The 125,214-nt window shown below is 43.7% G+C and overlaps 8 protein-coding genes across 16 annotated transcripts in view; 5 read left to right on the top strand and 3 right to left on the bottom strand.

Annotated features, from left to right (window-relative positions):
- Positions 1-8,932: 8,932 nt before the first annotated feature.
- LOC119004498 (SLIT and NTRK-like protein 3) lies at positions 8,933-31,874 on the bottom strand. 3 transcript variants are annotated; one of them, XM_037071455.1, is made up of 7 exons: positions 31,738-31,874; positions 23,129-23,409; positions 22,688-22,939; positions 22,342-22,457; positions 21,150-22,064; positions 19,611-19,830; positions 8,933-11,684 (listed from the first exon to the last, which is right to left on the bottom strand). In XM_037071455.1, exons 2-7 carry the CDS (start codon positions 23,342-23,344, stop codon positions 10,533-10,535), a joined length of 2,871 nt encoding a protein of 956 aa, XP_036927350.1. In that variant the 5' UTR covers positions 23,345-23,409; positions 31,738-31,874; the 3' UTR covers positions 8,933-10,532. The 3 variants fall into 3 exon arrangements, with proteins under 3 accessions (XP_036927350.1, XP_036927351.1, XP_036927352.1); XM_037071456.1 differs by lacking the exon at positions 31,738-31,874 and adding an exon at positions 26,454-26,585; XM_037071457.1 differs by lacking the exon at positions 31,738-31,874 and adding an exon at positions 26,324-26,453.
- LOC119004497 (nardilysin-like) lies at positions 31,774-55,794 on the top strand. The gene is made up of 32 exons (XM_037071454.1): positions 31,774-32,074; positions 32,669-32,894; positions 34,080-34,308; positions 34,940-35,021; positions 35,915-36,068; positions 36,838-36,911; positions 37,074-37,169; positions 37,369-37,491; positions 39,023-39,080; positions 40,151-40,224; positions 40,458-40,527; positions 40,776-40,853; positions 42,882-43,002; positions 45,762-45,820; positions 46,122-46,176; positions 46,273-46,377; positions 46,847-46,970; positions 47,292-47,378; positions 48,630-48,749; positions 48,904-48,955; positions 49,338-49,488; positions 50,980-51,107; positions 51,301-51,463; positions 51,679-51,710; positions 51,942-52,080; positions 52,201-52,248; positions 52,321-52,373; positions 53,556-53,639; positions 53,885-53,975; positions 54,235-54,351; positions 54,810-54,899; positions 54,979-55,794. Exons 1-32 carry the CDS (start codon positions 31,789-31,791, stop codon positions 55,186-55,188), a joined length of 3,579 nt encoding a protein of 1,192 aa, XP_036927349.1. The 5' UTR covers positions 31,774-31,788; the 3' UTR covers positions 55,189-55,794.
- A 3,231-nt stretch (positions 55,795-59,025) lies between these two features.
- Positions 59,026-73,287, top strand: LOC119005221 (protein FAM163A-like). Of its 5 annotated transcripts, none has more exons than XM_037072799.1 (7): positions 60,579-61,071; positions 61,719-61,770; positions 69,029-69,134; positions 69,901-69,927; positions 70,157-70,180; positions 70,341-70,455; positions 71,069-73,287. In XM_037072799.1, the coding sequence occupies exons 6-7, from the start codon at positions 70,363-70,365 to the stop codon at positions 71,444-71,446; spliced, it is 471 nt and encodes a 156-aa protein (XP_036928694.1). In that variant the 5' UTR covers positions 60,579-61,071; positions 61,719-61,770; positions 69,029-69,134; positions 69,901-69,927; positions 70,157-70,180; positions 70,341-70,362; the 3' UTR covers positions 71,447-73,287. The 5 variants fall into 5 exon arrangements, with proteins under 5 accessions (XP_036928695.1, XP_036928696.1, XP_036928694.1 ...); XM_037072798.1 differs by having other exon boundaries at positions 69,865-69,927; XM_037072797.1 differs by lacking the exon at positions 69,901-69,927 and having other exon boundaries at positions 60,583-60,879; positions 60,956-61,071.
- A 4,145-nt stretch (positions 73,288-77,432) lies between these two features.
- On the top strand, positions 77,433-82,534 carry LOC119005197 (rab GTPase-activating protein 1-like). The gene is made up of 8 exons (XM_037072757.1): positions 77,433-77,754; positions 78,976-79,056; positions 79,227-79,337; positions 79,648-79,752; positions 80,174-80,257; positions 80,358-80,429; positions 80,634-80,891; positions 82,013-82,534. The coding sequence occupies exons 1-8, from the start codon at positions 77,644-77,646 to the stop codon at positions 82,241-82,243; spliced, it is 1,053 nt and encodes a 350-aa protein (XP_036928652.1). The 5' UTR covers positions 77,433-77,643; the 3' UTR covers positions 82,244-82,534.
- A 187-nt stretch (positions 82,535-82,721) lies between these two features.
- On the top strand, positions 82,722-86,017 carry ebi3 (Epstein-Barr virus induced 3). Its single transcript, XM_037072759.1, has 6 exons — positions 82,722-83,036; positions 84,300-84,414; positions 84,546-84,645; positions 85,020-85,137; positions 85,248-85,411; positions 85,835-86,017. Exons 1-6 carry the CDS (start codon positions 82,934-82,936, stop codon positions 85,988-85,990), a joined length of 756 nt encoding a protein of 251 aa, XP_036928654.1. The 5' UTR covers positions 82,722-82,933; the 3' UTR covers positions 85,991-86,017.
- Positions 86,018-86,163: 146 nt separating this feature from the next.
- odf3l2a (outer dense fiber of sperm tails 3-like 2a) lies at positions 86,164-88,293 on the bottom strand. The gene is made up of 5 exons (XM_037072758.1): positions 88,092-88,293; positions 87,649-87,759; positions 87,306-87,428; positions 86,777-86,918; positions 86,164-86,650 (listed from the first exon to the last, which is right to left on the bottom strand). The coding sequence occupies exons 1-5, from the start codon at positions 88,138-88,140 to the stop codon at positions 86,305-86,307; spliced, it is 771 nt and encodes a 256-aa protein (XP_036928653.1). The 5' UTR covers positions 88,141-88,293; the 3' UTR covers positions 86,164-86,304.
- A 3,225-nt stretch (positions 88,294-91,518) lies between these two features.
- crlf1a (cytokine receptor-like factor 1a) lies at positions 91,519-110,334 on the bottom strand. 2 transcript variants are annotated; one of them, XM_037125068.1, is made up of 9 exons: positions 109,775-110,334; positions 103,874-104,152; positions 101,919-102,048; positions 100,054-100,223; positions 95,552-95,709; positions 94,329-94,403; positions 93,632-93,725; positions 92,533-92,721; positions 91,519-92,421 (listed from the first exon to the last, which is right to left on the bottom strand). In XM_037125068.1, exons 1-9 carry the CDS (start codon positions 109,845-109,847, stop codon positions 92,405-92,407), a joined length of 1,185 nt encoding a protein of 394 aa, XP_036980963.1. In that variant the 5' UTR covers positions 109,848-110,334; the 3' UTR covers positions 91,519-92,404. The 2 variants fall into 2 exon arrangements, with proteins under 2 accessions (XP_036980963.1, XP_036980962.1); XM_037125067.1 differs by having other exon boundaries at positions 92,537-92,721; positions 109,775-110,333.
- A 13,920-nt stretch (positions 110,335-124,254) lies between these two features.
- The window catches only part of keap1a (kelch-like ECH-associated protein 1a), a 16,483-nt gene continuing 15,523 nt past the window's right edge, over positions 124,255-125,214 (top strand). Inside the window, exon 1 of one of the 2 annotated variants that reach the window (XR_005070274.1) lies at positions 124,255-124,705. The gene's annotated coding sequence lies outside the window, so the exon portion shown is untranslated. The remainder of the gene's footprint in view (positions 124,706-125,214) is intronic. The other variant, XM_037071883.1, reaches the window with a different exon arrangement.

Below are 125,214 nucleotides of genomic sequence, written 5' to 3'. Positions count from 1 at the left end.
CATGACGCGCATATTTTTCAGTGTGACACACACCTCCCAACAACATCATAATCTCTGACATTTCGGAAAAAAACAACCACAAATCATAGACGAGAGGCTTCAGAGAGCTTCACTGAGAATCCTTGTGTTTTTAAGTCATCCAGAGAGAGTTTTCTGTCCGTCCAGTCGTGGACTGTAAACATCAACCGTTAATCGCTAATTTGGCTCAATTTTAATGGCGTCGATTTTGTAACATATAACCAAAAAAGGCTCAGGGGGCCCTACAGTGTCAGACTTTGTAATTCTGGTGTAAAAATGACCAACATTTTGTTCACAAATCATAGACAAGAGGTGAGAACTACTAGGTTTCCTTCAGTGCCAAAGTAATCGAGAAACATCCTTCTGTACATTCAGAGGAAGACTGTAAGAATGAAATGCTAATAGCCTCTCCGGCTTCCTTTAATGGTTCCCTAAACTGTCAGAATGTAAAGACACAGGTCTATAAAAGAGCCCCGGGGAGACCGACTCGGTCTAATCCGTCGTTTTATGGAGGGGTTACGTCGAACTATTCCTTTAAGATGCTGCGGCCGAAGAAAAGATCATGGCTGCTCCTCGCAGTCGCAGCGATTCGGTCCAACTCGGAGCAGAGAGGTCTGGGCATTTGGAGTCGACTCAGAAAGCTGTGTCTGCCAGAGACGAGGAAGCTAATTTATATAAGAATGGGATGGAGATTAAGACCTCTGAGGGTATTATGGATTTGGGGAATTAAGCATAATGGATTTCATGTCGGGCTTTCTTTTACGAGTCCCCCGTTGGAGAGAGGTACGCAGTCTTGAGAGCAGATCTGATTCATTCCACGGCTGCAGAACTGCCACGTGCACACACCAACCACCTCTCATTCAGTACAACACACACACACACACACACACACACACACCTTTTTCTCATGCTGGCATTCATATAAAACAGCATCTCCCCGGGATGAGACATGGCTCCCTAAACTGTCAGAACTAAAATGCCTTTTGTCATCCCCCCAAGTGCATATTTAGGAAGATTTCACACTTCTATTTCACACGGCTCTGGTTTTTGGAAACATGGGTTGATGGGAAAATCATCGAAAAAAACCCACAAACAAACGGAATGCAGGGCGCTCCAAAACGCCACACGACGGGTTAGTAGAACTCTTTTCAAGCTTTTTATCTCGATGATCACAAGGTAAACCGCAGAAAAACGGCACTGATGTCACGAAGTTATCCGACAGGAAGAACGGCAGGCGAGAAGTGTTTTTTTGTAAACAGCCTGTAAATTGCCTTCCCCTCGACAGATTTCGAACACAAACCGTTAAAAGCAGACGAGGCAGAAACAATTATATGAATTCATGCAATCCAGTGCAACGACATCACGAACCAGAGCTTCAACAAATGGACGTAGAAGTGAAGTGAGCAGCACGCTGCAGGCTCGGGTCGAGTGGGTACAACTATCACTGTTACGCATTGAACGGCACCGTTAATTATTACTGTAAACTGGATTAAAATTGCAATGATGGAGTGTGTACAAAGCATACTGATGATTTTGTTCTCGTCTTGCTTCATCACACACACACACACACACACACACACACACTACTCTGCAGAGTAAAACAGATAAGGGAGTTAAGGTAGAATTTGTTCTGGATCTTCTGTTCTTTCTGTCTGTCCGTTCCCCTGAAGACTTCAGAAACTCGGCATTTTCTCATTGTATTCTTCTCAAGTTTAAGAGTAATTCATGACTTGGTTTTGATGTATCCAAAAACTGGTTTCCCAGCCAAACGTGTTGAGAATCAGCAAAGTTTAAAGCAGTATCAAAAGATTTTTGGCCACTCGGGGTGAGTGGAACAGAACATAAACACAATTCTGGCACATTATTAATTTATAAAGATAAGATTGCGAATATTACCATTAATTTGGGGTCGTGATCCCAGTATAGTCGAAATATTCTGTCTACTTTTCACTCTTGTCTATCTCAGAGAGAAGAAGAAGAAAGAACAAGATAGTTCCTGTAGGAGGGAAATATCTTGTTCTACTTCTACAGCTAGCTTTATCTTAAGTTTATTGCCTATTTCTGTAACATCTGTCAGTTTCCTGTTACTGAAAAATCTATTTTGATGACATAAAATCCAAGTAATTCATTTATAGTATCCCATATACATTGCAAATGATACAAAACAGTTAAAAAACACAGTGTTACGTGGAAGCTAGCTACAGTTAGCCTTAGCAAAGTTTACAGCCTATTTCTGCAAAATGTTTCTATTTTCTGTGACTGTATTCTGTAACATCATAGCACTTCATCTCTTTTACCACATAAATGAGAATAACATACAAAACAGAGCAAAAAACCACAGCGTTAAGTTAAAGCCAGCGGTTTCACTACAGCTGGACTTAGCTGAGTTCACAGCTGGTTTCTGACTGCTTGTCTCTCACTGAAAGTTCAATTTTGATGATATAACATCCAATTCATTCATTTGTATTAAACCATACAAGTGAGACAAACAAGAAAACAGAGCGATAAACTGCAGTGGTAAATCCAAGATCACTTGTGACATCGCTACAGTGAACCTTAGCTGAGTTTAAGGCCTATTTCTGCAAAATGTTCCTGTTGTCTACAACTGAAAAATCAATTTTGACGAAAAAAACATTTATATTTAATGTTATCCCATCTCGATAAAACCATCACAGAACAACAGCTAGACCAGTTCACCTCAGTCCTCATGAAGCTGAAAAGGCTTAATTTTTTTTTAAAATATTGTTTAAAGCCAAGACTGTAAACATCACAACCTGCTTGAAAATGTATCAGATTTATCACTTTATGTTTGTCAAACCTGCCTTAAGTTATTCCTCTCTGTCTCTGCAGAGCTGCAGGCGGCTGATGAATCTCCGGGCTCGTCACAACTTCGACTCCTTTCAAATTACACAAAGTCATTTGACCAGTTGTTTATATAAAAGCATCGACCGCCGCAGCCTCAACGATTTTGTTTCGTGCGTGTGATGCCTTGCTAGCTAATGTTTAGGGAGAGCTACATAACTCCAGCTGATGTCAATATTTTCACTCGATTAACTTGTTACTACATTATGATGGATAGGTTGATAAAACAGCAGCAGACTCGACGCCGTTGTTATCGCGCTGCTGCACCGAATGCATTTTAAGTCTGTCGCCGGTCGCTCCAGTGTTTGTTTGTCTGGTGTTGACAGACGGAGAGAGAGTGAGACAGTTTAAAAAAAAAATATATTGACTCCGGGGCATCACAGTGGCTTCGATGTGAATCACATAACTGTGACATCTTCGGTTTAAATCCGGCTGCGTTGGGACCCTTGTCAGATTTTTTTTATCTGCCTGTCTCTCTCTCCACAAAACGTCCCGTCTGCCTCACTGCTGTGAGCTTTGAGAATAAGAGGAAAATCCTGAAAAATTGGCTCTGGGCTCAGAAATGTTTAGCGTAAATCTGAGGCACCGCTGTAACAAAAACACAACATTATAACCACAATTATTGATAATACTGATATGCATGCTAATGTTTACAACACCTGTATAGTTTTGACAGCTTAGTGCCCTCAGGGTTGCCACACACGTCTTTCTAAGCAGGGTTGTGTTGTAAAACGTTGCATGTACACTAGGTTATGGAATCAGATTACAAAAAGTAACTAACTACAGTCACAATCTCGTTAAATGTCCTTGGATTACAGGCTTGGATTCGGTACAAAGCCGGATGTTGGGATAATGTTTGGCTCCGGTCCGGCTGCCTTCTAGGAACTGGTCAGTGACCCGGCCAGATATGTTTCCTGTGTTTTGTTCCAAAGATAAGTGTTGATGGATCACTTTGTTTTTGCCAAGTAAAGAGACGAATGGGGTGCCAGAAGATGATCGATGTGAAAAGCTATGGAAACTCATTCGATGGGTCGGTTGAGACTCATATGAAGAAAACTGACAGGTGTCTAACAGCGGGAGGAAAAATTAACTTGTATTTAGATTAGAGGGCACCACACACTTGCACAAGTCTTGGTTAACAGTTATCAAGGGACTTATAAATTCTTATACGATGTCTACTAACATTAATTAGACTGTATACGCGTTAACGATGGTGTTGTTAGATTATAAGACATCTATAAGCACTTCACAGCATAACAAATATCAAGTCTTTGTTGACATTTACTGACATTACATTGCTTTTTGTGCTTTTTTTGAGGTTTATTATGCATTTATTGGCAATCAACGATGCTTTTTGCAGCCACTCAATCTAAAGTGAGAACAACAGACAAAAATATAAGCCACTCTTAGGTTTTATTAACATTTTAAAGCAGCTTATAAACTTAAACAGTTTCTTGTAAGTGCTTAAAAATGTCTTTTGATCTAAGTGTGTGATCCCATTATTTAACACTTCTGGTGATCTTTTAAGGACTTCTGAGGGCCGTAAGTAGCTTAGTGCAAGAACCTCATAATAAAACATGGCAATTTGATTATCAAGATAACCAACATGTAATTAGCACACAAAAAAGTGCTTCTGACATCCTGATGTCACTTTAAAAGGATGTTTATGTCAAATTTGACGACAGATTTGACAAAAATAAGAAGCTACTGTCAGCTGCAAAGACCTCAGTTTATATTAGACAAGTCATCTGACAATATTCAGATCAGATTAGATTTGATTTTACGTCACTAATTACCAACACTTCATTGCAATCTGTACTCAGTAACCGACCAAACCCGGTCTACAAAGTTATCAGCAAACCCTAAAAAAATTGTGTGAACTTTGCATTTTTGGCTCGCTAGATTTAGACGTTGGCTGCCACCTCCTGCCTGCTGATGGAAAAAAAAAAAAAAGAAGTAAAGCGAGGCCCCATAATTCCCCGTCTGTGCACAGGACCCATAAATCACTGTTACGCCCCTGCACCCAGACACATAAACACAATCGCGCTCCCCGGGTTTCGGAGCAGCACTTGGAGGGAGAGAAGATATTCCGGAGTTATCTCAGTGAACGGGTGCCTTCCCCTGGCTCCCACTCCACTCGCCTTTTTCCCCGCCAGATAAACATGTTGTTCCAAACACTGGTTCAACACACGGCGACGGGCGGAGATTAAGGCCGACTTAAGTTTATCATAAATGAAGAGCAAAGTCGACAGTTGTGTGGCCCACTGCCTCTCAATACTAAAGCCACCAGCTGGGGTATTTAGGTGGTGATGGGAGCTGTGCAATAGCAGTCACAAGGCATTCCGGCGCTGAGGTAGGCTCTAATCCTCTGCTCCTGGCTCGCTCCTGACAGGGGGAGGAAACAAGCGCGGGGAGGCACGTTCGCAAATCAGAATTTATGGTGCGATCAGCGCTGTCTTATAGTTGTTTCAGTGAGGCACTGATCCTGAGGCTTTATGGGTTTGTTTGTTTTTTTTTGTTTTTGCAGGAGCTCTCAATCTAGCGAATAATTTGTATATACTGTGAATATTCAAAAAGCGGAAAATTGGATGAAAACAAAAAAATCAATACCACAGCGAAAATCTGATTTCGGGGGGAGCAAATAAACATCTCGTTGAATCATTTATTGTTTTTCTTTTTACTTTTCAGGGACGCTGATGAGCAGATAGTCTACATTTCCCGCCCTCTTCTTCTTTTCTTTTTTTTTTTCATCTCTCCCTCTGAACGCTCCTCTCGCTCTCCTCGCAGCAGGAAAGTCAACACCTTTTTCTTTTTTTTTTTTTTTTTGGGATGTGCCAGGACTTGAAAATCCAGGCGAAAAAAAAAAATTCTGTTCAAAGCAAATCGACTTCCTTCCGCAAGTATTTCTCAGAAAATCAGAAAAAAAAGAACTCCCCAGTTCTTCCATCCTCTCATCCATATTCTCCTTATTCTGTCTCTTTCTGATCTACAAACCTTAAAACTCACATAAACGCCCACAAAGACATAAAACCACACAGGCGCACACATGCACAGACATGCTTTGAAAAGCTTGCAGCGCGAGGCCCCGTAAAGCTCATGTGATGTTGTCAACGTCAGCCGGGCCCCCGTCCCTGCCATCTTAGTGTCTCCACACCAGCTTACCACAGCGGCAGAATGACACGGTAACAGACACATATCAGCTTACGGGAATAACACCTAACCGACGCCTCGAATAATCCGCCATTTTTCGCTCGACGATGCTGTAAATAAGTATTGTCACGTAACACTGGGAGGCGCGGAGAATCGTCGTCTACCCTTTTTCTCTCTTCTGACCGTAAACTGTTTGGCAGACACGTAATTGTGCTTCCGAGTCTTTCGCAGAGATCATGTGGGTGGCGTCTCGTGCCGGAGCGAGAGAGAGCAAAAGGGAACGGGCCAGAAATCTGTGGATTCGCAGTCGGTCTGTGTCTCGCTCTTCGCACGTCTACTGTAAGTTCTTCGCTACCTACTACTGTAACTCTCCTCTCGCGCACAAATTAACAAGTCTTCCAGCAGCCTTAAGCCTGGAAACACCCGCTCGCTGATCTCGCTCCCCGTCTTCTTTTCATCTCTCCCCATCCTCACTCAAATCTCCCTCTGTCCTCTTTAGTCCCTCTTTCCCTCCCTACCTCCCCATCATCCTCTTCCCTTCCAGTATCCTCCTCCCTCCCCTCTCCCATCTCCTCTCTCTCTCTCTCCCTCTGCCTCTCTATGTCTCTCGATCTCTTTGTAGGTATTTCCCTCGCTGATGTTGTCCATTGAGAGCCACTGATTGTCTGTGGGTGAGCGCGGAGCAAGAAAGAGTGGAGCCGATTACTGCAATGCAGAGCAACCAAACAACATCCCGGGCGCTGCAGCAGCAGCAGCAGCGAGCAGCAGCAGCGAGCAGCAGCAGCAGCGAGCAGCAGACGCGTGTGTTTGCATGTGCGCTCGCATGTGCGGCTTGTGTACACATTCAAAAATTGGACTTTGTTTACTTGAGAGGCGTGCGTACATTTGTTTTGTTTTTTTCCCCGGCGCTGATACGACGATGTAAATGTTTATGCATGCTCCTGTGTGTGTGTGTGTGTGTGTGTGTGTGTGTGTGTGTGTGAGCGATGACCAGGCTCCACCGCCAACTATTTGTCATGCCCAAACACCAAAGCTTTCTGTGAGCTATGCACCGTGACTTTTAAATAGATCTCTCTTTTCACCGACATCAAACTCGGCCCAACTGTGCATTTTTAATACCCTCCCCACCCACCCCACCTCATCCCGCATGTTTATGCAGAGAAGAATATGGTTTCATGCCTTCGCACACACACACACACACACACACATGCACACACACTCAGAGAGGATCCGCCTATCGCCGCTCGGGCTAAATCTATTATGCAAAATGACAGTGTTTTAATCAGGCTAATTGTCCAGCTCCTCGCCATGTCTCCGCCATCTCCACTTAACCGATGCCACAGCCGCAACTGTTTTTTCTTTCTTTTCTTTTCCTCTCCCTCCCTCTCTCTCTCTCTCTCTTTTTTTTTTTTTTAAGGAATAAATGACACGGCGGTGGAGGGAAGAGCGAGAGGCAATCTAAGCCACAGAGGCCCACAGGCGTTTGAAGTCTAAAGACTCTTTCATCCTCGACTCTGGGAAATGAATGATTTTTTTCACACAGTGACAGGACAGCTCTGACAGGACCCAAACACATGAACCATGGCAAAGCTGTCAGATAGTCGAAAACACACACACACACACACACACACACACACACAGATAGGCGCGCACACGGAAAAAACACGAGTGGCAAAAATGCATACACACTTACACGCAGCTGGAACGGGTCCAGAGGAGAAAAGAATCGGAGCGAGGGAGTGAGAAGGGAGCGTTGAGGAGCGTGAAGGAGCGAGAGAGAAAGAGTGGAAGAGAGGGAGCGAGAGAAAGGGGGGATGCGGAGAATGATGCTATAATTAGTCGTTTGTTGCTTTAACTGGCATTTAGTTCTAACTGGGCTTCTTTGTCTGCAGACACAATGGGGCTGATGTGGCATGAGTGAACTACACAGCTTAGAGGATTAAGGCTGGACGGAGGCTGTGGCGCCGCACTGACTCTCTCTGTCACGCACACACACACACACACACACACACACACACACACACACACACAGATAGACAGACAGACAGACCGGCCCCTCAACTAGCTGCGCAAACACGCCGGCTTCACACACTTTTTTTTTTTCTTAAACACACACACCTACAAACAAAGGCACACCCCTTCCGAATACGCGCACACGAAACGCACCCACGGGGGGATTATCTGTGCAACAGAGTTCTGAACGCCGAGAGTGAGGAGGCGTCTGAAGAACTGCGCTCATCACCGAAGGATGGAGGAGAGAGAGAGCACAGAGGAAAGGAACAAAAAAAAAAGAAAGAAAGAAAGAAAGCGCACGCACACTTGAGCGTGAGCTACCTGTGTGTCGAGCAGCATATAGAGCAGCATCTCTCGACGTCTGTCCTGCGAGGCTGAGCTGACAGCCACAGCAACGACCAGGGAGGGAGAGGAGAGAGAGAGAGAGAGAAGGGGAAGTAGAGGAGAGGAAAGGAAAGAACAAAGGAGAAAAGGTGAGAAGAAGAAGAAGAAGAAGAAAATACTAGAGGGGGAGGAGATGGAGAGATGAAAGTGGCCAACAGATCATTAAGAAACGAAACAGAGCCGGAGTGAGATAGAGCAATTCACGACCTTGGCCCCGGGGCCCCCACCAGCCTTACACGTCATTTCGCAAATTGATTGTTTTTGATTCCATACCGTTAATGTGCTGGATTTCACACTATTAGCTCCCATCGCCAGCCTTTAAGTTGGAGAGGAACCCTGCAGGCTCTGAGCTTTGCTAAACTCTCATCTCATCTCTCCAACATGCTGCGTGGACAAGCTTACAGGCTCAGCTTCACCTCGAGCTGTTTCTTTTCATGCACTATTAAGGAGACGGGAGACGGAGGAAAGTGAGTGTGTGTGCATTGATGAGGGTCAGGACACGTATTTGCCACAAATTGCAGGAGCTGCCATAGCAAGGTTTTTCCTTTTTTTTTTTTTTTTACGTAGCACCCTTTATTGTATTTCGTGGGTCGGCGGTAAGAAGGCTGAACCAGATGCAGAATCATCCTATACATTAATATAACATGATCCCTTACAGGAGAGATTCAACACGCAAAAACTAAGAATAAATATATTCACAACTGCCTCTACTATTGGTAGGAGATGAAAGCATAAAAAGGTACCTCCGTAAAAGATAATAATCGATAGTTGATAGAAGTGTCTGTCTTTTTTTGTCTTTAATAAAAAAAAAGAAAAAAGAAAATCCCTTCACGTCCTGGTTTTTTTTTTTGTCCATTTTTTTTTTCCCGCCACATTCAAATTTCCTCTGAGAAATACTTAAAAAAAATCAATACAATAACCAATTGTGTGTCTGTCCCCTGAAATGAAAATCATGGAGCAGAGGTCCTTGTGGCCACACGACCGATTAATAAATCCAATATGCATCCAGTGCCACTGTGTCCTTCTGTGCGTCGGCCTTCCTTCGCGTTAACAAAAATAATCTCTGTATCGTCTCCTCCACAAAACCAGGACAACCCTTTTTTTTCTCTTTGATATAATAATTTCACACCAACTATTCCTGGATAAGTCCTCTCCTCTAGCCCTGTAAAGAAATTCAAACCGGATAAGCAAAAAAAAAAAAAAAAAAAAATTAAGTTAACTGGATGAGATGAAAATGAACTGAACTGCATACAAACAACTCCAATATTGACTGGGTATATTATTATTTTTGGCTCATCCGGGGAATGCAATTATTCGGCGGCTTTTGATTGGTTTCAGTCTCAGTCGTCCATCAGCGTCCCATCCGTTAGTAGTCAAACCTCTTTGTTTAGATAAATAGATCTGTATTCATAGAAAAATAAGCATTGACCACGCTGCTGGCTGTTCATTGCTAAGGCACTTGGCTGTTTTCAGTCATTTCTCTTTCTCTCTCTCCCTCTCGCTCGCGTCGCCTCCGTCTTACGTGTCCACCCAGCTCGCTCCACGCCTTCGGGGCTGTCACAGTTTATGACTCTGTGTTAGATGTTGCAAAGAGCTGGTGTGTTTCACCTCCACGCAGGTCTTTTGAGAGTGATAATGTGAACATTAACGCCTACCGCCGCCGCCGCCACAGCTGCTGTACGGCCTCCTGCTCGTCACGGCGCCGGGTAGAAAAAAACGGAGCCTCGGTGCGTTTTTTATTTAATTTTTTTTTTATGATTGTGAGGCGTAATGGAGGGTAAAATTCTGTAGTAGCTGCAGCTGAAGTTTTTTGCCCTCCAGGCAGATATCTGGGATCAGCTAATCCTTGCCAAATACCAACCTATACGCCAGTAGTGGGGAAAATACAAAAACTGACCTCAGCTCGTTATCCAGGAATAAACATAGTGTGTAGTGTAGTCCCGCTCCCCCACAGGCTCCTCTCAAAGCCACGCAAGCCTCTGTACAGGAGTCAGTGTTACTGGATGATTCATCGCCAGAAAGGGAGATGATGAGGAGACCAGAGGAGAGGGGAAGCAGGAAGAGGAGGAGGAGGAGGAGGAGGAGGAGAAAGGAAAGGAGGAGCATTAAAACTGGTAGGAGCGGTCCAGCACCTCCATGTAGTCCGGTGTGGTCCTCAGTCTGGCTCTCTGCTCTCCTGCTCCCTGCTCGCTCTGGCCGCTGTTCCCACCGCCGGCCGTGGAGCTGGCGGTGGTGACCACGAGCGCTTGGTCGGGTCGGGCGTCTTGTTTGGAGTCCTGCGGGTGAGGGTAGCGGGGCGGTGGCCTCGCGTACCTGTCTGGCAGGTCTCTGAACTCGGGGGCAGGGAGTCTGAAGAGGCAGTCCACCAGTTCGACCTTAGGCGTGGGGCCTTGGCTGTCGATCACTGTGGGGCAGAGGATGCCGTTCCCATGGAGGCCGGCGAGCGGTCCCATTGCTCCTGTGATGGTGTTGATGGGGGACGAGGACACCTCCAGAGTCCACTCCCTCTCCTTCTCTGCTGCAGGACAGTATCCTCCCTCGCTCTCTTTGGAAGCTGCAAACGTCTGCTGCTGCTGCTGTTGCTGCTGCTGCTGTCGCTGTGTCACCGCTGCATCCTGCTCCTCCTTGTAGATGGGGTTGCTACACATGTGCGAGGCCGCGGCGGGGTTCGGACCCTTCGACGCAGCCTCCGGGGGCAAGATGGTGTCGTAGACGTGGTTGTGCTCCGGCGGAGGTAGAGGCGGCGTCTCCGGGAGGCCGTGGTGATGGTGGTGGTGGTGGTGCGTCTGCTCGGTGAAGATTCCACACTCCATCTGGATGCCGGCCAGGTCTACCTCTCCCTGGCGACGGAACGGCAGCTTGTCCCTCCTCCTCAGGGCGTAGGCGATTAGTGCCGCTGCCGCAAAGAATGCCGACACAAACAACACCAGCAGGCTGAGCACTAACACCGACAGCGGGATTGAATCCTTCCCCGGAGGGATCAGGGGCCCCAGCCCTGAGCCGGGGTAGCCAACCGATACACCGCTGTCTGCGGCTGTGGAGGTGGCCGTCTGCTCCTCGTGCTGCTGGTCCTCCTGGGGCTCCAGCTCAGGGCAGAGCAGCTCCATGGAGAGGGAGCGCAGGTCCACGCCTTTGGTCTTTTCCGGGGAATGGCAGACCACCTCTCCCATCACCACCACCGCGCTGAGCCCCTCCAGCCAACGCTTGAGTGGTGCCGCTTCACAGTTGCACTCCCACGGGTTCTGCTGCAGGTCCACCTGGAGGAACACATAACACCACCGTGCATGTCATCGTGTAATAGGACACTAATTGCTGGTCTACCATGCAATGCAAATTCATGAATCACTTTGTGGGAATGTAAAGAAGAAAAAAAAGGGATAATTTAGCTAGTATCCTTGTGATATATAGCAACTTGCTAACAGCAGCCTGTGTTGAAGAATAAGGCAGGAGCCAGCACTTTAATAAGATGACAACAAGAGAAATTATGTTTTCTCTGCTATCTTTGCCTCTCGCCGGCTAGAATATACGGAAAATGAGTTTTTCAGCGTTTGCATAATAGAAAATGGCTCTCCACGATGGCGAGCGTCATTAAGTGTTCATTTTGAAATATGCAGGTGAGGTAAAGTACTGATTAATGTAAACAACGGCATTATTGGCTCATCAGAACAATGAAGTGCCCGCTTTTACTGAATGGCCGAGCGCACAGGCAGTGACGTATTCCCCCCGGTGATGGAGGACAACACCTGAGCGGGGCGACCGATTCAACTTGTTTCCGCCCACAAGAGCTCCTCTTTAAAAAGCCTGCTCACACATGTACTACAGCAGGTTATAGTTATATTTCAGTTTACAATAAAGACCACTCAGAGTTTACACAAGTGGTTATTGACAAATCTCTCCCTGCAGGTTTGTGCGTGACGAGCCTTTGAGAGTATCGCCGCTCTCACTTCGTTGGGTTTTTTTTTTTATATGTAACAATAGACGGGATGTGATGCAACTCTCCCTTGTGCTCTAATCCAATAGGTATGTGCATAAATCCATTTTTCTTGTTGCCTGCCAGCCCCGAAAACAAACTCAAATATTCACTTTGCCGCACTCTGCAAAAGGCTAAAGCAGATTATGCACAAAGGGAATCACTTACATCACGTAGTATTGTCTGCAGAACTGATCTGCTCCGTATCTTTAGCAATGACTTTGGCAACGGAGAGCTGATATTCTCTCTGTCACACTTCCAGTGGGCTTGCACAAATGTTGTCATGCTAATTTGGTTAGGCCATCTCCCTGGCTCGCAGAAATAGATGGATGCCTTTTGAGATGATTCAGCATTGCTGTTGTGGGAGCCATGCTACGGCTGCCTCCCCATGCCTCACGCTGAATAACAGGATGCTCCTTTTCTTTATTGGAGTGAGCCCTCTGTGGGCTTTTGTGTGGCTTTCATAATGACATAATTGCGACCAGAGGGTTTCGCAGGAAAACAACACCGTGCCGCAGTCTTAACAAGGTTTAAACAGTGAAGGTCTGCTTTTAAAGAGTGGCTCTCTATGTTTTTCGGCTCGATTGTGACAAAAACCGGGGCCGTAATTCAGCATTCAAATAAACAAGGTGACATTTAGAACGAACGCCGTACGACCAGCGCGTCGGCTCGTTGCCGCAGTTTCATGACTTTCGTAACTGTAATCTTCCATCTGCTGGGAATCCTTGAAGCATTTTATCCGAGGCATTGTTTGCGTTTGGCGCAGATCCCGAGGGCTCTATCCTCTCCTCTTTTGCAAGCATCTGTCCAAACGTGTCCAACACCGTTTACAATTTATACGCCTGGTCACCTAGTGTGCGATTTGCTGTCAACTTGTCAATCAAAGCTCAGCTGAGAAGGGAAATTATAGACCCTCAGTTAGGCCGACAGGTGCTAGTCGGAGAGGAAATACGAGTGCATGAAACCACTGTGCTTTTTTTTTTTTAATGCACCTGAAGGCTTTAAGTGAACTCATTCCACTTACAGACAGTTTGTTAATGATACTGTATCCTCAACCATTATTATACCATTAAAGAAGATGTATGATGGTCATTTTCAAGTTCAGAATTTTATTTTGGGTTACTGCTTGAGTAGGTTCACATGCTGTTTTCTCATACTGTCCAGCGCTGCAGCTCCATATTCACCCTCCATCTTAAAACACTATTTTAGCTCCTGTCTCGTTAAGGCCCTGCTGCTCTGATTGGTCAGCTCACACACGCCTGAGCCAGCACCGCAAACGTATAACATGGTGATGTAGTGTGATGTCACAAAATCGCAGAGATAAAGTTCAACTTTAAACCTACAAATGCTTGGTACCAGCTCCTTCCAGTGAGGAAAGATGGTAGTTTTAATGTGTTGGCAGTATCCACATTAACACTGAGGTGCCCAAACTTTTTCCTTTAGAGGTCCAAACATTAAAAAAAAAACAACAAAAAAAACAACAAGGACGGGCCACTGGCCAAAAGCAAGAACCATTTGAGGTCTATTTGAAAATGCTAAGTGACATCCCAAGTTCCCCTAATTGATTGACTTCCTGCACAAATGGGCACGGATGCCTGCCACGCTCAGTTTATGAAAGATAATAAACAGGCCTGGTGATCCTTCATATTTTACCGAACGAAAAATGAGACTGCGTAAAGATCATTATACTTGTTTAAATACATTTAAAAGAAAATTATGTAGAAACATCTTCAGCTTCTGCCTGAGTATCAAATATTTAAGATAGTCAAGAATAGGTTTTTTAAAAATGGTGAATTTATTGTGAATTACACTTCAGTTAATAGTTATTTCACTGTTAAAACGCCTTATATGACCATATGAAGCAATTGTTTGATATGAAGTTGCAAAAAGAAATGTCTACTCTTCAGTACATGGTAAATGAACACTGATGAGTTCATCTATTAACATCAATTTGGACGATCATTACAAAGTTACATCTGAGGTTTATATATATTTGAAATTGCTTGATAAATGGTTAATTAAGCGTTTCAGTGTTATCTTCCTCGTTAACAGACTCAGTATTCACCTTGGGTATTGTTTAAATGTTACACTTCTGAGTGCAACATTTATTGTGTTGACGCAGCCTGTGATCATATTCAGCGAGAAATTCTTTTTGAAAAAGAGGAGAAGAAGAAAAAACAACCCTCCTTCTGTCAGAAAATATATTTAGCCTGCCTTAAATGATGGCATCGTTATCTGAGGTGGTAGCTGCCACGCTTTAGCCGCAGAGGAGTAAATTTTGCTCTTGTGGGCTTTTTATCATCATGACAGGGATCAAAGATCAGGCAATAATTGTCCAAAAATTTACTTGGGAGCTATAAAAAAAAAATAAAATAAAAAAAAAAAATCACATCAGGGAGGATAAATTCAGGATGTTCTCAGCGCGCCATGTGTCTTATAATTGATCACTTTGCCCAAACAGCAATATCCTGTCAGTCATCAGGATTGCTCCAGAAATATAGTCAATATAAGCAGGTTTTTTTTTTTTTGTTTTTTTTTCTCTGGTGCAGGGATTCTGCTGTAGTCTCTGGTGACGAGACGCCCCTGAGCTACGGCTTGCCAAGCCCTCTCCGTACTGATGAATGCGTTTCATTGTCTTTTGAATAATACACAAAGCGAAAATGAAAAGGAGGCATTAGACGAGGGTTCTGCAGTATGCGCAGAAATCTGGGGGGTTTTCTTAAAAAATGTGTATGTTGAGAAAAACGGCCTTCTTGGGTACAGTATGCACACAAAGCCAGAGGAACGCATCGGGAAACAATCCGCTCACGGATACTCATGCGCTATTAGATTTCATCAGCCTGTGATGCCGAGGTGCATTCCAGGAAGCGTTGTAATTTACTTTCATGGTGTACCTGCGCTCTCTGTATCTGCCTTGGTCGACTTCTACCTCAGATAGTGATTTCCCATATTTCCCAGAGCGACTCCAACAACCCCTCGAGGAGGGGCATGAACTTTTTTTTTTTTTCCCTACCCAGCGGTTTGTGTTTCATGTAGGTGGAGAGAGAATGGCGGTAATAGCAAAGAGCAAAGAGTGCAAGTGTTTCTGGTCCATTGAGGCTATTGTCAGTTGAGAAAATTTGGCATCGCTGCCTCTGTGTGATTGCCGAACAACACTGCAACATGATGAGTCTAGAGCGGAGCCCCTTGATCTTTTTATTCCGAGGGAAAACAAACACCGACTTTTAATGCTGCTGGATAAGATATCTGGATTTCTATTTTATTTTTTGGTGTTCGAAATGTTCCAAGAAGCGCTACTGAAGTATGTAGACATGACACGAGGTGAGTATGTTTTGCCCTGTTACCTGCAGAAAAATACAATACCGAAACCACAAAGTAAGCCTGGGGAATGCAGGTTTGTGGGTTTGTAAGGTCTTCTTTTAAACAAACGTTTTTTTCTTTTTTTTTTTTTAAATCACACGCTGGAAAAGCACATTTCAATCGAGCATTGCTCACTGTTATATTCCAATACTTGGGAATAAAATATATTTGGAAACAGTAAAAGAAACTGTCCATTTTTTTAAAAAAAGGGGGGGTTAAAAAACATTTGACTCAGTGGACTGAAATGCATTTATCTTTGAAGTGTGCATTCTTGAATGTCATTCTGTGAGCACAATGTTAATCGCGCACCTCTACATATGAGTGGATAAGAGTGGTCATTGATATACTACTGAAAAAAAACCTGCAAGTATAATCATCTTACAGCGCGGAGGCGTGGGCTACTTGTGTTGTAAACGGACTTTATTGGCATTTATTAAAACAGGAGATCATCAGAGACCCGAAGTCCATCTCCTGCCCTGAAACAGAAAAATACATCGCTACGCCCGCCAGTAAATTGGTCAACCTCCACAACTGCTAAAAGCCGAGTAATTCAGAGGCTTTTATTGAGCTAATGTCTTTTTTTTTGTTTGCTGCGCCGTGCAGTTTAAGTGCAATATTGGCTGACCTAATATAGTCATATATATATATATATATATATATATATATATATATATATATATATATATATATATATATATATATATATATATATATATATATATATATATATATATATATATATATATAAAACTTGTTTTCCGTGCATAAAAATATTCAATGGCTTGTTTTGTGTTCAGTAGATATTTTACGACACAGGATATAAACCAGTGAGTTGCAAATAGCTAGGAGAGAGTTCGCAAAGAGACCTTGAATTTTGTTAAGGTTTTATTTAAATTAGATTTGACTGGTTGTTCTATGGCTTACACGTGGTTTTCATGCACCAATGAGAATGCCGTTACGTCTCCATGTTCATCTATATGGGCCTGGTCGGAGGTGTTGCCAAGATGGCTGCCAACTGACGACTAAAGAAAACCCCCATGAAGCCCGTGCAGGGTATTGCTAACTCAAAAAAATAGCTGTCTAATGTACTTTGCTGGTCTGACAACAGAAAAAAGCTGAGTTAAGTTTCAGAAGTAGAAATTTTCATGAAGTTTTGTCAAAGTAAGCTAGTTTGTCGACTTTTTCATGAGCAAGCTCGAACGACTGGGTTCAGTCGGTTGCTCGTCTCGACTATTTAATTCGTTTTCAAAAGGGCTAATAGCTCAGCAGCCTCCTGTTACCAACAGATTTATAACATCTTTGTGGTTTCGGAGGGCTTTCACGGTCTTTAAATAAGCTTTTAACAAGGAAGTGGTGCACTGCGGATCAGCAGTTTTCTCTGCTAAAAGCTAATTGCTTGGTCAGTGACTATGATGGTCTGTTTAGCCTGAAGATGTGCTTTAGCGGCGTTGTTTTCAAACCTTTTGCAAACCGATTAAACAAATGAGTTACGACTTATTAATTAGCGGGCTTCATGGGTGCTGACAGGCAGGTTTTTGTTACCTTTGGATGGAGCCAGGTTAGCCGTTTCCCCGCCTCTCTGCTAAGCTAGGCTAACCAGCTGCTGGCTGCAGCCCCGTGTTGCACAGACGCAGACGGACGTGCGATCAGTCTTCTCATGTGACTCAAGTGTATCTCGAAAATGTCAAACTATTTCCTTAAAGATTAGCTTGTACCTTTTAGAGGTATTATCACTGATCCGATCATCCGCAGTGACAGAAGCTGCCGGAAAAAGCGACGCAGACTCAAGTGAAACTGACAATCAGGTGAATATTAGTTGGGCGTTTAATGCCTTTGCTGTCAAACCTGCCCCCGGTGAGGGAGCGCTGTGTTGTTGTCATCAATCTCTTTCTGGTGCGCGCGCTGTGTTTCTCCTACCTCAACATCGCACAAGGTGAGATGTGGCTGTGGGCAAGTTGCTTCATTGCAGCTGGCAGTGATGAGAGAGAGCTGCCCTACCAGGCTACACAACCTGTTCCCAGCGTTTACCGAGTGAGACATATGTTTTTCCCTGAACTGTACATATTTCTGGCACCTCCTCAAAAAGCTGATTCACCTAACTCGATTTCATAATATCCTTTTTTTTTTCACTCTCTTTGAAAGGGGAGACTCTCGCGCTGCTGCTTAAGGAATTACAGATGCCGCGGCCGCTTTAATTTCTACTGTAATGTCTCGCTGATGGTTATTTTAAATAATCAGGGTGGAATTTCTCCGAGATACCAGCGCACAGAAGTGGGTGTAACTGTTTAATCCGGTTCTTGATGGCAACAATGACTCTAAGCTTTACACGCGGCAGCTTTATGATAATCAAAATGGACTACTGTGGGTTTTTTTTTGACAGCAGCTGTGAGGTTCACCCTGCTTCCATCTGTGTCACCCTTTGATTTTTTGAAACTCTGGCTCCAAAAACGCACGCCAGCGCCCAGAAAGCACCCCCCACCCCCACCCCCAAACACTTTTCCCCAGCTTCAAAACAGGCCAGCCCGTAAGTCAACAGGTGATATCATTGTCACATTATTTTCTCCAGACCATGGGCAGCGCTAATGTGGCTTTGTCAGCGTAATAACAACCACCGGTAAATGAATGAATTCAATTACCGCGCTGCAGAATTTGAGCACTACAATGGTGATACCGCTGGGCTTTATGAATATGGCCCACAGTGTGCCTCCATTTGGTGAGCGGTTTAATGCCCGTGGACATCAGAGGAGTATAACGGCACACACGCACAAAAAACATAATACTCTTCCGCCGGCTTCGTGAAAAACCCCTGTCGTCCTTCCCCTCAGCAAACATCCAGAACCAGCCCGTGAACTGCCAGCCTCACCCACACTACCTAGAATCAGGGGATTTTTATTTTTATTTTTCCCTCCGTGGAGCAAAAGTGGGAAAAAAAAAAAAAAAGGAAATTCACAATGACACTCGGTGCTAATCCACACCCACCTTACCTCATTCTGCTCCGGCTGTCTAAGAAAAGCCTGCTACACTAAATTTGCTGAAGTGAGAGGAGGCAGGATGGAAGAAAATGTAATACCTCGGGTTCGGGGTCCTTATCGGCTGCATTGTGCGCCGCAGCCCCGCCACATAATGCTGCTGCAGCCCAAATATGCGAGGTAAGGTGTAACACAAACACATACTGTAGTTTATACAGTCTATTTACTAAGAGGTGCTTTAATTACAACCGTGCTCCGCAAAAAAAAAAAAAAACTTGAGGGGTTCAGCTTTCTCCAGTTTGGCTGCTGATTTATTAAGACCACTTATGCAAATCGAGTCAATTGCAATTTTCCAATTAGAATACCTGAGGCGCAACCATAGTCCCACATGCCACAGCAGAGCTCTCAAAACAACAGACGATGCAGATGACGGGGAAGAGAGAAGAAACCGCAGCTGTGCCAGAGGCCAGGAGATCAGGCGCTGCCAGAAGTTTTGAAATGCGAGGGAACGGCTTGATCCAAGGCTTCAGCTTGTTTTTTTTGTGTTTTCTTTCATCAAGCCGGGATAATGTAATGTGTCTTGGCAATCTATTAGTTTCTTTTAATCTCATCGTCTGACATTTGAATCAAATATACTGTCTAATTATGCATATTTTTCGTTTAGTAAATCAACGGGGGCGATCCAATTCAATAATCTCTGTTTTTTTTGTTTTTTTTTCCGCCCTGTCACTGTCACTCAACAACAAAACGCGAGTTATTTGGCCTGAATTCGCTGAAAAAGCCTCGCGCCCGGCTATGTGACTCATTTACACACGAGCAGGTTAGCAGATTAGAATAATTCCTTCCAGCACCGAAACCGCTCAGTGAATGGGCCCAACACCTACCTGCACCAGGCCGGTGAGGTGCTCCAGCACGCCCGCCATGGGAAGCTGCAGGAGGTGGTTGTTTCTCAGGTTGAGTCGCGCGAGATTAACTCCGGAAAAGACGCCGAGGGGGAGGCTCCGCAGCAGGTTGGCGTTCAGGAACAACAGCTGGAGGGACGGCATGGAGTCGAAGGTTCCAGGGTCGACCTCGCGGATCTCGTTGTACTCAAAATAAAGGTACCTAAGAGGAGAGAGGACGGTGTGTCAGTGTCTCTGCAGAAGGACAAAATGGAGCGCGGCATCTTATAAATGACATAAATTATAACACATTACACAAAGCCAGTAAGAGCATCTGTTTATCTGTCTTAACTTTGTATGAATTCTTGATGAGAAGCCCATTTTTCAGTCATTTAAATCAATTTATTTTGAAGTATTATTTAGAGATAATTCACCTCTTTGTGATTAAATAAATGAATATTTATGTTGAGAACTCAAAACAGAAATTTGACTTAATCTGCACTCTCCGCAGCTCACAGCTGATTAGCTGATCTTCACCGAATGACATTGCGTAATTTCCCGCTGATGACTCACGACACTCGTCTCGGTTGGGCCCGATGATCATGTCACATTTAACACACTTTGAATTTTCCAAGGTTTTTTTTTTTTTATCCTTGGTTAATAGAAATCAGGGGGAATTTAGTGGGGGAATTAAGCAGGACTGGAGACTTTTCCCTGCATGCTAGTCATCCAATATAGTCCCATTGCTGAAATAAGTAATAGATGTGGTTTGAATGTAGCGCTCTCTCCGGCTCCCTGGATTCACTAACAGAGGCTAACGAGAGGTTAAGAGGAAGACTTTTTGAATGTCCTGAGAGGATCTTTATTATTGATTAATAGTCAGATTAATGGGTCTGTAGATTTTCTGAACCTTATCTTTAAATATAGAAACAGCGGCGCTGAACGCTCGGGGCTAAACGACGCTCTGAATAAGAAAAGGTAGAGCGGCAGGAAGAGGAAACGGTTTCACCTGTTGTCCCGATCAAACAGCACAATGTTTAACCCAGAGGACTTCGTCTAACAACGATACGTAGGCATCATTCCGACGACTCCTTTTTCTATAATATCTCTTTTTTCTGAGAACGCAACATTTCCTTGGCATCATCTAGACGTCTCGCCGCCTTATCAACACCTCTGTGTGCAAATGCACAGAAAACACCCTGGATTTTCACATTGTCACTCAAACCGGGATCACACCTCAACTGAGGCACGCCAACAGACAGCGTGACTAACAAACTGCACTCCCGCAAGAGAATGGGCACCTCTCATTTCAATCAAACACCGCCATAATGGTAATCAAAATGTTCTGCTGTGTGCCGTGCCAGTATTAGAGTGAAATTAATTTCCACATACTTATAAACAACTGTCTAAATGCCTTCGCCGGGGTTGTTGAGTGGAGATGTGCTTTCCCGTTGGTTGAATGTGTTTGAAGTGCGGCGACGACAACGTGCTTGAACTGCTGCGAGTGATCCAAAAAAAAAACAAAAAACAAAAATGTCCTACCTCAGATTCTGCAGCCCGAGGAACATGTGGGGGCTAAGCCGCTCCAGGTTGTTCCCGTTCAGGTAGAGGCTCCTCAGGCTCGTCAGGCTGGAGAAGGCCCCCTCCTGGAGGTAGGAGATGCGGTTGTTCCCCAGGTGAAGCAGATCGAGGCTGGAGAAGTTCCAGAAGTCCGTGCGGTAGATCCTCTGGATTAAGTTCCCGCTCAGGTACAGCTTGCGGCCGTTGAGGGGCCGAGGCGTGAGCTGGGACACGTTCTGGAAGCCATACTCCTTGCAGTTGACGGTCAGGCCCAGGTCTGTCATGTGCAGGTTGCAAGTGCAGCCAATGGGACAAATGATGGGGATGGGGGGTCGTGTCTGGTAGCCAGCGACAGGCGGATTCTGGTTGTGACTGCGAGGCGTGGGGGATATTCTGGAGGGCCGAGGCCTTTTAGTCGGCCTCGGGTGCCTCTCTCTGTCTTTACGCTCGGCTGAGGAAGAAGACGATGAAGTGGAGGAAGTGTGAGTGTTCTGGCGGGAGCCATGAACCATGGAGGAGGGTTTAGTGGGCCTGACTCGCCCAGGGGGTTTAGAGTTTGGGGGCAAATGTTGGGGCTGTGATCCTGCTGATGGTGCGCCTCCCTCCGCTTGCAGCTCTTTATCGGGGAGGTCAGCACAGAGCTCCTTACGGGGGATTTCTCTCAGGTCCTTGCCGTGAAGGTGGAAGGGATATTCACAGGTAACGTCCCCGACTACAGCCGTGTAGGGGATCTGACCCAGCCACTGCTGTAGCTGCACTGCCTCGCAGCCACAGTTCCAGGGATTCTCCTCCAGCTGCAGCTCCATCAGGGAGCGACCAACATACTCCAGGGTCCCAGCATATGCCAGGCTCTTCAGACGATTCCCCCGCAGGTCCAGATGAGTCAGAGACACAGATCTGGATCAGCAGGAGGAAGAGGGGGGGCAGACAGTTAGCTAGGTTATATGAAAGGACAATGTGACAGCGAGCAAAAATAAAGGTTCACACATTCTATGCTGAGAAATCTGCTTTTTTATCTGATGATTAATCCTCTTTCATGATATGAAATAGTATGCCACGGAAACATTAATTCAACAGCAGTACAGACTGACTAATTGTGTCTGACACTGATATTTCCGCAGATCAGTCGCGGAATAATTCAAAAGCTTTGCAGCAAAATAATCAGAATCTAAACCTGAACAGATGAGCAGGCAGGACAGGGATCAGGTTGTCGTTGAGGATGAGCACCCGGAGCTTGTACAGGAACCTCAGAGCGCCGCTGTCGATTCGTTTGATCACGTTGTAGTCAGCCTGCAGGTAGAAGGGAAAATGTGATGAACATATAATTGCTGCAATCGAATAAAATAGGCTGAAAGCAGCAGGAAAGTTGAGGCACAGAGATCCTGAGAAGATTCTTTCACTCGAGTCACCTGCAAGCGAGCGACTACTTTTGTCAGACATATCTCCTGTAATGTCGGGTGAATTTGTCAATAACCCCGTCAGTCGTGGATAATCAGAGTGGATTATATTCTCAGGCCTACCTGGAGGTACTCCAGGGCCTCCAGGCCGGCGAACGTATCGTTTCTGAAGACCTCCAGCTTGTTCTCGTGGAGGTACAGACGTCTCAGTTTGGCCAAACCGTTGAAAGCTCCCACTCGGATGTCCTGGAGCGCATTGTTGCCAAGGTTTATCGACACTGCGTTGCCAAGGTGCTGAAACCCGTTGCTATAGAGACGCCTCAGAGAGTTCCTCTGGAGGTTGAGTTTGAAAGGGCGGACCCACGACTGTGACACCTGAGTGATTAATTAGAGGTCTGATTAGTTATCTTATTAATTACATGAATTGAACAGTTAGAAACACCTTTAAGCCACATCAGAGACAGGATATTAGACTTGGAGATACGGTATGTTAATGAGCCGAATGGCAATAAAAGTGCAGCGCGGCTCCACGTGCACGGCCTGACGAACGAGCAGGGATGATACCTGGCTGACATTAGTGAAGCTCCGCCCATCGCAGTGCACGTGCAGCACGCCTTCTTTGACCTCGCACGTGCACGGCTCGAAGCACGGCTCGTCCACTTCCTCCTCGGAGTTGTCCACCAGAGGGGTGTGTGTGGAGGTGGGGGTAGGGGTGGGGGTGTGCGACGCCCGGGACAGACACACACACCCCAGGGCCACTGCCAGAGCGACCCACTGCATCCTCCTGCTTCTCCCTCTCAGCTCAGCAGCCTGGGGCGACAGCCCGGCATCGGCCCTTCACCGCACTGCACGGCGAGGCGAGGCAGGGCGAGGCATGGCACATACATACATGCATACATTACCACACACACACACACACACACAGACACGCACACAGTTAAAAGAGGGCAAACAGCCAGGGAGTCAGCAGCAAAAGTCAGTTCAGGATGAATCAGATTGATGATACATCAGAAGCATACTAAAGCAGTCAGAAAATAAAAGTTAAATCACACAGACTAGAGTGCCACAGGGAAAGAATTACATTACATTGGAATAATGATGTACAGGCCAACTGGAGGCCACAGTATGCGGTGGTATGAGTCGAGCTGAGCCCGAGCCAACCAATGTAAACATATGTAAGATGCATTCAGCCCCGCAAAACACGGCTTTGGATTCACAGGGTTCACCAAAGCAGAAAATATTGATTTAGCAACAAGCGGGCCAATCCTCTCGCCTAATACGACATCGCTCTCGTATTAAAAATTCAAATTCTGACACCGAGAATGCAAAACACAGGCAAACATGTGGGGCCGGTTCACCTGTGAATCACATTTTCTCATCTCCAGAGGGGCTTTTTTTTTTTGACAAGTGGAGGGAGTGGTGGCGAGGTGGGGTCTTTGGGGGGGTGGTGGTGGTGGTGGGAGCGGTGATGAATATATTCATCTGTGCTCTCAAATGCCCGGTGAGGCTGAAATGTCACGCATGTGTTGTTTTAATGTATGCAATATGAATATGGGTGAATGCAAATCAGATTCATAATGCTCCTGTCTAATGAACTGCTCCATTTAATAAGATGAATGGCAATCAGAGAACAGAGGAGACGAGGCACAAAACCACCTCGTATTATCAATCAGAGTGTGCCGGGTTATCAACAGCCATCCGAGCCCTGTCATAATCATTATTGTGATAATGACAGTGGAGTGAAAGCAGCGCTGCCGAATCCGAAACTCTTCCAAAAATGTCTCAAAAGGGGCTGATGTGAAGGCGGCGCGCTGACGGGCAGGAACATGAACTGATGGTGATAGTGATGGCGGTGGTGGTGGTGGTGATGGTGATGAGAACGGCACCGCAATAACAAGAGAATGGAGTTGCAGTAGTCCTGGAAACAAAAAAACACACACACACACACACACAGACACACCAAAAAAGAAGAGAAAACAGCTGAGATGTGAATCTTGCATGGGGATATCTCCTCTCAAGTCTTAATGAGATCTAAATTGGATAAAGCATCTCGATCTGCTCGTACGGTGTTGAACACCGCCATGCGAAATGCAATAATGATCATCATGGTATGGTAGCTGTAATCATACAGCAATAATCTAGCATCAGCGAGTTAGACAAGGAGGCAGCGGTGAAAACATCACCGCCCGGGAGAGGAAGAGCAATCACAGAGATGATTATGACGGGGAGGGGGAGAGACGAAGGGAGAGTGAAGGGAAATGTGGAGAAGGAGGTGGTGGAGAGAAGAAATTCGGGAACAAGGTGGAGGAACGGAGTGAAGGAGAGGCAGACAGGATAAAGGAAGAGTAATGGGCAGAGAGTCGGTACAAAAGGGAGAGAGGAAACGGGTGAGGTGGGAGAGAGGAGAGGGATTGCATAAGCAGTAAGAAGTCAGTCAAGGCTGCCACTCGGGATGAGAGCTCACAGTGAAACAGCTGAAATCTGATATTGATTACATCAAAGTCCTCCTCTCGCCCTGCACACAATGTACGCCTGGCTCGCAGAGAAAGCAGCGCCGAAGCCAAGTTGCCAGCCCGAGAGTGTGTGTGTGTGTGTGTGTGTGTTGAAAACAATGTGAGAAAGGTCAAACCACATCCAAAAAAAGTGTGCTTTTATAGCCTGCCAAGTGCAGAAACAGGTAGCTAGACACGTGTAGATGTAGTGTGTGCTTTCATAACAACACCAGCGCGATGCTGCAATACTTCGGGACGGAGAAGAGAAGTCGGATGAGGGAGGATTTTATCGCACTGGCTTCGGAGCATGTGAGAAACACAGCACAATCTAGGCCAAAGTGCTCGATATGGGTTTGACAAATAGGAATACAATACAGAATACAACCCATTCATGGTCCCAGTGGGTCTTCGTTCCTCGTCAAAGAGAATGCATTCTTTATTGTCGGGCCCCGGAGCCCCCCTGTATGGAGGAGATCAATACCGAGTCCAGATAGACCGCTGGGATCCCTCCTGTTAGATTCTGCTTTGGTGGACGGCCATGTCTCCTTAATAAGGAGAAACACAGTCAACACTCGAGCCTCTTCCTCCAATCAGCCGAGTGGACTAGTCAGCAGTCGGCATAGCTCCGCATCATTATGGTAACAAGAAAGGAAAGGACTTAAGTGTCGGCTGGTGACAGCGCAGCAGAATTCAGAACCACAGTATGTCCCTGTCTGTCTGTCTGTCTCCATGTCCAGGCCTGACACAGGTGTGGCTTCCCTCTGCCTGTCTTTCTCTTGAGTCTTTCTGACTTTTTTTCCCTATTTTTAAAAAAAAAATAAATTCATCCTCCTCTCTCCTCTAGACCCCCGCACACTGACGCAAGCCGACCAGAGATGACGGTCACTGCTTATTCTTCACCATATTATTCATGTCACATAATTCCAGTGTCTAGCTCTCTCCGTCCTCTCTGTCCGTCAGCGCGGCACAGAGCCTCGGCGAAAGAAGAGAAAAAAACTGGCTTTTTTTTTTTCTTTTTTTCTTTTAACATGAGGGGCCCCCCCTCTCTGCTCCCCGGCAGCACAGACCCGCACTATCAGGCAAGCAGCAGCATCTCTGATCAAATGTATGGGGGACTATACCAGCCTGGATAGCCCACAGCCCTCCAAGAGAATCAATTAGCCCTCCTCTCCAAAACATTACAGCACACACATTGTAATAGTTAGTCGAATTAAAGCATGACCAATTAAACAGCCCAGTCATTAACAGAACCTATTAAGACATTTACCAGGCTATGTATGAAAATCCTTGGCAGAGTAACGCAATCCAATTGCATTCCCCATTGTCTGTCTCTCCCCACCAGCCTCTCTGATCCACACAGCGACGCTTAGCAGAGCAAGGATGCGGGTAATACTCACTCAGTCCGCCGCCAAAGAATTAGGGAACGACCGAGAAAACACTTTAGAGGCTGACTGTCGACATGTCGTTCACATTCAGCCGCACTCTTCTCTCTCTCTCTCTCTCTCTCTCTCTCTCCTGTAGCGGCTGAGGCGGATGGGGAGGGAGGGAGGGAGTGTTGAGGGGGGGGAGGCAGAGCGAGAGGAGAGGAGAGGAGAGGAGGGGGGGTTACGTGATAAGACTGCAATGAGGTGGAGGATAAAAACCGGGAGAGAGAGAGAGAGAGAGGGAGAGAAGAAGAAGAGGAAGAGGAAAAAAAAAAAACCCCGATTGGCTTTAGGATGCAGGTCCGTTTCTCCACAGCGCAGCCCGTGGGAGCTGCGGCACTGGACCGCTGGACAGGCGGGCGGTGCGCGGAGTTGTAGCCTCGCGTGGTGATGGAGAATCCTCACTTCATCTCCAACACGCACGCACGCACGCACACGCACAACCAATTCATAGAGTAGAGAGAGAGAGAGAGAGAGAGAGAGAGGGGGCCGGAATTAATCATGCAATAAGGGTGGCGCGCGACTGCTAGTTTGTATATATGAGGCACAAAAGCGCGCGGGGTGGGTTCCCTCCTTCACCAGAGGAGCCACTTGAGTTCCTCATCATAAACAGATTACGGAAGACACAACAGAGTCACAGACAACGGGGGCCCTCCATAAACTTTCTCCTCACGTTGCCCGAGTGTGCAGTCTCCTTAAAAAAAAAAAAAAAAAAAAAAAAAATGGGGAAAAAAAAGGAAGAAAGAAAACAGCCCGACTGTTCAGCTATACCGACAATAATTTATAATCTCATTAGTTTATTCATCTCTCCTCGTGCCCTTAAGCACCGACGGATTTCGTGAAACCGGTGTGTGTTACCATGGCGACTCGTGCCAGCTGGCTCCGTCGCGCATACGCACTCGCACGCACGGGACGCGCGCGTGCGCGAGGGAGCAACTCGGGAAAAAAAAAGAAAACTGTGGTGACTGTTTTTTTGTTTTTTGTTTTTTTTTTTGAGAGGGGGGGTGAAAGAAGCGGAGATTACAGGGAGGCCCGGACTGTCTGCGTCAAAACACCTGTCTTACCAACTGGAAGGTGGTGGGCGCAACAGATGCCGCGGAGATGGAGAGCGATGAAACCCCCACCCTCCTCCTCCTCTTCCTCCTCCTCCTCCCCACTCCACCAACACCGGATTCCGCCTCCCACACGGGCTAATCTCCGCCTATAGTTGGCCGCTGCCCCATCAATGCTGCCTCTAAGTGGCGGGCCCCCTGGTGAAGCACCCCGGGGTCCCCAGTGGACGAAACGGCGAAGGGGCTCCATTTCGGCGCCGAAAACAAGCGTTCAAAAGCGTTCAAATATCAGTCAGACGGTTTCATGGCTATAGGAAAAGATTTAATAACAACATGTCTTCCATATTACTGAGCTGAAAGTTCAATTTTCAGTTCAATTTCACATTGATTTCAGCGTGCATTAAGGTGAATCACCTTGAGGAAATGGAGAGGTGCATCTCTGCCTCACACACACACACACACACACACTCCTTTCCTCTCTCTTGCCATACCTCTCCCTACAGCAGTGGAGCTCTCCCTGGAGATTCCTATCAGAAACAGTAACAGAGACGGTTCCAGTAATATCAGGAAGATGTAGATGATGGTTATAGATTTCAGGGCTCTCAGGTGCATTAGGCTGTATTACAGCCTCCCCACAAGGCTACTTAACGCTCACTTGCAATGGAAACAGGCTGGCAGACGCGGGGTTTGCATGCACAGCCACATGCATTTATGGAGATCGCTCACAGACACATGCTCACTCTTAAGTCACCTCTAACATGCAGGGGCTGCAGCTGATGTGTATAAATGAGGTTTTTTTTTGTGTCTTCTCCAGCTTCCAGTGATTGGCGATGCCAGATCTATGGCAGGGGTAATGTGATCTCAGACCTGAGGCTATATCGCCTACCTCAGAGCGTAACAATGCCCCGTGACGGAGAATCTGGGAGGAAGAAGAAAAAAAAAACAAAAAAAAACACCCGCTTTCCTCACCGTAGTGTTGTCGCTGAACCGTGGAGGCTCCCTAAATTAAGAAAACAAACGGAGAGGAACTGAGAGAAGATGGTTATCAGGCACCATCAGATACCTGCGTGTCTGTTTCTCAGGGGGCAGGAGCCGCTCTGAGCACATAAAGCACTTTTTCGGCGCGTTGATGGGGCCTCTAAAGTAGGGGATCTATTTATACTGGCCTAGTGCTGTCTGTGGAGCTGTCCGGTGCTGAAATGGATGGGGATTCATGCTGTTTCACTTGAGCCACTTCTCCTTTCTTCTTCCTCCTCCGCTATCTCTCTCCTTCTCCGAAGCTTTCTTTCTCCTCACTCCCATCTGAATTGTTTTCTGTCAGATCATACTAAGATCCCCACCATTTCAATCCCCTTTCTTCCTTCCTTCTTCCCTCACTCTCGTCCTTTACTTTTCCCACTTTTGATTCTCCTGTGGGCTCTTGTCAATTCAGACTGGTGTACAGGCCATTTCCTCTTTGATTTCCTTCCCTCTTCGCCCGCTCACTCCGTCTCCTTCTTCCACATTTGCGGGAATTGGTCATCCCGTGTTTAAGTGGCTCTCTCAAATTATGCTTTTGCTCACAAGATCTCCTCTGGGAACTTGGCTTGCATGCACAAAAAGGCACAGACACTCAAGACTGGAGGACGTGCGGACACACGGACATTAGAGTGGGTTTTGTTGCTCTCCCCTCCTGCCAATCCACGGGTCAGAAAATCTCCCCAGAGCTACACGTTGTTCACATACTGTTGCGCTGTCCCCAAACACGTGTCTTGGTTTTTCTTTAGGACCCGCATCGCCCCCAGTCTCTTGTTACAGAGCAGGATGAGGCAATCAGAGAGGCGGGCAAGGGCACACTGCACTCTGTGGGAAAGAGTGGAGAGCAGGGATGGAAGGAGAGGAAAATAACAGTGGGAGCGAGTGAAAGGGAGGCGATGAGCGGTGGGAATTTGGGGGTTTGCGAGGGCTGGCGGAGATGTGTGGTGAAGGGGAAAAAGGAGGGGAGCCAACAGATAGAAGGGGTAGATATGGGTAGAGGAAGAAGAGGGGGGGAAGGATGGCCAGGAGGGCAGGTGGGACTGTCATTATCTCCAGATTAAAGCAAAGGGCAACTCCAGAGGACTCACCTCTGATTCACACAGTGGTACTGCAGGCAAGGACAAGCCTCGCGGGAGACATGAAACATACACACACACATGAGCACACACACGCTGGTGATTCACAGGATTACCCACAGGCTCGTGGGCGCACACACATATTAACACACACACGTATGCACATATGGGCAAATAACACCCCCTGTTCATTTAACATAACTGCACACAAGATACAGCGTGACTCACACGAACATGCTGACTCCCACACACACGCCACATACGAATGCACACACACACTCGTGCACATGGTTGAGCTAATTAATCAAATCTCCTGTTTTAATTAGGGATTGAAATCAGTTGCCGTGGGAACCTTGCCCCCCTTGGAAATCTTAAGGTAAAGTCTCGTCGCCACCGATGACTCCACGGGAAGCTGAGAGAGAAAAGGGGGTGGGGGGAGACAAAGTCATAATACCTACAATGATCCAGCTGGCTGCGTTCTACATTGCTTTTTCACACACACATTCTTTCCAGGGGAGGCCCGAGGTGCCCGATGTGCACTTCAATTTGGGCTCAGTCACAGCAGAGGCACAGAAGTGGGATGAAATGTGGGCATTACTTCACGTCTGCGGCTGATACAATGTGCTTTAGCATGAAAGGGCCATATGTGTTTGGCAGCGAAGGGCAGGCTGGTGGTTTGGTTTGCAGAGAGGCCTGTCCAATCGATCGCCAAGTCGAGCCTGCCATTCTGCTCTGAAAGTTTTCACGTGGTGGGGCGTGTAAAGGCACTTTCACACACTCCTAATAGGGCTGCTTATCCTCGCTATTACCGCAGCCTTTGCAATTTCTGCAGAGCAAAAAAAAAAAAAAGGCTCTGTGTGCACCCGGTGCGAGAACTTTGCTCCTGAAAACATCATTCATAGTGTTTTCACAAGGGCTCCATTAGGGATCAATAGGATATGTTTGTGAGGAATCAGCTTCACTTTCTGTCTGACTGCTTTTGGAGCGCGTCAGAGGAATCAATACGCTCACATTTCTGTTAATCAGACTGAGGAAATATTTATTCAGCGACTAATAGAGCTCTATTTTTAAGCAACTTGGAGGTTTGAGCGTTTACACTGTTTCATCTCACCGTTTGATAGACCCGCTGTCAGTTTATCTCGGAAGAAAAAAAAAAAAAAAAAAGGGACGAGGATGAAACAGCTCGAAGTGGAAGTGGAACCACGGGCTGCCTTCATCTGTCCCGGGTGTCTTAATATCAGCTCAGGTGGAGGCTGGACTTGATGAATTAAAGGAGGAGAGGATGCCAAGTAAAGCCATTAGGATACAGGAACTCAGGCGTGTGTCTGGCTCGCCGGTTGTCATGGCTGCGGTGTTTATCACCTCTTTTCTGCCGACAGAAGCCCAGGGGCAAATCAGATTGGCTTCAGACGGAGAGGCAGGGAGAAAAAGAGAAGGGAGAGTTGGTGAGTGAGGGGGAGGACATATTGGCACAGCGGAGGGGTGAAATGCCAACACGCTGCAGAAGGGAGGCAGAGGACGGTCATTGGACAAATGTCAATGTGGCTTATTCATGATAAGATTTTGTGTTTTTTTAAAAAAAAAAAAAAAAAAAAACCACAAAATCAGATTCGAGGGGAAAGATGGAGTCTGATTCTGCAAAGCTATGCTTCAAATGTATCTTTTTCTGTGTTTGCTCACCTGAGATTTATTCATATTTTAACACCTGTCTCATCAGGGCATCAACGCGTGCATGCATCATCAAAAAATGTGAATGCACGTACACAAAAATACAGATGGGTTTCCCTTTTAATACATGCCCGGGAAGCATCTAAATCTATAAAACCATCCTCAGAAATCAGGTGTGAGATCTGCCCAACATCCCCCCCCCCCCCCCCCCCCGCCGGGTGGCCTACTCCTGCCACCTAGTGGTGCCCCGCATGCACCCATCATCACCAGCCCCGGGTGCCTCTGCACAGGTGCATTTAAAAAGAAAAGTGTGGGGTGCAATTTCCCATGCAGAACCGTGGCTGTCATGTGGCTAGCTGACAGGCCAGCTCACATCCAATTCCAGTCCTTAAGCGCTTATATTGGCTGAGGAGATGAAATCAAACGGCCAATTATGATATTTACCGGCTATGACAAGTGGTCGGTTGAAACACTCTCAATCTCGCAGTCATAATCATGCACAGATGGCTAGCAGCTGCCGGGTACATCCAGGTGGCTACTTGTCGCTGCCAGTGTCCCGTCCGTCCCCGCAGCTATTACACCGTAACCGCTCCTGACTGCACGGAGCGGCACGTGTCGACGCGCGGAGCCCCGCCCTTTCTCTGCAAAACTGGCCAATCAGAGGGCGGCATGATGATGCGTCCGAGTCCTCTCGGCGAATCGCAGCGCCGCTTGTTGAGCGGAGGCAGCGGCGTTTCGCGTATGTGGAGGGGCCTGTCTTGTGCTGTCAGCAGGGAGGAAGGTATGGATACATTGTCGCCGCACTGACTTTCTTGAAGTTAAAGTTCTGGTTCGGCTTCGCGCAGAACACGGAACCAGCCGCTAAAGCTCGTTTTGAAGCGTGTGTGTGTCGACATTAACTCAGTGTTTCCGCTTGTAACACACGTTTATGTTCAGTTAACTCCTGTTGTCATTTCTTCTTTCTTTTTTTTGAGGGGGCTGTTTTTTTATTGTCTTCACCGCTTTGTTGCGCACATGAGAGGTCCAGGTGTTGGCTGGGTTCGTCTGGCTGGGTCCTGTTTTAGCTGACATCCAGCTGAATAGGGGCGAAACCACCAGACAGCCTGTGTGAATAGCTGTATTGTGGTCGCTGGCTGGTGTGTGTGTGTGTATATGTGTGTGTGACAGGTCAGGTTCAGACCTATAGGCCTCTTCTACACAGAGGGGTCTTGGTCGGTCTGTGTCGTTTCCGAGCCCTCATTTCTCCGAGCCCGTCTGTCAGGGAGGGTCTTCATCATAGCCGTGTTCAGGCTGACACGGTGTGTCACCGTGCTGAGGAGTAAATTACCGCTGACAGCGAGCTGTCCTGTTGTTTATGGTCGCGCCTTGCTGTCAGCCCGCAGTGCCAAAGTCTCATCATCTCTGGCGAGGATGCCGCAGACGAACAAATTCAGGAACGCCCCGGCGTGCTCGGGCCCGGCCTCAGCAGAGGACGTGGACCCGGTGTCCATGGAGGAGAGCCGGGCTTTGGGGGACGCAGGAGGAGGAGGAGGTGGATCTGAAGGGGACAATGTTGGAGACAGAGAGATAATCAAGTCCCCCAGTGACCCTAAAGAGTACAGGTAACGAACACCTCCAGTGCACAAGTTACATTCACATTAAAGCTCCTTCTCCTGAGTATTTCCCAATGTAACTAACTACACTGACTCAAGTACTGCAGGCCTACTGAAATACAGTTTTATGTATTTGTACTTAACTGTAGTATTTAAATGTTCTGCTGTATTTATACATATAGACACAATTATTGTATCTTCTGCTCCACTAGATTTATCTGATAACTTGAGTTACTAGTTACATTATAGACTGCACATTTCATCATTTTATTTTGCGTTACTACTAGAATAGTTTTTACATGCTTTTGTACTGTATCTTTAAGGCCCCGCCCTCTCCCAAATACCCAGTCTGTTCTGATTGGTCACCTCACACACGCCTGAGTCGGCACTGCTCATCAGTTGGCTCTGTCCGTTAGTTAAACTTCTATAGTGAATAACACATACGTTGAGCAAATTATGCGACGTAGCGGTGATGTCAAGAAGTCATTGAATTAAAGACTTGGCTGCTGACGAGGCGTTTGAGACACTTCAGGTGCAGTGTTTTCTGTGGGAGATCGGAGCTCCCAAGATGTTTGACATGCACTAGAACCTATACGTCACACTGAAGGAACAGAAACAACTGAAAAAGCATAACATGTCTCCTTTTTTAAATTAATTTATATTGTCAGCAAACATTAATACTGATAATCGTGAAAGTGCTGAATACTGGATCTGACGATAATTAACTTTTTTACAACAAATAAGTATTGTATCCTGTTAAATGATTTATTCCGTCTGTTTTGTGCTTTATCCTCTGTCATTGCTATTGAATTAATTTACGTGCCGTGAGGATACTATTTCCTCATATTCATGAGTGTGAAAGTGCTGAGAAAGTGACCCAGATCCACTAACCCAGATCCAGAAATGATATCGAGCCTCCCTTATCCAGCTGGATCAGTACAGTATTATTGTAGCATGATGGGACGATTTCATGCCATAAGCACACACACACGCCTCGAGGCCTCTGTGGGGTACACACAGAAAAATTTGCTGTGAAAGAGCAAAATACAAACGAGTCTCAAAAGTGTATGAGATGCAGTCTGTGAAGAGACGAGAGGGGAAAAAAAACAATGAAAGGTGTAAAAGTCGATGAAACGACACGGTTTTCACAAAGCTCCCTGCGCTGTCTCACCTTTTGACTTTTCCCCCCTCCAGGTACATCGTGCTGGACAACGGGCTGCGAGCTCTGCTCATCTCAGACTACAGCGGCCCAGCAGCATCCGAAGATGAGGAGGAGGAGGAAGAGGAGGAGGAGGAGGAGGAGGAGGAGGAGGACGAATCTGGAGATGAAACTGAGGACGAGTCTGAGGAAGACGACGAGGACGACGGTGATGATGAAGATGACGATGAGGGAAAAAAGAAGAAGGGAAATGCTGAGAAACAGGTACCACTGGGACGTTTTTTTTAATGTAGTGCTCTGTTGATTTTTAAGCAGCCTAGACATAAATGTCTCATGAGAGGGAAGAAAAAGAAAACCTTGAGTCATGTTGAAACTACAGACATTTGTGCTGAAATCAGATATGCAGATATTACTTATGCAAAAGGCTTGTCAGCACAAACAGGGAACTATTTATAGTGCTGTTGTTTAAATACATACGCACACTTTTAACCACATTTGTTCCCGAAAACTCCCGAGCATACAGGGCTTCAGCTACAGAATCGGCCTGGAAGGATCTCAGTACTCTCTATAAATTCACTCTGCCCCGTCTGCAGCCCTCAGCTCTTTTTCCGATCGTTCCCGGAAAAAGATGTTAATCTTTAAAAGCCCAGTCATGAATCTATAATTTCATTGTTTAACAAGGTAAATAATTCTCTGAAAAAGCGTGGGCACAGTAGGTCTTTTTTTAGCAATAGCAATAGTATGTTGTTGAGGACTATTCTCAGCCGCTGAAACCAAAACGTCACCCAAGATTCAACCTCTATGGCGCAGAGGAATACAAATCATCACCAGACTTATCCTTTTGGTGCATTTTCAGACTGAAACGTGACTTTGATATCTTTCCTGTGCGTGTCAGTCTGCAGCAGCGCTGTGTGTTGGAGTGGGCAGCTTCAGTGACCCCAGCGACCTCCCGGGCCTCGCTCATTTTCTGGAACACAGTGAGTAGACAACCAAAGACAATCAGCTCGTTTCTTCAGGCCAAGGGTTAATTCTCCCACAGATATTCTCACGTTGTTTTCTGTCAAGTCAAGTGAGGTCAATTTGATATATATGTGTGTGTGTGTGTGTGTGTGTGTGTGTGTGTATCTAGCTTGAAATCACAAATCAAAAAATGTCCTCAGAGTCTGTTCAACATGAACCAGCCCGTATCCTTTGACTCTTTGTCTGGTGTTCTAGAAGGAGAAACTCAGCAACAGTGTTTCCAGGAGTTTTCTTGCTCGGTTCAATAATTTAGTGTAACCTCTTTTTTCTTAACCCGTTTTTGTCTACTTTCCGCTTCAGTTAATAATTTCTGACATTTCCCAAAATACCCTCCACCAAGCAGCAAAGAACAGGCAGAAACTTGTTGCATTAAGGTTTTTTTTTTCCTGTTCAAAAAAACAAAACAAAACAGATTTTGCTCTCTTGTCTTGGAATGCAACACGTCTCATGAATAGAATTTCTGTCTTCTGATGTAGTGTTTTCTCTCTTTCACCAATATCAACGTTGAACATTGTTCCTTAATGGTCCGTTTGAAAAGAAAAGCTTTTGCTCGGTCTTACAGACTGTAATCGAAACTGTCACCAAATGTGAACAAGCAACATTCGGGGATATCTGTTACTGCTATATCCAGACAGAGAAATACTATATCAGATTTCATTGTTGCTCGGGAGGAAATATAATGCAATGCTGTCCACATAAAAGAAAACCATGAATGCAAGGCGCATCATCAAGTAGCTGTTGTGTACCTTTTCTTTATATTCCTTTTATATATTGTTTTGATTTACAATCGGTTTTCTTTTCTTCAATTCTCCTCTCTTCCCTCCTTTACTGTTTGTCTATTGTGTCCCAGTGGTGTTCATGGGCAGCGAGAAGTACCCCTCCGAAAATGGCTTTGATGCTTTCCTCAAGAAGCATGGCGGGAGCGACAACGCCTCCACCGACTGCGAGAGGACCGTCTTCCAGTTTGACGTCCAGAGGAAGAGCTTCAAAGAGGCTCTTGACAGGTGAATGAGGATCAGACGTTTTTTTTTTTTTTTTTATTTTCTTAGTTTTCAGAGCAAGTTGCCCTTAAGAAGTGGACTTCAAGAAGAACCAGTAGGTGATTCAGATCCAGATAAACACAAACGCAGGAATAAGAAAAGGAGAGAATAAACACTTGGGGCGTGTTAAAACAGTCATTACATACCGACTACAGGATGAAAGCTCTTTGAAGAATTTGGTCCTCGTCCTGAAATTGTGTCAGAAACCGTAGTATGAATAGAAATAATACTGTAATGTATGATTAAAAAATGGTGGAAAAACAGCTGAAATTCCTACTCAAGTCAAGTCAGTTTTATTTATTTAGCCCAACATCACATTCACATCCTCAGACTGTTGATTCAAGTAAGAAAAAAACTTTTGTAGCAGGGAAAAAATTGAAATTGAAAAAACCTCAGGAAGAGCCACAGAAGAGGGATCCTTCCTCCAGGATGGACGGACATGTAGTAGGTCAAATCACATATTGCAATGACAGAATATCTGATACAAGTAGATGCTTTTTTTTTTTAAAGATATAAGCGATGAATGTTTCAGACTCTGATGGGTCACAGGATACGGTGGCGCACCGACCCCTGATGTGAACCTACAGACTCGGACAAACATCACAGGCCTCAATCAGCCACCCGCCACTCCGCTCTTGTCTGTCGTATACGTCTACATCTGATTGTGTCTGTCTGACCTGCGTCCCGTCTCTCTGGCCCTGATTATAGTCTTTCTCTCCTGGCATCCTCTTAGGTGGGCGCAGTTCTTCATCTGCCCCCTGATGATCAGAGACGCCATCGATAGGGAGGTGGAGGCTGTCGACAGCGGTGAGTCTCGGTGCCTCTGCGCATCATTTTTTCCGTCGTGAGAAGTTAAATTTCATTGCTGACTTTTCCCCACGCAGCTTCTTTTTTTTTTTTTTTTTTTACACACCATTGATCACTTCTTGTTGTCTTGAGTTTATCCCGTCTCTCCTTCTGTCTTTTCAGAGTACCAGCTGGCTAAGCCGTCAGACTCCCACAGGAAGGAGATGCTGTTTGGCAGTTTGGCCAAACCTGGACACCCTATGGGCAAGTTCTGCTGGGGTGAGTTGGTAAACACAACCGCTGGGATGCATAATACACACAGGGCCTCCTTGGGGTATGTTCAGCAATAACAAACAGGAATGCTGAGACAGATGCCAAGTCTCCTTTTTCTTGCTGATACCTCTGCATTTGTAAAGCATTTTTTTCCACAGTGTTTTATAGTTGTGCTGAATTGATTGCCCACTTGTGACAACACCAGGGAATGCCCAGACACTGAAGCACGAGCCCCAGAAGAAGAAGATCAATGTCTATAAGCGACTGCGTGCCTTCTGGAAGAAACACTACTCAGCCCACTACATGACCCTGGCAGTGCAGTCAAAAGGTCAGTGAAAAAATCCATCCCATTAATTAAACGTCAGGAGCAGATTGGTAGAAATTAGATCGTTCTCTATTAATCTGTATTGTGTTGCTTTCTAATTGTTTCTATTTCACGCTGCAAATTAATTGATGAGCTCTACTTGGAAAAAAAACACAATCTGTAGATTAATGGGCAGTTAAAGGAATCATTAGTCGCAGCTCTAATAAGGACTCTCTTCTTCCACGTTCAGCCAACTGTGTTCAGTTTTTCCTGAAACAACTAAAACGGCAATATTTCTCAAAAAACGACGTCAGTTACAAAATATCAACACTTCTTTTTTCCAAGGGTTTCACAGAAAATATTACACAGTTAATTAACCACAGCGTATAAATAATTTGATGGCTTGTGTTGACATTTGTTCTGAGAAATGTCGTCCTTATATAGCAGCTGTATTATTTGCCTTCGGCGTTCCTGTTGAAACCTCCAGTGCTACTTTACTTCTTCAACTTGTCTTTAATGAGAAAGTGATGAAAAAAGGCGTGACTGTGACTTCTGGATCGGTTGCGAGTTTCACAACGTTATATTTAAAGGGCTGTACGTCAGGATTTAAATGTTCTAAAACTATCAAGAGAATGTGAAGATGAACTTTTCTTTATGTTCTATCAAAGACGTCTGTGGTTTGTTGCAGTGGTAGCTGCCGAAGTTAGCGTGCCAAACCATCTAGCTTCGACCTGTCCTGTCTCGTAATAACAATCTGTAACTCAAGAGACGATATTGATTCACTGCAGTGTTCAGTCCAACCAGAACTACTACTTGGCTCTCGGATGAAGTTTGATGCTAAGCTAGAAACATTGCTGCGGTTCCAACGCGGAGTAATCACTCTTGGAGATGCCCTCCAAGAGAAAATCCTTCTAGCTTTATAAGACTTAAAACTAGCTTTTACAAAAGATGGACGCCCGAGTTTCTGGTGAAATGCTGCTCCTTTTTGTTTGGAGTAAGACTTGTGGCGAGTTCCTGCATGAAGCTCCTTTTGACTTGATCATCTGAATTTTAAGGGAAAAATCACTTTAAAACAGCATTACACAAGTATCGATTTTTCTGCAGGTAAAAAAAAAAAAAAATCTCCCCTTGAGCTGCTGCTTCCATTTACAGCACAGCCAAACTGGGCTGGAAAGATTCACTGTGTCTCGTTGTTTTATTAAAGAATAAATTCAATAACTGGCCTTTTTCCATCATTCGATTACAATCTGATCCAGAGCTGAGCTCTAGGCAGGAGTGCTTTTCTTCAAGCAAAGAGTGCTTACACAGAGAAAAGTGTTCATGTGTCCAGAGTGTGACAACATGTGAGATGGATCCTTATGCAGGAATCTGTTTTTATAAAATGTGTATAAACCTATTAACCTATTAAGTTAAAAAAAGAAAAAAAAAAAGGACAGGAAACTCCGATTACTCCATTTTTTTTTAACATGCAGAGGCTAACACCAGCACTAAACCCAGAAATATTGAGACGCACTCGAACTCTAATTTATCCCCCTTCACTCGGTCTGTCCTTTAGAGAAGCTGGACACTCTGGAGGAGTGGGTGAGAGAGATCTTCAGCAAGGTGCCTAACAAGTGAGTATTGGAAAAGAGGCTCTCAGTCACTGTGATGAGGTGCTGCAGTGATATAGATTGAGTCTGAATATCCTTTGAGACGTTGCTCAAATGTAAATGTCAAGCCTCCCTCCGTCTCGTCCTTGCCTCTTTTTTTTTTTTTTTTTTACCTCACTTCATCTCAGACTTTTTTTTTTTTTTAAAACATCATTCACCTGAAAGGGATGATTTCTCCCTAAAGTCGAGCTGAATTAGTGTTTTCTTCCAGAACTCCACTTCTGTTTACTTTATGAGTCACTGCGGCAGGTTTTTGTAGAGAATCAACATGCATATCACTGCTATTTGAAAACATCACAACCTCCAATTTTTAATGCTCTGGTTTCAATTATGTAACCCCTCCGTCTGTGTTGATGAAGTTTCTTTCATCTGTGAGCCTATAAAATATTCTCAAGCATCTTTTAAAGGGGAAATTTGCAAGATATGGTCAGAATTTTAATTTAAGACATTTAAAAAAAATATACTAACGTTACCAACAGAGTGTGAATGAAACAATATTGACATTATGTTGAAGGTATCTACTAACAAACCCCTTAGTTTTAGCTGTATGCAGCGGTGAGTTTGCTAATTCCTGGAGCTGTTGTCCTGGTCAGTTTCATTGTAAATTGCCTCCATACTGAATCTATGGTCTTCAACCTGGCATCTGTTCTCAGAGGCTGTGTTCAGTCCCGCTCTGGTGTCCAGCCATGTTCACTGGAGGGCTGCTTGACTGAGCCCTGTTAGCCCGTCATGCCAGACTGCAGTGTGAGCAGACTACTGTCACGTAACGGGGCCATCAAGCTCTTCTGGCTATTTCTTACAAATTACACATTTAACATTTATGTAGAGCTAAAATCATGTACATCCCTTTTTTTAAAATGTCAGCGCAATTAGACTAGAGTGCAAGTTTTCTGTGATGTTTTCTTTAAGAAAAAACTGAATGTGATTTTTGTAGCTATGAAAATGCATTATGGTGCATTGAAGACATGTTTGATGATATATTTGATACAGTATAATCACTCCTGCTCATCATGATTCTGTTTTTGTGCCTGCAGTCATCTGGCCAAGCCAGATTTCTCTGATTTGCTGGATCCCTTTGACACACCAGCCTTTAACAAGCTCTACAGAGGTAATGATCTGCACATCTCTGAACACGGAGCAGATCCTGTTTCCTCCTGGCTCTGTAGATCTCAGAGCTTTCTTCTAATCTTAATATTATATTAAGTACTACTTCATAATTTCACCCCTTTTTGCCACTAGACTAGCTTTGTTTTAGTTGATACAAAATGGTGAGGAAATACAAGCTGAAGTGATGAGCAGAAGTTGTGTTTTTGTTCTGATGTTTATCTGTGTGTTTTGCAGTCGTCCCTGTTAGGAAGGTTCATGCTCTGAATATTACCTGGGCCCTACCCCCTCAGGAGAAATACTACAGGTAAGCTACATAAATACAGAGATCGACGTGACGGACGATGCTTTCCATCAACTTGAAAGAAACAGCATCCGACGTGTTTATTGCTCTCTTTTCCCCCCCATGTCCCTGTTTCCTTCCCCCAGAGTGCTGCTTTTTCATGTAAACATAGAATTATAGCCGCCGAAAGCTGCCATGCCTTGCCCTGATTGTAGAGGGATTGCATCAATGTTTTTTGAATCTCCTTTCATGTTCTTCCCTCCTCTTTCCAGAGTGAAGCCTCTCCACTACATCTCTTGGCTGATTGGCCATGAAGGCACAGGAAGCATCCTCTCATTGCTCAGGAAGAAGTGAGTGATATTGCCTCTGTTTATTTTTCTGATTTGAGGGCCACTCCAAAACCCAATTAAAAGGTCTTCAATTTGCTGGGTATACATGAGCTTTTTCAAGCTCCGAGCCGAGCCCGAGTGCTGGAGCCCAATCTTGGATATATACGCTTTGCCAGCCCACTCGACAGTGTGATTCATGCATTCTCATCCCTGGTCGTGGCTGTACAAGAGCATTTCAGCCTCTTGTTGCTAAGTGGCAAAGTGATTCGCCAAACCCCTTTTGTAGTCCCACAGTAGCGAGAGCTCGTCCAATAGTCCCTTTACCATCAGCACCACTTGGAGCATTTGATAGAATATTCCTATTTACTGTGTCCGCTGTTTTCAGTTGTTGATAAATGACAACAGTGAAATTTGAGTGTACTCGGTCTCAATTCCCAGTCGCAACAAACTGCTGAGGCAGTAGAGTGCTTGTTTTTATTGAGTTCAGGCAATCACAACGTCGAGGGCCGAGATGCTGCTATGAAATTGGGCAATTGTTGTCCCCCTCGCTGAAATTGGGGACTGGTTTGTCCATCTGTGCTGCAGCTGCAACAGTGACTCCATAACGAGATTGAAAGAAATTAATTAAACTATTATTTTGATGAAGAATTAATATTTTGAGTGTTTTGGGGGTTTTTTTGTTGTTGTTTTTTTTTTTTCAAATATGTCAATTATTTGCTGGTTCATGCATCTTAAATTTGCATCCAGTCGGAGTGTGACATATCATATTTATCACTGTAATTGTTACAAACCTGCTCAGACGGTTGAATCAAAAAGGGAGATCGCACACAGGCAGATAGTTTTAAATAATACTGTATTAAATCATCTAAATCCCTGATGGTTGGCAACATGGGAGACAGAGAGTGTAAGAAGGAGATATCCAGCCCTCTTATAGCAGGGCGGGGGGGGGAGCAATCAGAAGAGGTTACTTCAGGTGTGGCTCATTCTCCTGACACCCCTGCCAGTCTGCGTCAAAGCAGGAGCAGGGGAAAACACAAGTAATCAAAACAGAGTAGGAGGGATAAAAAAAATAAATAAATAAGAGAAAATCACGTTGACATTAGAGGGTCCGGTATCTGTGCTCTAGTTGACCTACTGTAATGGGATCATATCGTTATGTACACGAACAACAAGCATGGCTGAAAGCTAGAATAACATAGTGGAGGAGTTCATTTCAAAAAAGGGGAACAACTTCAGCAGTGTGGAAGTGATTGGGTTATGAAAGATCAGATGCAACACAAACAACAGTGACATGGAGGAGACGACGACGACAACAACAATATGGAGCAATGCAACAAACTTATTTCACCACTTTAAGCAGAAGCACCTGGTTGAGTAATGGGAGATTTCTAAACCGAAATAAAGTCAAAATATTGCAGCAATATCCTAAAATATTGTGATATAGTTCGAGGGTCATATTGCTCAGCCCACCATCACACACTTCTGATCAGGTGCCTTACATTTAAGAGGCCAGACCAGCAGTTTTTTTTTACAACAGAATACCACCATACTTTTCATGGATTTTTATCATCACTGTTTTATTTCTTTTCAGTGCAGCATGAAAACCTTCAGATATTGAAAAACTTGCCTGGCATCGTCAAACTCAGTCAGCATCATCTCCGCTCGTTTGCTAATGCAGCGCAGACTTCTCAAAACCGACCTTCGCCTCTCAGTGCATCGTCATACCGCTAGAAACGTTTCTTCATGCAGATAAAAGCAGACGTGGTGCTCGCTTTGACGGATAACCCAGCTCGAGAAAGTTTGAAATCTCTGCCAGCTGCCTGCTTTTCATTTTTAAATGGATGAAACGCTGCACACAAGGTGGGACAAACACATAAACAGGATGATACATGTTACCTCCTCCTTCTGGGATTATTAAAGCTGCGCTCGAGGCCTCAAGGGGACTACAAAAATGTTGTTTGAGATCAGAAAACATGAAGTGACTTATATTCTACTTGCTGCCCTGCACATATTTCAACTCTTTATGTCGGTGTGTGTGTCTGTGTGTAGGTGCTGGGCTCTGGCCTTGTTTGGAGGAAACAGTGAAACCGGCTTTGACCAGAACACCACCTACTCGATCTTTTCCATCTCCATCACACTCACCGACGAAGGCTTCCAAAACTTCTATCAGGTGAAGACAATCCCTCACTTTTACTCTCTTTTATTAGTTTTTTTTCTGCTCTGGATACACGGCAACTCTTCTTCAAAGCTTCATACGTAACATTGACATTAAGGGGCTTTACCACAACACCACAACAATGGTTTTTGCAGAGTGTAATCTGTTTTTTTTTTGTTTTGTTTTTTAAATGCCACCCTTGGTGTCGTTTGCAGCAATAAGAAATTCCTGTGAAAACTGTGACAACACAGCCCTGCTTTGTGCATGTGTATTACATTTCAAGCCTATTATCCATGCGTGCACATATATGAGGACAACAAGAGAAATGGTTGATTATTAAGCTACTGTTATTGTTTGTGCTGCTGATTCTACTGAATCCTACAGAGTGGTGTTGATTTGCTGCAGGGTTGTTTCGATGTGACGGCTCTATTCATTCTGTTTCAAAGTGGTATTTCTGCACAGTTGCAGATAAAGATGAGGCTACACTAATATTATTAGTATTAAACTATTTGTTGAATTGCATCCCCCTGGTCTGCTTTGAGGATTGTTTCCTCCACTCAAGAGCATTTTGAGGTCCAGCAATTAAAATTTATTGGAAAAAGATGAAATGTGATCATTTCCAAAATGGTTTTGTCTAACAAAATAGTTCACTTGTTGGCATTTAGGCTTTCAAAAATAAACATCTTCACTAGAGGTAAAACTATTTTGCTTCACACAGAGAGTATGAAACAGGGCAGTCCAACACTACTATAGTAAATAACTCATTGTTACAAAAAGAAAAGATCGTATTACATATATGCACTCAGTCAGCGCTCAAATGTCAAAGAACCAGTTTAAAAGAATCTAAAGATTTCTGATAACGAATCACTTTGTTTGATTTCAGGGTGATGACATCATAAAATATGACGACAGAAGCTTAATTCATAATCCTCGACAGAGCTACGACATTCGGTGCAGCCCTAGTTCGTCACGTATCATCTAAATCATTTGTTGTCAGGTCTCGTTTTAGTCTTTACGGTGCAGATGTAGAAATAATAAACTTTGTGTGGAGCAGAGTATGGCAGCGGTGTAGATTGGATGTAGCCTGCATGTACACATCTGGCCTCTGTGCCTGGCTACCATTAATACAACAGGTCATTTAAGGATGAAATACGTGTTTTCAGTTGCTATGACAATGCCTGTGTTACAATGGGAGGCAGGCGGCGATCCTTCAACCAGAGGACTGTTTTCTAATCTAAAGTACTAAATGGAAAAATGCTTCATGTCAACACACTTGCATTGATAAATGCCGTATAGATGCTCCAGCGGCCTTGAAGATGTTGTTTACTGCGATCAAAAACGATTCATCACTCATTCTTTCTGTCGCGGAGGATGAACCTGGAGTTGTTTGGATCACAGGGCGCCGGCTTCTCAGAATTATTTTGCAGGGGGCAAAACACAGTCAAGTGTGGCACACGGAGTGCACCTGAAGAGCCATTCTCTTGGTATTCTATTCACCGGAGGTACATGGCACACCTGAGGCCCACTTGGTTACAGGGTGACAAGGTTAAAAATACACATAAGTGTGAGTAATGTGACAAATGTGGCAGACAAGATGTAAATGAAAGGGGAATGTACAATATGTGAACCCTTTTTTTTATAAAGCAGAGAAACCTGAGGATAACATTGGATATTTTTTTTTTGTAGGCTGTCATTAATAGATATAATTCTGGGAAATCGTCCTTTTTCTCGTGCCATTTCCTGTCACTCTTAAGGCTGTCCTGTCAAAAAAAAGCACTCTGATTGGTAACTGGTCATGAATAAAAGCCTATTAGTGCTGAATAATGTGACTCTGCTAAACAAATTGTAATTTACGTTATCAAATAATAAAGATGATAATCACTGCTTCCAAAATGTAGTTGAGTATGAAGTAAAAGTACCTCAAAATTGTCCTTAAACATATTACTTGAGTTAATTGTAGTTACAGTTATCATCAGCTCATCATGTGAATCAGGTGTGTTGTGGGAGGGAAACATCTAAAACATGCAGAGCAGAGAGCCACCAGGACCAGGATTGAAAAAACACTGAACATTTTCATTTTAACTGCAAATGTATGTCAATTGATCATCTCCTTTTATTACCTATAATTTGTGCCAGCCCTGAACTAACCATCTACTTTTAATGGGTTGTTCCCCTCTTGAATTTTAAAGCTTTAACACTCTGTAGTTAAACTCAAATTCACTTTTTTTTTTTTTTTTGCAAAGTGACGTGAGGAGATTGACACGACTCTCTCGTCGGTACAAAGCTGTCGACACTTCGTGACACTCATCCATTGCATCCATAGCAATTATTATGTCATACTTCTCTTCCTGTCTTCTCCCCTGACAGGACGGAGGACTCTGTTGTTCACAGTTAATAATTAGTACTCTTTTGTCACAAAAGGCGGAGGCGACCATTTTCATTTATACATGTTTAAATCTCACCGGGGGGAACGAATAAAAACGCACTTTAGCTTCTGTTTGGTATTTAAATGAAGACACCTTTTTTCAAACGATGGTCATATCAGGTTTTAATGACTGTAATCAAATCACAATAGTCAACAAGATTGGTAGTTACATCTGCGTAATTGATATGGTTTATAAAACTTGAGGGTACGTTTTCACCTTACCCCTGTCATTAAGAGTCATTTCACGGTAATTTTATCGACGGAAACGAGCGTGGTAGTGATTCAATAAAGCCGAGGGATTTGTAAAGTTGTGGCATCTAATTTCTGTGCATCTGTGGCCTTTTTGCAGGTGACTCACCTGGTGTTCCAGTACCTGAAGATGCTGCAGACGCTTGGACCACAGCAAAGGCACTCACACACTCACACACTCACACACACAGTCTCACAAAACACAACAGAGCTTCTTTATTCTGCCTGTTGCGCTTTTTGGGTAAATTGCAGGGAGGGAGGTAGTTAATACTGTATTATTACTTGATATGTAGAGGTGAATATGTTGTTGGTGTTTGTTTCATTTATAGATTTATAGCTTTATTATTTTTTTGTTTTTGTTTTTCTGTTCCTTAATCTGTCTAAAGGCTGTTTTTGACATCCGAGCTTCTGTCTGGGATGCATAAAGTTAATATTTCAGTCTGTTTGTTCATGTGTTCAGAATATATGAGGAGATTCAGAAGATTGAAGCGAACGAGTTCCACTATCAGGAGCAAGTAAGAAATCCAAATATTCCTGTGCTGCTTTATCACATGGATGTTAAACGTTGTTGTTGTTGTTCGCACCACTAAGAGCGGTCGCCTTGTCGTCAGATCGACCCTATAGAGTACGTCGAGGACATCTGCGAGAACATGCAGCTGTTCCCTAAAGACGACTTCCTGACAGGAGATCAGCTGATGTTTGAGTACAGCCCAGATGTAAGTAGTTCAGTAGTTCGGGGAGTGAACCAGTTCAGTTTTTATTCTTAAATCCTATAAAGATGTTAATGAAACGGGTCATTTAAAAGTGGAAAAATATATTTTTTTTCCGTCTTGATGTGTGAATGATTTTTTATTTTTTTTTAACAGCTTTTTATATGCCAGAAATATCTGCGACTAGAGTTGTTTGGTGCCACCGTCTTTGATTGGTGGATGATATTTTGCATCAAACGTTGCAGTCTAATTGTGGCTTTGCACATTTCCTGTGATGGCTGTGAGATCTGTTCAGTTTTGCTGCCTCTTATTGTGATTGACAGCGAAAATTGTCTCCGCATAAACAAGTAATTTAGAACAAAGGGGGGAAAAAAACAACTCTCCTCCTCTGTGCTGAAAAGTTGACTTTATTTGTGTGTGTGTGTGTGTGTGTGTGTGTGTGTGTGCGTGTGTGTGCATGTGTGTGTGTGTTTAGGTGATCAGTGCAGCCTTGTCGCTCCTCACCCCGGAGAAAGCCAACCTGATGCTGTTGTCACCAGAACATGAGGGCCAGTGTCCCCTCAGGGAGAAGTGGTTTGGCACACAATACACCGTGGAGGGTTTGTTTCTGTGTGTGTCCGTGTGTGTGTCCGTGTGTGTTTTTGTTTGTTTGCTGTCACTGTAACAGCGCCTTCCCACATTGTAGGCATTCAGTGAATACATTGTCTGTTTTTTCCCCCTCGTGTGCTGATATTCAGCTTGATATAATGCAGGCAGCCGGCGGCAGAAAAATGCCACCATTTATCTCCCGTCTTTTTCAGATGGCGAACAATAGCATTGTAACAGAATTTAAATTTAAAAGATCTCTTAAACCATTATTATTGCTGTTGGAATAAAGACTTTACATCACTCGATATAAAACCTGTTATCTCTCTCTCTAGACATCCAGCAGCAGTGGATGGAGCGGTGGACAGGAAACCTGGAGCTGAACGGCGACCTCCACCTCCCCGCTGAGAACAAGTTCATCTGTGGGTGAATCAACTTGACCTTTTGTTTTGCACTACAGGCAAAAAAAAAGTAGGTTGTTTTGGCCCAAAACTGCTCCAGGTATCTGGGAAGTGACCAATAAGATGATCATGAGAAAAAGCAATGCTGCGGCAGTTTGACTTTTGCTCTCCATTCATCCGTCTGACAAAGACAAGCAATCAGATATATTGACCGAACGTGGAGGAAGAGTGACTGGTGAATGTGTTCTGCCATCTGTAACACTCTCTTGTTTGTCACTTATGTAATGAAAGTGTCGTATCTGAAGCTCAAATTTCTTAACACAAAATGAGGTTTGTTTCTTCTTCTTCAGAGGAGGAGCGATTTCAATATTGTATGTGCTGATGGATGACTGTAATCCTGTCTGGGAGGCACATGAGATTTGTTTGCTTCTCACTCCAGTTATAACAACAGCCCCCGCTACCTGCTGCTTCTCAGTGAACTCACAGGTCCAGCATGAGGAAAAACATTATATTTTAACATGTCAAAACCGAACATAAGAGCAGTCCTGCACCTTAGACAAATACAGCTTAGGTACATCTGAAGCACAGCCTGTTCCTTTAATCACATCAGACATAAAGGCACTGAAGTCTACTTTAATAAAAGAAAATAAATCAGGACATTCAGCAGACGATTTAGGGAAAAGCCTTTATCTAAGATATCTAAGAAGTGATATAGCAGACAGCGGAACAAAATGTGAATTTCATCTTCGACCTCTCTTCGATCACACAGGTGACACGTTCTGTTCTCCTCTGGGATAATTCAGAAATGTCACATTTCTGCAGCAAGACACACGACACAACATCCCAGCTGTAATTATCTTAATAGCCTCAAATCGTTCCCCACGTTACATGAGTCCAGTTACGTCAGCAGTTCAGACTAATTGGAGTGCGTCAATTAAAGGTCAAGATTTTAACCTGTCAAACGAGGCACGTCTGACCGAGCTTTTTCAGGCTGGTTTATTGTTTTCTATTTATACATTTTTGGAAGGCCACAGCACCAAATCGCCATTTTAATCAAACGTGAAGAGATGATGTGTCTTCACTTATCGGCCCAAGGGGTTCCTGAATCATTTATTGGAGGAGGGGGACTGGGGAAGCTTGTGCAGTTTTGACAACTACCTGCTTGTGTTTATCCCCGAACAGGACACACTGAATCATTGAAACTCACACATTATTTATGAGACTGTACCGAGCAGAATTATGATGTTTTATTGTTTATGTGCATTCGCTCAGCCACTGACTTCGCCCTGAAGCCCTCTGACTGCCCAGACACCGAGTTCCCTGTCCGGATAGCCGACAGCGACAGAGGCTGCCTGTGGTACAAGAAGGACAATAAATTCAAAATCCCTAAAGGTAAAGTGTGTCTGCTGAGAGAGAGAGAGAGAGAGAGAGAGAGGGTGTGTGTGCCTGTACTGTGAGCATCATTTGGCATTCAAGATGTTTCCATTACGACTTCTAAATATCATTAAGGAGGAGTTGACACTCGTTTGTCTCTGTCCTCCTGCAGCCTACATCAGATTCCACATAATCTCTCCTGTAATCCAGCAGTCTGCGAAGAAGTGAGTTCAGGCTCAGATGTGACCTTTTGAAAAGAGCGTTTGTTTTCTTCCAGCTGTGCTCATTAACATCTCTTTATCTCCCGCCATCCCTCTGTCCCCCGTCTCTCACTCCTTCAATTTCATCCCCTTTTTCATTGCTACAATCTTCCCTTTTACTTTCCCTCTTACCTCCCGTCCTTCCCTACTTTTAATTTCCTCTTTCACCTTGCTTTCATCCTTTCTCTCTCTCTTGCTCATATTTGTTGCCTTGCCCTTTCTTTCTACCTTGCCTGTCACTTTTACTGCCTCGATTATTATTATTATTATTATTATTATTATTATTCCTCTTTCTTCTCACCACCCCTCCCTCCCTGTCTTTAATTTACTCTTCCTTCTATTTCAGTGTCGTCCTGTTCGACCTGTTGGTCAACATCCTCGGCCATAACCTTGCAGAGCCGGCCTACGAGGCCGAAGTGGCCCAGCTGGAGTACAAACTGACGGCCGGTGAACACGGCCTGGTCATCAAGGTCAAAGGATTCAACCACAAACTGCCGGTGAGTAAATGCATGTAGAGAATCTGGACAAAGACAGACCGCACACTGATGAATAAACAGCATGATGTGCACTAGAGAAATACATTGCCTTGAAAGATGTTTGCTTACCTTCCTGTGTAATTGTTGGTTTCATTTATTTAACTTTATCTTAGACGGATAAAATAGCTCTTTGATATCACTTTCTAATAAAGCGTACTTTGTCTCTGTCAGGTGGTAATGAATCATTAATTGAATCTTGTGTATCATAATAATAGACGTAGACAACCTGGCAACCGAATAGCGGCTTTTATTATCGACTTCAATGACGCATTAAAGGAATAACGCAACATTTTTGGAAATGCTCTTCTTCATCTTTTGGCTTATCGTGTGTTTTGATACTTTTGCTGGAGCTGGTCGACAGTTGGCTTAACTTAACACTGTGTTATCTGCTATTGCCTTTTCAATAGCAGGTGGTTTAGTGTGCACAACAACAGCTCAACAGCTATAATCACTGAACTCTAAATATTGGTAATATTAAAATCTATAAAACTGCTGTAGTGTGAGTACGATCCAGGCAAGCGGTTTGCAGATGTTTCCTCTTTTAGACGTTTCTCTGCTCCAGCACACCTGACTCAAATGAATGGGTCGTTAGCAGCGTCCAGCAAGGCCTGATGACGAGTTGATCGTTTGAATCAGGTGTGTTGGAGCAGGGAAACTTCCAAAACATGATGACTGGACACGGAGGAGAGAAACTGCAACCCTATCACTGTCCAGAGGAATCAAAGTCCACCTACAAGCACCTGCAAAGCATATTTCTTATTAAGATGAGCTAACGTGCTGCTGGCTGTAGCTTCATGGTTACTGTACAGACAAGAGACATGATTTTAAGAATTTAAGGGGGTTTACTACTACATATGTGTTTTAAAAGTAGTGTAAAGGAAGCTGCATGTCATCTAATTAATTGCCTCCAGTGATCTTACTCAGTGGCTTAATTGTATTGCGGGTAATGTAGGTGCCAGGTTTTGAAAACAAAGAAGAATATGTGGATGAATTGGGCGATATCTTAGCATCAAACTGTCCACAATGAGTCCAGCAGTGTTGCACTAAAACCAGCACCTACATTACTCACAGTGCAATTTAGCCACTTAGTGACATCACCGGCGGGCAGTTTATCAGATTACATATGCAGTATTACTTCCCACGACCTGTAAACGCACTTTAATGTGTTATATTGATGGAGTTACCCTTTAAGTCTTGGCAGGAAAAGGACTATTTATAGTCCCTGAAAGTGGAAGTATTGCTTAAAGCAATTGTTTGTGTACAACTACTCTTTTTTTTTTAAACCTCTTTTGAAAAGGACAGTCAGGTTGCTGAGCAACACGGATATACTGTCATGAAGCACAGCCATGTATTTATTCCAGACACAAGCACACACAGATGTGTTTGCATTGTCTCCGTGAACGATAATCACGGTGATGTTATCCGTCTCTCTCTCCATACCTCTCTTGTTAGCTGCTGTTCCACCTGATCATTGACCACCTGGCTGATTTCTCTGCCTCCCCTGATGTCTTCAGCATGTTCGCTGAGCAGCTCAAGAAAACCTACTTCAACATCCTCATTAAACCAGAGAAACTCGGCAAGTGAGTTGTTTACCATCTGTCCTTTTTTTTTTTTTTTCCTCCCCTCTGACATTTCCATCTCACTCTGCGACTCATCTTCAAGTCTATGATGCCTTCTAGTGGTGAAATGTGTGGCAGCCCTGAATGGAAAACCCTCCTGCTTTTTGTTGTCCTCTTTTCCCGTCTCCCGTCTCCGCCCCCGCCTCTTTCTCAGGGACGTTCGTCTGCTGATCCTGGAGCACTCTCGCTGGTCCATGGTGGAGAAGTATCAGGCTCTGACGGCCGGTCTGACCAGCGCCGAGCTGATGGAGTTCAGCCAGAATTTCCGGGCCGAGCTGTACGCCGAGGGACTGGTTCAGGGCAACTTCAGCAGCGCTGTGAGTGGACGGCAGACAGCGTGCAGACAAGTGGATTGATTAAAAATGAATTTAGCTGATTATTTAATGAATCGGTTAATGCTCATGCTTTGCACTCGCATCAATTGATTCTGAGTGTGCTTGACATTGTTCTTGTGTTTGTCTGATTTCCGCTCCTCGCCCTCGCTCTCTTATCTCTACCTGATCATTATGCTTTATTGTGTTTTTCTCCACAGGAGTCAAAACAGTTCCTGCAGTATATCACAGAGTAAGTCCGCTCTCACGCTGAATGCACTCCCTAATGAGAACACCAGCACTATACAATCAAATCTGTTTGCCTTCCATACACAGTAATTTGCATTAGATGCAGTTGTTCAGTCTGTGACTCCTCTATAACCTCCTTCACACATGCTTTTTTATTTCCTTCTTTCCTCTCTTCCTCACCTCCTTTCCTATCCCCCCCCCCCCATTCATTCCTCTCGCGCCCCCTCATTTGCAGAAAGTTGCAGTTCTCCAAGCTGCCAACAGAGGTGCCGGTGATGTTCAGAGTGGTGGAGCTTCCTCTGAAGCAGCACATCTGTAAGGTCAAATCGCTCAACAAGGGAGACGCCAACTCTGAGGTCACCGTTTACTACCAGGTACGCCCACATCTGGAGCGCATCGCCTCTCTTTTTAATATCTTTCATTCTAAAATATTCCAATACAGCATCATGTTTCACTTCACCTCCGTCTTTCTGTCCTTTCTCCTGGTTTTCTAGTCCGGCCTTAAAGCCTTGCGGGAGCACACACTGATGGAGCTGCTGGTGGTGAGTATTGTTTTTTTTTTTTATCTCCACCCGCTCTGTCGTTCCTCCAACTGAGTTGTCGTTGTCTTTCAGATGCACATGGAGGAACCTTGTTTTGACTTCCTGCGGACCAAAGAGACACTGGGGTGAGTGTAGTCGTGTGTTTCAGTAAGACGTTTTAAAATTAATTCTGAATCAGTTCAGATTTCCATTAAAAATTTGAAGAGAAAACTTTTCAACTACGGAGATGGATTCTGTTTTATGGCACTCACGGTCTTAATAGTAATTTATTTTCTGTTCATTTGTTTTTAAATCTCTTTTCTCTCATTAAATAAATATCACTCTCGTTATGTTTTAAATGGTTTTATGTCTTTAATCTGTCTTTTCATGTTAATTTCTTCTTTTGTGAAGCTCATTGTAATGCGTCTTTATGTATGAAAATATAGTTATTATGATCATTATGATTAACTACCTTTTATACATACTTTTATACAATAGCACCAGTGTATCAGATTTATCATTTTATTTCATTGTAAAAGTATAAGTTCAAATAAATCACTGGTAAAATAACAAGTTCTCATGTAAAGATGACACCTCAGCTGGTTATAAATGTGCCACCTTTCCCTCTGTTTTCAAAGTCTTTATTCAATTTTGCAGAATTTCCACTTAAATGATATATATGCAGTCTGAAGATGTAGATGGTAGAGTACGTTCTGTTCCTGCTGATACGTCTCCGTCTGTTGTGGATCATTATGACGCTTTCCAGAACAACAAAAGTTGAATTGATGTTAAGAAAACTGGAGGATTCGTGTGAAAAGTGCAAGCTAACAACATTTAAACCTGAACTTAACTGCTACAGATACGTTGAATCAACCTGTAAATGTACATTAGACATGGCATGAAATGTATACTATGGGTCGAAAGATTAATCGGCATGGAAATGGAAATAAAAAGTAGCTAAAAAATCTACTTAGGAGTAGAAGTGCAGTACTGGAGTGACTTGACTTACATTCATACACTGCAAAACAGCGTTACGCTGAAGAGAAGTGTTCATGATCACTCCCTCTAATCGTGAATCCCATCGCACTCACAGTGTGTCAAAATAAGCATATCGCACAGCCCCAGTTCATATTGTGTCTCCTGTTAGATGCTACGTGAATAAATTCCCAGCTGGTTTCATTACAGAGAGCAGAGAGTAGAGAAAGTCGGAGCGGGTGGGACATCAACTCTCGGCGCTTCCTCGTGTAGTTGTTTTGATGCGTCTCTTGTTTATCTTCTCCTCGACATCTCTCATCCGCGCCGTCTCTGCTTCATCTCCCGCTCTGCAGGTACCACGTCTACCCCACCTGCAGAAACACCTCGGGCGTTCTGGGTTTCTCTGTCACCGTGGAAACACAGGCCACCAAGTTCAAGTGAGTGTGCGACAGGAACGTAACCTTTCATCCGCCCCAAAAAAAGGCAAAGATACGATTTATCTTAACCGCTTTCGCAAAACCGAGGTACAATTTATCTTGCTGTTCACCAGAAACCCAAGCTACAATTCATCTATCTGGCCCTGGAAAGAGAAGCGAGAGGAACTGATAAATGACTAAAGGAATCAAATAAACCCTATAACCTATAATATATCTCTCCGCTCTCGTGAAATTTTCTCCCTCAGTACCGAGCTGGTGGAGTTAAAGATTGAAGAGTTCTTGGCTTCATTTGGGGAGAAGCTCAATACACTGACTGAGGAGGCCTTTAACACTCAGGTCTGTGTGTGTGTGTGTGTGTTTTATTTTGTGTATTTGTGAGTTTCCCATTGTTATGAAAAAGTTTCAGCGAATGCTTTCCAACTTAAAAAAAAAAAAAAGTTTCAGAAAATGTCGAAAGTTGCTCTTCCAGTTACAACTCTGTGGATGAATAACACATTTCAACACCATGAAGTCCTGCTGTTGAACTTGAAATATTCAAATACTTCTAGAAGTCAAAGCAGTGTGTGTTAGTCGTGTGTGTGTGTGTTTTGTGCAGGTGACTGCCTTAGTGAAGCTGAAGGAGTGTGAGGACACACACCTCGGGGAGGAGGTGGACAGGAACTGGGGCGAGGTGGTTACACAGCAGTTTGTGTTTGACAGGCTGAACAGAGAGGTGAGGATAACACACGAAGGTAGACAAATGAATCCTCACGTCCATTTCATGTCTTTGGGATTTGATGCTGAAGTCGTGACCTCATTTCTCCTCCTAACCTACATACATTTAAAGAAACAGTTATTTTTGCATGGCATTTTAGCTAACTGTAACCATTTCTAGCTTTTATTTGGTCTCCACCAACTTCTTAGGGATGTTTTTTGATAAATGCGTAACTTTTTTCCACCTGCTAGAAACTTTGTCTTCTATTTTCTTGGTTCGTCTGAGCTCAGCTTCAAACAGTCGAACCATGATAACTAAATAAGTCATGAAACCAAAACGATAAGCCAGAAGTTGGTAAAATGTTGGGTGATAAATGTCTGTGGGTGCATCGCTTGACTTGTCATAACTTGATTTACTGGTATTCTAAAAAAAAAAACCTTGCAGTTTTAAGAGGCTCATGTTTCTGTGTGTTTCAGATCGAGGCTCTGAAGCAGATGACCAGGGACGAGCTGGTCTCCTGGTTCCATGAACACCGAGGACAGAACAGCCGCAAACTCAGCATGCATGTAAGCAACGTCTTGATGCGTGTGTGTCTAGGTATTTATCTCTTTCCTCTACTTATCAGCGCTTCCCTGTCTCTGAAAGGTTGTCGGATTTGGTGCTGAGGAGAACGACGAGGAGGCTGGTGGTGACGAGTGCAGAAAGGAGCATTTAAGTGGCTCGACCTACGGCGAGGTGTCTAAGCTCACCTTCCTTCAACCCTCACCCAAGATGGCAGGCGCCGAAGCCATCATGGACATCCATGCTTTCACTAAAGGCCTCCCTCTCTTCCCCTACCACAAGATACTCGGATGAACTCAGACTGCCAGACAGACAGATGACTGTGCTTCGCCTCTCGCTGAGCCACGATGAGGGACTCTGCCTCATTAGAGATGCAGGCACTTAATATGTGGAGGTGAAGGAAGGTTAAAACAGCTCCGGCTCCTCTCTGGACATGGATGCTGTCTCTGGGAGCCCAGCTGTGGATTTTACCCTCGCTGTGTGCACAAGCAAAAAGGCCTGAAATTGATGATTGTGTTCTCATAGCTTACTGATAATCCATTCTGCTTTCACACGCTCAATTGTTTTATTTCCTCTGAAACCGGGAGTGCAGGAGCGTTCTATCTATTTCTCAATTCCACCCTGGAAATCTTTGAATCATATTCTAATTTATTTGGTTCTCTCAGCTCTGCTGCTGTTACATCTTCAAATTAATGTCTCTCCTGCTGTTTTTGCGGGAGCACAGATCGAGTTTAATACAATTTTAAAGACACAAACAGACTGAGTCCTTTTGAACTCCAGATGTGTGTATTTGAGTGATTGTGTGCTCGGTTTCATGCTCTGCTGTGTTTTTAACAAACCTGGATCATGTCATGGTGTGAAACTGCAAAGAAATAAATCAATCAGTGATGACTGAACAAATGAAGCAGTGAACTGACTGAAGACAACACACGAGGAGAAGTTCACACACAAATTAAAACTGGATTTTCATTTCTGGGCGACCTTTTCCTTTAAGGGGTGCATTTCTCCTTCGGCTCACACTAAAGGTGGAAGCAATTTATACTTCTGACATGACCGAGGTCAGAAGTGCTTGCATGCTGTTTGTGACTCAGTATGACGCCAGCTCTTTAATTTACACAGGTTTAATTTATGTGTGGATCGAGCATTACTCTCCCCGAGGAAAAAGGTTGATATTGTGTCGGGCTGGTGACACTCGGCACTATTGGATGTAATTAAAAACTAATCCTGAGCCCAGCACGGCAGAGCGTGTTAACAGAATTGACTAATGTGCCCGAAGGGAAGACTAATACTGTAGCTGAGTCTTCACCTGCAGGAGCCTCATGTGCAGCTGAGGTACCTGGAAGATGTGTGGCCAAGCAGAAGTACAAGCCTCATGTGTTTACTATATTAAGTACAGTACAACGTGCTTTCATACCCTTTCTGTCCAGGGAAAACATGCATTAGATTTTAACTGAAGAATTAACAGTTCCTTTATGGGTTGAGAATATTCTCCTTGGTCTTAAAATAAATAATCTATTTGAAAACCTCTTGGATTGGCCAAGAAATGCATCGTTGCAAAGCTTGAAACTTATGAAACGTTGACTTTTTAGAGATACTTGGGAACAAACAGTACAGCGATGCTACAAACACGTTGTATCCTTAGAAATTCTCATGCATAGCAGTCAAACTATCCAGCAGTGTAATGAGAACAACCTTAAACATCTGCAGCAGTAAAATGCAACATGCAAACGAGAACGTGCAAAAAGTCACATCCTTTGGACAGTCCCGGAAAATCTGAAGCTAAGTCCTTCACAAAGAAATCTCACAGCTTGTACAGGCAGCCAAGAAATTCACGTCACGTTAAAATATGTTCACATATGTCCAATGAAAAAAAATTATTAATACATATAAGTTGCTACAAATTGTTGCAGCCCATGATTCCTTCTGCAATTATGTGAGCAAACTAACCAAGCAAAGCTAAATCCTTAAATCATCTGAGGATTTTTTGAGGATGATGCTAACACTGCTAACATTAGCCAAGCTACAACTGCTGCCAGCTTGTTTACACCTGGCACTACAGGCCGCCCTGCACATTATTTCACTGACTTAATTCAATATGCAGCACAGTCGTACACACTATATGCAGCAGGAACATTCCCCTCAAACATCAATCAATTTTTTTTTATGCTCGACTGTCAGATTTTTTTTTTTTTTTCTTTTTCAATTAAAGATGTCTGTGCGGGAAATAATCTCAGCTAAAGAGATGACATTTGCAGAGAGATGTATACTGTGGGGAAGTATTATCAGTGCAAAGTTAAAAAAAAAAAAAAAAAAATTAAAAGGAGAGAGCTGGGGCGTGTTAGAAAAATTAAGAGAGGCATAAAAGACATGAAAATCCACCTGTGGGATAAATTCTGGTGTTACGTTTCTTAACGAGACAATGTGGGATTGACTCGACGAGTTCTGCAGCGTGCGGTCCCACAGAGCGTTCCTGCCGGTGACAAACAGATCTAATTAGCTTCCAGTTTTTATTGTGATCCGAGCCGAGCCTCCCTGTTGATCAGGTGCCTTCATCTCCTCGCTGGAGGACGCAGGATATTAAGGAGAGAGAGAGAGGGGAGCCCACGTTACGCCGAAAAACTCCAAAGATACTGAAGCTTTGATGAATAAAACAGATTCTGTGGATATGAACTGAGGACTGGAGATGTGTTTCCAGCTCCGGCCCTCCTCGCTCACACCGCATGCACATCACCTGAACTGTTGCACGCTTCAATCACACACGTCTGAAGAGCCTTGGAGCTCTTTGAAGGTTGAAATTCTGTTTTCACAGTCTGCAGGATTTCCCGTACAGGTTTTTTTTTTAGTAATGTTTCAATCCGGTGAGCTCGGGGCGCAGAGGAAGAGGCACTTGACTGTTTTTCCAAAAAGAGTATTTGGCCCTTCGGAAGAGTGTCGGCTGATCGGGGCTCCTTGAAACCTGGTGTAATGCTACCTGGCATTCAGCCTAATATCTGCAATTTAGTTACTTCAGAGTAAAAGCCCTTTTTTTATGTGATGTCTCCATTTAGTCCTGCTCTGTAGAGGTGCTCCACAGAAGAAAGAGTTTACTGAGAAATAAATCAGTTTGTGTTTTTACTAGTAGAGCGTGATTTACTGTGGCTGTGCTGTCGTTGCCGCCTTACTTCACCGGGTTGCTGCAGACAATTTCAGCCTGTCGCTGACAATAAAAGGTTTCATAGTTCATCTCGCAGCTCGCAGCGAGACACTTTGACCGCCCTCTCTTTTTTTTTTTTTTTGTGCATCACATTCAGCTTTCCTAAGATAAATGTATTTCCCATATTCACACCTAGAAGAATCTTGTGATTTGATTTCAGACACCCCCTCTAAATTGGACCGTACCATTTCTCTGCCTGTGTTTTTGTCTGCACTGTGGAATTGTGGCTTTCACTTAAAGGGTACGTCCACCAATCTTACACATTAAAGTGTGTTTACAGGTCTCGGGGAGTACGACTGCACATGTGGGGAAGTAGAAGTCTTCACTGGCTCCAGAGGAAGCTGCATGTAATCCGATAAATGGCCTCCAGTGATGTCGCTCAGTGGCTGAAGTGCATTGTGGGTAATGTAGGCACCATGTTTTGAAAAGGAAGAAAAATGTGTAACAAACAAAAGAGGTGATGTCTGAAGTGCTTCTTCCAACTCTGGTTAGAATGACATCATCCCTTTATTTCTGTATATCATATAAAAGAGAATGAGTTTCAAACAGACGAGGCGGCTCATCCGCACTTCCTCTGCTGTCAGATGTGCTTTCGAGGGAAATGACAATTGGCTTCCCCCTCTTTTGTCTGCCTGTGTCACAGAGAAACAGCAGCGTCTCGCCGCTTCTCGGGATCAGAAAGTCATAATTCAGCCTTTGGGGTTTGTAACTGTGTCACGAGCAGCATTGCCAGTAAATTAACTCAGCCTGCGCTGTCAACACTAACCGGTGGCCCCACGCTAAGAAAGGCTTTGTGACTTTGTCCCGGAGAGTTTGCGCTCGTGCTGTGCCCTACTGTCAGAAGCCATTCTCGCTCATTCGCTCTCTGTCTCCATCTCTTACGCTGAGTACATACGCGAGGAGAGGAAGCGTGTCTCAAATGCATGCAGACAAGCTTGCCCGTGAATCAGAGAAGATTAGATTTGTCTAGCGCTCGCACACACACACACGCTCCCCACTTCACCCCGTGTAAACTTTCCACCGCTACACTCTGTGTCATTCCCGTTGTCATTCTAATTTCATCTGAGGATCCCCGCCAAGGCAATAATGAACTCGAGTCATGAGGCAGGGGCCCATGCTGAGTGCCTGTGAGTCGTTTTCATGCGCAAGTGCAGCCGAGTGGATGAGCAAAGGGGGGAGCTAAATGGAGGAAAAGCCGGTGTTAAAGAGAGAGGCTGGCCAGGTTTTTTTTTTTTTTTTCCTTTTACGCATGTTGTTTGTGTGCCGTGTGTGTTTCCGCGTGCCGTGTAGAAACATTGAGCTGGTTTTAAATTAACCAGTGCAGCGGGGCGTATCATCTAAGCCGCTGTAATGTGTCGACTCCTTTATTCAATTTGAGCTGTAATCTTAGAGCTCCCCACTGGCCTGCCTTCATCAGCCCCCTGCCACAAAGCTAGCTTAACACAGACCAGAGACGCACACAAGGCAGAGGCACGCTGGGGAGATGAGCCACTTTTCTGGATCAAGATTATACTTAAACAAATGTAGCCGGGGATAAATCTCCTCATTATGTAGGGGGGGGGTGTTATGGTCAAGAATGGCTCCTGTTTGCAGGAGTAGCGTGAGGCGGTCGAGCTCCGTTTGCTTCTGGGGGAAATTAGACAAGATGAGGATAGCGTGGTGAAGGTTTTATGAAATAATCCTTTAACTGCATGAATCTGAGGTGAAGAGATGATCGACCTCTTCAGATCGTTAACTTCAGCAGCACAGGCGGCCGTGTGGAGGGCAAAATCTGAAATTTAAAGGAAAAGTTCACCCAAAAAATGAAACAGGAGTCGCAGTTTGTCAGGCGTAATCCAAGTCCCCTGACGATTCATGATAACAAATTGATTTAAACTGCTAAACTATAAGCGTTAGCACTCTGAAGAGGGTCTTTCAAAATCAATTTCTAATCATGAGGCTTCTAGACACTTGGATTACGCCAGACGAGCTGCATGGAGCCACTTTGTGAGTTTCTTTAAGTGATTTTCTTACAATCCAAAATAAGTCCCCATCTGCTTCAGCTGTTTAGGAGAACGCTGTGTTGCCGTCACGCTGCAGAAATGTTTTGTCAAGGATGAAACTTCACCCGACTCTCCACCGGCATGAGGGCGAGTAGATGACGACTGCATTTTTCATTCTCGGGTGAACTTTTCCTTTAAGCACCAACAGCTTCAACTCCCCCTCTAAAACAATATAATACTTTAAATCTGTTGTGTGCACTTCTAACTACTGCCTTCTGTGGTATTGTTTTCAGGGTTTTTGTTTTTTTTTTGTCATGATATCTCAAAAACTCATGAAATCTAGCGGGCAGGGACGTCTCTTGTTATGAGATCTCTGCCACCAGGAGGCTCACTGGAAGTTCCAGGTTCCAGATTTCAGAGTCAGGAGAACTAAATAACTCACTCAGCGCGTTATTCCAGCAGGTTTTCATCTCTGGCTGGTGACGAGCCCCCCTGTCCCCCCCAACACCACCTTTCATCCACCCTGTAAAGTGATATCACGCGGGTTACAGCTGAAGCAGTTGCCCCTCTTTTGCTGCTCTACCCACCCCGCCCCACCGGGACCGGCAGGCAGCTTGTGCCAAACCGATCCCCCCGCCCCCCCTCCGGGGCGCCGCGCTGAGGACGCGGCCGTGCCGAGGCGATGACGCGCAGCTGCCGGACCGCCGCCTCGTCTCCAGCGCTCCACAGAGGAGGAAGGGGCGGAGGAGGAGGAGGAGGAGGAGGATACCATGAGATTTCCCACAGGCCCCTCGCTGCTGGCACCTGGCTGTGAGTGAACCGGGGGGGTGGTGGTGGACGAGGGGAGAACCGACGGCGGATAATGACGTGATGGTTCCGGTTGTAGCGCGTCTTTAATGACCGGCGCTGGAGAGGAGAGGAGCGGAGTTTATCGTGTGTGGAGCCGACACTCGGACCGCAGCTCTCTCAAACAGGTTGCCGAGATTTCCTTCAGTGTTCAAGGTAAGACACGTCGGGCTCCTGCAGCCGCCCGTCCGTCCGCGCGCCACTCTGCGGCTCTGCGCATCAATTTATCCGCTTAATTGGCTGAGAACGAGGCTAATCAGTGATGTAACAGCTGCCAAATTGACCTCCAGCCGCCAATCCGGCTCAATTATCACCTTTCGTCTGCTAAGAGATCATATAAATATACATAACTGTAGTTCGGACATCAGTTCCAATCATGTGCATCCTTGAATTAAGAGCATAATCTGGTGATCAAATCGGGTTAATGTTCCTTTTTTATTCCTTCCTATGATAATTAATTTAGAGTTGGATGATAAAAGGGAGTTTTAATGACCACAGATCTGCATGATTATGTCCACTTTTACACTGATTTAATCTATAATTCATCCCTGTCTTCCCGTGTGTGTGTGTGTGTGTGTGTGTGTATGTGTGTTGTGAGATTAGTTTCATCCAGTCTGCTGCACTTGAACCACAACTCCAGCAGTTCTCTTGCATGTTTGTGTGAACGTGAGGGCGATTTAACGTGAATGAAGATAACTCCATCAGACGTTGTTCAGGGGCCCGAGGCTCCTCTCCTTGGCATCACCCCCTTACAACTGATGTCATGTCTCTTTTTTTTTTGTTTGTTTGTTCGCTTTTCCCAGGGGGCTTTGCAGCAGAAAAGGGATGCCATCCCCCAGATGGTGACTTCCACAGGTATGGATGTGTTCGGGCATGCTCGCCAGCGTGGTTTCTCTCCGTGCACACTCTGTTTGCAAGACCAGTAAAGGTCAAAAGGGAGGCAGCTGCAGAGTATAAAACCTTTTTTTTTGCCATGAGGCTGTTCATGTGGTGTCTCTGATCTCTGCTCTGCACCTCGGGGATCTTGCTCTGGGCGAACTGTGCGTAACTGAAAGTGTTTCAGCTCTTTTGGGTTTTTAGGTTTTTTTATTTTTTATTTTTGGTTTAACCCCCTCTCCCTCAGTCCACACATCCAGCTTATTCAGCCGTAAGCGATCCAAGACAAATAACACCGAGGTAATTATGACACTGAGAGCAGACCTGAGAGGGTTGTGTGTTGTCATTCACACGGAAAAAACGGATGACTGGTTTTCCGTTTAGACTATTTGAAAATGAAATCATCCACCTCCTCATCCCTCCCTCCCTCCCTTCCAACTCTCTGCTGTCTTTGTTCCCTCCAGCGGCGGGTGTCTCTGTCCTAGATGTGGATGTGTTCCCTCTCCTCACACGCTGAGATGAGTGCTTTCAGGGGCAGGGACGAGGCAGAAAAGTCTCGATTCTACTACCTGGCTAAATCGCCCCGTGATGGAAAAATATTGTTAAGGGGAATGATACTTGAATAATTGAAGCCCCAGGGCTTTAAAATTGCAGGGACTCCGCTGTGATTTTTCCAGCGCAAAAGTCGGAGGGGCCACCTCAACGAAATATTCATATCATTATTTAAGAGTGGATTTATGAGGGAGCCACTCAGGTGCTGCCGCCCTCTCGCTCCGTCTCTTAACTCCCTCGTTATCCACCTCCTGTTGTGGAAACCATCTCTCAGCCTCTCTCTGTTTCTCTCTGTTTCTCTCCCTTTTTTAAAAAAAATGAATTAAAACTCAGCCATATAACGACTCTGCCTCCGTCTAATGTCTTCCCAAATGGGGCCTGAAATTTTGCACAGATGAGTTTCTGCTTCTCAGAAGTCATCTGCCGTACATAAAACACCGCCTCGGTTAAAAAGTTATTCATACGCTGTCTGTTTATCTGCAATAACGCGAGATGGTTTGAAAGATAAAAGACTTCGAGTAGGGCAGTGTGCCAGGAGACGGTTAGATGATTGACATAAAATGATTGTTTTAAAGGTTAAGTGTGTAGGAGTAAGTGATATCTATGGGTGAGTCTGCAAAATACAACCAACTGAATACCCCTCCACTCACCTTCCCTTCTCAAACATGGAGGAGAACAACCCAGTCTCCAAAATAAAAGTCCTTTCGTTTCTTGGTGCCTTCATGCCCTGGGAAGGTTTAGGCACAAAAAACACTTGGTTAGGGTGAGAAAACATCATGTTTTGGCTCAAAATACCTGTTTCAGTCGCCACAAACGCACCTCGAATTTGATGTTCTTAAAAATATCCAGTGGTGTCACTCTTACAAATATTCAAACACCACCTCGAACAGCGTTGGCAGCCTACTCACCAGTAACTCCACCTGCATCACCCCTCCAGATACGACAGTCCTAAACATATAATGTGGACATGATATGACAAATATAGTAAAAATGTCAGTATGGTGCAAATCTGAAAGAATTAAACTGCCAGTTGGCGCTCTATCGATTCAGTGTTTGGTTTATCTGTTCTAAGCTACTGTAGAAACATGGTGATGCTCATTTAAAGGTGACGAAAACACAACAAATTGTATTTTCAGGTGATGATATGCTAATGAAAACACACTTATGCATATATATTTCATTTCTACTAAACAACCCCTGAAGCCATTTATCAAAAGTGGTATATTTCTGTCGCAAATTTTGAGGATTTGCTGGGTTTCTCTGTTGGATTTAATTGTAAATGGGTTTCAAGTATTTTCGAGCGTCGCTTTGGGCTCGGAGAAATCATGAAGCCAGATTTTTCTCTGGTTTTTTTCTGAGGTGGAGTGCGGAGACAGATGGCTGAGCACAAAGACTAGAGACAGAAACTCAGTTTTCGTCCAAAGTTCTGAAAACGTTTCTTGGCCGTGCTCAGCGAGCCGCTTCAACCTAGTCGCCGAAATAATAGTTGGCATTGTCCATTTTTTGCAAAACAATGGATATGCTGATACTGATTGCCTGATTGATCTTTTATATTTTAGTTTTCAGTTTCATCTTGTGTGGCAGTGCTGGTGCAGTTAGGTTTAGGCACAAAAACCACTTGGTCAGGGTTATGAAAAGGTCATGTTTGGGCGCAACATCCCTGTTTCGTTGGTTGAAACAAATCCTTGAAGTGGTTTCGAGCAGTCGTCTCTTCCTTGGCAGCCGTCCTGCCGAGCTGTCCACTGGGCTGACCTCTCTCTGCAGGACTCTCACTGCTCTTGGCTGAGAGATAAGGGGGATTTTGTCAGCTTGTACAGAGCCTGACTAGCTTTTCTTCCTCCAGTCTTTACACTAAGCTAAGCTAAGCTAAGCTAACCAACTGCTGCCTGCTGTTTCATACTGTAAGACTAGCAACCTCTCATGTAACTCCCGGCAAGAAACCCTATAAGTGTATTTCCCAGAGTGTCGGACTGTTCCCTCAACTTTTTAGATAAAGTTGTGCTCGCTAATTAACTTTCCCTATCAGAGCTCGTCTAATTTTTCATGCTTCACTTCGGCCTCGCATGGGAGGAAAAAAAAAGGCCTCTTAATTTCACAACTGGAATCATCACCACCACATCAGCAGCCCACATGAAACTTCCGTGCAGCGTTTCTTTTTTTTTTTTTACCTCTCCAACTTTCGATCACGGGGGGGATGTGTGTTCGCTGGTGGTTGTGTAAGATGGCCGGTGTGTGTTCAGCGCTCGCTCGTGTGTGTGTCTCTGTGCGTTGGCATTTAGCTGACTGTGAGCGTCGTTTCATTTCCCACAGAGAAAACAAATTAAAATATGACACCTCTCTCAGCTGCCTCTCATCTCCCGCTTTTCACTGTGTCGAGAGACGACGAAAACCGCTAAATATAGTACCGCGAGTGGAGGGTGAAACCTCTCCACCCCGCTCAATGTTCATAACGTTGCGAGGGTCGAAGGTAGATGGTGATGTAGCTCGAGCAAAGGCGTAATCAGCCCACCAATCAACTTGATTTTTGAATGTGAAGGAGAGCGAGGCACGGCCGGGAGAGAGCTCTTCTTTTAATCCTGAGCGTTTGAGTCACAGGCTCATAATCACGTGACACATAATCATCCCTCTTTTTGTTAATAAGGTGGCAGAGTATTATATTATTTTCATTGTCAGTTAATATTTGGATTGTATTCTCATTGAATCAAGTTGTTTTTTCATCTATGAAGTGTGATAAAATGGTTCAGACTGTCCGTGATGACGTCGAATGTTTTATTTGCCCAAAACCCAAAGATGTTCAGTTTACTGTCACAGAGGAAAGAAACCAGCAAATATCCACAGTTAAGAAGCTGCAGTCAGATAATTTAACCTTTTTTCTTTCATGGATGATCAGTTGTTTCAGTTCTAGTATATTATTTTTATGCTACAGGCATCAATATATCTTTTATAGAGCTTTTTATTGATTGATTGCCCAAATTGCTTACTGACCTACAAACCTTAAAGATATCCAGTTTGTTTTCATGTAAGACCCACATCTGAACCACACAGTGTTCACTGTTTTTTGCTTGGAAACATGACTGGAGTAATGAATCATGTTCGTTAACTAATCAGTAAGTCGACTAATCAATCAGCTCCACTGTCGTATCCATTAAGCTGTGTGACTGGTGCTGAAGAATAAATGATTAAGAGTCGGTAAAATAATCACACAAACACAATATTTCTGCAGTATTGCGAGTTGTTGGGTGTTTCATAACGTGACTGGAGCTCATCTTAGAAAATTCAGCAGTAAAATTACTTTTACTTCCCAACTTATGAAGCCTCACTCTCCCACACACACACACACACACACACACACACACACACACGCACACATGCACACACACACCAACCTGCTTAGCATTGCTGTTGTGCTTCAGTCAAAATCCCTACAAATCTCAGAGATACACAAGAGATACACATTTGTCTTGTACATCGAAGAACTGCCAACACACGCACACACACACACACACACACACACACACACAGTCTCGAGTCCTCTGGTCACCAGGGAGTCGTACACATAATTACTTAAAGCAGCTTTTGTCTGGTGGAAATCAGACGCCTGTTGCCTCCTCTGAGACCTCCTGATCCTGTTCATCCCTGTCGCTCGTCCAAGTCAGCAACTGACGGGATTTTCTGGCAGATCCCTCCGACTCCTTTCAGGGATTGTTTTGAGACCTCGGAGGGTTGTTGAATTTGTGCTTTGTGTGCGTGTCTCTCCCAGTCATATCACACAGCTCTGGAAGTCATATATGAACTGCGCTGGTTAAGAAACCGTGACAGCATTAAGAGTACGAGTCTCCAAACCTCTTGTCACTTGGCGTCTTTGTCTCTCCAGTCTGTTGGAAACTCTCCAATCTGAGGCTTTTTACCTCGACGCTCCCTTTCTCGCATAATTTGGTCGCATGGTAGTCAGAATGACTTATTTTTTGGGGGCGTCTGGAGAGATTCCATTGCTGTGTCCGTGTTGATATACATCAGAGGAGCCTGCATTTTTAAAAAAAAAAAAAGGGAAAATTGCTATAGCGGCTCAACGTGAAAAGCAGAAGAGGAGGGAGGAGGATGATGTACAGTGTAAAAGTGGAGGAGTGAATGAGAGGGGGAGAAATGAGGACTGAGGAGGGATGAGATAACGAGCTGGGGAGGGAGGAGATGGAGAAACGGGGAGCAGGAGAGAGACTTCACATCGCTTTTAACAACATTATCGTGGCCCGTGGTGTATATAATTTAGTACGATGACGCAATGGAAGAAGCCGCATCGAGCGAGCTGTCCAAGAGAGAGAGAAGGCTCACACACACACACACACACACACACACACACACACACACACACACACACTTGCCTCTGAGCTTCAGTCAAAGATTTATGCGCGTTCAATGTTAAATGATAAAGATTTATGATCCCAAACCCTGTGAGGGATTTTTAAGAAGCCCATAGGGAACAACAGAACAGAATCTACCTCACTCCAACATTTGTTTCTACCTCCTCCTGGCTGAGATGTGACACAACACAAGCACCAGAACATTTATTAAAAAAAAAACCAAAAAAAAAACCAAAAAAAAAAACCTTTTCATTAGGCAGCAAGACTAAAACTCACAGCAAATTACAGCCTCAGAAAGCTTCATAGCGTCTCCAGAAATTACATTAATACGCCAGTAATGAGAAATAAGCTTGACAAATTTTTTTTTTTTTCCGTCAGTTTAATTGGGATAATTAAATGTTATTCCTCCGCCGAGAAATATCTGGATGTTTCAGTTAATCAACTCGAACAGTAGATAAACAAAGTCGCCTGGTGTTGTAATTACCATAATGGCAGTGCTCAAAAATGGATAACTCAACCGTATAAATTAGTTCAAATTAATGTCAAAATTGTGCAGTTTTTTTTTTTTTACGTAGCGAGATATAAAAAGGTCATCCTCTCACAGCGTGTTAATATTTAGATTATGTGCCAGGAGACGTCGGCAGATAGCTTATTGAGGGCTTTCTGTCTGATGGACCACTTCGTCAGGTCTTATTTGAGACCGGTGGTACATTTGCGGAGATAATTATGAGTGCAGACTCTTGATTTCTTCTTATTTACTCTGTGTTTTGTCCCCTTGCTCCTGTGAGACTCAGCCAATCAGAGCTATTTGTTAAAGGTCATTTACCTGGTTTGCAGAGCGAACACAGGAGGAACACAGAAGTGATGATGCAGAGCGCGTTCCTGCATGATCGACGTATTTCCCTCCGCGTACGTCAGATATCTCATGTGTCTTATATGTTCTCAAAGGTCTAATTTAACGAATCTCCAACATCTCAACAACCTAATTTAATAGCTTATGTAAGTCAGTAAATAATAACAAATGATAAATGTATTGAAATTATGTCATTAATTAAAAGTCAGACATGTTTTTTCAGACATTTTTACAAAATTACAACTCTAAATATACTGATCACGCAAAGCCCTTTACTCTCACACACTGATGTTTAAGGCGCCAACTGCTCATCAGGAGCAATGTGGGGTCCAGTATCTTGCTCAAGGACACCTCGACATGCAGCTGAGGGGAGCCAGGATTCAAAGCAGCGACCTTCTGATTACTAGACTCTACCTCCTGAGCTATAGCTCCCCTCAAAAGAAGTGGAAAGACAAAACCGGAAGCCTCCTGATGCAGAACGAATGACTGTTCTGTCTAACGTGCTTCTTCTCTCCGATTGATTTTAACAGGATACATTTCAACAAAGATCTCCTGTGGCAGGTTGCAGGCCGACCCCGCCCCCCCAAATATTGTGAAAAATAACTCGCACCAAGAAATATTAACTCCCAGATGAAAATGCTTTGCTCTCCATCAGCTCTCTCTCATTTAAAGCTTTCTGCTGCTGCTGATAGAGAACATATAAGAACATATAATCGTCTCCGTGCTGTGAACACATGTTGACTGTGTCGGTTGAGTCCTGTGTCAGTATCCAGGAGATCACAGGATGACAATTACCCAGGCTGCTCTGAGAGGGAGCTTTTTTTTTTTCTTTTTTGAATCAGTCGCAGTGACACGAAACGCACGTACGAATCAGGTTTAGTATTCAGAAACTGTCCCAGCACAGATGCATACAATATACCGGGCCATATGGCGAGCGCACACAGTCGGTACCGCCGCATTCAGTATGCTAATCCGGCTCCATCCCCAAACGTCTTTTAGCCGTCCAAAGTGCTCCTGTTGGAAATCGCTCACACTCCAGCGCTGTTGCTCTGCACATCGTGAGTCTAATCATGTTCCATTTGTTGCTTATATCTGCGGGACACATTGTGAAATCAGATTCCATATGAAGCAGTGGGTGTGATGTGCTGAAACAACTATCTGATTAATCTGACATTTATGATACGTTCAGTCCCACAGCCACAGCCAGCCACATGCTGGTTCCACGCATCGAGGAAATGTACTTAAACTTCTCTGTTTTCGTCCCGTTTATCGAGCTAAACAAGCATTTTGAAGTTTACTTTACGCTCTGATTGCTTCTAGCAGACGCCAATCATTATTTTTGACATTTCAAAGGCTGAAATAACGCTTGATTAATCTGAGAAACCACCAGGATCCACACTGACATTAATCATTATCTGCTGGACTGTATTTCTTTTTATCTTCCACTGACAGGCGCCTCTTTCTCTCCCTGCAGGAGTTCCAGCGAGAGGAGGCTTTCTGAGAGGAACACTCTGCAGGCCTGTCATGGTTCCCGACCTCCTCGCACTCCTCCGGCTCTGCGTCCCCCGCTGTCTTCTAATGTAAGTGTCCATCTCTATTAGAGCTCAGCCGCCGCTCGCCTCATCAAGGGAGCGAAATAACTCTCCTCCACGCGTTAAAAAAAACTGAAACAGCATATTGCGAGGCACGAGGACGGACCTGAGGGCAACGAATTTAAGAAACGGTTTAATATTCAGGGAAACAAGATTATGCAAGAGCTTCAAGCACATCCTGACACTTAACTGGAACCAGCATGCTCCATAGTGACGGGATGCTGATCCTCTTTCTTAGATCGACTGGTGCAGCATGTCATTCATTCATCAACATGTTGGTTAGTGACTTTATTGAGTGAACAAAACAAACCCTGCTATTATTTCTAAAGCCTTGAAAATCACACCGGTGCGTCAGTCCTGTCAATTACGCTCACCTGCTGGCTGCACCTTTAATCCTTGCCAGTATTTTTGTCATCGTGCATCTTCTTTGTTCAACACCAAAGCCACACAATTATGCAAACAAACTGACCAATGGAGGAAGAGTTACACCCCCAACGTCCTGTGCTATACTAAGTAAAATAACCTTTTTTGTCAATGGAGTTTGGTGGCTTCGAAGAGAGTGGACCCCAAAACCCGTCAACAACAGGCCCCGGCTTGTACAACTGCTTTTAAATAAGCAGAATTGATCATGTTTGGTGTACCAGCTATGGATTTGTAGTTCTTTTTACCAAATATCCAGATTTCTCAGTCTTTCTGGTCAGCTTCTCTTTCTCCTCAGCACTCTCTGAACAATGTGATGTAAATGTGGCCTCAGCACACAAACAGGAGTGGTATCGATCCGGTGAGTGATGTTCATCCCTCCTGTAGTTTTCTCCTAAATCTACATAAACGAGCTGCAGACCCGTTCTGTAGATTCTGTTTCATTCTCCGTCTGCATCTGCGAGTCCTGAAGCAAACCCAGCTGTCTTATAACAGCTGCATGATGAGTTACAACATGTTTCATCAGTTGAGGTTACATCACGACGTTACACAAAATGTACTAATTCAGTCTTCATTGCTTATCTTCGCAGGCGCTATAGAAACCTTTGTTGGACGTGAGTACGCTGAATATTTCTGCAGTAAATTTTTCAGTTTTGGTCTCGAGAGCAGCTGAAATCCAGATGTCTAATAAGCTTGGCTTTTTTTTCCCAAACACTCTCTCTCTCTCTCTCTCTCTCTCTCTCTTGCTTTCATCTCTGTCTCCCTCCTCTGAAGGGTTTGATGGAGAGCTGGTCGAATGTCAGCGGGAACTATTGTTATATCCGGAGGAATTCTCGCCGGAGTGATACTGCTGTGCATCGTAGCAGTGCTCTGTTACTGTAGACTCCAGGTATCACTGTGTCACCGAGCACGTGTGTGTGTGTGTGTGTGTGTGTGTGTGTGTGTGTGTGTGTGTGTGTGTGTGTGTGTGTGTGTGTGTGTGTGTGTGTGTGTGTGTGTGTGTGTGCTGCAGTCATTTTGAAAGCAGAACAATGCGACAGAGGAGGACTCGGCTTTTTGTGTTGGTGATAACGGGCTGTTGGACCGTCATGCTTTCAGTCCAGTGGGACATTTTCCAGGCAGCCAGAGTAAGAGGCCATCAGAACAATGGCCGATCCCCAGTGGGGAAGCGAGGAAGCGGCCAACATACCAGCACCTCTGAAGCCCACTTATTAACGTGCTTTATCTTATTCGTTAAAATGTCACACACACAGAACTGTAAGAAGGACAATTCATGGTTTTAGATGTAAGCCAAGTCGCCGCCTCGCTGTAGCTTTGTATTTAACACACCGACATGAGAGTCATTTCAATCCTCTTATCTAACTCTTGGCCAGAAAAGAAAATGAGCTTAAATCCCACAATGTGAAATGTTCCTTTAACAGCCCTTGATGTCTGAAATACAGCATGTATTACAGAACTGCACCTCAGCACCTCCTTCTCGTCTCCTCTCTCTCCCTCCGCAGTATTACTGCTGTAAGAAGAATGATTCTGAGGTGGACGTGGGCTCTGTGGCGGGAGCCGACCCTCTCTCACACTTCCCCTGCAACGCCTGCAACGCCCTCGCCATGGACGGCACGGCCATCAGCCCCGTCTCTCTGGACCAGCTGGAGACGGGTTCGCACCACAACCACTGCCCGACCTGTTCGCCGTACTCCGTCCGCTCCGGACACACAGACAACATGCGCAACGGAGGCGAGCGTCTGGGCTTCCACACCTACTACGAGAACCCGTCCGTCTCCCTGCCGCTGTCCGCCAACCCGCAGGGCTCCTCCCCTCTGAGTTTCTACGGCCCCTCGGACATGTTTCCTCCCCCGCCGCGCCCCTACAGCACCGTGGTCTGACCTCTGCTGCACCAGAAACACACACAGAAAACTGAAAACACACACAACACTCACACACAGCACATGACCTTTTTGTTCGAGACTAAATTCAGGTGATGGATTTAAGATACAGCACAATTACACACACACACACACACACACACCAACATTACCGCACATGCTCCCTCCTGCCACAGACTCATTCATCCAAGAGTGGGGGGCGGGTGACCCAAAAACTGAGCCTCCGTGTGGGCACCACATCCTTGGACCGGGCCCACGAGGAGCTGCAGACATCAGCAATAAATGATGTTTTATCAGCAGGGACATGGTACAGAACTCAAGTGCTTCTCAAACAACACGTGCTACTAAAATGTGTCTTTGCTGGTCGGATCTCAGCTGTGAGCCGATCGACGTTCAGATGCTCAGCACATCTGGACTGATGCAGACTGTAGCGTGGACACAAAATGGTTTCCAGAGAGTCGAGTCAGTTTCCTCGTGTGGGTGCTGCAGATCAACTGTTCCCAAAACACTTTGATTAATATATGATAAATCAATAGTTGATTTAACTTTAGTTTAATTGTGCTTCACCGTTGAGTTACGACTTTAATGCACAACTGTAACATTTATCAGTGAGAGTTATTATAACGCGTTACTGCCAAGCTTATGACCAATTAATGATTAAAAGCTTCTGAAATTAAAACGATTGATGTGCACAGACCCGAACAGATTAGATGAAATCACAAGACATCGGTTTGGGTCATTAATTTAACAAAACTAACTAACTTAATTTATTTAGAAGTTTTCTAGATGTAACTATGTAATTTAGTATCAATCATAGGAATAATAGAGATGAACTGGAGAGGAGAAATATAAGCGCTAATAGATATTTATCGATTACTTATAGATTATTGATAACTTTGTTGCCCATACACACTGTGTTATATTGTATTCTTGCCTATTTATATGTTTTGCACATTCAGTTGAGCTGCTAACACTGACTAAAATAACTCTGCAGTAAAGTAGGATTGATTGATTAGACGTGTAATTGAACACAGACTCTGTTACCCTGTAATTAGCACCAAATTGAATAGAGCTTTTAGGAAACCTAGTGGGAAAGTATTAGGAGAGTATTTGTTAATTATAGACTCATAGAATAAAAACAAAGTGTCTGTTATTAACAAGAGACACTAACACATTCTTAATATACAGGACTTCGGTTAGATTACAGTAGACGTGCAAGCACAACAAAGTTCAGCGCCGTGTCAGACTGAAGCCGACAAATGTCAAGTTAGAAAACAAAAGAAGATGGTTCTGGTGTGCCAGACCGATGGACCAGTTGATTTGCCTTCGTAAAAACACCTTAGATAAGATTATATTTTAAGCCCAGACATAGGAAGGGTCGATATTTTATTCTATGTTTGTCTTTCAGCACCAACCCTGAAATAAAACAAGAGCTGGGAAGTGACATCTGGAGAATAACTGCAATGGCAGCTGCTCGCTGTCGTCTCCGAGGCGTGGAAGAAACGAAAAATTAATTGGCAAAAAAAAAAAACTGGAGGTGATGAAAATGGATGTGAAGTGAAATGCGGAGTGATAAATTATGAGGTGATTTGATTCATTTAAAGGAACAGACTCTATTAAGCGCTCGCCTGGAGGTTGCAGACGCGAGCTTGTGACCTCACGCGTCGGAAAAGTTAAACGATTTTTTATTAAAACGCACGCAGCCGCGATGTGATGAAAACAGACACTTTGGGTGGAAGCGACGACAGATTGCTCGCTGGAAACAATAAAAATGTGGGTTTGGTGTTGTGAGCGATGAGCAGAGCACACTGTCACCAATAAAACGTCAAGAAAGCAACATACATTTGTCTCGTCCGTAATTAATTTGGAAGCATTCTTATCACTTCCAGTTGCTCACATGCTTGCGGCCACTCTTGGGAAATGACAAACGGCATTTTTTTTTTCTGGGAAGATGATAAAATTTGACCACATCAGCTGTTTTAATCAAATTGACTCAATTAATCAAATCACTTGATTGTTTATCACTCCTTTTTTTTTTCCTTCCACATGGACTTTTCATCATCTCTGTGTTGTGTTGTTGCTTGGTCAGCATGAATATATCGAGCTATGTGATGGAAGAAGACCAGCGCGTCTTTAGTTTCTGTTCTTCTCCGCAGCGTTGCTTCCCTTCCCACATTCCTGTCGCCGCTGTTAAAGTGAAACTCTCGCCAAAATGCAACCTAGGCTTTATTTGTGAACATACATGAGTCAAACCTTTGTGTAAAAGCAAATTTATGACGAAAGAGGCACTTTTAAGATTGACCGTATTTTCGTTTTTCGGCTCAAACTCATTTTCAGTGGGAGTGCATGGGGCACTTTTACGCTAGCATCAAAATCGCTATTTTTAAAACACAAAGAAGCCTCGACACAACATGAAACTTTGCTCGTGGTATCACCAGCGTCTCTACATACAGCTCAGCTGATCCACATACACTCGACCCAGACGTGACGATCCCCGAGTACGTCTGGGCTGCCATGACGACGGCTAGAGGAAGAAGCTAATGCTAACGTGAGTAGTTCAAAAACTTTCTTTTTAGTAAACTCCGTGTACACAAACATTGTTCTCAGTGCTGGTGTTCATGTGTAGAGACCCTGGTGATACTCCGAGCAAAGTTTCATGTTGTGTCGAGCCTTCTTACTGTTTTAAAAATAGAGATTTTGATGCTAGCATAAAAGAGCCTCATGCACTCCCATTGAACATGAGTTTAAGCCGAAAACGAAAATAAGGTCAATATTAAAAGTCCCTCTTTCATCGTATCTATGCTTTTACACGAAGGTTTGACTCATATACATTCACAAATAAAGCTTTTTGGCGAGAGTTTCACTTTAACTCAGAGTTAGCCTTAGAAACCCCCTCCCCTCCGCCACACTCCCCCTCCAGCTTACTGTACATGAGGGCTAACCGTTTTTTTCCTCTATTAGGATTTGTTGTTTGCTCATGGGGCTTTTTCTCTTTTCTTGTTCCTTCAAATGAAAGACAGGAATAATTCCAAGTGTTTAAATAACGCAGCCATGGGTTGTAATAAGCTGCTCCTCACAGTTTGACCCCTGTACATTTTTTTTTTTTTTTTTTTTCCAGTGAGGATGGGGATTTGTTCTGCTTGCGTCTTCTCTTCTGGTTAACTGTAGTGAAACTCGACCGCTGACAGGAAGTTCGGTTCCGTAGTGTCTTCCGCGCACGTCGATGTATTCAACACGTTCATGTTTACAGGGTGACGAACGAGAGAGCGTCCCTCGGATTTTCGAGGCGTCGCGGGCAGAAACTGTACCATACTTTGTTGATCTTGAAAGCTTTGTATCTTATAAGCCATTATATCTGCTTTACAGTACGGTAACAGTATATGCCTGAATCTATCTATTTTTAAGGGAGTATTGTAGTTTTTATTTTTTTGTCCTGAGGGGACGTCAGGGTTTCAGTGTGTTTTGCTGAGTTTGTGCCATGTGAGTTTTGCGTTCTCTTCGATCATCCTTCCATCTGTTTTTCCAACATGTTGTCAGATACTGTGCAGCAGTTTGGTCGGCGGCCTTAAGCTTCAATCTGTGACGCTCTTCCTGCCCCTCTAGCAGCAGTTTGGTACGTCAGTGGCTTGGCGGTCAAGTTAGCAATAATACATACAACACAACATTCGGTTAAACTTTCATAATAAAGCTTCCTCACCAAAAAGTGTACGTATTATGGCTTGTTATGATTTTTGGACCGGCAGCAGTTTGGTTACGTTCAGGCACTAAAACTTGTTACTTACATACTCTCGGTTCAAGTAACTCGTTAAGTCTCTTAACGTACTTAAAGTTGCATAAGTGACGATTTATGTACGTTAATTTACTTATTTAACGTTGCTTAGGAACAAGTTACTCTTCATTCTTGGTTGATGCTTGGAAAATGTCGCTAGTGTCAAACGGGAGCGTGTTCCCACATTTCTAAGATTTTTTTCTCCAAAATTACACCCTATGTTCCCACATTTCTAACCCCTTTTCCCCCAAATTAGGCCCTATGTTCCACATTTCCTTAAATTAAATTGAAGGGAAATGTAGGAACATAAAACCCAATTTTGAAAATGTCCCAAAAATGTGGGAACATAGGGCCTAATTTTAAGAAAAATCTTAGAAATGTGGGAAGACAGGGCTTGACATAGGGCTGACCCCGTGTCAAGCTAAGAACCACAGGGCCGTTGACCAGACTGATGTATTTTTACGTGTTTCGTGAGTGAGAACAGGCTGTTTTTTTTACGATACTCCAGAAGAACACGGTGAGAAGATATCATACATGTACATTTGGAAGGGGAAAAAAAATTCACTTTGAGATTGTCCTGAAGTTTAGCTTGAAATTGTGAGAAAACATTTAAAAATATGATGATATTTAGTTTAAAAGATTGAGGATTATTAGTTAAAAGCTTTACAGGTGATATTTATTCAGTGTCTTCTCACACCACAGTGTTTCCACCGAGCTGCGAGCTTCATTATCACGTCTCCTCACCACACATCCCCCTCGTTGTTCAGAAGTATGTGCTGAATTATATCCGTAAAAATAACCTTTTCTTTTATTATTATTGTTCATTTAAATGTCCACTCAGCATTGGTGTTTCACTGCCACATAGCTAATACACCCACCCAACAAATATGGTTCTGCATAGTTTGTCCTATGACGACCTGTTTGTTGCACCACCACGATCACCTTTGCTGTATCAGAGCCGACCTGTTATTTTTAGGTTCCCCTTTCTTTGTTCTTGACTGTCGAAAATTGTATTTTTCAGATATTTCTGTATGAAACTAGACTAGGTTTTGGTATATCCCTGATACAGTGAGAGTAAACAAAGAAAACACCAAGTTTCACAAAATGTTCCTTTTTTTTGGAGGAGGAATAAATGTTTATATCTGCCTGGACTTTCTTTGGGTTTGTCTTCACTTAAAAAATGACTCAGGCCGCAGTTGTACAGGATGTTGAAATAGTCAGTTTCTGGGAAGAGGACAGAAATAAGAAAAAGCACCGATATATAGCGGGAAGCATGGGGGGGGACAAAAAAAAATCACAGAGGAACTATAAATCAAAGATAAGTTAAAAGGAGCGACGCGGGAAAAAAAAAAGAGGGAAGTGAGAGCTGGAAAGAATGAAACCAGTCTGTCGTTGGGAAAGAATTCGACGAAACGACTGAATGAGAGACTTCAGGACAAAAGGGAGAAACGGGGAGAAACTCCAGGCGTGATGTGGAAGCGAGACATGAGTTGGTGTCGTTTTACGGGGCGGAGGTGATGAGTCCTCTTTGTCATTCATGCTTCGGTATTCACTTATTCACTTTACCTGCTGGACCCGTCAGGCTGCTCGGCCTGTGGGACAATAATAGACCGACCGGTGCCTGTGTCACACCAACACCCCGGGGCGACATATCACAAATACCTGATCATTTACTGGTCGGCTGTCTGGCAGGTTCACACGGCACCTGTGCCAGCTGTAGTAGTGAGTGTGAACGAAATGAAATGGAGGAAAATGGGTGTCAGATTTAAGAAACATACAGACTGTGAGAGCTCATTATCACCAAAATAAACAGAGGCAGGTATGTGACCTGAGAGGCTGGGCTCATGAACAGGTGCTGTCTGTGTGTGAGAGAGAACAGGTGAGGTGATAAGACAGGTAAGGACTGCCGTGGGCGTGTCTTCGGCTGTTGTTCCTTTACACACACACACACACACACACCTTCAGGTCTCTTATAAACCCTGTTGAGCCTGTTACTGTCCATTTACCTGTGACGCTCACTCCTTCACCTGACACTGTATGGACGAGGCTCTCACTGCTCTTGTTAAATGTTTCAGCGTGGTTAAACCTCACCTGCTGGGGTATCTCTCTCTGGTATTTACCTTTGGACTATAAACAGCGTTTCCTTGTGTCTGGACGACTTGGACTTTGTCCTGACATTTCCTGTTCGTTAACACACACACACACACACACGTGTTGGTCTGACTTCTCGCCTGCATCACTGGAAGGAAAAAACAAGAAGGACACATCTGGCTGAACTCCCTGATCCGCTCAGGATACCAGCAGGGTGTCACAACGCTACTACTTGGACTTCTGCGGTTTGGAAATTGGAAGATTTAACCGGCAAAGGCTGCGGCTGTTTGGGTTTGTGTCAGCGTCAGCAGCTCCTGAGGCTGCATATCCAGGCAAGATGATGGAAGAGGTGTCTGTCATGATGGCGTACGATGCCAACCTGGTGGAGCAGATGAGCGAGGAGGAGATCCTGGCTTCTCTGGTGGAAGAAACAGGACCTAAATTCACAGTAAGACTCACTGTTCCAGGGGTGCATCTGATTGAACTTACTGTAAAGTTACAACAAAGATCAACAGCTGAAACCACAATGACAAAGTAACTATTGATTAGATTCCAAGTAGTTGCATGACTCAAGGAAGGAAATGTTTTTTTTTTCACAAAAGCAACTCTGTCCTGCAAGGCCGTCAACAGCTCTGGTCCAAACTGATCTTACAATTGAAACTGAACTTTTAAATGTTTTATTTTGTGACAAATAGTCTAAAACTTCAGTCTCGCTCTATCCAAGAGGGAAAAGGAAACAATATAAAAATTGCAGAAACAACAAATTTCCCCCCAAAAAACAAAAGCAAACCAACTCTACCTTGGATTTTCTGAGCTGTCCAAACTGTTTCCCAACGTTTAACTTTAACCTGACATCTATACAGCGAGCAGTACAACAGTGTCAGTGTTTATTACCCTTAATTTAACCTATTTCTATTAAGACAAGACCTAGAATATGTGCAATGAGAGCATCTATCTCATCCTAAAAAATAGCTTAACATACATTGTACAATGAAAATAAACTCATTAGATTAAACCTCACAAAACAACATCTCCTTTTCATTTTCATTATTCATCTACCCGTAATCTACTGCACTTTGCCTCTCCGCTATCTACATATTGGTTGATACAAAGACAGTGAGAGTGTCGAATCCACGGGTCAAATAACCACGTAACCACTGTCGTACATTCAACACATTTGGACGGACGCTCAAAAAACTTTGAGGTCTTTTTTTCCCTGTTCAGTTTCGCTGTGAGCGTAGTTTCTGTGGTTTTGCTCGGAAAGATTTTCAGTTGCAAATCAAGAACTTCCTCACTTACTAATATCTGAAGCATAAAGTGATGCTAGCAGAGGCTAACAGCCTGACTGCACACTGCAACACCAAACACAGTCCTCTACAGGACAGATATGATGGGAAATAAAAGGAAATGAATTCTGATTGCTTATTTTAGTTGTTTGAGATATAATAACTGTCATTTCAGCCTCTCCCCTCCCCATCATTCACTTGTGTATCAGGAATTATCACCAGCCACCTTCTCTGCTCTGTCTCATCTTAATTCTCATCCCGATCTCGATCTCTTTTTTGGGACTGTTCTTGATTCGTCGCAGTCATATAGCGCCAGATCTGTTTCTGATTTCTTTTAAATATGTCAGTGCTGTATTTGATTAGCCTCGACTCTCTCCCCTCAGGTCCCGACGAAGAAAGTTAAACTTGGGGAAGGCCGGCTCCAAATAATGGAGGATAAAGAAGACCCCTTGGACAAATACCTGGTCAGACCTCTTTCACATTTCTGTCTTTGAAACTCATCATCAAAGATCAGTTCAATTTTCTTTCCCTCTCTCTGCCTTTGCAAAATGACCTGATTTCCGGAGTTTATATTCCGCAGTGTGCCGCAGACCTTGACAGATGTTTTCTGTGTTTTTTGTTTTTTTGTTTGCAGAAGGAGAACCGTCGGCTGGAGCAGGCCAGCCTCCGTCTGGAGCAGGAGAACGACAACCTCGCCTACAGACTGATCACCAGCAAGGTCGCCCTGAGGAACGCTCTGGACAAGGTGTGATTAGCCGGCGCCCTTCGCAGAAAGGTCGAAATGATTTAATTTAGAAATGCAAACTCACCTTCAGGAGGCTGCATAAACTCCCAAACGTGGAGGGACCTCTTGGGAGTCTGCCAAACTGTAACCTTAAGGAAACTTAAACAAGAAACTCAGCTCAAAATCAGTCAGCTCGTCTTTGCTTGAACTTCTTAAAGGGACAGTACACGCATTTTTCCTCACACCTGTAGTGTTGTGCTGCTTTTTTGTAAGATCACGCAGGCTCGGGCGAAGTTGCACGTGTGTCATAAAGCTGTAACGTTGATTTCAGGCGGAGGACAGAGTGGACGAACTCACCAAAGATGTTCTGCAGAGCAGACATCGACTGCAGGCCACAGAAGAGGAGATGAGAGGGAAGGAGGAGGAAACTGCCATGGTAAGATTTATAATCCGTCTGACAGCAGAACGGTTGGCGGTGCAAACCACTGTACATGTTTTTGACCTGACTGTCAAGCACGTCTGGTAACAAATCACAGCAGTTCTACGCTGCATTTCAACATTTGTAAGCATGACGCCACTGGATATTTTTAAGGAGACCGCAGGACAATTTCCAGCTGTGATTGTTGCACCAAATAACTGATATTTCTTATGGGAATTCAGGACTTCTGGAGCTGATATCTGACTCAAAGTCGGAACATCTCCAGTCGTTTTAGAGGCAGTCATAGAGCATGTTAAGTTTGTGCCTGTACCTGAAAATTAAACCTAAAGAAATGTAAAGTTTGAGCGCACTGATGACTTTATAATTCCTCACTGTCATTATGGGTTGCAAGACTAAAGGATTTCTTCTCCTCTTACAGCTGAAGGAAGTGTTTCGGAGAGAGCTGGAGAAAGCTGAGCAGGAGGTCAGAAGGTCATCCGGCATCATTTCAGACTACAAACAGGTACATACAATCAGATCATGCTTTGTTCTTTATAAAAGATATATATTGATAAAGACTGCGGCGATGATTCACGGGTGTTGACGCTCTTTCTTCGGTTCAGATCTGCTCTCAGCTGACAAACCGTCTGGAGAGGCAGCAGGCCTCCCACAGAGAAGAGTTGGATTCACTGAAGGTGAGAATAGCTCGACTGTCATCCTCCCTTCTTTCATCGCTCCTCAAACTCACGTCGTGCTTCGACTTGAACAACATGTTGTAGGAAGTCTTTTTTTTTTTTACAGCCCTTTCCCAAAAAAGTCCTTTCGTTGCTTATCTTTCTCATGAGGATTCCTTTATAACAGCGGGTGGTTGTCTTCATTCTTATTCTCCACCTTTGCAGAGTGCTCTGAGGACGTGCCCGCGCTGTCAACACGTCATAGATTCAGGCGAACTCGCCGCCACAGCTCAGGACTCAGCAGCTACGGAGGGCCACGGGATGATCGAATCAGGCCAGCGTGAGGACAGTGAGAGCCCCAGAAAAGCAGAGCAGAGGAGGGATGAAGAGGAGAAGGAGTCTCTGAAAGCTCAGATCAGGGAGCTGGAGCAGGAGCTGGCCCAGACCAAACTTCAGATGGTGGAGGCCAAGTGCAAGATTCAGGTGAGAGCAGACCCACATTCAGACGCCGCACTTTCAAAAACACATTCTGGGAATCGAAGTGTGCGACAACCAGATCAAAACACTGCAGAGAATCATGATTCGACACTTTAACATCTACAAAAAAGTAAACGAAACCTCAAACGCACGGTTTTGTACTTGCGGGTACTTTCCAGGGAGCGTATTCACTGCCTGGTTCCTAATTTAACAAACGTATTTCTTTCAACCACATTTTCCAAGGAGAGATCAGCTTCAACTGGAGGAGAATATTCACTGAAGTCAGCAACAGAGAAAGTTTTTTTTTTTTTTTTTTGGCTTATTTGAGCCCAATCGATGTGAAGCACCCTCATTAACTGTGGGCCCGTGTGAAGATGGGAAATAGGACAGGACTCCCCCGAGTGTAGACGCTGAGAGAGCAGCATCCAAGGACTGATTCGCTTCAAGCACATTATTACTTTTATTGTGATTAAAAATGGTTCAAAATTATGTTTCAGCTGCTTTAAAAAAATCACTTTCCCTGTCGTAGTACTTCAATGTACTTAAAATAAATATACAACTGTGCTACACTAAAAAAACAACAATTTCTCTGGGCCATCGAATGTCGCATGTGTAATCTACTTATTCCCCTTTTTTTAAATGACAATTTCCATGCGAATTAAAAAATAAAAAGACATTAAATATAGTAAAAAACACATGTGATTAGCTTCATTTTCGCACAAATCACATGAAATTGAAATGCTGACACCTGCGTATTCCACAACTTAGCACATATTCACATTTTTACATGTAAACTAAAGTTGTAACATGTGAAAATAAAATATCTTCCATTTTTCATCACCAAAAGTCAATAAGAAGCTACTTCTCCTACTTCAAAATGTGCTGTAATCAGTGTATTTGTACCATTTTTCCACACTGTTAGAAGGTAGACTTATTGTATGTGTTGCCTCAAGGAATTCATATTTGCCAAACTTTTGAAAAAAAAACAAGGAATATTAGATTTTTTTAAACTTTTTTTTTAGCACGGTTGCACAAGTATGGACTGAAGCAACCTTGTCATGACCTAAAGTTCCTCTTTTCCCTGCCTCACTTCTAACATGACCCCCACTGTGTTCCTCCTCATACAGGAGCTGGAGCACCAGAAGGGAATCCTGGCCAACGACCTCCAGGAGGCGAAGAACAGCTGGATCAGCAAGGCCTTCACCTCCCTGCGAACGTCGAGCGGAGTCCACGGCATCAGCATTCACCGGGAGGGAGGAGCTCCTGCAGCCGGCTGGAACCTCCACGGCGCCTCGCTCCCCGCCTGGAGCGTCAAGAAGCTGTCGTGGCCCCACAGAGAGAATCGAGACAATGTCTGAACACAACAGATGATATTGCCATGCACAATATGTGTTGTATACCACAGCTGCTATGTGTTGGTTTGTGCACTAGAGGGCGTTCTCCTACACAAAGGCAGTCAGGAGGGGAGAGAGTACCTGGGAGCACCAGCAGCTGCTGCCAGACATGTACTCTCTTGTCTGCTCACCACTTTTACACCCACTGTACACACTGATTAATGTCCTCTGTACATTTGTAAGCTGCATATTTCTGTATATAACCTTTTTATATATATATATATATATATGTAAACAATTTGAATTGTGTAATAAAACAGGTGTGACACTGCCCTGTGTGCTCTTGTGTGTGACGTAAGGAAACCTAACATCATAACATCATCAGCAGAGACGTTGAAGCGGGTCTTTCTGAAGGAGGGTTTCCTGTGACAAACCACGAACACTGTTCCTCTTTCACTATGACCACACCGGCGTTTTAAAGGCCCGATCCACTGCAGCTCAAACACACAGACGCAGGGGGGGGGAAGCAGTCATCACACTGACTATTATCTCTGAACTTTGGCATGCAGTTGTAGAACAGACTGTTAACAGAAGAGACGCAGAGCAAAGAACAGAGAGCAGGAGAGCAGACAAGTCGAGTGTTGGCTGCAATATTTACACTGCCGTTAAGAAGAAACTTCTCTCTGGTAAAAATTTCTCCTGCCTGAAGCACTGATGGCTGCAGCGGTCGGCGGTGTGCGTGTTGCTGTTGCTCTCCTCATGTGTGTTCTTGGAGGACAAGCGCTGGACCTGCTGAGGGCAACTGCAACATCTGGGAGTGAGTACCAATCAAAAACTGGGCAGACAATCAGTATTACTTACTGTTTATCATCTCATCTGGAGAGGGCTTGTTGCATCTTGCTCGAAAAGTTCTTTAAAAGTAATTAATACTGATTATAGATGTTCTAGGTTTTCTAAAAAGCTGATAATCTGGCTGTGTTGCTGCTATTTCACTACTATTCAAATTTGTACATGTGTGCCTTGGGCGATTTTAGAGTCATTATGTTGCCATCATGTCATTATTTTCATGTTATTTTTTGAGATATTTTAATTCATATTGTGACAAACAGATAAGACAATAATAGAACAATAGAAAAACAAATAAACAGTGATATAATATTTAAACAGAACTGTTACAAAGAAGCACAAAAACATTTAAAAAAGGACATAAATCAAATATTTTCTGTATTTTATGATCATATTATGTGATACATACAGTGTAGTGCTTGCTTGTAATAAATGTTAGTTAATAGGTAATAAGAACTCTACAAGATGCTATTAATATTATTATATGTTACACCATAGAAATGTAAATAATTTTATAATAAACATGTTTACTATAAGATGATAAGGCATTTATAAGCACTTAAAATGATCTTTTAACAGTTTATAGAAATGTAAGAGAATTAATAAAAGTGTCTTACAATTGTTGTAACAAACACATTTATTTATTTACCAATTATATATATATTTTTAAACCTTTACTAAAGTTTGTTGCACTTCATAACAGTTGACTTTGTGTTGCACAAGCTTACAAATGAGCAATACATGTGGTTGATAAAATTTGATTTCTTTTATTACTTTTAATTACCACACTTACAGTCTTTAAAGCTTTGAAAACAAAAGTCAGATTATTGGTACAATTGTGAGCATGAATAACAAGGTAACTTCTAAAACCAGTCTGCTTAATTGTTTTAGAAGTATTATTTGAGTATATAAAACTATACTTTTACGTTTTTGTGTTACATTTTAGATTGTAGATTAAATGTAGATTTCAAAATAGACGTCATTAAGGTCAACTTCAGTGTGCTAAAACTAAAATATACTCATTCTATAGTACTGAAAGTAGTAATTCAGTCTACTTCTAAAATCTACTTTTTTGTAAATATATCATAAATGGAAAACCTGTAGCATCATAGACTTTAAACAAGTCTGTGATGCTACAATCAACACTTAATTAGTCTTATTAACAGTTAATAATATCAACAAGCCTCATATAACTCTTAATTGGAGACGTGATGAGTGTAATTTCCTCCCTCAGGTCCTCCTTCTCCTCCCAGGGTGCACTGCTGGTGTTCCAGCTATCCAAACACGACCGTCTGCTCCTGGCCTGAACCCTCTCACTCCCCTCCAGCACTCTACCTCACCACCTACAGGTACACCTGAGACACTGTGCTGACCCCAAACACCTCCAACACCTCTGAGTGAAACACACTCCAGTCGTCGTTAAGAGTCATTAAGGAGCCTCATGTAAATGTAAATGTGTGTGAATGTGTCTGTTTGTCAGCGAGAGACACCAACAGTCGGTCATCAAGCAGTGCCAGCTCATCCAACCCGGCTCTTCGTCCTCGTTCATGATCCCAGCATCGTCGTCCTCGTCCGAACAGGTAACAGTTTTATTTACCTTCATGGCAGATAGACACTCATGATTGTCATGACAGTGGTCATATTCACTGTAACCTCAATCCATATACTGTAAATTTCATTACCAAACTGCTCACGCTTTTGGAAAAACCCCTCAGTCAGACTTCTGGTTACAGTCATGAATGTCCAGAGACCAGAATGAAGTTTGTCTTGTGATTCTGATGTAAGCGGCGCTTCAGTTAAAGATAAGATAAATAAGTTGGTAATGGCGGGAAATCACCCTGGCTCGCATCGTCTCCTGCCTCTCATGACGATGTCTGACTGTATGTTTCGACTGTGATATGAAAAATACTGGGGGAAAAAAAAATCAAAATACTTCTTATTTTCATTCTTTCAGATGTGGTTCTGCCTCCTGCCCAACCTGAAACTTCTCACCGACTACATCATCAACATCACGGCCGTTTCTCCTGGAGGCAGCAGCTCCTATCTGGCAAGTTTCATGTTGGAGGAAATAGGTGAGAACAGCGCTCATGGCGATGAATACGGTGTGATCGGTATTAACAGTGTAATGTGATATCATACTGAAGTGCAAACTGTTTCCCTTCTCTGTCATTTCTGTCTGTAGTGAAACCAGATCCTCCCGTAGACGTCCGGGTTTCCCCTCGCGGCCCTAGAAACCTGCTGGTGGAATGGTCTCCTCCCCCTTCCTGGGCTAACCTGGACATCCTCCCCCTAAAATACCAGATACTGTACCAGTGGGAAAACAGGGGCACCCCAAAGTCTGTCAATGTGAGAATGAGCTTTCATTTAAATACTCCTGGGTGTTAGCGGCAGCAACAGCAGTGTGACTTTCAAAAAATTTTTTTTTAAAATTACCCCGGCTCTTCAGTCAGCCTCAAATTTCTTTAGAAACTCCCATCATCTGTGGAAATCCTCCCCCTTTTCAACAAAACCGAGATAAAAATGTGTTTTTGTGTTTTTTAACATATGGATTTGACAGTATTTCATCTAGTTTCACTTTCATTTACACCATTTGGCAGATTTAGTGACACAGAAATACGACCAATAGAAATGATAAGAAATGCAAATAACTTCTGATGTGACAGTTTGGGAAGTCGGAGCTTCTGGGGAATTGTGTTTTATTTACAAAACTCCAGATGCTGATGGATGACTGTTAAAACCAAAAACTTTTCATGCACTTTTCTCCTCCAGCTGGGTCCGTTCGAGAGCACCAAGGTGGAGCTGAAGGGTCTGATCCCAGGAAGGCCCTACATGTTCCAGGTGTGCGCCAAGGAGCTGCTGGGTCTGGGCCGCTGCAGCGACTGGAGCTCACCTGTGAATATCACCATACCGAGGGCCAAAGTGTAGACGCTCCCTCTCACTTCCTCTTTTCTTTTCTTTTTTTTTACAACTCTCCTTTTAAGCTAGCGGTGACGTTAAACTGCAGACATCGTTGTTGCTCCACCTGCACATGCAATGCAAGAGATAATTATTTATATATTCTATTTTATTTATAAATGAGTAAAGTTTTATTTTTGTAATACTTTTTGGTAACACGTTTTTATTAATGTTGGTTTATGATCCATTTTAAAACACACTGTAATCTTTTTTTTTTTCATCATTGTGTGGCAGCTCCATGTTTGTATGAAAAACAGAATAAAAATTTGTTTGTCTTGAATCCGTCAGTCGACTATGTCCACCACGAGCGGGGTGACAAACTCAGAGTGTCGGACACCGATAGTGTAGGACGGAGGCTTGGGGAGGTGCACGTAGGACTTCTCTGGGCTGTAAGTGCCAGGCCCGGGAATAGCAGAGGAATAATTGGGCCTCTTAGTCCGGCTCTGCATGGAGAAGGAGGGCTGGCGCTGGAGGTAAACGTCCGGGTTGATGGTGTTGTATTTTGCCGGTCCGGGGCTCATGGAGAGGTCTTCTGACGGAGCGCCGACCTTCCTCCGGGCTGAGAAGCTGAAACCGGCGCTGGAGGGTTTATTAGGAACATGGCAGCCCAGAAGATTTGGGAGATTGTAGCTGGAGCGAAAGAAGCAAAGCCCATTAATTCCTACAGAGGATGTAAATAAATAAAAACAGGTCACTAATACAACAGCAGGGAGAAGAAAGCAGCCTTATTCTGTAACGTGTCCTGCGAGTTTTCACCTGTTTGGTGCTGGAACAGGGTCTACAGAGCGATATCTGGTGCGGGAGCCGATGGTGTAGGATGGAGGTCTGTGGTGGCCATTGACAGGCGGAGCTCTCTCCGGGCTGTAGGCCCCCGGCCCCGGAGTCTGGAACACCTCACCTGTAAACACAGAGAGGAAGTAGCTGTATCTTGTATCTTTTTTATGTGCTAAAATCTAAATATGTAGAGTAACATGTAAGTAAAGCTGTCAGACGAATAAGTAGAAAAGTAAAAATTACAGTATTTCCCTTTAAAATAGCAGAGTACAAGTTCAAAAGTGCCCGAGAAGAAGTTCCTCATATTTGTACTCGATTAAATGAACTTCTAAGTGAACTCTGCCTGAAAGGACACTTCTAATTGTCCTTTCCGGCCCACTGATTGGATCGTTTACCCAGCAGCTGTTCTGATGCTTCCTGACGAAGGTCGAGCAGACTGAAATCTGGTAAAATTAAATAAATAAATACACCTGCAGTTAGACACTCTTTTTTTTTTTTTTTATTTTCTCACCTTTATTCCCTGCTCGCCTTCCTCTGCCGAGGATCGAGTAGGAGGGGGTTTCCATTCGGCCGAAGCGGGTGACCTTGGAGTCGATGTGGTACCTCGGTCCTGGGCTGGAGTCCACAGAGACCACTGCAGGAAAACACAATGCACAAACAGTGAAAGGCACCTTTGGACCTCAGAAAAGAAAGTGAACACAAATTTGGCCCAAAATCAGACAAAACATTAAAGGATAAGTTCACCCAAAAAAATAAATAAATAAATAAATAAATCAGAAACTGATGACTGAATTGACATATTTGGGTGAAGTTGTCCTTTAAAGATCTCTGTTGCGAGGTGACTCTCGACTCACTGGCGCTGCTCATCCGGCTGTGGAAGGTGTAGGCCGGGCTGCTGGGCTTGGTGTAGTCATGGTTGATGTATCCGACTGTAGGGGGCAGAGCGTAGCGTCCAGGGCCCGGGCCTGAGGAGGAGGAGGAGGAGGAGGAGGAGGAGGAGGAGGAGGAGGACGGTGATGAAAATGATGCAACAGATTCAGCCAGTGTAGCACGCCCGCTGCTCGCTCTGGCCCGGGCTCCTATGGCCTCTGATGATTTCCATATGGAGCTATTTTTCTATGGTTACGCGTTTTAACGGTTCCCCCTGCCGCTTGTTTGGGAATGGATTCTAAACAAAGTATAAATCTCAAACAAGTGTGGAGCAATGGCTGTATAATTTCACAGCGAAGAACAGTTCGGCGATAACACAGTCCATGTGCACACACACACACACACACACACCAACACACACACTGACCTCTTTCTCGAGCTGAGATTATCGGCCGTTTCTTCACCACCTCTTGCATCCTCCGCCAGCCTTCCTCTTTGTGTCCTCTGTCACCTCAGACACTTCCCTTTTTGTTTTCTGTGTGTGTGTGTGACTCTCTCCAGGTGATTGGCCTCCCGGGCTGAATAATACATGACCATGAGGTGAAGAAACCCTATCTTGACCGAGGCCCTGTGTTGTTCCTCCACCTCCTTTTTTTTTTTTTTTTTTTTTTTTCCCTCCCCTTAAAGGTCCCCTCAGGACAAAAGGTTTACATAAGCAGTGCCAAAAAAGTTGACTTTGTTAGGGGTAAGAAGAGGACAACCAGTGATTTAAAAGTTGAATGAAGACAAAAATCTGCACTTTTCTGAACATTCAGAGGAGGAGAACGTTTTCCTCAAAAGCACTGCGGCAGCAAATCATGTCAGCAACATGGCATGTAGCTCACCTGTCATCCTATTCCGAGGCATTGTGTTACTCCGACTCAGCTGCAGGCTGATGTATGTTTGCTGTAACTAATATCATCTCTGCACACAGGTTATTAAAAATGGAAGGACTTACACTGATCTTCCGTCCCAGGCGGACATCTGGCAGGCTCGACATCTCTGAACCACTGGGCTGGTGGTTTGTTTCTCAGTAAATATATGTTAGGACTGGCTTCTTCCAGGAATCAGAAGAAAAATAAGCTTTAAGTTATAAACACCTTTCCATGGATTTTCTCCAATATTAGTGGGTAAATCAGGTGAAAGGTAAAAGCACAAATTGCGGCAATATTTTGGCAAAGTATCCTAAATATGGCATATATTTAGTGGAGTATACATACAAGATTTTTCTCTAAAAAGCAGTGGAATTGAAGTATGCGATATCAGAAAATGGAAATAATAAGTCCCACAAAACTGTATGTAAGTGTAGAACTTGTGTATTTATCACTGACGCCATCTCGTACAGCACCAAGCGGGGTCAGATAAGTCCAAAGTCTCACTTCTCTTTCCAAAAAGTCTCACTTTCTCCAGTGAAAAGAGCAGTGGAGAAGGTAAACAATCTCATTATCCCTCCTCTCTGATGCCCAAACCCATAATTATATCTGTACATACAATACAATACAGTGCATACAGGCTGTTTTTCCTGCAGAGCACTTTTATTTTGAACACTTGGCGCTGTGGTGGAGTTTTCCACCAGGCACACTGAGGGAAAGGACTTATATTTAATCCATGAAAATCTTCCATTCGAACTACAAAAACGTCAATTTCTGGGATTGCGAGAATTCCCAGACCTTAAAATTAGTTTCACAAAAAGTTTGGGGGAACTCGAACATAATCCACAGCCGGCTACTTTGCGCCCGGGGAGCATCTGGAAGCAGTGAACTGTGGCAGAAAATACTACAAAATGCAAAAAAAAAAAAAACTGTTCTGCTTCTCCAGTGTGAGAGAGTCTGGCAGAAAATTTGCTCCGCTGCTTTCTACTAATTCTCCTCCTGAACACAAGAGGTAACTAAAGCCTTGAGAGCAGAGCCATGACCAAGTTAAACCCCACGCTGGTTAAATATTAAGCAGCGGTGACTCTGAGTGGTCACAGGCTCAGTAATAAGACTCGGCAGGAGAAGGAGCCCACCATGCTGACAGGAAACACAGCCGCTGCCTTCAGTTCCCTCTCTGAGCAGGAGGGCAGAGTGTGAGGTGTGTTTTCAGGAGGCGTGACTCACTCGTCGCTGTGGAGTGTGATGACATGCAACCTTCGACTCATCAGGGAAAGTGTTTGCCAAATATCACTCAGCTTTGTTTTGACCTCTCTGACATTACGTTTTATTTCTGCTCCTCCTCGGGAGCTCAGTCACAGATTTTGGGCCCCGGACCAGCAGAGAGCCAGAGGAAGATTTAGGTGCATGTAGCGCCGCCATGTGGTCAGGATTAGCATGATTCTGCTCTCAGAAGATGAGTTTTCACGCTGTTTCTCGCTCAAACAGTCCACACCCATTTAATTACGCTCATTTTCCGCCACTGAAAATGAGTTTGACACACCCTGCTCTGTGTTTCTGTGATTGCGAAAACACTGTGAGCTTTTCCTAATTGTCACGCTTCATTAATAACGTTTGGAAAACAGATTTATAGCATGTGTACAATCACGAGAACAACCTGATTTAACGTGACTCACTGGGTATGTTTACATTTTGCACATATAGTATACTGCAGTTTTTGCTGTTTTACATATTGAGAAAGCATCACTGGCACCCATGTGTAAGTCTGAGGAGGTCATATGATGGAAAATGACTTAATAAAAATGTTCTTTAAGGATCTTAAACTTGTGTTTAAAACCTCACAGAGTTAACCAATCTGTCATAAACTTACATAAATGGGATAAAGGATCTAGATCCCTACAGATGTTTGTTTAAACGTGTGTTTTTTGGCGTCTTTGGCTATAAAACATGACTTTTTTTTTCCTACATCACTCTGCTGATGTAACCAAATCTACACTCTCATATTAACAGTGTTAAATAAAATATCAATCTTAAAGTGTATTATTTACTGGTGTTTAAACTGGTAGTTATTTAACACATTCTTTCTGGCGATGTGGAAACTTCACGCGTGTGATAAAAAGGCATTTTTCATTGTTTCTCTGAGGCTTTTCGGGAACCTGATCCTCCTGCAGCTACTCTTGGAGCGACCAGCTCCTCTACTGGTGCCAACTATTATCTTAAAAAATGGCGGTTTTGTTTGGAAAGGCGATTGAAGATAAGTGAAGCTTGCGAGTGTGAAAAATTGGAAGCTGTACCCACGTTTGATTTGTGGTTGAGAGAAATGGTAAACACATCACATCTGGAGAGAGAAACTTCATAAGGAAGACAGACGTGGTGTGTTCGTTAAGATCTGGGGCCCTATTGTGGAATTTCTTTCAAAGTGAGGACTAATGTGTTATAATTCAACATTTGTAGTTATTGTTATGCTGGGAGGTGCTGTGTCTGTCATTATTGTCGTTTTCCTTGGTTTTGTTTTTATATTATCCTGTAATTTCTCAAAAGTAAGACATATAACTTGAAATATTACTGATTTCTTGTTTGAGTAGCAGCTGATAGTATCAGTTTAAGTCACAAGATGTATCTATGTAATGTATTCTGCTTATTTTGGGGGTGAAATTAACATGAAATTATTATATTAAACCGCTTTTTTGTAGTTTTTTGGTCCACATAAACTGCTAAATTGAGCATATTTCAACTCGGACAACCCCGGTGACAATTATTGGAGGAAATGTGTCGAGCAGCAGGTCATATTTTGAAGATTAATGGGTGAAAATACAACATAAACGACAACAGGAGCAGCAGAGCATAATCACACACACACACACACACACACACACACACACACACACACACACACACACACACACACAGACACACACACACACAACTCATTCCCAAGCCTCGTGTTTTTTCCGACATGTTTTTATAGAACAACATTAGAGATTGATAAACAACTTCAGTCATTGATATTTCTTTTCTTTTTTTTCTTTTCTTTTCTTTTTTTTTTTTTACTAAACTAAACATAACTTAAGAAATAAAACATAACTTTATACAGTTTTAAATATGCTGGTACAATTCAGTACAAAAATAAAGGCAGTGAAAACGTCTCCACACACAAACAACCATCAGTCACATACTGTCGCTCAGAGAAAAACACGTTTGGCACTTTATATGACAAAAAGCATGAACTGGAAATACTGAGTGATAATTCTTAACTTTTTTTTCTTTTTTTACACAGTGGATGATTTTTTTTTTTCTTTTGATTTGGAGCTTTTGATCCATGGATGCCGAACAGCCACTAGATGGTGCTTTGGATCCACAGGAGAAAAGAAAAAAACAGGTCACAGAATACTTTGTTTAGACGCTGGGGAAACACTTTTTAGCTTGTTTGAATCTGTTTTGTTGATCACCTTTTAGAGCAGGCACATGTCAAACGTCTTTGACTGATGCCCGAGGTTTTATTCATGCTTACAACGTCCCTTGAGGGAAACAGAAACAGTCCGCGTGGTCTATGTTTTTTGAATGTTGATACTGGAACGTTCTGAGGCGAGTCCACCTTCTCAGTTGCAGAAACAAAGCGCTCTCGTCTCGGCTGGAAAAGATGAATTAAAAAAGGAAGAAAATCCCGTGTTGTGGATGTCCTCTCACCGCCACGGCCGGTACGTCCAGAGGAAAAAGTCTTATAATTCCCATATAAGAATACAACGTCTCTTTCTCTCACACACACCCCGACAAAAACACACTCACTCAGTTCTTTTCTTGACTTGGAAAAGGCAGCGTGTGCTAGGATTTATCCCCTTGGAGAACCTTAAATCAAAGAGACAAACTCCTGTTACACATCAGCTTTTCATTGCACAGCTCTTTTTGCGTGTGTGTGATCAGATTTGAGTGGCGTGTCCCTGCATTAGTGATGCTTACCTACCTGGTTGCGTGCTTTGTGGGATTTCTGCATCAGCACTCTCCACTGGTCGTACAGCTTCATGGACATGCTGCTGCAGCCGTAGGCGTGTTTCCGCACCCAGCCGAAGAACTGCTTCAGCTCCCTGCGCAGGGTGGAGTTGGAGTCCCCGCTGGACTTGGAGTCGCAGGAGCCCGACATCAGGCGCTCTGCATGGAGGGAAGTAAGAAGGAATGAGGGGATGAAAGAGACTGAAAGTTAGACTGGCTTTAGTTTCCAGAGCGGCAGCAGCGGGAAAAGAGCTCTGATTATTAGATCGTTGACAAACTTATTATGCATTTACATGAAGATATCTACCGCAGGTTAGCATGCTAACCAGTTAGCCCTTTTCATAACACGGCTCCAAGCAGTCCAGCATACTTATTTGAGTTCATCGGTCAAAATCACTCCTAGCTTCCATTAAAAGTTCTGGAATACATTTAGATGTGTTCAAAAATGCATTTTTTTTTGTCACAACCCGAGTATTGTTTCCATCATTCCCAACAGTATTGATAACATTTTGCTATGAGCGCTCATTGTTAAGTCTGGCCGCAGCTAGCCAAGTCGCTGCGGCATCCAGCAGAGAGAACAGCACGACTTGAATGGCGTTCAGTCTTCCTTATTCATCCTTTTGTCAGTTCTTCTTTGTGTCCCTTTGTGTTGCAACTGAAATGTTACATAAACAAGGTCTGGTCTGATTTTTTAATATTAAGTTTGGCAATATTTGATTTGGCTTTAATTTTTTTCATTTTGATGTGACATAATTTGAGTTGATGCGTTTGAGCCGATACATCTGCCACGAATACAAAAATGAAACACAACACAGAGCAGGCTGGAAGACGGGTGAAGGAGGGTGAAGGAGGGTGAAGGAGGGTGAAGGAGGGTGAAGGAGGGTGACGCAGCACCGCCGCCGGCAAGTTTCCAGCAGAGCGAGAAAACAGTGGGACGTGTGGTACAAAACGAACTTTAGAGGTACAAACTGTCTCGTAAAATTGACCAAAAAAGCTCTCAAAACACCGAGATCAAGAGGAAGAAGTGCTATCAGTGGTATCGCCAGTAAGTGCTCGAGCGTGTGCTCACCACTGTGGGGCGTGGACGCAGCCGTAGGGTGGCTCCACTCGCTCCAGATGCCGGCCTTGCGAGAGCCGTAGATGCCCACAGGGTTACAGCGAACCTGGGGGGAAACAAAGGAGAAGACACATTTACACAAACTGTGCACCCTTATTATGACTATTACGAGAGGGAGGACAGGGGGTTGTCAAGGGCTCTGGATTAAGATCAGCGAAGATGATCACTACTCATAGCATTTTTCAACCACTCCCAGGAGGAGAGGCGAGAGATTAAGGATGGCAGCTGTGCTGTTCTATCTTGGATTTAAGGGTCCAGTCTGTAAGGAAGTTGATATTTGGGTCTTATTCCCATCAAATACTGAAGCTTAGAGATTGTATGTTGGGTAGGCCGCCACTCCAGGGCATCTGTATTTGACGAGTTGGGAATTTCGTACAAATTGGACCTTTAAGGCTGCAACCGGCTAATGTCTGGTGGTGCAAACTGCTATGCTTGCATCTTTATAGAGACCTGCCTCCACCACACCACCCTAGATCAAGCTGTTGTCTGACTTTCAAAATGAAGATGCTGCCCATATAATCAAAAACATGCACTCCATGTTTTTATATCTATATGTATAAAAATAAATCTTCCTCTATATGCCTTTAATGGAAAAGTATTTTTGGGGGCATATTTTCTGTCCATTGTCCCACCTTGTACCGAACCATACCTGGACGAAGTACACCGTTCCAGGTCTCAGTCCGGCCAGCCTGCAAGACGTCTGATTCCCAACGTCGTCCATCACCTACACGACGAAAAAAAAAAGAAAAAAAAAAGAAAGAAACCAAACACAGAAGAGTTGAGTGCTGGAGGTCTGACCGCAGTATTAAACACCAATGGGCACAAACTAAAACACACGGCAGAGTCAAGATGTAGAAAACACAACCACAAACCATGCGCAGACCCAAACATGCATGCACACCACATTGTTTAGTGGCTCCTGATCAGCGTGTTTATGCAAATATTTTCGTGTAATTGTGCCTGCTGGGTAAAAATCTGCTCTCTGTTAGGTATTACGGGGCCGCATGTGCTGAGAAACCGTCGCAGGAGCATGCGCAGGTACTCACGGAAATACAGGGACAGACCGAAGAAATAAAGACGAGCAAATAGATAGAGAGGGTAAACAAAAAGAAAAAACGCCCGCACAAAGCAGTTAATAACGCCGTCTAATAGTCCCCACTTTGTCTCTGGCGTTCAGTCTGTAAACACTTGTTCAAAACGACTACAACAGAAAGCAGAACATGGAAATTACAGGCATCAGAGGGCTAATGATGTGACGTAGGGAGGCCAAACGGCTGCGCGTCTTTGCAGCCATATTGAAGACATTAACAGCTGAGATGAATCCCCTCCATTCCTCAGCATGACCTCATGATTAGGGCCGGTTCAGAGGGAAAACGGCGTTTTTGTTTTCACCACCAAAAAAAACCCCTTAAAGCCACTTTGGATTTGAAGTCTCCTCTCTCCTTCGCCCGCCATCTCGTCCCTCCGCTCCCCCACCTTTTCTGTTTTTTCCACTTTGCGAGCAACGACTTGCTTGTATTACATGTGTGTAATTCCCCCTTAATTACAGGAGAATCTTCACCCGTACCCAGAGGACTCAGATGGATTCTAGGAAGCACCATCTGCGACGGCTGAAGGTTTTTACACTATATTTTTCATTCATTAAAAGTTTGAACCGAGGTATACACAGTGGCTCCGGACCGTGTTTTTTCTCCTGATCAAAACCTGACTTCTCCTCCTGGCAGCCGAGGCCTCAATCATACTAGATTAGAGGTGATTACAGCATTAGGATGAGAAACAGCTGGGACATTGCTGAAGTAATATATCTGCCTGTGTGTGAGAGACAAAGAGGGGAGATTTATGTCCTCAGAACTGCGCGTCCTTGTCCTTTACCTTCCAGTCTTGGCTGTCCTCCAGTCTGTAGCGGATCTGGTATTTGGCTTGAAAGAGGAAGTCTTTGAGGGCGGGTGGGGCCTCCCAGCGAACGCTCAGCTGGTCCTCCAACTGGCCGACACGACTGACAGTCACACCTGATGGAGGGTCCGTGGTCACTGGGGGGGAAAAAGAGACGGCGAAGGATATTTAGTACGATCAAATCCAGAGCTGAAGTCATGAAAATGTGCCAAGAATCAACTGGTCCAAACTGTTAAATGTCTGAATATTTACTAGTTTTTCTTCTGTGATAGTTGTTTTTTCTTTGAAGACCAAAGGAGGAATCTGTTAATCTGTACAAAAATTGGTGGTTGCAGCTCTAATCCCATCAAATCCACTTCTAACAAGTCAGGCCAAGAATTGAAACTGTTATGTAATGAAGATCTGTAATGAAGACTGCTGAATGCCCATTTTCATTTCCCACGATTACATCATCAAATGTCTTGTTGTGTCTGACCAACAGTCTCAAACCAAAACATATTCAGTTTCACAAGATTAAGCAACAAATCATCACATTTGAGAGGCTGAAACCATCGAATGTTGATCATTTCTGCGCAGAAAATGACTGATATCATTATTTGATTATCAAAGTATTCTCCCATTTATCTTCTATTGACAGATCAGTCGAGCTTTAAGTGACACTAAGTTGCGTTTTTCTCATTTGTGGCTTTTACATTTCCACATGTCTGACCAGTAAGAGTCTGAATTTTGATGTGCTATCTCCACTTTGTTTATTAGTTTTCACAAATGACAAAGAAATATTATACTTGCAAAAGTACAGAAAAAACAGTCCAGCTTGTGCTGTTTTTTGCTACTTCAGGGCAACAAAACTGAGATGTTATCACCACTGAATGTTGTTATTGTGAACATGTTAGCAAATAGTTGCTTATTTTCACACACAGCAACAAGGTCATTCATTTAGTGTCGTGTCTCTGGTCCTCTGATGAATCGCAGGCAAATATTGACTCTCTTTTTGCTCTGTTTTTGGTCACTACCAACTAGGCAGGCTCTTTAGCTACCAAATACTTCATTGTGTTCACTAGCTAGTTTGGTGCTATTCAGATTTTTTTTTTATTAGAGAGATTTAATTTAAAATAGCTGAGAGCTTGTTTCTGGAAATGAGGTAGAAAAATGAGGGTCAGAATACCAAAACAATGGGCTAAAAGAGGCTAAAATGCTCCATAGAGCTGAAAGGAACCGCAGAGTAAGGTGATCATTTTCTGGTGGTTCGTCATTTCTAATAGTCTAGTGATTAAAAAATGTTGATCAAAGCAGCTCTGGGATCTAAGGCATGTCTTTGAAAAGATTAAGTATGTGTGTTAATGAACAACTCCCTGGATTTTTTTCATTTATTTGGGGGGAAAAAGCTGCTTGTGTGGTTTATAATGAGGGAAAATTCTCAAATGTACAAACAATGATTTCATGAGAGGCACAACCTGGGTTAATATTGTAATTTATTACAGCCATTAAGGAGTATATTTCTATCCGAGGAACTTAACGATAAACTTCTGGCGGACAGATGGCCCAGATTATCATTTTAAGCCAAAAATCCATAGCTTAGGGGCTTCTTGCTACATTCTGGACTGATGTTTGCAGGGTCAAGAATCCATTCAATTCTAATTTGAAGCGGTAGGAGTGATGTCTTTATGTGTAACAGCACATCGAGGGAGTGTTCAGTGTTGGCGGAGGTTTTGCGGTCTCCGAAGAGTCGACTTGTGTACGCTGTGAGAGACTTTTATCATCTGACAACGATTATCTTTTCAACAAACAAACATATTGTGACAGACCATTACTTTAACTTTCCTCACGTTCTGTTTTCAGCTTTATAAGATCGCTTCAATATCGACTCCGGTTCCGTTTTTTTATATAATGTCATTCCTTTGCAATAAACAAACAAGGAAAGAACCCAGGGGAAAAGAAGAAGATGAGAGGGATTCAGTGGAGGGAAAAATTGGGAGTTGACACGAGAGTTTTTTAGAGGATTTGTTTCTGGTCACCAGAGACACTTTCTGAGCTACGTAATGTGTGTTACTTCAGCAGATCCAGTTCATAGTTTTGGGTGATTTTAAACGGCCCAGACCAACGTTAACTTTAAACATTTTTATTTAGGGTATTAGATGGAAAACAACAATTAATTGAAATAACTGTTGCACTTAAATGTATTTTTTTAAGATGAGTTATGAGTTAATTTCATTAATCAACTCGGCCCGACAGAGCTGTTTTCTCATAGTAACGGTCATAAGCATGTTTCTGTTCCATCTACTTTTCCCATTTCAGCTTAATTTATTCACTAAAATCTCTTCCTACTGTTGAAAATTGACATAAATCCTGATGTGAGTTCAGTCATTCCTGCGCTCAAAGCAGTTAAGCCTAACAAGCAGCAGTGAGCATCTTCTGGACTTTTGTTACCCTGAATTTGGCCTCTCAGGCTACAAAGAGGCTACAGACTTACCCTCTGGGTGATGGATGCCTTTTTCACTTATTGCGATTAAAAAAATGAATCTATATTTTTGTTTTTGTCGTTAAAGACGCCCCAGTACAGGACAGCATTTCCTGCAGTGTGTCCTTCCTATACATGCGATGCATTAGGCAGTAAAAGTCAATGAGGCATGACAACCACCAGATGAATCATCATTAACATAGGTTGTGTCATTCCTCCACGCGCCCTCGTCTCAGAGGCAGACACCAATACAAGTTGCCTCAAGTCTCTCGGTTCAGAGGGTTCCCCGTGACAGAGGAATGCAGAGAAGACTGTAGGTGTTTCCGCCTCGCCTTCGGAACTGATTAGACATGACCGTAGATGCAAGTGACTCACAGCAGCGCGGCGCAGGTGTGGCTGCTGCGTTTTACGACCTTGCTACTGTTGTGGAAACTTGAATGAAAAGAATGGCCGGGGCAACCCGAGGGAAACAAAACGTGCACGCAGGTCCAGAAACCGCCCACGATCTCGCCTGCCTCTCTGTGTCTACACTGTTACCGGGCCCTGCCCTGCCTCCGGGGTGTGTAAACAGGTGTGTGTGTGTGTGTGTGTGTGTGTGTGTGTGTGTGTGTGTGTGTGTGTGTGTGTGTGTGTGTATGCATACATTAGGGAAACAGAAAAAGGGGGTTAAGAGTTTGATGGACGCTCGCTTCCTCGCCAGTGACACGTTTGGCCCCTTAAACTCTATATGGTTTTTCCCCTCGGTGCGTTTCCCAGACGACGTTCGGAGCGTGTGAGGAGTGAACCAGGTGAAGGGCTCCGAGCTAATCAGGTTCTATTATTTCAGGTCCAAGTCTTAAAGCCTCAAAAAGCCCAAACTCCTCTGGCCTCGGGGGTCTACAGCCGGCTCGGAGACAGGATTAGGTCTGAGGATCAGCATGGAACATTCCAACGCCACATAAAAGGGGGGTTAGCGAGTGTTTTTCTGTGTGTGTGTGTGTTTCTATGCGTGTGTGTGTGTCCAGTGAGCATGAGTAAAGAGAAAATGAGCTCATCAGGAGGGGAGGGCGTTTCCATTCGTCACACACCTACGCTTGTCCAGGTGCATGCATTCATGTCTGTATGAGTGTGCGACTTTTTTTTTTTTTTTCGGGGAATAATGAGGAAAAGAGGAAGAATTTGGCCTCGCCGCAACGCTCCGGTTGCTTAAACCCGCGCTAAGCCACGCACGGGGGAAAAAAAACCCCACATAACATCGCTTTAAAAGGGAACAACGCTCAGCTCCCATCAGGGTTGAAGCTGGGTGAGCGAACAGCTTTCTCCAGAAGTCAGGAGACAGTGAAGTCCGGCCAACGTCCTGTCTGTGCGAATCAAGAGACGAACTCACGAAGTGAAGTGATGCGTCTTCAATACTTTAAGGATTGCCCATTTGAAGGCTGAAGTCTTTCACGGTTCAGTACCTGTGAGTCACTGGATAAATCCGAATGGTAATGAGATGGTTTGGGATCTCCGTTAGAATTATACAAAATAAATACAGTGAATTCGCCGCACGAAGTTTTGTTTATTTTTGGGAATAAAGGCTGGAAGTAAGTAGCAGCCAGCCAAGAATATATTTGGCACACAAACCCCCCCCCACCACCGTAAAACCACAAATTGCTGCTGTAACACTAGAGTTTTTATATGGATAAGCAAACAAGACACAACACATAATAAATATGCTATGAAAGGTGCTGGAAGGAGTATTTTTATGTCTTGTCTGGCTTTCAACCTCCTGGCTACGGCCTTGATGCTAAGCTAAGCTAATCCCTTCCATGCTCTTGTAAACAAGAGCTATGGGAATGGTCCCGAGACTCGTCCTGAGAGAAAACATGAGTGCACAATGTTCACTTCTTCTTTTAAAGCTGCTGTGATGTAGGGTCACAGGTGGACACAGGTATCCATTGTCCCGGATCATAACCTGAGGGCTCATTGACACCGGGATCTAAGCTCTGAAAAAAAAACCATAAAAGGGTCTCCAAGAAAATGGGTCAAAGTTCACACTCACCCACGTCTAGGATGTCAAGCGTGATGACATCAGAGGCAGCGTGGCCCAGCTGGTTGGAGGCCTCCACCCAGATCTCGTAGGGCGTGAAGAGGTGCAGGTCCCGGGTGATGCTGCAGGAGTACGGCTGCGAGTGAGTGTAGTCCTCGCACTCCTTCTCCTTACCGTACCACCTGGTGGGGGGACAGAAAGCATGAGCTGGACTCTGGACGGCGCCGACACCCTTGAATAATGCATCTGATGATGGATTTATCTGAGCTGATGTTCGACTGACGAGGAGTTTATCTGATGTTTTATGAGGTCACACTAATGTATCTGTTGGTGCACCTGTTGGCACAGCGAATCGCTTTTAATATCTGAGTCAAGTATTTAAAAAATGAGAACTCATCTGAAGCTCATATTAAAATGTATCACTCCCAGGAGAATTCCCTGTTTTTCCTGATTCTCGTGAAATTTGACTTTTATAAATGGCTTCGCGGTCTGGCAGCCACTGACCTTATTATTCTTAAAATATGGTCTGCCAAACAGATAAGGAATTTTGTCCTATTTCCAGCTCCACTTTCTTTTTGTCAGGCAGTTCAGCTCATCATAAAAATCCCACATGTCAATATTTTGATTCTGGACTGGGAACATTCCTGATGGGCTCAGAAATTTAACCCATGTAAACCCAAGGCTGGTTCGCCTGGTAGATAACTCCTTTAATTTACATGTCTCTACGTGTTTGTAGAAAAACTTAGGCTGATCAAATTGCTGTCAGTTGACCGTCAGACGAACCCCTCCAGACCCAACTGCTCCAACATACTGTAGCTTTGCATTAAACTCTGTAAGTCGGCTGTATTTGCATGAAATTGTTCTTGTGTCCGAACACGCAACCGTTCAACCAATCCAGTGAGGAAAAACTGGAAACTACAGGTGTGTTTTAAGACAACCAGCCTGAAACAATGGCGGCTCCTCAGGAGTTCAGCTTAGATGCTGCCGTGGCGTCACTTATATCAGAACTGGAGGGTATATTTCATTGAAATAACAGCAAAGAACATCACTTAAGGCTTTTCTTAATAGAGAAAAACATTTTCTCGATCGGCTCCGGTGAGAGTATAATTCACCAACTGTCTCTACTGGCAATGCTGTCTTACTACTTATCTGATTGGCTGATGACAGACAGTCAGATAGATAGTTTGTCTCATCACATGCCAGGTATTTTTTGAGAAGAGTTTATAATGGTGCCTTCCCACATGGTTCAGTGTAATAAAACATTTGGCGCGTCAGGTTAGCTTGGCACGGAACACTTGTTAAACTTTTGACTTCGCCACATGTTGAGGCGATGTTGAAGGCAGAGTGTCTGTTGTCCAGTAATTATTGTTTTTTTTTAAAACAGTAAAATCAGTCCAACGTATCTAACTCTATGGAGAAGGACAGTAGATTGTTGAGTCTCATTTCCAGGTCGTCAAATACAGACTGTTTGGGGTTGTTGGGGCACGACAACAGCGGTCTCAGTGAGTTGTTTTCAAGATTGTGAGAAACACAGAAAATGGATGCTGAACTTTTTTCCCCTTCGAGGGTTAAAACTGACAGTGATGGTGGACCATGAGCCAAAGCAACCACCTGTTGTAATGTATTGTTGGTCTGAGGATACTATGTTTACTTGCCCATCATGCAAAATAATCAATAATTAAGGATCTACATACTTCAGGTGCATTTTTATCTCACAGATACTTACTCGAAAACCTCACTAGAAACTACTGGTGGGTCAAACTTAACACTACGGTGGGCCAACTTTGTCCCGCGGGCCCCATGTTGGGCATCCTTGGTCTGTATACTGCTTTACAGATTTCCTACTGAAATAAATGTAGCTGTATCTGTCTCTATACCTGAGTTTGTACTTGAGCGTGTACTGTGTGCTAATGTTGGTCTCTCCTTTCCCTCCCGGCGCCCAGCTGCAAGTCAGGTCTTTGGTGTTCCTGGACCAGCAGGTCAGATTGACCGGCTTCTCCGGAGGCACTGGGAAGAGAAAGAGGGAGGACAGAGTGAGAGACATCGATGAAGAGAGAGGAGAGTGGCGCGGAGAGAAGGTGGTGGGGGGACGATGTCGGGTCCTTGAGGGTGCAGAGTTTCCTCCAGCCATTACTGCAGCCCCTTCCTCCTGAGTATAATTCCCCCAGACGCAATGTTCCTCAGAAATTGGTGTGGGTTTTTTTCTCTTAATTGTTTTTTTTTGTGTGTGTGTGTGTGTGTTTCCGTGTCGATATGTGTGTGCGTGTGTGTGTGTGTGTGTGTGTGTGTGTGTGTGTTTCCATGTCGATATGTGTGTGTGTGTGTGTGTGTGTGTGTGTGTGTGTGTGTGCGTGTGTGTGTGTGTGTGTGCGTGTGTGTGTGTGTGCTGTCTGATCTGGTCGGACTCTGGATCCCTGCCAACATTCCTCATCTCTCAGAACACAGGGTGCTGAACACCAGTGTCACAGAGATTAGGATCCAGACCGCATCTCCCCTAGTGTGTGTGTGTGTGTGTATATGTGTGTGTGTACGTGTGTGTGAGTGAGAAAATGAAAGCACGTGTTTCTTCATCTTCATTTTTTTTTGTTTTTACTCCTGTGACTGCCGCTGTTAAAGACTCTGCTGCAGTGATGTCACGACACTCCAAAACAACTCAACGGCCAAAACTTAAAAAAAAACAAGTTAAGTTAATCACCCTTAAAGTGTTTTTGTTCCTCAGTAAGTTTATAGTTTGCCATATTCAGAGATACGCTTATATACTGTCTTGCCAAGAGTTAGATGAGGAGACTGCACCACAAGCTTAAAGTAACATGTACCTAAGAGTTTCATTTGTATAACATGGCGAGAACAGAAGGTCCATCTGAAGGATATCAAACTGGGACTGAACAGAGTCTCTATATTTTCACGTTACTTGGGGAAATGAGGATAAATTTCAATCGAACTAAAGGAACTGCTGTTTTGGTAGGTTGTATTTCATTTATGTCAAGTTCAAATGACTGTTTAACACTAACTTAACAGGACAGTCAAGTTAGTCATAGTTCGGTAAACCAGCTGAAACTACAGTGCCATCAGATTTTATCCAATTTGCGGAAAGTGGTATTAGGATCCCGGATGGGCCGGGGCTGGCAAACGTCAGTAGACACTTTACTTCGCATTATGTCGATGATGTTGGCTCACTTTTGATTGCCATTAAAGGTGTAATGTGTAACACATGGTGCAGTTTAAAACAAACAAGGGAGAATAAGACCGGGGGGAGTCCTTCAGTCGTAACGGTAAGCTGAGCTGCTGGCTGCAACCTCATATTCACTCTACAGTCGTCTCATCCACAGAGAGCAAATAATTCCTCAAATGTCAAAAGAATTTCTTGCAGGAAACGACAGGAGAAGACTGTTTCAAAGATCATCATAAAGCACCACGTCGACAGGATCACCCAGTGAAGTATCATCAGCGGCTTGGCAATGCGTTTTGTAAATGTTGGTCCTCGTAAGTATAGAAGTGCAAACATGTGTCTGTGTAAAGCGTCCTATGACCCGCGCCCTATGAGTGATTGTGCGAGTAATGGACCACACAGGCGGTCGGAGCGTCGCACAGTGACACGCTCTCAGAGGCCTCGAAGGCAGAAACACTAAACATAAAATACAGCCACGACCGTGTAGGGACGCTTAAAGATCTGCCCACTGCTTCCGTCTTGTTTCCCCGTATTCCCATTTCCTTTCACTCCTCTCACCTCTGTGTTGCGCAACTCCTCTCAATCCTGTTCTACTTTCCCTTAACACGGGCGTAGTGGGCAGATAAATGCACGGCTAACGCGAGGATAAGCTGTTGAACTTACTCCCGACGTAGAGGCAGGAGCCCGCCAAGATGTGGCCCTTGTGGTTGTGGCAGACCAGGTTGTCGCCGGACGTCTGCCTGGAGGCGTTGAGTCCCGCCAGCGTCACACTGAGGTTGGTCGGGCTCAGCACCCGGTACAGGGAGCTGGGCAGCTGCTGGCCGTTGAGCGTCCAGAACAGAGAGCTGGCGTGGATGCCGAGGTCGGAGTGCACCCAGCAGCTGGCGGTCAGGTTGGACCCCATGCGGAGGACGGGGTCCTGGGGGTAGATAACTGCTACATCTGGGAAAGACAGCAAGACAGATGAGGAGAGGTCAGTGTAATCATCACAGAGGGGACGGAAAATCATCATTTGTTATCATATTTCACGAGATAAATGTGAAGGACAACAGGTATTTTTAACAATAATTGTGGGTGTTTTATTCACTGTGTGAGAGAGAGAGATCATCGAAGAGAAGGGAGGGTGTTTATTTCCTCAGATTGGTGGATTTTCACAAAAATGTTGCAGGCGGCGGAATGAAAACACGTCAGTCAGACGATTTTCTAAGAAGGATTGACTGAGCTGTGAGAGCGGCAACACTTTGTCAGACCACTACAAATCTTCGCCCGGGGGCCACGTCTGTGGAGCTGACAGACACTGTGTGGTCCCGCACAGACGAGCCGCCGTTTGAAGAAGCTAAAACCAACCGTAACTCCACACCAATATTAATATCACAACCCTCCTGACCGGAGCCCTGACACAAAACATTTACGCACACGCGGGGGAACACAAACAAACACCTGCACAGTGTGGGAGCTTGTCTTTGTCACCGGAGACGGCGGGACTAAAAGGTGGACAGTGATTAGCCGATAATATGCTGATCCGGCTGAATAACAATCAGTGTTTATGTATTCGAGGCGCCGAGGACGGGCCGCTGCCCCGGAGCTGGGGCGCGAAGCCCTCTTAATACCCCCGCTCCTTTACAGTTCAAACACCACAGTGAAAGACACAATTACTGCTGTTTATTGTCTCTGCCTGACACGCTCGCTGGAGGAAATGGCTTGTAAAATGTTATTTGTTTGGAGAGGCTGCGCGAAGCACAGCGCTCATCAGCGCCGCCGATGAGTTCAACCCCGCGACAGTGAGGGAAGAAGTTGTTGAGCAATGTTTAATTCCAAGCAGAGCCTCCAAACAATGACATATATGATTGATGACCAGTCTGAAAATAATTTTTCTTTGCAACAATTATTCAACTAATCAATTAGTGTTGACAGTCACAATTTATCTGTTCCCTCCATTCAAGGAGCAAAACTTTGGCGTCGCCTCTCCGAGCTGAACGGAGCCGTTACATCATCACAGTGCTGTGTGTTTACACGTTATTATCGATCACCTTTTTGTTTTTCTTTTCTCCTCTCTACATTTAAAGGGGCATTATGTAGTTTTGGGGATGACATTTTAATCAGAAGAGGAAGATGGTCACCGACCAAAACAAACTGAATACACAAACTAACGTTGTTTTCATGACTGAATACACTGAACAAACAAACTGACCTTAAAGGACAATCATGCTGTTTTACTTTGTGGCGGACCCTGCCACCTTTCTAGCATCAAACTGTGTCATGAGGATCTTATTTTCCTCTGAGAACAGCTTGTTTATTCACATATAAAATGTAAAATATATTCATGAGTTTGTTTATCACCTCATTTATATTGTTAATACTAAAATTCCTGGTTTTAATTTCTTCTCCAAAACTACAAACTGCCCCTTTAAAAGCTCCCCATGAACAGGTTTTGTGACAAAGCATTTTGCTACACACACTAAGTTGAGCGTATCTGGTGCTTGGTTCTTATTTAGTATCATTTATTTTGGAATTACGACCAATGCAAGCAAAACTGTTAAATTAAAATAAACATTGTAACTGCATTTTAATATCATCTTAAACCAAACAAATACAGTCCAGTATTTTAGAAATAATTATTATATTATGATTAAAAACATTATTTTGCACTAGATCCTCAAATTTAATAATAATAACAACAACAAGGAACTATGTTTGAAATTGCCATATGATATATTGTGTTATAAATCATATAGTAAACACAGATATGTTGCAGCACTAATGTTAATGTTACTTTCAGGTTTCTGTACTTCTTTAAGAAAGTTGGGTATTTGAACAAGACATCTATAAGTATATCATCTTGTGCTTTGGGAAACACTGATCAACTTTTTAAAAACAATTTTCTGGCATTTTACAGGAGAACCCAACCGATGAGGATCAGCACGGGACGATGTGATTATTTGCGCTCCAGGATATTATCTCGATAATCCTCAAAATATTCTCAAAACTTTCAAATAAAAACTGCAATTGCAATGAAACATACTGGAATGACTTCAGCCTGCCAGTCACAGTGATAGGATTAGGCAATTCAGAATAAATCAGTAAAACCAACACAGGACTGTACGTCAGCGAGTCAACAGCTTCTACAGATCGATTCATGATCATCCTGCTGATGAAAAATCATCACGATCGACTCGATATAATCAGCCACTACTGACCAGAGGTTTATATGTATATTGTAGTATATGTTGTCCGACATGCTCTGAAATATAAATGTTGGGGTTTTTTTTAGATTACAATGCTGATAAAGTTGCTTGTGGCAATTTACATCCACTGAATTCCCAAGTTTATGAAACATCCTGCCTCCACTGACCTCCTGTATCCTGTCACGAGTGTTTGATGACCAGGTTCTCGGGATCATTGAACAGAAGTGTGTATTGTTTACATCCCAACATCAACAGGTATCAGTCGAGCTCTATGAAACGTATCAAGTCATCAAGAAAATAAACGACACGTTAACCAACGATTAAAATAACCGTTAGTCGCAGCTCTATTCTTCATCCCGTCAGTCTTTTAAAGGTGCACGACACTCCCTCTAGTTTTCTAAAGGTCTATTTACCCTCCGCTCATCTGTGCGGCAGTTGAAAAGGCAGCTGACACTTTCCTCTGTCTGCGCCACAATAGACGTACATGTGGAGGATTTTCGGGGGGCCGGTGTGGAAGAGAGAGTCACGCAACGCTTAGTGACAATGAGCCGTGCAGCACCGTCTGAAGAGGGATCGAGGAGACTCTGGCGGATCTGTGTTTCGCGTGCGTGTGTTTTATTGTATAGATTTACACCGTGGGTGTTTAACGGACGCTCTGAGGGGATTATCTTGTCTAACGTCAAATCCAGGGCGAGTTCAGTGAGAAGAAAAGGGATGTGCAGGAGGTGAGAAGTTAATTTCGGGTTTGAAAAAGCTTGTTTTTCACAACTTTGTGTGTTTTTAAAGCGAAATTTTTGGTTTTAACTGATGATATCCAACATAAATACCTCTTTAAACGCTAACAGGACATATAAACTCAAACTTTATGGGATTATGAGCTGCACTAAAAACTAATTATATGTTTGTAAGAAATTTCCACATCGAAACTGTTTTATTTCAGTGGCATCTGTAAACCGCAGCACAGCCAGCGAAGGGGAAGCACCCGCCATCATTGCAGTGAATAAAACCGTAATGACCTATTAGGCCCTGTAATAAACAGCAGGCCGGCTCGTGATCAAGGCCCATTGTCTCCTACGAGCCCGCTGAAAGTATACTTTCTTTTATTAGCGCCTTTCAGACTGGATGAATAACAGGAGATCCTCTCTGAGCTGAGCTGCTCTCTGCCAGTGAGCTCACCATAAAAACTAATCCAGCCACTTAACGCGGGGAAGCGGACATAACTTTGATTTATTTACGTTACTGTGCATTAAGCTGCCGGTTAACATTCTCCAAAACCCGAGCAAGTGATGTCACTGCTGTGCTGCGGTCCGTAAAGCCCCTCTTGCCCTCCATGTGTTAAACGAATTATGGCCCGACTTGTTGAAATTTGGCCTCCTGGGATCTGAGTTCCTCTCTGCAGGGATACGACCGATGTACCTCCGCAGGAGCACATCAATAACAGGAGGTGTCAAGTGGACAAAGTGACATTTGTCCTTTTATTTTTTTTTCATTTTTGGGGAGTCTCGATTATGTAAATCAACGCAGGAAAGAGTCTGTAGAGTTATTGGAAACATATTTCAAATCCAGTGTTCCCCTGTGAGGAGTCACCGTGAGTGTTATATGTTCCTGTGTGGGATTTACATAATCTTATGCTGATTTATTCCTCCTCTGGAAACCCTGTATCTCTGGTGCTCTTCACTGGAGTTAAAGTAACAGTTTAGTGTTTATATCCTCTTTAATATCCCTATAAGACTTTTGTAACTCTTTCTATACACGGATATCACCGACTCATATCCTTAAGAGAACAGTAACTTCCCTGCAAATATATATAATCCTATCATTTATTGAGATTTAATACTGTGTTTGTTTTTAAAGCACTGCCTCGACTGACACCAGGTCACATTTCAGAGCCGCACATCCCCTGTTCCACCGGCCGACCCCTCAGATCTGCTGACCTGATGCTGCTCTCCGTTCCACGCAAAAAAAAACAAAGTGTTTTCAATCGTTGGCCTGAAACTGTGGAAGAGTTTGCCACAAACAGTCGAATCCTCCCTCTCCACTGATACCATCCACCTAAAAACCCATCGATTTTTCTTTAGCCTACAGATTCTGAGCACGTCGAGGCCTCTCCACTCTCTGGTTGTTACTGTCTGTGTATTTCATGTGATGCTGTTTGTGTTATAATTATCTCTCTGTAAAGCACTTTTAAATGAGCTCTAGAAATGAAATGAATGTGTATTTTCCATCCTACACTTTAAGGGTGCTGCAAGATCACAATACTCACACTATAACAACCAAATACTGACATATTGTTAATAACACACGTCTGATAATACCATGTGAACAATGGAGCAAAGATGTTCGGTCTTCTGAGTTTAATCCTTGCGTTGAATAATCTCCTAAACTGTTAATTTTATCCACTGTAATATCCTTAATATGTCTTGTAGCATTCCTGTATTGTTTGCATTGAATATCCCTAATTGATGACTATAATATTCCTATTATATATCTCTCAAGCCTTGATGTTCATCTGTGATGTTTACATTGATTTATGTCCTCCTGATGTGTATTTCACAACAATAACATTGTTATCAGTGGCAGGATCAGTGTGACTAACAACCTTTCAAACTGATATTTGTGTTATCCTACATTAATCTCCTAAATGGGCATATTCATGTTGTATATTTACCTTGTAGGCTTGTGGTTTCTGAGTAATGTTTGCATTAACTAATATCACTATTTATCCCCAGTGTGGCTTTTAGAGTTGTCTAAACCTTAAAAAATGGTATTTTTCATTCTATATTGATAACTATAATACTCCTATTGTCTCCTTACAGAGGCCTGTATTAATCAGTAATGTCTGGACTGACTTTTATTCTCCTAAAATACTAAATAATCCCATATTCTGTCACTATAATAGTCTTATTATGGCTTGTAGTTTGTCTGTAGTGTTGCATTGACCCATAACCCTCTAAAACGGTATTTCTTATCCTACATTGACAAATAAAGGGTGTTTGCAGATTAATCTCCTCCTAAAATAGTAAATATATCCAAAATAATACAACTATATGATTCTTATAAAAGCGTGTAGTTCTCTCTGTGATGTTTGCATCTCTGTAAAATGTGTTACACTGCTGTTCAAATCCATTCCTCCAACTCTTATTGTCTCTGAAATCGTGCACACCAGAGCAGGACAGTGTCACCCAGAGGTGTTTACAGTAAGATCTCCGAGGTGACACATGGACTGAACTGCTCCTGTGGATCATAAAAAAAAGAGCAGCTTGTACCCAAAAACCACCTCTTCCTCCCCCACTCCTCGCCTCCCCCAAAAAAACCAACCCTTCCCCGATGCAGCCAAAGACTTTTTTACGCACCGATTGGACATCTGCGTGCAACTTACGTGTGGACAGGGACAGCACGCCGGGAGTGTGCAGCATGAGGAAAAGCAAGCAGATATCCGAGACGGCTTTCATTTTTCCTCCAGTCGGATGTGTTTCTGTCTTGTCTGTCTTGTCTTGTGAGTCGTCCTCGTGTTGCTGCTGTGATGTGTTGTTTCCTTTCTCGATCCTGGAGAGAAATTACGCACAGCGGTGGAGAGCGAGAGAGAGAGAGGAAAAAACAGCACGGGGGGTTCAAAGCTCCGGGTGTTTGTTTGTTTGTTTTTTTTTTTAAGATATTCACCAAAGATAAGTCTCAGGAGCGCGTTAGAAAAAGTGCGACCCGGTGGAAAAAGTCACGGGAAGCCATAAGGGCCACTCGTCCTCAGCAAGCGACTAAAAGTGAAGCGTAGCGCGTCCTGCCTGCACTCTTTTCCCTTCTTAATGCTTCCTGCAGCTTAATCATACACAAGTTCATACTTTCTAAGCCCCTCCTCTCTCTCTCTCTCTCTCTCTCTCTCTCTCTTCCCACACAGTCGCCCAGTCATTTCCCCCACTCTTTCCGTCCTTTCAGTGCTCCTCTCTCTCTCTCTCCTTTCTTTTCTTTTCTTTTTTTTCTCTTCTTTTCTCTCAACCTCTCCCCCTTCAGTGATGGGTAGGGGAGTCAGGGCCATTCACTTTCACTGAATCACTCTGTCTCTGTTACTTTCCATGCCTCAGGTCTCTGCTTTACAGTGTTTCACCATAGGAGGCTGTTGAGACAGTGTGAGAGGAACAGGGAAGGTCTCCAAATCCTGGAGTGTCTTCTTCTTCTTCTTCTTCCTCTCTTTTTTTATTATCTGAGTATGACAGAGCCTCTTCTCCACGCACAGAAAAACTCTTTGTACCCTCTTGAATTATGACACGTCAGGTTTCCTGTAGGCGACTGTTGCCCCAACATCTCACAGTTCTTACAGTTAAAATCTCTCAATGTCCGAGACATCCCGTCATCTTCTCTCTCTCTCTCGAGGATGGAAACTGAAAAATCTCGTCTCAGCGGCGGCTCCTCTGACAACTAAAGATCAGCTCCACAAAAGCTGAAACAAGATGACTTTTTTTAACAAAAAAAACTTCTCACAAATAAAAAGCTGAAAAGAGAAGCAACAAAATTCATTATTGGACTTCTGCCACGTACGTACCTCAGTCTGGTGTTACCAGGAGGCTAGCTGTGGCTAACATTAGCCATTGTTGTCACTATATTACGCTACTTTTAAGCGTCTAATCTCATATTGTACTTGTGGTTTTGGAGCCAGTTTCGCAAGGAAAGACGTTATAACTTTCTATTTGCTCCGACTTACAGTCAGTCCATATTTCTGTTTTTGGTTGGGTGGCGACATCCAGTGGTCTCAGAAATAATTACAGCTGTAAAGGAGGAAGTCGGGAGAAGTTTTATAAAGTCCACTAGCTGTCATTTTGTTTTGGGAACAGGGTATACATCGTTTTGGGACTTGCTGGTAATCGATCTACTCAGTCGTTTAGGTATGAAGATGTGTTAAGTGAGACCACCGACTGGAAAGTGAAGCCAACGTGGAAGTGGCTAAAACCTGAATTCACTGATTCTATAAGCTTATGAGTAATTTGCCAGACTTCTCACTTGATTTATTTAACGTCTAATGAGTTCATGGTCTCAGTCGCTCGTTTGAGGTCCTCTTTGATACGACATGATGTTTGTTTTGTGCATTAAAGTCTTGTTTAATGTAAAATAAATGATAAAGCAGGGTATGCTGTGGAGCGTGGCTACCTTGTGATTGACAGGATGCATTTCCTCAGCGTCTCAGTCAGAAATTTCTGGCCCCAATGAACCAAGACAGCTGTAATGCCGGTGCTCAAGTCTCTAAAACGGTAGTCCACAAACCCATAAGTGACGTCGCAGTGGGTTTGCACTTGAGTAGGACTAAGTTGCTATGAAATCTCTTTAATTCGGCAGAAAATCTTTGCCATCTGTAAGAATTAAGGACCTTTTACTGGTGAAAGAAGCGTGTAGCAATGCAAATCATTTCCAATAGAACACGTACTACGTTTCCAACAAAGCTGTAAAGACCTGTAGCAGAGCTGAGCTGCTGTGGCTTCGTCACCGGTCAGACTTTCCTTGTGCGAACGATCACTTTTGTATATTTCCATCAGGTTGCTGACGTCTCTGAAAACTTTCCCCTTCTCGTCACTCGTCACTCCACGACAACGTTCGCAAACTGCAAATTATGAGCCATGGTTTCCTCTTTTTTTTTTTTTTTTTTGCCATTTTGTGACGTCAGCAAGTGTCACCCAATCCTACAGCGGGGAGAACGTCTTAGTTCAGCCTGAGGGTAGAAGGGACACCAACCAAACAACTCGAGACATCTTTTTGAGACAGCCCTCTAAAAACAATGGCTGGCCGCCATTCAACAAGCTGCATAGTCTAGCCGTAAAGTGGAAATCATAATACCTCACATTAAACACGACGCCGTGGTTTACTCTAACGGGATCTATGTTCAAGACATAAGGAAGGGGAAAAAAAAAAAAAAAAAACGGTTGCTCCTTCTTTGCGTGGTTGCGTTAACATACACAATGATGTCATCACGGTGTTGTTTGGGTTTGCTCGCGGTCCCATTGTCGTGAAAGTGCCGGTCACTATTGCGAAAATAGCCGGTGACTCAGCATAAGTCAAAACACGGAGCCCCAAAACAACCACAAACTGTCTCACTTACTGCTGATTTATCTTAGATTTATTTAACGTGACCTTTTCAGTCCAGGCGACCTTCATCAAATATGTAAACACGAATCAGTCCCATTTATACACATAGATTTTAGACGGATTATCCGATCAGAGGAGCACGAAGTTACATCAACAGGCGTATAATAGGAAAAGTACGAGTGTTACTAATAACATTACCGATGGCTCTGTTATATTCGAGTTTCCCTGCAAGCCGAGCAACAACGCAGACAGCTAAATGGAATTCAGCCATTATTATCTTTTCCCTCAGTGACAATATTATGTCTTCTACATAAAAGGCCTGTCGGAGGATGAAACACAAAATTCACATTAACTTTTATTTACATGTCTGATAAGATTATTTGGTCTGTCAGACAGTTATAGTGGCGATATCTTCTTCCTTCCTCCAGGCAAGATAACGCTTAATTTTGTTGATTCCTTTATGAAGATTCCTGACAAATACCTAAATAAGTTGAACATTGTCTACCAGGATTATGCTTTGAGTTTTATGCTGGCTGTGGAAATCTCAGACTGGTTAGATTTTATATAAAAAAAAAGGCCTCTTTAATCAACAAATGAACAAAGGAATTGTCTCAGTTGATAACTGTAGGGGAATTTAAGATAATATAACATAACATTTAACACAACAAAGCAAGACAAAATAGAATTACACAAAAAAAGGTAGAAAGAAAGAAAGAAAGAAAATACTCTTGAAATAGATTTGATTTCGATGAGAAATAAACATATTTACAATTTAATGATTATACCAATTGACTATTGCTAAATGAAAAAAAGTGGCAGATTAAGACTCACACCAAATAAAGAGCTGTCCAAAATGATAAGAGCCGTAACAGACACCAGGTAGACGAAGACAGAAATGTATTTAGCTGTAAATGAGTTTACCTTTTTCAGTTTAATCAACAATGTGTCATTGTGTGAATTTTCAGGTGTTAAATAAAGATACACGCAGGTCTGCAACAGCAAAATGTACAACAGTAAGTATGTGTACGTCTTTTTATGCCTCTGACTGATTTATAACAAATTCAATTCATCAAATAGAGAGGCCCTCCGTCCTCATGAATGATTTGATTACACAACAACCACCTTTTCCTTAGAAAACAAGTTCAGGTAATGCGTCAGACAAACAGCACTGAACAGCCACCAAAGCTCAAGATAAAATTCAACAGAAGAAGAAGAAGGAAGGGCAGCTTTTTCCAGGGAAGGAATCTCCTTTTTCCACGAAGGAAGACTTGCCCTCGGGCACGGCTTCAGTATCATTTGAGTAGGAGTCCGCTGACACAGGAATCCGCCCAGCATCTCTGCAGACGGCGGGGAGAGGCCGCAGGGAGAGGAAATGTAATCACATCAGGTCACGGCGGGATTGAGAAATCCACATTTGGGCCCCAGAGTGTGTCTGGAGAACAGAAACTCTCTTCATGTTCATCACCTAAATGGGCGCCGTGACTAATGTTTGACTAATGGTGGCCCAGGACGTACACAGATTAGTCCTGGTCGTCCTCCTCCGGTGGGGGCGAGCGGTGAGTCAGCGGGAGTCCGGGCGGAGCGCGAGCCTAACAGCCATGATGACCTCCGGGTCCCGGGCCCACAATGTCCCCCTTTCTCCTCACTCAGAGGGGACTCTTGTTCCAGGGGGGCAGTTCCCGCTCGTGCCCTGCCGTTACTGTCCAGGAAACGTGAAAAGAACTTCGCGTCACTGCTGTGTCACTTTCCGGACGCCTATTCACCGCGTCGTAGTCGGAATCGCTGATTTATGACGGGCAGCCGTCACCGTCTGCGTCCTCTCTGTGACAATGTTGTGTCACAGTCGCAGCTTGTGTGTTTTACGCTGCCATTGTCTTCCATATTCATGCCCACGCACACATTTACATACACACAACCTCTCACATGTTTCAACACACACAATGACAAATATTTTCCAAACATTCAGTCCGTAATCCAGAACACCACAGGCAGTCAGAGAGCAGGAAGTGCTGAGAGGCGGTGAAACACAGTAAAGATGGCGACAAAGAGCGAGAAGATCAAGGATCAAGAGAGCAGCCAGACGTGTAAGTCTGCTCTGTAACAATGCCAGTCATGTGAGGACAATAGGCTTTTTACAACCGCAACGTGAGAGCACAGGCCTCGGTGTAAACCAATGGCACATGTGTGACAGGATGCTTCGCAACGGAGCTAATTAGCCTCCATCTTGCTTTCCGGCACACGCTAGCAGTCGTTCTGTCGGTCCAGACTGAAATATCTCAACACGTCTGGGATGGATCGCCAGACATTCATGTTCTAATTCCCAATACCTTCGGTGATCCCTTGACCTTTCCTCTTTCCACCGTGAGGTTATTTGGCATCAAGTTGAGGCAAAAACATGCAACTGAGAACGATCGAAGATTGTTCAGTCTCATCCCCAGATCGTCAAATACTGAAGATTGGCGTTGGCAGCTTGTTTTGGACGCCGAGCCAAAGCGTCTCTGTTAACCGGCCTGTGGACAAGACTCAACAACCTACCATCTCTCTCCAGGAAGTTACATTTTGTTGCTTGAGATGTCTCAAAATGACAGTAAAGACATTCTCGTTCCTCTCAGAAATTAATTTTATTCACTTTGGTCATCTCTTGTTTCAGGTACAAAGTGTTAGGGTTGGACTTTCCAAGCAAACTCATGACTCTCTAATCCATCTGATGATGAAAGTTAATTTCAGCAAATGTTAGGAAGCTACCACGCTAAACAAAGCTAGCGAATATCGTGACGCATGGCTGTAAACATGCTACAGCATGCTAGCTGTATGCTAGCAGGCTAGCGAGGAGCCACATTATGGAAGCGTAAAACTGCTCCAGTTGTCAGGAATTATGACTCTCATGTATCATTCTGGCACTTTGACAAACAACATCTGTGCACAGTGATCGAATCAACCATCTCATATGCTGTCACATCACTTTTCTGATAGCCACCTTCACATTGGGGTTGTTGGGAATTGGTTACATGGTTTTAGGAAGTTTCTCTTAAATTGAACCATATCATATTTTGCATTTTGACTTATCATCAAGTGTTGTTGTGCAGCGCAGTCAAACATTCAAAGCAAGACTGAGGCATTAATGTCTCTAGAGGACAGTCCATGGATTTCAGCATCTGTTCACCGTCCGTGTTTAATTCCCAGCATCCTCGAGGGGGAAAAAACATCCCTGAAAGTATAAATGAATAGGGACAGATAGTCCATAGGCACAAGAACACCAGTAAATGTATCATAAAAGAGAAGAGAAGAAAAAAAAAAAGTCGTGCAGCGTTCAAAAAGAATAAGATATTGGGGACCGTGAAGTCAGGATTAGATCTGCTTTGTGGTCTCTAAGTCTTGCAGTTATGTTCTCTGTATAGAAAACATCCTTAGTTTTCCACAGTCGAGCCTGATTGTTGTCTCTTCTACATTCTTTTGTAATCTCTATCAGTGTTACAACTATAAAAAGAAATGTGTTATATATGTTGTCTTATATCAGTCTTCCGTCGTCTCTGTTGAATAATTATCTACATCTACATCGATAAGTATTGATTATTTGGAGCACATGGCGTTGTTTTCCTCCAGAATAAGAAAATACGCCCAAAAATCCCAAACAAACATGAAATTTCAAAGATTTTTGTTAAATTGCCACATGTTAATTTCTGAAGAATGAACACATGCACGTTGCAACACTGAATCCTGACAGTCTCCTCAGAGTCTTGACTGAAGCAGTGAGACAAAGTGGGTAAACAGCTCATCATCATGAGGACGGAGGAGGTCTGAATGAGCGACCCCGGACCCCCCGCGGGACTAATCAGAGTGATCGATGCAAGGGCGAGACGAGGGTGGAGAAGGCAGCGAGGAGACAGAGACAGAGACAGAGACGGTGAAGGAAAAAGTTGGAGATCGGGTTAGAGACAACAGGAGAGCCAGAAGCCACTGAGATATTTGGAGAGAGAGCGGGGGCAGAAAGAGGGGGAACACAGACAGACAGAGAGAGAGAGAGAGAGGGAGGGAGAGAGGGAGAGTAATCAAGGAGAATCAGGACGTTTCCTCTGTAATACCCACAGGCCTCGGCCGAGCCCGGGCTCCACAATCCTCCCTGATTGGAGGGAAGGGGTTTGTTTGAAGAGGAGGTCAAGACCATCAGTACCTTGTTAAGGAAAAGTTGTGTCCAGAGGAATGAAGAAGGCTGACTCCTTCCTGAGGAATTCATCGGGGGATAGTGTGTGGTGTGCGTGAGAGTGTGTGTGTGTGTGTGTGTGGACGACGATGTTAGAGAAAGAGACAATGTTTTGTGTGTGTGTGTGTGTGTGTGTGTGTGTGTGTGTGTGTGTGTGTGTGTGTGTTGATATAGTCACTAAAAAGGAGCGGCAACAGCGAGGAGGAGGAGGAGGAGGAGGAGGAGGAATCAGACTGTGATTTAAGGAGGACCCATCAGGCCCCTCCTCACATAGTTTCTAAAGCCAGGATAGCAGCGCTGGCATTCGCCGCAATAATGCATGACAGATGTACATCAACCGTGTTCTCTCTCTCCTTCTCCTTCTCTTTCTGCCTCCTCCCATCTGGAGCCAATGTGTTGTTGGTGATGGGCATCACGCATCAGAGAACAAACCGCTATAAAACCAAGAGAGGGAGAGGATTACCGTCTTAGTCCGAGGAATCCTCCGGTTCTGGTGGTTTGAAGAGCGACTTTACATAAATGTTTACGGTGTTGTTGATGTGGGCTCCAACCATGCCTTCATCCTGTTTATAATTCTATGGATTCTACGACTCTGCATGATGTGATTGTGAAGAAAATATATATATATTAACACATGTCAAGAACATAAACAACAAAGTATACAATCCTTTTTTCTATTAAAATCAAGACTTTTTAATTTAATTTGGATTCTAAAATCTTGAAGAGCAAACCGAACCTCATGCTGACAAACTTTGGAAGTCCTGAATTTTCTCAATGTGCATTTTTTACATATTTTTTTTCTACAGCGTTCTTCTGTTTCCTATTGTTTCCCTGCATTGAAAGGTTTCATGACACCAGAACCAAAACATTACTTAATGCCACTTTCAAAAAGAAGAGAAAGAATGAAAACCAACAATCAAATGAGCAACCTCCACACAAGAGTCACTGAACTCACTAACAGTTTGGAAATAATCTAGATATCGGTGCTCATTTAGGTTTAAAGTGTCTATTTTAATGAAATTCAGACCCAGTTATGACCTTTTCATGTCTTTTTTTTTGGCTTAAAGATGTGATTGATGATGCATTCATGAAAAAGTATTGTGTATTCCTCCACTGCAGTTTTCGAAACCTTTAGTTACAAGATACTTTTTAGATTAAAATGTTTTGTACCCTTCCTGTTCAGTGACAACCATGAACCTGATGTATGCGTCTGTATCAAAATCATGTAGGTCTGGTGGGCTGAACTTAAATTATTCTGATAAACTGAAGGATTGAAGGTTTCTTTACAGGCTGAGAAAATTCTCCTATTTCTTAAGACAAACAAACTATTTAAAAGCCTCTTGTGTTCGCTGGAGCTCATGAAAAGTTGATTTTTTTGAAAGAGATACGTTGTTCTCACAGGACGTCACACAGATTTATGACGATTAAACTACCTGACGGGATTACAATTTTCTCAACCATAAACATTTCATAGGTAAAATACAACTTACACATGAATGCACCACTAATATTAATCCAAAACATGATGGTTTTAGTCAGAGACCTTTTTTTTTTATAGTGAGTAGTTTTGATACTTTTGCACATTTGCAGATAATACTCAAATATCTCTACTCAAGAATGGTTTTGAATGGACAACAAATGCTTAAAGAGGAATATTTGCAGTGGTATTTGGAATATTTAGCACTCTTACTTAAGTGGATGATCAGAATACACCTACTTGATTTATCCATAGACATTACACAGCTAAACTTTACAGGCTGTGTCCATGTCTATAATCAGCGAACTGTCCCTTTAACTTTAACTGTTTTTCCACATTTGCCTGTGTTTCTGTCGCCAAACAGCAGAGGGCAGCACATCCACAGTGCATGGTGTCAAACCCCCCCTCCCACTCCTCCTCCTCCTCCTCCTCCTCTCTCTCTCTCTTTCATTATCAAACTAACACAAAGGTCAATAAAATCCTGCTGTTCTTCCTCCAAACAAAAGCGTCTCTGAGAGCTCTGGCAGCATTCTCACATCACCTCTTAATTCAAAAAGTGTGTCCACAAACAAACAGGCTCTTTTCTGCTGGAGCCGGACACGCACCAGTTGTTTTTATGTAATGGAGTAAAGGCTGAAGCCAAGAATAATCTAAGCTTTGGGTTTCTCTCATTGCCTACTCCTGTGCTGGCAGGAGGCAGGAGAGAAGAGGAGGAGGAGGAGGAGGAGGTGAAGAGATGAAATGTGAAGGAGGCGCCGGGTGCAGGTGAGGGTGCAGGTGAGGGAAGGAGAGGAGAGGAGAGTGATCACTGTGACACTGCTGAAATGTGGCCGGCATTGTGCTGAGTCACCGTGCAGTTGTACTTTGTCGTATTACTTCCTTGTGGCGGTAAACGGGCCGGAGCACAATGAAGTGGTGACAACAGGTACAAAACACAGGTGTTAATCTGCAGAACAACAAGGAAAAACCCACCCGAGTGAGATTAATGTGAGATTAATGTGCCTCTGATGTGTTGTGGGTGATAAATGTTGCAAACAGTCTCGAGCACATTTACTTTAATGGACTTTGTTTGGATGGTTCTGACTTGAGTAGCTCTTAAAATACAATGTATTGCTTCAGTTAGATAATAACAGAACTGCGATGATGCAACACTGATTTCTGCTTTTTTATATACTTTATATACATATATACATAGTTTAAGTTAAAAAGGAGAATTTATATGTGTTGTAGCTGCTTTTACTTAAAGGGACAGTTCACCCCCAAATCAAAATTACGTATTTTTCCCCTTTACCTGTCGTGCTGTTGATACATCTGGATTGTTTTGTTCTGACTTGCCACAAAATACAAAATACATTTTAAAAACTCAACGGCAGTGTCTTTTCACAGAAGTTGCTCAAGATCATCCGCAGAAGCTGTCAGCAGTTTCATGTGTGAACTGCTTTGTTTTTACTGCGCGACACCCACCACCCGCATCACCGCGCAGAGACAGAGACTTTTAGTGTTCACGTCCCGCATCGTCATGAGATTCTTGTCCGTGCACGTCGACACCTCAGACATCTGGATGGATGAAACAGCACGGAAGTTAAGAGGAACATTTGATTTCAGCGTGAAGTGTTCACATCATCAAATAATCGGAATACTACATGATCAGTTCATAAACACTGTTAAGGATTAAATAGTGGTTACCAGACAATGAATAGGCTATAAAATGATACAACAGTAAATTGTCAGAGTGCCAAAACATCCAAGCTTGAAAACTTTGTTTAAAATCAGAGTACGTCTCATTTCATAATCTGACTAAATAAACCATAATCAAAGTTAATGTTCAGATAAAACTTCCTTATCTGATTTATTTTGTTAGTAATGATGTGCAATGTTCCCCATGCTCATCTCTAAAGGGAATAAACCAAAACTGCTCATTCAAATGTTCACGTGTAGATCAATGTAGGTTAGGAAAACTGGTTTGTTTTGGCCTTTAATGCATCAACAAAACCCTGTCGGCCATTTTTCTGCTTTGTTTCTTCTGCTTCTCATCCTCTAAACATATTTTTGCCGTTTGTATTTTCTTAATTTGAGTTGAAGGGAAACTTAGGGGAATCACTACAAGTGTGAAAATGAAAACCGATCTGCAGGTGTGGAGTTACAAAGAAATCATTTTACCACCCGACCTGTCTAGTGGGCGCCTTGAGGGCTACTCTACCCGCTGCTAACAAAAGGCCTCGTTCGGGTCAAATCGGGACGTCGCTGAAAAATCCTGAAAAAAAAAAAAGCGAAAAAAAGTTGTAACAGAATCAGCTTTTGTCTGCTACTTGCTAAAATGACTGTCAGGATGAAGGCGATGCTGTCATACAGGCCTAAAAGAAAACACGCGTGCACAAACATCAGCGGTCCACAGAAAGTTCCCTGAGGTTCTGCCGTGTCGCTCGGTGCTTCACACGACATTCACACTGCCGTGAGGTTGCAGAAATGCTCTGCAGACTTGTCTTGGCTGGAAAACACCTGACCGAATGATCGCTCACGCCCAGGTTTGCCGCACAGTACTAATTGCCTGATTCGGTTTTGGATGTCGCTCAACACACCCAAATCCTGGACCAGACTGCTGAATTGCCTTGTGGGTAATAAACATGCAGGGGTTTGACAAGGAAGAAGAGCAGCCGGAAATTTTAAAAAAAAAAGAAAGAAAAGAAAATGGTCGCTCTGGTTTTGCTGTTAAATCAATGAGGACTTTTAATGACGGAATTATTGTTTGCTCAGGTTATTTAATTCTTGAACACAGATAAACAAATATAAAACATTTATGGGAACACACATGCTCGCACGGACATTCCTGCACATGCACTCACCACACCTTTATTTCCGTAGTATCACAGAATGAATCATCAGGTGTGAATCACCTCCCATAATAATGTTTATCTGCAGCAAAAGCCTCTTACCGTCATTGAGCTTGCTCTCTATTGTTCATAATCTGAGTTAAGATTAGACAGTTAGGCCTTTATGGCACCTGGTAAATGCTTAGGTGTGCGTTATGGTCTGAGAGTTTGTCAGGTGAAAAAATAAACGACTGTAGTCACGGAGCAGAAGACGATAGAGTAAATGCCTTTAGAGCAACATTTGTTTGAAATGTGAACGACAAAACTGTCCAAAAAAGGAGAGAAATAAGTGGATTGCGGTGTAAATATTAACTTTCACATCATTATTGCGTTAAAAATGAGCTGCAGAGCCAGTAAACTGTGCAGAAAGATTGTAGTGAAGCAACCTAACATGATGCAACACATCCTTACATCCGATCTGCAGGGCTTTGTTTTTATTCCATGTTCTTGGCGTTGGTGTGAGAAGTGTGGATGATAATGTCATCACCGGAACATTAAGGGCTCGTCTGAAATATGCCGCAGTTTTAAAAACACCCCCATGTTTAACTGACAATGAAGACAAAGGCTCAGACGATCTCAGTGAGATTGTGTCTTAACTGGAAATGTCAGGAAGATATCCAGGCCCTACAAAATAAAAGCTCATTGAAGGATAAACTGAGGACTCCGCCTGACGTGAGCTCAAACACTCACTCAGACTTTAATCCCTCTCCTCCCACGATAATTTCCATGATTATCACTTGTTAGAAGTGTCTCAAAGTGTCTGTGGGTATGAAGAGGATGTAGTTCAAATGTGTTTTTTTTTTTCTTCTTGTAAGAACTCGAAACATCCTGTGATCTTAAAAGTTTTCTGGAGATCAGTGTCTGAATGGCTGTTGTTGCAAGTCATTCATTGACAGACAGCTTGTGATTTCTTCGAATTAAGTCGAGCATGTTGAGCGTGACCATCTGCCAAGGGTGCGGCTTATCACCTCCTCTGTTGTCTAAGATATCCACGTACTGAATATCGCGGTTCATCTGAGGTCCAGTCTCTGAACTAGTGTGCAGAAACACGAAAAAAAAAAAAAGGATCCCAGGTGAGGGGAGAGATTGATGGGTTTACGTATCTCGGGAACAAAAACATCATTCATGGGAGCACAATGAAAATGAGCCCTTGAGCTTTTTTTCTCTTGAGATTAATCCTTTTAAATTCGGGTCATTCTTAACGGAGTTCTGTGTGTACACAGACTGTCAACTCGTTCATTAATCAGGTAAAGTCAACCGTTAGAGAATAATCGGGAGTGATTCAGACGTAGCAGTAGACCGCAGAGAGGGAAAACATCTACAAAAATACAAAAAAAAAACAACCACTTGAACGTAAACATGATTTAGACTCAGCTACATTGTTTTAGGTTTTAGCTTCCAAATGAATTTAACATCTTTTTAAATATTGATTTGGGATCTCTGGAGACTTGGATTATACAGAACGAGCTGCATGGAGACTTTCTTATGTTTTAAAACAACTGAACATCTATTTAAGTTGTTTAAGAGAAAGCTGCCATGCTGTTTTGTGGATTTTTAACGTCACAGCTGCGTGTGGTTGCACTGTCATTTTTTTGGGTGAACTTATCCTTTAGAATAACAAAAAGAAGGGGGCACATGGACAATGGTTACTGTCCTCAGCGTAAGGAGATACTTTCCTTCCTTCTATATTCATTTGTTTCTTCTCTTCTTCTGTTTCCTTTTGGAAATGAGTTGACAAAAATATTGGAGAGCGGTTACATTCCAGCCGCCAGAATCCTCCCAGCTGTGTTTAGACGGAAGCAGATCTGTATTTCAGCTGGCAGGCTTCACTGGCTCGTCACGGAGGTTTTTCATCACCACTGGAAGAGCTGGATGGATGAACGAAGCCTGATTTTGCTGAATGTCTGAACAATACATTTTGGTCCAATTTTCTCATGAAGAAACATTATAGGAAGTAAATTACCAGGAGGCCGAAGGGCTGGTGGAGGGGTTTAACATTTTCAAGTGAACTGAATCACTGAATATTTTAAGGAGACCTCAGGAAAAAAAAACCTGCCGGGTTTGTCGTGACAAATAAAAGCTTTTTTTGATGGGAAGTCGGCTACATATTAGCTGTCTTTGTGGTGAAAAACAGGATCTTTTTAATGAAACTTCAGGATAATATTCAGCTGTGTATGTTGTAACAAAAACAGCTATTTTTGATGAGAAGTCAGGACGCCTGCAACTGTGTTTTTTTTACAACAAAACTGTGTGTCTTTAACGCGACTTAGGGACAAATTCCTGCCAGGTTTATGCCGACAAAAAGCTAATATTTTTGACACCAAAAAGGGACATCTGCTGTTTTTTTAAGCAACAAAAGTGGGTGTTTCTTATGAGGCTTCAGGAAAGTATCCAGCTGTGTTTGTTGTGACTAAAAGCAGCTAGTTTTAACAGGCAGTCAGGACGTCTTCAGATATTTTTTTTAAGCAAAAACAGCTGTTTTTAATGAGACCTTAGGACACTTTCAAGTTTTATTTCAGGCGACCCAAAAATGATACTTTTGACAGGAAGTCAGGACATCTCCAAACTTCCAGACTGTGTTTTTGATAGTAAAACTCTAACAAGACTTCAGGACAAATTCCTGCCAAGTTTGTGGCGACAGATAATTATTTTTAAAAAATATTTTTGATATTAAATCGGGAGATCTTTTTAAGAGTTAAAATCGGGTATTTTGAGCAAGAACTCAGGACAATATCCAGCTGTCTATTTTAATGAGAAGTCAGGACATCTTCAGCTACTTTTTAAGATAAAGAAACTGTTTTTAATGAGACACTGGGACAATTTGCAGCTGTGTTTGTAAAAACAAAACTACAGCTGTTGTGACATAGTGGTAAGATTAATAAACCTTTCAGATGTTTTTTTATCAGTTTACTTTTAAATGGCTTTGTGTTATTTATTGAATTTGTTGATTCACTACTGTATCCTATATTTAATCTCATGGGGATCGTATTGGATATAGATTAATCAGCTGATAAAATGTCGTGTACATAATCTCCTAAATGTTTGACATGTTCTTATGGGATTTAATGCGTGTTGAAAGATACAGTATCACTCTCAGCCGGGGTGATTCATCGGGGCCGGCCTCATTCTTCTCCATGAATCACCGGTCATCAAACTTCATTGGAACTGTTTGCGTGTTTCCTCTGAAGCCTTGCTCTCCAGGGCGAGTGTGTGGGTGCGCATGGATGGATAAGAAGGGGGTTTTCTCCTGCTGCAGGCTGTGGAGCAGCGGTGAGTGTGCGGTTGTATAATCCCTGTCAGTCCTGCCCCTGGCCGAGGTTCAGTTTCAGTTTGAGGAATGCCTCTCCTGCCTTGTTGCCGTGCAGGTCCCGTGTGCACGCGTACTCCCCGCCCCGCGCACTGCTCGCGGAGAGTTGCAGAGTCATGTCGGTGCACAAATTCCTCCCCAGACTTTGGATCTGTGCCCGCGGCGACGCAGAGCAGCAGCGAGGCTCGCAGCTCGCCACATTTCGCCTTTTAACGTGAAGACGAGACGCGTCTGGAGAAGCTTTTTTCCCCCCCTCCCCGCGGAGACTCGATCGCTGCGCGTCTGGAAACAAATCAACAACAACAACAACAAAAAGTCGTGCGTAAAACTTCGCCCCCACCCCACCCGCCGGAGTGATCGGTGCGGACTCGTGACAGCTGCGGGTTCAGGTGAGTGAATCTCCAGCTGTTTTTGTGTCAGATGTGCAGTTTGTGAGCGGACGCGCCCTTCCGAGAAAAAAAGAAAAGAAAAGAAAAGAAAAATCACTGATTCAAACGTGGTCGTGTCGTGTGTGTTTGTGATCGGGACATTTCTTGTGTTACTTCCGACCACATCGCAGTAACGGCAGCTTTTCTTTTTTTTTTTTTTTTTTCTTCATTCTGTACACTCACATATCCGGTAGTTTACTATGTTGTCGTCGACCATTCAGCTTATTTCCTCACCAGTGCGCAGACTCATGAAACGGAATTGAAACTTTGGCTGATCGTCCTCTGCGTGCTGCGTGCCTCACTGATAACATATAACACGAATAATCTGACAGCCACAATTTGTCAAGTCAATAATCAATTAACCATTATAATCAATCTTCAGGTTTAAAGGAGGAAGAGACAGATCTTCATTGACTGATGACTCAATAAACTGGATAAACAAACAAACTTGATTTAACTGTGTTTATCTG

Source organism: Acanthopagrus latus, chromosome 16, assembly GCF_904848185.1.
Source record: "Acanthopagrus latus isolate v.2019 chromosome 16, fAcaLat1.1, whole genome shotgun sequence".
NCBI classification, from domain to species: domain Eukaryota; kingdom Metazoa; phylum Chordata; class Actinopteri; order Spariformes; family Sparidae; genus Acanthopagrus; species Acanthopagrus latus.
This window is presented reverse-complemented; position numbering and strand designations above follow the sequence as displayed.

Coding starts and splice junctions, on each gene's coding strand:
- LOC119004497 (XM_037071454.1), top strand. CDS start 31,789: ATGCACAGATGGCTAGCAGCTGCCGGGTACATCCAGGTGGCTACTTGT. Junction 35,022..35,914: donor CGCTCATTTTCTGGAACACA/GTGAGTAGACAA, acceptor ATTGTGTCCCAG/TGGTGTTCATGGGCAGCGAG. Junction 51,711..51,941: donor TTCCTGCAGTATATCACAGA/GTAAGTCCGCTC, acceptor CCTCATTTGCAG/AAAGTTGCAGTTCTCCAAGC.
- LOC119005197 (XM_037072757.1), top strand. CDS start 77,644: ATGATGGAAGAGGTGTCTGTCATGATGGCGTACGATGCCAACCTGGTG. Junction 80,430..80,633: donor AAGAGTTGGATTCACTGAAG/GTGAGAATAGCT, acceptor CCACCTTTGCAG/AGTGCTCTGAGGACGTGCCC. Junction 80,892..82,012: donor AGGCCAAGTGCAAGATTCAG/GTGAGAGCAGAC, acceptor CTCCTCATACAG/GAGCTGGAGCACCAGAAGGG.
- crlf1a (XM_037125067.1), bottom strand. CDS start 109,847: ATGAAAGCCGTCTCGGATATCTGCTTGCTTTTCCTCATGCTGCACACT. Junction 100,224..101,918: donor ACGCTCAAGTACAAACTCAG/GTATAGAGACAG, acceptor TCCCCCCACCAG/GTGGTACGGTAAGGAGAAGG. Junction 95,710..100,053: donor GCTTGACATCCTAGACGTGG/GTGAGTGTGAAC, acceptor TTTCCCCCCCAG/TGACCACGGACCCTCCATCA.
- ebi3 (XM_037072759.1), top strand. CDS start 82,934: ATGGCTGCAGCGGTCGGCGGTGTGCGTGTTGCTGTTGCTCTCCTCATG. Junction 84,646..85,019: donor CGTCGTCCTCGTCCGAACAG/GTAACAGTTTTA, acceptor TCATTCTTTCAG/ATGTGGTTCTGCCTCCTGCC. Junction 85,412..85,834: donor GCACCCCAAAGTCTGTCAAT/GTGAGAATGAGC, acceptor TTTCTCCTCCAG/CTGGGTCCGTTCGAGAGCAC.
- odf3l2a (XM_037072758.1), bottom strand. CDS start 88,140: ATGCAAGAGGTGGTGAAGAAACGGCCGATAATCTCAGCTCGAGAAAGA. Junction 87,429..87,648: donor CAGCCGGATGAGCAGCGCCA/GTGAGTCGAGAG, acceptor GTTTTCCTGCAG/TGGTCTCTGTGGACTCCAGC. Junction 86,919..87,305: donor AAGGCGAGCAGGGAATAAAG/GTGAGAAAATAA, acceptor CTGTGTTTACAG/GTGAGGTGTTCCAGACTCCG.
- LOC119005221 (XM_037072799.1), top strand. CDS start 70,363: ATGTCAGCGGGAACTATTGTTATATCCGGAGGAATTCTCGCCGGAGTG. Junction 70,456..71,068: donor TCTGTTACTGTAGACTCCAG/GTATCACTGTGT, acceptor CTCCCTCCGCAG/TATTACTGCTGTAAGAAGAA.
- LOC119004498 (XM_037071455.1), bottom strand. CDS start 23,344: ATGCAGTGGGTCGCTCTGGCAGTGGCCCTGGGGTGTGTGTGTCTGTCC. Junction 22,065..22,341: donor CTGCCTGCTCATCTGTTCAG/GTTTAGATTCTG, acceptor CTGCTGATCCAG/ATCTGTGTCTCTGACTCATC. Junction 19,831..21,149: donor CTCGGGCTGCAGAATCTGAG/GTAGGACATTTT, acceptor CTCTCCTCTTAG/GTACCTTTATTTTGAGTACA.